Source organism: Salmo salar, chromosome ssa12, assembly GCF_905237065.1.
Source record: "Salmo salar chromosome ssa12, Ssal_v3.1, whole genome shotgun sequence".
Lineage (NCBI taxonomy): Eukaryota > Metazoa > Chordata > Actinopteri > Salmoniformes > Salmonidae > Salmo > Salmo salar.
The window spans coordinates 81485909-81630087 of NC_059453.1; the positions used below are offsets into that span (position 1 = coordinate 81485909).

Consider the following 144179-nt stretch of genomic DNA (forward strand, 5'->3'; position numbering starts at 1 on the left):
GCAGCTCCATGTTTCCAACCCAGCGGATTAAAGCCAAAATACAAAGATCATGTATAGCTCTAGGGCCAGTGAATTCGGTGTCAGTGAGTCATGTGGTGGCTAGGGTCTGTTTCACATACAGAATGCCAGTCCTCCTGAATCCCATGGCCCTCTCTGGCAGGGCAATACATTTCAGACTTGACATACATATTGACAGCGATTGAATAATTGAAGATATTTATGAGTTGGGGGGGAGAAGTCAAAGTAGTGAGGGGTAATGAAAGTTGATGCTGCTTCTCTGTCAAAACAGAAAACGGATGAGATGAATAACGTTACTGACTTACTTGAAGTAGCCTAATCTAGTTTAATGAAATAGAATACATATGGATAAAAAACAAAAACAGGATAAATATGGTAGATATACTATCTATTATGCTTTGTGATAGATATCCATCTTAGGGGGAAGTTAATTCAATTCTCCAGAGGTCAAGTCATGATGATGTGAAATGAAAAAGGGTAGACAGTCAGGAGGCTGGAGGCTGGAGATCTGGAGACTAGAGATCTTATCATTACTGGCAGCCAAGGAAGAGAGCTTCCAGAGGACAGAACCACACAATGGCTTGGATAAATCCCAGGACTTGGTATCTCTCCTGGACATAGGACAAGCATGTCCTGAACAGATTATGTATGTATGTTTGTCTGTTTGAAACGAAGAACACAAATTGCGTACACAGCATCAAGTCAAATGTTCATAGCATCAGTACATTTCATTTTCCTTGCTGATTTTCCATCCTGAAAATATTTTAGATTTTTAGCAACCCAGTGTCATAGGTTGAGTACAATAATGTATACACTGAATTAGGATAAAACCAACATGTTAGAATTCAATGAAAGTTACACTGATGTACAACTGAAAATCAATGTGGTATTTGTCTCATTTTAAAAGTTTCCCACAACTTGTATAATATAAGAATCCCAGAACATAAAATCAATTGTAACCTTCATTAGTGTGCAGCAAAGACATCTGTGACACTTTCCCAGTAAATGTAGATCACACTGTATTGGATTGGAGATGGATATGAACAGGCTCCATATTATATCTGTGTGGGGGTGTCTGCCTCCCACAACATGCCAATAGTAGAGACTCATGTTTCTAACTAATGAGATTAGAGCATATCTGCTTCAGACATGCTGCTCTCACCCTTCTACCTCCACAGGGCTCTCAGAGCAATCCTGATAAGGTGTAGTAGGATAGATAACATTCTCTCTATCACACATACTCTCATTCTCCCACTCTCCCGTAACTGCCTTTCAATCCACAGCACTTACAATATCAAGCAGCAAAGCGACACAGATAACTACTCTTACAAATGATGTTACTACATGATGAGCGTAATATATAAAATACATTTGTATTGGTCACATACACATATTTAGCAGATGTTATTGCGGGTGTAGCGAAATGCTAGTGACCAAACAACTAGACCTGCATGAATACATATTGTGGAGCTTTAATCGAAGAAATGATAACCATGACCTGTTTGGAACCTCTTAATGTGTACTGTAATGGAAGCACTCTAAAGGCTACGTAACTTAATGCTACAAAATAATATCCATCCAGTACACATGTAATACATGGAGCAAACAGCAACTGGAGGCAAGTAGCCTACACTATCTCTTCAATACGGATTTGAGCTGGGTCTGTCAAGGTCTGGTGCTTCTTTTATATTTCTACCTTTAGTCCTAGCAGTCTGGTATCTGTTGTGGGCTTTGTTGGCAGTAGATTGATGTTTGTGTGGGAATGTGAACTTGGCAGGGCAGAGGGTGAGAGAATGCACAGCTACATTCCATTTTCTTTTCAGTCCCAAGACTGTGCTAGGCAGTTCAGCTTGGGTGGTATGTGTTTCTAAGCTATGCTGTGTACGTATCATCCAAAGGCAGGATTAGAGAAGTACATGCAACAGGATTTGGATTTCCTTTGAATGGTTCAATTTTCCTATCTCTTAGACCAAGACGTTAGTCTCAGGGTTCAAGACAAGGCACAGATCACAAATGCACACATTTATTTCTGGGGACTTGTCTACCCCATGGTGATTGTGTTCTAATATATATATATATATATATATATATATATATATATATTAGAACACAATATATATATATATATATATATATATATATTATATTGTATGTATTTTCAAGATGCCGATACTCTATAGCCATTGATTTATGACCTACTAGAAACATCCCTGAAATGAATTTGCACTTATAGAAATATGACAGGGATATAAACATGCATAGACAAGAAACAACACAGAGGACAGAACTTGGGTTCATTACCCCCATCATGTCTCCTGTTGAATTTTTCTCACAAGGGCGTGTCAGCCAGCCAACTACACCGACGTAACCTACGTACTGCATGACAACTCGCTGGTCTAACCTACCTCTGGGATAGACCAGGGGCAAGGGGATGGGGTCAGCTGATGCTGCACGAGGCTCTTTCAGGTCTCCATAATTCACATTGTCAGCTGAACCCAGCGCCAACCCAGAGCTGTGTCATCATCACACACAGTCAAGGGTCTGGCCTGTCGCTGCAGATAAAGCCACCAGCTCACCACTGTCCAGGAACATTGAGACCTATTTCAAATTCACATGTAGACAGGGCTCACTAAAGCAGTTTGAAATGACAAAAATATATTTTTTCCCCAAATCTGATTCTAATCTGTTATTTTTCCTGCAGTCTGAACAGCCAAAGCACATGGAATTTGATATTTCAAGCCATATTTATGATGTCAGATACAAATCTGATTCCTGGCCATGCAAACGGTCAAATCTGATTTATTTGCCCTCAAGTGGTTTTTAGACTGTTATTTGGCATATTTTGTTCCTTGCCAACTTCTCTTTTGACAATCTGACAACAACATGTGGTAACTAACTGGTTTGTTAATTGTTAACAAACAAATGAGTGAATGTGCTACAAAGCTAAACAGCTACCTTGTTGCCTAGTTAACTGCTGTGGCAAGCTAAAAATAACTCGTTTTGAAGATGGATCATCTTATAATCTTACCTTATCCTTTGATGCTTTAATAAAAGTTAAATGTTCTTAAACTATGAATTCTTCACACTATGATTTTGAACATTCAAAGCAACTGAGAAATGTTTATGGCAGGCATTGTTGTCACCTTAGCTTGCTTCATACAGTACCAGTCAAAGGTTTGGACACACCTACTCATTCAAGGGTTTTTATTTATTTTACTATTTTCTACATTGTAGAATAATAGTGAACACATCTTGTAGAATAATATTGAAGACATCAACACTATGAAATAGTAAATATGGAATCATTAAGTACCAAAAAAATTGTTCAACAAATCAAAATATATTTTATATTTGAGATTCTTCAAAGTTGGCACCCTTTTCCTTGAAGACAGCTATGCACACTCTTGGCATTCTCTCAACCAGCTTCATCTGGAATTCGTATCCAACAGTCTTGAAGGAGTTCCCACATATGCTGAGCACTTGTTGGCTGCTTTTTCTTTACTCTGCGGTCCAACTCATCCCAAACCTTCTCAATTGGGTTGAGGTCGGGTGATTGTGGAGGCCAGGTCATCTGATACAGCACTATATCACTCTCCTTCTCGGTCAAATAACCCTTACACACCCTGGAGGTGGGTTGGGTCATTGTCCTGTTGAAAAACAAATGATGGTCCCACTAAGCACAAACATGTTGGGATAGCATATCACTGCGTCTCACAAAGACACAGCGGTTGGAACCAAAAATCTCAAATTTGGACTCATCAGGCCAAAGGACAGATTTCCACCAGTCTAATGTCCATTGCTATCATCGGATGGGGCCACAGTGTCTTCTGATCCCTCCTGTCTCAGCCTCCAGTATTTATGCTGCAGTAGTTTATGTGTCGGGGGGCTAGGGTCAGTCTGTTACATCTGGAGTATTTCTCTTGTCTTATCCGGTGTCCTGTGTGAATTTAAATATGCTCTCTCTAATTCTCTCTTTCTCTCTTTCTGTCTTTCTCTCGGAGGACCTGAGCCCTAGGACCATGCCTCAGGACTACCTGGTATGATGACTCCTTGCTGTCCCCAGTCCACCTGGCCGTGCTGCTGCTCCAGTTTCAACTGTTCTGCCTGCGGCTATGGAACCCTGACCTGTTCACCGGACGTGCTTGTTGCACCCTCGACAACTACTATGATTATTATTATTTGACCATGCTGGTCATTTATGAACATTTTAACATCTTGACCATGTTCTGTTATAATATCCACCCTGCACAGCCAGAAGAGGACTGGCCACCCCTCATAGCCTGGTTCCTCTCTAGGTTTCTTCCTAGGTTTTTGGCCTTTCTAGGGAGTTTTTCCTAGGGAGTTTTTCCTAGCCACCGTGCTTCTTTCACATGCTTTGCTTGCTGTTTGGGGTTTTAGGCTGGGTTTCTGTACAGCACTTTGAGATATCAGCTGATGTACAAAGGGCTATATAAATACATTTGATTTGATTTGCTAGTGATTCTTGGCTCAAGCAAGTCTCTTCTTCTTATTGGTGTCCTTAGTAGAGGTTTCTTTGTTACTTCAACTCTGTGAAACATTTATTTGGGCTGCAATTTCTGAGGCTGGTAACTCTAATGAACTTATCCTCTGCAGCAGAGGTAACTCTTGGTCTTCCTTTCCTGTGGTGGTCCTCATGAGAACCAGTTTCATCATAGCGCTTGATGGTTTTTGTGACTGCACTTGAAGAAACGTTCAACATTTTTTAAATGTTCCGGATTGACTGACCTTCATGTCTTAAAATAAATGATTGACTGTCATGTCTCTTTGCTTATTTGAGCTGTTCTTAACATGACATGGACTTGGTATTTTACCAAATAGGGCTATCATCTGTATACCACCCCTACCTTGTCACAACACAACTGATCAAACGCACTAAGAAGGAAAGAAATTCCACAAATTAACACAAGACACGCCTGTTCATTGAAATGCATTCCAGGTGACTACCTCATGAAGCTGTTTGAGAGAATGCCAAGAGTGTGCAAATCTGTCATCAAGCAAAGGGTGGCTACTTTGAAGAATCTGAAATATAAAATACATTTTGATTTGTTTTTTTGGGTACTACATGAGATGTTTCTACAACTTGATTGGAGTCCACTTGTGGTAAACTGAGACAGGATTGTGTCAAGACACAGATCTGGGGAAGGGTACCAAAACATTTCTGCAGTATTGAAGGTCCCCATGAACACAGTGGCCTCCATCATTCTTAAAATTAAGACGTTTGGAACCACCAAGACTCTTCCTAGAGCTGGCCGCCCTGCAAAACTGAACAATCAGGGGAGAATGGCCTTGGTCAGGGAGGTGAGCAAGAACCTGATGGTCACTCTGTCAGAGCTCCAGAGTTCCTCTGTGGAGATGTGAGAATTTTCCAGAAGGAAAATCATCTCTGCAGCACTCCACCAATCAGACCTTTATGGTAGAGTGGCCAGACGGAAGCCACTCTTCAGTAATTGGCACATGACAGCCCACTTGGAGTTTGCCAAAAGGCAAAGTGTCTGGAGGATACCAGGCACCATCCCCACGATGAAGCATGGTTGCAGCAGGATCATGCTGTGGGGATCTTTTTCAGTGGCAGGACTGGGAGACTAATCAGAATTAAGGCAAAGATGAATGAAGAAAAGTACAGAGAGTTCCTTGATGAAAACCTGCTCCAGAACGCTCAGGACCTCACACTGGGGTGAAGGTTCACCTTCCAAAAGGACGACAACTAAGCACACAACCAAGACAACGAAGGAGTGGCTTAGGGACAAGTCTCTGAATGTCCTTGAGGGGCTCAGCCAAAGCCCAGACATGAACATGATCAAACATCTCTGGAGAGACCTCCCCATCCAAACTGACAGAGCTTGAGAGGATCTGCAGAGAAGAATGGGAGAAATTCTCAAATATAGGTGTGTGAATCTTGTAGCATCGAGGCTGTAATCTCTGCCACAGGTGCTTCAATAAAGTACTGAGTAAAGGGTCTGAATACTTATGTAAATGTATTGCAGAGATGTAAAAATAAAATCGATGACCTACGATCAAGATTATCCTACCAAAGGGACATTAAAAACTGTAATATCTTATGTTTCACTGAGGCATGGCTGAACTACGACACGGTTAATATAGAGCTGGCAGGATGTTCCATGCACCGGCAGAACAGAGAAGCTATGCCTGGTAAGATGAGGGGTGGGGTTGTGTGTCCATTTGTCAATAACAGCTGGTGCGCGATGTCTAATGTTAAAGAAGTCTCAAGTATTGCCGGCCTGAAGTAGAGTACCTTATGATAAGCTGTAGACCACACTATCTACCAAGAGAGTTCTCATCTATATTATTCGTAGCCACTACAGAACGATGCTGGCACTAAGACAGCACTAAACCAACTCTATAAGGCCATAAGCAAACAAGAAAACTCTCATCCAGAAGCGGCCCTCCTAGTGGCCAGGGACTTTAACGCAGGCAAACATAAATCTGTTTTACCAAATTTCTATCAGCATGTCACATGTGCAACCAGAGGGGAAAAAAACTCTAGACCACCTTTACTCCAAACACAGAGATGCATACAAAGATCTCCCCCGCCCTCCATTTGGCAAATCTGACCATAATTCTATCCTCTTGATTCCTGCTTACAAGCAAAAACTAAAGCAGGAAGCACCAGTGACTCACTCAATACGGAAGGGGTCAGATGATGCAGATGTTACACTACAGGACTGTTTTGCTAGCACAGACTGGAATATGTTCCGAGATTCATCCAATGCATTGAGGAGTATACCACCTCAGTCATCGGCTTCATCAATAAGTGCATCGATGACGTCGTCCCCACAGTGACCAGACATACATAAGCTATGGATTAGAGGCAACATCCGCATTGAGCTAAAGGCTAGAGCTGACACTTTCAAGGAGCGGGACACTAATCTGGACGCCTATAAGAAATCCCGCTATGCCCTCAGACGAACCATCAAACAAGCAAAGCGTCAATACAGGATTAAGATTGAATCCCACTATACCGGCTCTGATGCTCGTCGGATGTGGCAGGGCTTGAAAAGTATTACGGACTACAAAGGGAAACTCAGACGCGAGCTGCTGAGTGACGAGAGCCTACCAGACGAGCTAAATGCCTTTTATGCTCGCTTCGAGGCAAGCAACACTGAAGCATGCACGAGAGCATCAGCTGTTCTGGACGACTGTGTGATCACGCTCTCGGTAGCCGATGTTAGCAAGGCCTTTAAACAGGTCAACATTCGCAAAGCCGCGGGGCCAGACAGATTACCAGGACGTGTACTCAAAGCATGCGCAGACCAACTGGAAAGTGTCTTCACTGACATTTTCAACCTCTCCCTGATCGAGTCTGTAATACCTGCATGTTTCAAGCAGACCACTATAGTCCCTGTCCCCAAGGAAGCGAAGGTAACCTGCCTAAATGATTACCGCCCCATAGCACTCACGTCGGTATCCATGAAGTGCTTTGAAAGGTTGGTCATGGCACACACTGCCCTTTCCCACCTGGACAAAAGGAACACCTATGTGAGAATGCTGTTCATTGACTACAGCTCAGCGTTCAACACCATAGTGCCCACGAAGCTCATCGCTAAGCTAAGGACCCTGGGACTAAACACCTCCCTCTGCAACTAGATACTGGACTTCCTGACGGGTTGCCCCCCAGGTGGTATGGGTAGGCAACAACACGTCTGCTACGCTGATCCTCAACACTGGGGCCCCTCAGGGGTGTTTACTTAGTCCCCACCTGTACTCCCTGTTCACCCACGACTGTGTTGCCAAACACGAATCCAACACCATCATTAAGTTTGCTGATGACACAACAGTGGTAAGCCTGATCACCAACAACGATGAGACAGCCTATATGGAAACAGTGTGGTGACAGGACAACAACCTCTCCCTCAATGTGAGCAAGACAAAGGAGCTGATCGTGGACTACAGGAAAATGCAGGCTGAACGGGCCCCCATTCACACCAACGGGGCTGTAGTGGAGCGGGTCGAGAGTTTCAAGTTCCTTGGTGTCCACACCACCAACAAACTATCATGGTCCAAACACACAAAGACAGTCGTGAAGAGGGCACGACAACACCTTTTCCCCCTCAGGAAACTGGAAAGATTTGGCATGGGTCCCCAGATCCTCAAAAAGTTCTACAGCTGCACCATCGAGAGCATCCTGACCGGTTGCATCACTGCCTGGTATGGCAACTGCTCGGCATCTGACTGTAAGGCGCTACAGAGTGTAGTGCGTATGGCCCAGTACATCACTGGGGCCAAGCTTCCTGCCATCCAGGACCAATGTAATAGGCTGTGTCAGAGAAAAGCCCATACATTTGTCAGAAACTCCAGTCACACAAGTACATTTACATTTACATTTAAGTCATTTTGCAGACGCTCTTATCCAGAGCGACTTACAAATTGAGTCATAGACTATTTTCTCTGCTACCGCACGGAAAGCTGTACCGGAGCACCGAGTCTAGGACCAAAAGGCTCCTTGTATACTGCTGCTACTCGCAGGTTATTATCTATGCATAGTCACTTCACCCCAAAGAACAGTCAAAAGGTGGGAGGTTGATCATTAGATTTTGGAGCACCCCACTTGAGCTATTTTAGAAGTACACAATTATGGGCGAATTCATGGAATAACATATTTTCTCTTGGACATCATTAATTTCCTCTAATTCTTAATTAACTGCTTGCAATACCTTAGGGATGAATGAGAATGACCCTGAACTTTTAAATGTAAAAAGATTTGCTGAAATGCCCTAAAAAACATCTCCCCTGTTGCAAAAGCCTGAAATAGATTGTTAGGAATGGCAGATTTTTTAAAATAACAACTCGCTATTAGAGGGAAGAGAACAGCTGGTGTTGCTAACACTGAAGTCCTGCTAGATACATGTCACATTCCTCTGCCCAGGAGATGCTGACACCTGTCAGATCTTACAATGCCTGAATAGGTATTTTAAGTATCAGATAACCACATCATATGTTATAGCAATCTGTCAGTCGATGACACAGTTGATGACGTGGCACGCAACCATTGGATGATGCATGCAACGTCTGAGCAGGGAAATACGACCATAGCCTCCACTGGGACTGAAACAAAAAGGTAGCCTTTTAACAGACTATTTAAAAGCTTGTGCTAACCAATCTAAAATGCAAGCAGCTAAGCCAAACCTGCTTGGTTGAAATTTAATTCAAGATATTGATTTGTGGTGTTTGAATGACAAGTTTGTAGATTATGTCAGATTGAGGATAATTAACTGTATCCACACAACTGTTGTTGTACAAGTCAAGGAAATCATGCTGCTTGCTTAGTGAGTATCGCTTCTTCCTGATTCTGCTCATACCGATGCTTGAACCCAGGATCTCTTCCTCGCAAACACGTGACCACCTTACTGAAGGTCCATACCCAGTCGCGCCACCTAAAAGCTAGGTATTATGGCAACGCGAATGGAGAGAAAGAAGGCTGAGGAGTGAGTTTCACCGTTCCCGATCACCGTTACCCGTAAGTTCATCAGCTGAGGTTCAACATAAAGCTGGTTGATTGTTTTACATAAGCTCAGATAGATATAAAGTATTTGTTTTGGAGTACTTCAAATAAAATACTATCAGTGAACAAAAGCATTTAAGAAGTCATATTGAAAGAGTTGCATCTGTTGAATAGGTTGGTCTTTGATGATACTCCATGACTATGCCTGTTGTAACTTGTGGGAAATGGTGTTCTTATTATTGAATGCTCCCAGACACAACAATTCAAAGCAGCCAGATAAATACCAACTGCTGTGAAGAAGGTGATACTACCTTCTACTAAGCAAACTTCTTTTAATAAATCCTGTTGGGGCTAGGGGGCAGTATTTTCACGGCCGGATGAAAAACGTACCCAATTTAAACAGGTTACTACTCTGGCCCAGAAAATAGAATATGCATATTATTAGTAGATTTGGATAGAAAACACTCTGAAGTTCCTAAAACTGTTTGAATGGTGTCTGTGAGTATAACAGAACTCATATGGCAGGCAAAACACCTGAGAAAAATTGAATCAGGAAGTGGGGGAAATTAGAAATGTAGTTTTTCTTTTGAATCCTTTGAAAAACTTCAGTGACATAGGATTTACGTTGCACCTCCTAACTCTTCCATTGGCTGTCAACAATCTTTAGGAACTGGTTTCATCCGTCACCTGTTACCGGGCAGAAAATTATGGCTCAGTCAATCACTGGCCTGTCTGAGGACAGGTGTCTTATGACGCGCGTGCACATGACTTCGTTGTTTTTTATTTTTCTTCTGGGGTGAATACCTATTGCCCGGTTGTAAAATTATCGCAATTTTACGTAAAAAAATACCCTAAAGGATTGATTGTAAACATCGTTTGACGTGTTTCTATAAACGGTAATGGAACTTTGAACATTTCGTCTATGGATTTGCGTCCACGCCACATGGCATTGTAAAGTGTTCTGGATGGGTCAACAAAATGGACGTATTTGGACATAAATGATGGACTTTGCAGAACAAATGAACATTTCTTCTGGAAGTGGATGCCCTTCCGAGTGCATTCCGCCGAAGATCAGCAAAGGTAAGTAAATATTTCGAACATATTTTTAGAGATTTGTCGACGTCGTGGTTGTAGGCTAACTGTATAGCTTAGCATTGAAGGCTAAGTTCTGTACTCAGAATATTGAACAATGTGCTTTTTCCGTAAAGTTATTTTGAAATCTTTCAAAGTGGTTGCATAAAGGAGTAGATTATCTCTAATTCTTTAAATAATTGCTATACATTTTGTCAACGTTTATGAGTTCTTCTGTAAATGTATGTGCCTATTCACCGGAGGTTATGGGGAGAAAACATTTTCTGAATGTCACGCGCCAATGTAAAAATTAGGTTTTTGGATATAAATATAAACTTGATCAAACAAAAAATGCATGTATTGTCTAACATGATGTCCTAGGAGTGTCATCTGATGAAGATTGTCAAAGGTTAGTGCTTAATTTTAGCTGTATATCTGGTTTTGTGACGGCTATCTGTGCTTGGAAAATTGCTTTTTTTTTGCTAATGTGCTATGCTAAAATAATCTAATGTTTTGCTTTCACCGTAAAGCCTTTTTGAAATCGGACAATGTGATTGGATTAATGAGTAGAGTATCTTTAAAATACCGTATAATACTTGAATTTAAATTTTGAGATTATTATTTTTTTGAATATCGTGCCGTGCTATCTCACTGGTTGTTGTCCAACCAATCCCGTTAACGGGATTTTATCCTCTAGAGGTTCCCAACTCAACAGCTACTGTACATTATATAGGCTGTTTTTATCAACATTTATCAAATCAAATTTGATTGGTCACATACACGTGTTTAGCAGATGTTATTGCAGGTCTAGTGAAATGCTTGTAATATTATATTGTAATTTTTATATTGCTGAAGTAATCATATTGCTTATCCTTAAACCATTCTTAACTGGCAGAAGACTTTCATAATATCAATGATTCAAGAAGTCTTAATGTGAACCCACTAAACAATTAAGAAAAACTGTATTGCAAATCATTATTTGTAAAGAGATGACTGATTTGAGAGACCCATCTCCCCTTTGGCTTGACAAAGAGAGGGATACTACTCTTTGCAACGAGAGGCACAGGTGCATTTGAAATAAGTCACTGTCAAAAACAAATAGCAAAACAATTATGAAGTTGGCAAACATGGCCACTCCTGAGGGCTCTTGAATTTATGAGGCCGATCCAATTTGTGGCTTATCGATGTACAAGTTCCCTCTCTGCCACAATGCTCTCATTTTTATTGATCCAAGAGCTAGAAACATTCCCTTAAGGTCATATAAATGTAAAATATTGCCATAGTTTGACCTGTAGCCCACAACTCAGTGCCAAGGGCTCAATATTCATTGTCAAAAGCTTCTTTGTTACAGATTACATTTCACTCCTTGTTCAAGTCACCATGATCTGCAACACTTGTTTAACGCCATAAGCAAACAATACAATTCAAACAGAAGCCATGGCAATATCTGAAAGCCTACCAGGTGAGAAAAATGCCTTCTATGCTCGTTTCGAGGCAAGCAACACTGAACCATGCATGAGAGCACTAGCTGTTCAGGACAACTGTGTGATCTTGCTCTCAGTAGCCAATGTGAGTAAGACCTTTAAATAGGTTAACATACAAGGCCGCGAGGCCAGACAAATTACCAGGACGCTCTGACCACCTGGCAAGTGTCTTCAGTGACATTTTCAGCCTCTCCCTGACCCAGTCTGTAATACCTACATGCTTCAAGAAGACCACCATAGACCCTGTGCCCAAGAAAGCAAAGGTAACCTGTCTAAATGACTATCGCTCAACACGGGGGCCCCTCAGTGGTGCATGCTTAATCCCCTCCTGTACTCCTTGTCTAACAACGGCAGTGTGGCCGCCTTCGACTCCAACACCATAAGTTTGCAGACAACATGACGGTGGTAGGCCTGATCACTGTCGACAGTGAGACAGCCTATAGGGAGTTGGTCAGTGACCAGGCAGTGTGATGCCAGGACACCAACCACTCCCTCAACGTCAGCAAGACAAAGGAGCTGATCGTGGACTACAGGAAACAGAGGGTCGAGCACGCCCCCATCCATATCGACGGGGCTGTAGTGGAGCGGGATGAGAGTTTCAAGTTCATCTGTGTCCGCATCACTAAGGAAATAACATGGTCCACACACACCAACAAAATCGTGAAGAAGGAATGACATTGCCTCTTCCCCCTCAGGAGGCTGAAAAGTTTTGGCCTGGGTCCTGAGATCCTCAAAAAGTTATACAGCTGCGCAATTGAGAGCATATTGACTGGCTGCATCACCACTTAGTATGGCAACTACTTGGCATCCGACCGCAAGGCGCTACAGAGGGTAATGCGTATGGAACAGTACAACAATGGGGCCAAGCTCCCTGCCATCCATGACCTGTATATTAGGCGGTGTCAGAGGAAGGCCCTACAAATTGTAAAAGACTCCAGCCATCCAAGTCATAGACTGCTCTCTCTGCTACCGCACGGCAAGCGGTACCGATCTACCAAGTCTGGAACCAATAAGAGCCTGAACAGCTTCTACCCCCAAGCCATAGGACCCCTAAATAGTTAACCAAATAGCTATCTGAACTATATGTATTGACCCCCTTTTGCACTAACTCTTTCGAATGATCAAGTAGGCTGCTGCTACTGCTTATTGTCTATCCTGTTGCCTCGTCACTTTTCCCCTACCTATATATATATATCGACTCAGTACTATACCCCGTGTACAATGCCTTCAGAAAGTATTCATACCCCTTGACTATTCCACATTTTGTTGCGTTACAGCCTGAATTCAAAATGGATTACATGTATTTTTTTCTCACCCATCGACACTGTACAGGCTTCCTTCTTTTCACTCTGTCATTTAGGTTAGTAACTACAATGTTATTGATCCATCCTCAGTTTTCTCTCATCACAGCCATTAAACTCAGTAACTGCTTTAAAGTCACCATTTGCCTCATGGAGAAATCTCTGAGGGGTTTCCTTCCTTTCCGGCAACTGAGTTAGGAAGGACGCCTGTATCTTTGTAGTGACTGGAGAATTGATACACCATCCAAAGTGTAATTGCCCGTCTTTGCATTGGAAAATCTCCCTGGTCTTTGTAGTTGAATCTGTATTTGAAATGCACTTCTCGACTGAGGGACCTTACAGATAATTGTAGGTGTGGGGTACAGAGATGAGGTAGTCATTCAAAATTCATGTTAAACACCATTATTGCACATGGATACGAGTCCATGCAACTCATTATGTGACTTGTTAAGCAAATGTTTACTCCTGAACTTATTTAGGCTTGCCATAACAAAGGGGTTGAATAGTTATTGACTCAAGACATTTCAGCATTTCATTAGTATTAATTTGTCAAATAAAAATAAAAAATAAAACATAATAGCACTTTATCAATATTTTGTTGTGTTACTGCCTGAATTTAAATTGGGATTTTGTGCCACTGGCTTACAACCAATACCCCATAATGTCAAAGTCAAGGGGTGTAAATACTTTCTTAAGGAAAGCCAAGTTATTGTTACTCACTGTGCATTTTTTCTTCATTATTGTTTTTCTATTATTTTTCTATTTTTCTCTCTGCATTGTTGGAAGGAAGCATTTCACTGTTAGTCTACATTTATTGTTTACGAAGCATGCGACAAATAACATTTGTATTGATTTAAACAATACTATTAGGTTTAGATTTGAAGCGATTCTTATGGTCTACATGACCCAAAGGCCTTTGCTCAACATGGGATTAACTTTTACAGTCACACTATGAAACACATCACTCATGATGACTGATTCAGTTGGAATACCAGCTTCAAAAATAATTGTTTGTTGAGCGTGGTCATATCTATCAGTTTTGACATGCCCCTCAAGAGCTGTGTTTAACTTATCACCCATGGGACTACGGCACCTGAACAATCAAACACATTCATCATGGGTTTACTGGAAGACCCACAACACTAACTTAGAGGAGAATGCTAAAGACAATAATATATAGGCCTCTATGATGCCTGTCAAAATTCCACTAAACCTAGTCACAAGGAAAAGCAGAGAAAAAGACTGAGCTTACAAGAGACATGGATAAGATCACTGAGACATAGTCATCGCTCAGAGCTACTTACTGTATAATGAGCAGTCTGCTAGAATAATTGAGGTATTCAGTCCCTTACACACAAACTACCTATTAAGCTTAGACATGTCTGTGGACTGTTTTATTGAGTTAGGTCTTTGCATGTCATTGTTCTGCAGATGGCGCCGACAGAAATGGTCGCCTCGCTTCGCGTTATTAGGAAACTATGCAGTATTTAGTTTTTTTTATGTATTATTACAACCTCAGGAGGTTGAAGAAATTTGGCTTGTCACTGAAAACACTCACAAACTTTTACAGATGCACAATCGGGAGCACCCTGTCAGACTGTATCACAGCCTGGTATGGCAACTGCTCCGCCCTCAACCGCAAGGCTCTCCAGAGGATAGTGAGGTCTGCACAATGTATCACCGGGGGCAAACTACCTACTCTCCAGGACACCTACATCACCCGATGTCACAGGAAGGCCAAAAAGATCATCAAGGACAACAACCACCCGAGCCACTGCCTGTTCTCCCCGCTATCATCCAGAAGGTGAGGTCAAAGCTGGGACCGAGAGACTGAAAAACAGCTTCTATCTCAAGGCCATCAGACTGTTAAACATCCATCACTAACATTGAGTGGCTGCTGCCAACATACAGACTCAAATCTCTAGCCACTTTAATAATTAGATGTAATAAATGTATCACTAGTCACATTAAACAATGCCAATTTATATAATGTTTACATACCCTAGATTACTCATCTCATGTGTATATACTGTACTCTATACCATCTACTGCATCTTGCCTATGCTGCACGGCCATCGTTCATCCATATATTTATATGTACATATTCTTATTCATCCCTTTACACTTGCGTGTATAAGGTAGTTGTTGTGAAATTGTTAGATTACTTGTTAGATATTACTGCACTGTTGGAACTAGAAGCACAAGCATTTAGCTACACTCGCATTATCATTTGCTAACCATGTGTATGTGACCAATAACATTTGATTTGATTTGATTTAAAGACTGGAGATTCAAGGCAATCCACTTGTACCCATATTCAAGGTGCTGCAAAGTGATTATTTTCTCTGCCACCAAGCTGCAGTTGGTTCAGATGAAGAAAAATATCCATTTTATTTTAGATTATAACATTATCGATGTAGTTATGGTGTAAATGAAATTCATACTGCATTGATTTAATAGTGCCTGGATGCTGTAGGCGGGCATTGGAATCAGAAGTCTAGTGGCAATCTCAAACATAATTATCCCGGTGGGAAGTTACATCCTACTCAGTATGGTAAACTGTCTACGCATGTCAAGAGAAATCACAAGCCTATGCACAGAAAAAGTGTTTACTCCTCGAGGATGGTATTCAAGGAGGGACACACATGCTCATTCTGTATGTCAGAATCATACCACTTGCTGTGGATCTCTTTTACATGGTATTATTCTTTTTTAACGAACTTCAACCTAGCTAGGCCTATGTTTAATTCAACAACTAGTTTACGTTTGTAGTGCATCATGTATACATTTGGTGAAAGTTAGTTAATAGTTGCTGTCACCTATAGATGGGATAGCTGACAATGTCACGAAAACAATGCATATGCTTCAATGGGGCAGATGTCTGTTCTTGTGATTCTGGATATCAAGATAGCTAGCAACAATGACAAGAAGCTGCCTTGTGGGGAATTGTAAGTGACTCGTTTTAGCTTGTTGTATCTTGTTATTGACATCATGTCTTGTTTTGAGGTGTATTGATTGATGTCATGTGTATGCTAATATGGCTGAAATTCACTAGCTAACCAACAACTGTAACAATGTATTTGAGAAACAACAAGTGCTCATTGTGCAAATGTATTTGTTTTCAATAAACATTGGAGATGAAAAGTATACTTAACAAAAATAGAAATGCAACATGCAACAATTTCATAGATTTCACTGGGTTACAGTTCATAGACATCAGTCGGAAAAGACCCTAATCTATGGATTTCACATGACTGGGAATACAGATATGCATCTGTTGGTCAAGGATGTAGGGGCGTGGATCAGAAACCAGTCAGAATCTGGTTTGAACAACATTTGCCACATGCAGTGCGACACATCTCCTTGGTCAGGCGGATGACAACCGAATGTTGTCCCACTCCTCTTTGATGGCTGTGAGAAGTTGCTGGATATTATCAGGAATTGGAACACGCTGTCATACACGTAATTCCAGAGCATCCCAAACAGGCTCAATGGGGGACGTCTACTGAGTATGCAGGCCATGGAAGTGGGACATTTTCAGCTTATAGGAATTGTGTGCAGATCCTTGCGACATTACCATGCTGAAACATGAGGTGATGTCGGTGGATGAATAGCACAACAATGGGCCTCAGGATCTTGTCACAATATCTCTGTGCATTGAAATTGCCATTGATAAAATTCAATTGTGTTTGTTGTCCATAGCTTATGCCTGCCCATACCCTAACCCCCGCCGCCACCATCGGGCACTCTGTTCACAACGTTGACATCTGCAAACCGTTCGCTCACACGACCCCATACACAGTCTGCCATCTGCCCGGTACAGTTGAAACCGGGATTCATCTGTGAAGAGCACACTTCTCCAGAATGCCAGTGGCCATCGAAAGTGAACATTTGCCCATTGAAGTCGGTTACGACGCCGAACTGCAGTCAGGTCAAAATCCTGGTGAGGATGATGAGTACGCAGATGAGCTTCCCTGGGATGAAATTCTTTAATTCTTTCATCAGCTGTCCGGGTGGCTGGTCTCAGACGATCCCACAGTTGAAGAAGCTGGATGTAGAGGTCATGGCTGGCGTGGTTAAACGTGGTCTGCGGTTGTGAGGCCAGTTGGGCATACTGCCAAATTCACTATAATAATGTTGGAGGCAGCTTATGGTAGAGAAATAAACATCTGCAGTCAGCATGCCAATTGCAAGCTCTCTCAAAACTTGAGACATCGGTTGCATTGTGTTGTGTGACAAAACTGCACATTTTAGAGTGGACTTTTATTGTCCCCAGCACAAAGTGCACCTGTGTAATGGCCATGCTGTTTAATCAGCTTCTTGATATACCACACCTCAGGTGGATGAATTATCTTGGCAAAGGAGAAATGCTCACTAACAGGGATGTAAACAAATTGTACACAACATTTGAGAGAAATAAGCTTTTGGTGCGTTTAGAACATTTCTGGGATCTTTTATTTCAGCTCATGAAACATCAGACCAACCCTTTACATGTTACGTTTACGTAGTTCCACATATCTCTGTTTTGTTGCTAAGCAACAAACCAGTCTATGATAAATTTGAAGAGTGAGTACCACTCTTCTTATTTTCAAGCATGGTGGTGCCTGCATCATGTTATGGTGTGCTTGTCATCGACAAAGATTAGTGAGTTTCTTAGGACAAAAAGAAACGGAATACAGCTAAACACAGCCAAATTCCTAGATGAAAACCTGGTTCAGTCTGCTTTCCAACAAACACTGGGAGACAAATTCACCTTTCAGCAGAACAATAACCTAAAACACAAGGCCGAATCTACACTGGAGTTGCTTACCAAAATGACATTGAGTGTGCCTGAGTGGTCTCGTTCCAGTTTTGACTGAAACCAGCTTCAAATCAATGGTAAGACTTGAAAATGGCTTTCTAGCAATGATCAACAGCCAACTTGACAGAGCTTGAAGAATATTAAAAAGAATAATGTGCAAAATATTGTACAATCCAGGTGTGCAAAGCTCTAAACCTCTTTGGGCTAGATGGGACGGTAGTGTGAAATTGCAGAGCACGAAATTCAAAATACAAAATTCGTAACATTAAACATTCATGAAAATACAAGTGTCTTACATCGTTTAAAAGCTTAACTTCTTGTTAATCCAGCTGCTTTGTCAGATTTCAAAAAGGCTTTATGGCGAAAGCATACCATGCGATTATCTGAGGACAGCGCCCCGCATACAAAAGCATTACATACATTTTCCAACCAAGCAGAGGCGTCACAAAAGTCAGAAATAGCGATAAAATAAATCACTTACCTTTGAAGATCTTTCTCTGGTTGCAATCATCACCTCAGGTACCCTAATATGTAAATAAATGATAACATTTAAGACGGAGAATAGAATGTTCATTATCGGAGATAAATAACCAAGTGTGCGCCCTCACCGACACGCACCACAACACTACAGCCAAAATGGGAGCCACTTAGAAAAACGACAAATTCTAGCTCATTTTTCAAAAAACAAGCCTGAAACTCTTTCTAAAGAGTTGACATCTACTGGAAGCCCTAGGAACTGCAATCTGGGAGGTATTCCATTGATTTCCCCATAGACAGGCATTTTAAATGGTGTCACCTCCAAAAATAAAACATTACTGATGGATTCTCCTCGGGTTTTTGCCTGCTATATCAGTTCTGTTATACTCGCAGACATTATTTTAACAGGTTTGGAAACTTTGGAGTGTTTTCTATCCAATACTACCAATTATATGCATATCCTAGCTTCTGGGCCTAAGTAACAGGCAGTTTACTTTGGGCACTTCATTCATCCAAACTTCTGAATACTGCCCCCTAGCCCAAAGAGGATTTACCCAGAAAGACTCACAGTTGTAATCAATTCCAAAGGTGTTTCTAACCTGTTTTGTCTCAGGGGGGTGAATACTTATCTAATCAAGATATATTAGTGTCTTATTTTCCATTATCTTTAATAAATCTTATAATGTTTCTTCCACTTTGACATTAGAGTATTTTGTGCAGATCATTGACCAAAAATGACAATTAAATCAATTTTAATACCCCTGGGTAACACTATAAAATGTGGAAAAGGTCAAGGGGTGTGAATACTTTATAAATGCACTGTATATCTTAAAAGGACTTTCCCAACATATTACTCTTAGATAATTTAAGCAGACCTGTGATCTATAAGAAAATGTTACAAACAACTTTGTTATCTCGCTATATTAAGATGCTAAAAACGATAGCTAGCTAGCTAAGTTAAATTAGTCTGCTGCCAAATCATGTAAAAATGTGTCAAATGACTCACCTTAGCAAGCCAAAAATACTTTAGAGTCACTTTCTCAAACAGCTTTCTAATTCTTGGTTTGTTAGTTGACAGTTCATCCATTGCACAATCATTTCTCTTTGCGCCAAAATCTAAATTACCTTTGAAGCGTTGGAGGCCCCATTGTCTTGCATCAAGATAATCGTCACGTAGGAGTGAAGCCATCTGACGTAAAACAATGTCGAGCCCCCTCAGACGGTGAGTGATGATGTCACAGCTCCATGTTATTGGTCGATAGACCAATCAATCAAGCATAAAGAGCAGATGATGGTAGCCTACCTTATACGCATGTAGCCTAAAAAGTAACAAACAGTACCATGGGAGATCACATGTGTACCTCTGAAGGAACATTATGTGTACCTTCGACCCGGGGAACAAAACTGTGACCTAATTGTGACCTTATTTTTGAATGTGTAAGAGCAAACTATTTCAACCTTTTGGGTAGGCTACTATTTTTAAGAATTACTTCATGACCAAATAAGAATCAATCATAAGTAAGTGAGTTTTTTTCACCACACTAAATGTTATGCATTTAGTTAAGTGAAATGCATAACAATAAGAAGCTAAAACAGAAAAATTTGAAATAAATTGCTTGTGCAATAAGCAAAAGCTAAAGTGAAAGCTGTGAACGTGTATTTCTGGACTAAGGACAGGCCCACTTTACTTTTCTGACACTTTATTTACAAATAGCTTCAGTGGTTGGCATTCAAACGTTGCGTTGGCCACTGTCTGACGAGCTTGGCATTTCTATTTAATTAGGAAAATGCTCAGTGCTGCTCAACCCCTAATTACACACTATTCAGAGCATTGGGCTGGTTTGAGTGGCAAGGCGATAGCAACCGACTGTAGACGAAAGTCTCTGAGTGAGGTCGGGGGAGGTGCATCTGCGACAGCCGAAAATCAGACAATGATGTGGTTTTCCAACAGAAAGGCTCAGGGCATCATGGTAGTGTTGCCATTGTTTATAAAAGTTGTTCTTTATAATGTCAAAAAATAAACTCCAACCCTATATAACACACTCCCAAACTGAAGATACGTGTTTACATTGTACAATCAATAAATTGCATTGAAGTTGGTTCCTGTTTCAGTTACTTCTTTGGTCACGTTCATGTGGGTTAATCAAAAACACCATAATGATTGGTTGATAATAGAGCCATCCACAAAGCAGGTGACGGCTAGAGGATGAAGTTGGTGAAGAGCAACTGCAGAAATTTGCAGTCGACTGCAATCAAAACTTCATGACCTTTGATCACATGATTTTTGTAAAGTTCATGCAGTTGACATGTAGGCTCAAGTCGGACAATTTTTATCCTCATAACACACTTTGAAAGGCGGTGAGCAACGATTGTCACCGACTATACAAAAGTGATCCGCTCAAAATTATCTGTAATCTCCCAAAGCCCTCGAAATGTCACAGGGTAAAACGATGTACCAACCTTAAATCAATGTTCAGCATCCACCTGTTTTTCTTTTGTTGTTTAGAGTGAGACCAACAAGAAAATATGCAATTCCATGAAGAGATTCAAATGTAATGACATACGCTATATATACTGTAGCTTCTGTACATACTGTACAGGTAACTGCCAAAATAATGGAAACAGTTGAGTAAATGAGGGATAAAATGTATATTGATGTCAGGTGCTTCCACACAGGTGTGGTACCTGAGTTAATTAAGCAATTAACGTCCCATCATGCTTAGTTATGTATAAAAATGCTGGGCAGGCCATTATTTTGGCTACCATGGCTATGCCCACATAGGATGATAATGCCCCCATCCACATGGCACAACTGATCAGAGAATGGTTTGATGAGCATGAAAATGATGTAAACCATATGCCATGGCCGTCTCAGTCACCAGATCTCAACTCAATTGAACACTTATGGGAGATTCTGGAGAGCCGCCTGAGACAGTGTTTTCCACCATAATCAACAATTGGGTTGAGAAATTTCTCATGGAAGAATGGTATCACATCCCTCCAATAGAGTTCCAGACACTTGAAAAATCTATGCCATGGTGCATTGAAGTTGTTCTGGCTTGTGGTGGTCCAATGCCCTATTAAGATACTTCCCACTGGGCACAGACTTCAATTCAATGTTTATTCCACGTTGGTTCAATGTAATTTCATTGAAATGATGTGGAAACAACGTTAATTCAACCAGTGTGTGCCCAGTGGGCTTATGTTGGTGTTCCTTTATTTTGGCAGTTATGTCTGTATGTCTGCATAGATTTTATTCCACTCGTCCGTATCGCCACGTTATGTTCATTAGGTTAGGATTGTCTAAAAATAAGGCTTGAGCATGCATACAGTAGGCTGCATGAATTGCATGCACTGGTTTAGAGTTATAATTCAAACTAATTAAGATTAAGGAATATACTGGGCCTGTGTGTGTGTGTGTGTGTGTGTGTGTGTGTGTGTGTGTGTGTGTGTGTGTGTGTGTGTGTGTGTGTGTGTGTGTGTGTGTGTGTGTGTGCGCGAGTGTGGTCTTCCAGTTAATATGAGCAGCAGTGAAAGCTCTTGAACACTGTACTCTCTCTCTCTCTGATGTTAAAAAGTGATTACACGCAGAAGCAGTACTTTGTTCTACAAACTGATATGGCAAAAAGTAATCCTATCTGGATCCCACTGACTAAAAAGCCTTGCTTATCATTGACGTGTGAATCCCTGGAGCACAGCTTTCCCAAGACGTATTGAACTTTGCAATCCCTGCATTAGATTACATGAGGGAACTGTCTTCGACTCAATTAGGCATTACTATGTTACCCATGCATGTAAAAAAATCAACTGCATAATACAGCACTTACATATCTGTAATTCTGTCACCCCTCTGAAATTTTGCCAAGTTGTCAAATTGATTTACAATAGCTGTGTTGACAACACTCTCAGAGTGGGGATGCTGAAACCCATCAAAGCTCAAATGGGTGTCAAAGAATAAATCCCAGCCTGTAGGCTACTTTTTTTATATACTAGATGTGCCTTATTATGAATATTAAAAGGTCAAATAGTGCTGGAAAACCTTTATCTGTCTGATGTGGCAGTTGAAAAGACCATACGGTAGGTCACATACTGTATGTGTGAAGAGAGAAAGAAAGTGTCTCTTTAAAGCAAACAACTTGCTGCAGTTAATGTTTTATTAAGTTACAGTTTTAGAAAATTCAACACAAAAGCACAAAACAATGATTCACATGCACAATTTTAGTATACAAGACAAAACAGTTACTTTTCAATATGAAACGCAGTTCTATAGGTCAGTTATCTCATGGAGATCATGGATTAATACATCAGTATTAAAATCAAGGGCCACATGTTGTATAAAATATCAGTAGGTTGTCTTTGTAGGCCATCTTTAAAAATATATATGCAAGCTATTTACATTTGACCAAGCACATTTGTCAGAACTAAAGCGCACTCTTTAAGTAACCAACATCAGTGTTAATCATGTCATGTTGTAAAAATGTAAACTCAAAATGTAAGCTGACCTGATGGCTACAATAATTTTGTTGGATGCATTTTGTAGTAATTCACAAAGTACGATCCCAAAAAAGGTACATTATTTCTCCTATATTTTACAGTCAGCAGGGTGTAACATACATGTATATAGCTATGTAAATTATAGGATAGTCTGGCCAAGTTTGATAAAGGACTTATTTGTAAATCCACATACTCTAGCGCTGTGTGATGTGAAGGTGAACTGGTAAGTATATACTATTCTACTAACCAGCATACAGAAATAATGATCAGGTGATGAGCATAGGAATTAGGAAAAAGGTCTAAGAGTTATACTATTTCAATTAAACACTGTGTTACTGTGTTTTATCCTTGAATTATTTGGACACCGCGCTGTACTTTTTTTTTACAGTAGTATTATTACACAGGCTAAGTCCCCAGACAGTTTGACACCTAAAAAGCCATTGTTCATCATTTGTAGAGAAAGAAAAGGACTGCTATATCAATGTCACTCTTCAGCCTCAGATTAGAGTTTTTTTTTAAAGAGCTGAAGAGTCAAAAATACATTACAAAAAAGGAACATGACAATTTTCCTCTCTTAACCAACTCATGACCTTTAATGAGGAACAAAATGCTGTTCATTTTCATATGAATTTCAGTAAGAGAATTTATAAATGTGCAGCACTTAAAATCCGTTAAAAGTACTCGGAACTAGTAGGGGGATGTTACCTAAAACATCAGTTTGTCACAGTAGCTCTTATAAAAAAAACATGTAATGTATATTACATTGTATTATTAGGATTTTGACTTGTCTCCTCTGGATGAGGTGGACACACAGACAGAGAAAGAGTAGGGGAGGACATCTCAAATAGTAACCAACGAAAAATGTGCAACAGGAAGCCCCAGCATCAGTCAATCAAGCAGCTGAATTGTGACAGCTGCAATAATGGGACAAGGAAATCAATATCCCATTGACTGGGCTGCAGCAGTAATCAATGAGCACAGGCCTTTATGAAACCACTGTAGGAGCAGATAGGACAGGCTGATTGCATCCACTGGTTGGGCTTTACGGGCCTCTGGGGCCTGCACACCTGTTCTGGTGGCTAAGCAGGGACAGAGTCACACAGTTACCTTGGATCACTTCCTTCTGCTTTCATTCGACTTTGCAGATGACGGGAACAGTCCCACAACAACGTGATCAAAGGTCAGCCAGCCATAATCAGTAACAAAGTTCAGTGAAGGCACAATTCCTTATAGCAGTAGTCAGTGGCCCCAGAATGACGGCTCATGATGATGGACCCATCGTACAATAACATGAACAGGAAACAGTTTCTCCCTCACCATCAGGCTAGTCACAGTTCTTTAAAAGAGTACTGTAGCAGTTCTCTAGTCTTGTACTTTATACACTCTTAAAAAATAATGTGCTATCTACAACCTAAAATGCTTATTTGGCTGTCCCCATAGGATAACCCTAGGACAACCCTCTGTGTCAAACCCTTTCCACAGAGGGTTGTACATGGAACCCAAAATATTTCTACCTTGAACCAAAAAGGGTTCTCCTATGGGGACTGCCGAAGAACCCTTTTTTCTCAGAGTGAAGTTTGAGAAGGGGACATGACAGCAGCCAACTTGGCTCCATAGACATGGCTCCATAGACATGACATAATTTATTAAGATGCTTTAATAACTGCTAAATTATGCTGCAGATTCAATCTTACATTTATTATGCCCAGGATCTCTCAGGACCATAAAAGTATAGACCCCCCCCAATTCATTTTCCAAAAACTGATCCAGAAAGAGTGGATATGTCCGTCAATTTGTAAGATGTTCCAGTGAAGGCACTCATATATGTCCTATACTTAAACATGTATGATTTATATATATTTTGCCGACTGATGATCGTAATTCTGAATAATCAGGTCATAAATGATAGACGTATTTAGCATTTAGAGGTAATTTGAATGCAGAAAATTACAAGTGGGATTTGTTTTACACAATAACTCTACATGATTCTGTTCTCGGGAACCTTAACATTTCACTGTGTGCTGAATGCAGAGTGTGATATGCATCAATTATTAAGAGGAGCATGAGATACAGAACAAAATGTCAAGTCCCATCAGCTTGTTGTAAAGAGGGGGCTAAAGCTCAGGAGCCAACAGCTCTGTAAGGTGCCTAATACTATTTCAATTGCAGAGATGAGTGGCTTAGAGGGACAGGTGACCAAACTGGTATTCAGTTAACACAGCTCAAACACAAAGCATACAAGGTAATGGTCGAGCTACAGCCATAAAATCACTTGATCAAATATTATATGATTCAAACAGTTATCATGTAAAACTGGTTTTATCTGCTATAGTGGCCAATTTGACATTAGTTTGGGCATGGTGTCAGTTAGATAATTAGTTGTACGTCTTCAACCTCATAATAATAACCCAAGATGCCATGTACAGTTAGTTATATCAAAGGACGTCCAACCCATATAAACCACAACACATCTCTCCATTGAGCAGCTGACACCACAATTATGTGAACATACCTTCATTAAAACCTCACATTACTTTAAAAACACAAGATAACTAAATATTTTTTTGTCAACTACTTTGGTATGTAAATGGATTTAAGGCATTAGTAATCTTCAAGGATCAGTGTCAAACATATATACAGTTGAAGTCGGAAGTTTACGTACACTTAGGTTGGAGTCATTAAAACTCGTTTTTCAACCACTCCACAAATTTCTTGTTAGCAAACTATAGTTTTGGCAAGTTGGTTAGGACATTACTTTGTGCATGAGACAAGTAATTTCTCCAACAATTGTTTACAGACAGATTATTTCACTTATAAATCACTATATCACAATTCCAGTGGGTTAGAAGTTTACATACACTAAGTTGACTGTGCCTTTAAACAGCTTGGAAAATTCCAGAAAATGATGTCATGGTTTTAGAAGCTTCTGATAGGCTAATTGACATCATTTGAGTCAATTGGAGGTGTACCTTTGGATGTATTTCAAGGTCTACCTTCAAACTCAGTGCCTCTTTGCATGAAATCATGGAAAATCAAAAGAAATCACCCAAGACCTCAGAAAAACATTTGTAGACCTCCACAAGTCTGGTTCATCCTTGGGAGCAATTTCCAAACACTTGAAGGTACCACCTTCATCTGTACAAACAACAGTACGCAAGTATAAACTCCATGGGACCATGCAGCCATCATACCGCTCAGGAAGGAGATGGGTTCTGTCTCCTAGAGATTAACGTGCTTGGTGCGAAAAGTGCGAATCAATCCCAGAACAGCAAAGGACCTTGAAGATGCTGGAGGAAACAGGTTCAAAAGTATTTATATCCACAGTAAAACAAGTCCTATATCGACATAACCTGAAAGGCCGCTCAGCAAGGAAGAAGCCACTGCTCCAAAACCACCATAAAAAAGCCAGACTACGGTTTTCAACTGCACATGGGGACAAAGGTTGGTTGTACTTTTTGGAGAAATGTCCTCTGGTCTGATGAAACAAAAATAGAACTGTTTGGCCATAATGACCATTGTTATGTTTGGAGGAAAAAGGAGAGCCTTGCAAGCCGAAGAATACCATCCCAACCGTGAAGCACGGCAGCCTCGTGTTGTGGGGGTGCTTTGCTGCAGGAGGGACTGGTGCACTTCACAAAATAGATGGCATGATGAGTGTTACGCTCGTCGTTTGAATGAGGAGACCAAGGTGCAACGTGGCAGGCGTACATCATTTCATTTAATAATGAACACCAACAAAACGCAAAATCGAACGTAACGTTCTGCAGGGCTGGACAGCACAATGCAAAAACAAGATCCCACAATCTCAGGTGGGGAAAAGGGCTGCCTAAGTATGATCCCCAATCAGAGACAATGATAAACAGCTGTCTCTGATTGGGAGCCATACTAGGCCACCAAAGAAATATAAACATAGATTTGCCTACCCAAATCACACCCTGACATTAACCAAATAGAGAATAAAACAGAATCTAAGGTCAGGGCGTGACAATGAGGAAGGAAAATTGTCAATATATTGAAGCAACATCTCAAGACATCAGTCAGGAAGTTAAAGCTTGGTCACAAATGGGTCTTCCAAATGGACAATGACCTCAAGCATACTTCCAGTTGTGGCAAAATGGCTTAAGGACAACAAAGTCAAGGTATTGGAGTGGCCATCACAAAGCCCTGACCTCAATCCTATAGAAAATGTGTGGGCAGAACTGAAAAAGTCTGCACGAGCAAGGAGGCCTACAAACCTGACTCAGTTACACCAGCTCTGTCAGGAGGAATGGGCCAAAATTCACCCAATTTATTGTGGGAAGCTTGTGGAAGGCTACCCGAAACATTTGACCCAAGTTAAACAATTTAAAGGCAATGCTACAAAATACTAATTGAGTGTATGTAAACTTGACCTACTGGGAATGTGATGAAAGAAATAAAAGCTGAAAGCAATCATTCTCTCTACTATTATTCTGACATTTCACATTCTTAAAATAAAGTGGTGATCCTAACTGACCTAAAACAGGGAATTTTTACTCAGATTAAATGTCAGGAATTGTGAAAAACTGAGTTTAAATGTATTTAGCTAAGGTATACGTAAACTTCCGACTTCAACTGTACTTATATAATGTAGACATCAGTACTCCCAAATAGAAGTATATTCCATTGGAAAAAAATATTTCCAAAATGGTTTTACAGCATGACAGCACTTATGACATGAGAGGAAACTGTAAAATATCATGCACACAAATTCATGTTTTCTCCAGAACAATTTATATCCTCAATGCATGGCCCCTTCAAAATTCCTGTTCTGTCCAGCACTGCCACAGAGGTTTGCACCCATGCCAATCTGAATGCAGGAGCAGGCTGCTAGAGGAGAGGGAGAGAGGAGGGCTGGTAGGAGGGCTGTGACTGTCCAGACATCACCAGGAGGTGTTGAGGAGGAGAGCGCTGATGAGGAATGCAGAGAAATGAGACAGCAATAGTGGATTGAGACTAGACGCTCCCGAGCCTCGTGCGCCCATGCCTGAAACCACAAATCAGCAGTCAGAGAAGCTCTTCAAGAACTGAAAATTCCACTTTTCAAAAAGAGCAAAAAAACGAAAAATCGGGGCAGTTTCTGTCTCTATCTGCTAAATTTGATGACAAGTCGTTGTAAATCAAAGGGCAACTGTGAATTACATAGGGCTTTCCACATCTATTAGTAATTGCTTTCAACCGGATAGGACAAGTACACAGAGATGAGGCTTATATCACATCAGAGAGCAGATCTCTTGAGGGGGGGGCATTGTACCATTTTATATGCCGCAGAGCTGGGAAGTCAACAAGGAATAATAACCCAATGGCAGAGATGGATTGCACCACACATGCATTTCTAAAAAGGTTGCATTTCTTGCACCCGAAAGAAGTCTATTACACATGGTTGAAGAGGGATGCAAGAGCCCAAAATAAATGTTCTGTTTGGCTGATTTAATCATCATTAAAGCTTCATCAAGGAACACAGGGAGAGGAGAGGGGAGAGAGAGGAAGTGGCAAACGTACTTAATTTGTGGATGTGGATGGGTTCGCTGCCCACACCTTCACCGCCCTCACTCAGGGCCTTGATCTGGATCAGGTAGTTGTCGTTGGGAGACAGCGTCAGCTCCATCCTGGTTTTGTTTGTTATGATGCTGTTTACGTCATTGTACCGGTGTCTTCTCAACAGCACCTAGAAACGGCAATGCAAAACACACAATCAAAAATGAAAGATTGGCTGAAATGAGCAGTGAGGGAATTTAAACTTGATTTTGCTGATTGGATGATAAAATGGCTCCTAATGCTTGGTGACAGTACAGTGAGGTTTGCTGGTTGGAGCTATGGATGTTTTGTCCCTGTGGAAAACCTTACCAATATGATGGAAAGAGTGCGTTTGAGATGGTCGTGTTGTGCTTGACAAAAGAATAGAGCCACAGTGACATGAGACATACAAGATATCCGATGACCTCTGCCTCTGTCTCCATGGCTATCACAGGACCCCAGTGTAGAGTGAGCAGAGAGCCAATCATGGTCCACTCTACATTCAAAGGAGGCTGGCCTGGTGCTAAGAGAGAGAAGTGATGATGAAAGAGAGAAAAACAGAGAGATGTTCATATAATACTTGTATAGTTTTACAAAATAATGAGTTTCTGTTCCCCCTAAATGTTTAAGTAAAAATGTACACTGCGTGCACAATTATTAGGCAAGTGAGTATTCTGATCTTATCATTGTTTCTATTCACATTTTCGAACTCCAAACCATATAAACTTGAATGCTTATTGGATTTAATCATTTTCAGGTGATATGTATTTGTGTAATGAGGGAGGGTGTGGCGAAAGTGAATAACACCTTATATCAAGGTGTGCATAATTATTAGGCAGCTTCATTATCTCAGGTAAAATGGGCCAAAAAAGAAATTTAACTGACACTGAAAAGCCAAAAATGTAAAATGCCTTTAAGACGGATGCGACACTCTTTAAATAGCTATACTATTGAGGTGTGACCACCGGACATTCAAACGTTTTGTTGCGAATAGTCAACTGGGGCGCAAAAAACGCATGGGGAAGAAAAGGCACAAATTAACTGCAAAAGACTTGAGAAGAATTAAACGTCAAACTACCAGGAACCCATTATCCTCCAGTGCCACCATATTCCAGAACTGCAAGCTACTTGGAGTGTTCAGAAGTACAAGGTGTCAAGTGCTCAGAGACATGGCCAAGGTCAAGAAGACTGAAACAAGACCACCACTGCAAAGAAAGACCTGAAGACAGATTTTTCAAAGGTTTTATGGACAGATGAAAGTGACTCTTGATGGACCAAATGGATGGGCCCGTGGCTGGATCAGTAATGAACACAGGGCACCACTTTGAGTCAGGTGCCAGCAAGGTGAAGGAGGGGTACTGGTATGGGCTGCTATCACTGAGGATGAGGTAGTTGGACCTTTTCGGGTTGAAGATGGACTGAAACTCAACTCCTAAACCTACTGCCAGTTTCTTTCGTCAAACAGTGGTACAGGAAGAAGTCCTCAGCATTCTAGAAGGACATGATCTTTATGCAGGACAATGCTCCATCACATGCATCCAAGTACTCCACTGCTTGGCTAGCCAGCAAGGGCCTCAAAGATGCCTGAATAGTGACCTGGCCCCCTTCCTCACCTGACTTAAATCCTATTGAGAACTTGTGGGCCCTTCTCAAACGTGAGATTTACAGTGATGGAAGACAATACACCTTTTTGAACAGCATTTGAGAGGCTGTGGTTGCAAAAATTTATCGTGAACAGATCAAGAAACTGACAGACTCCATGGTTGGAAGGCTCATGGCAGTTATTGAAAATAAGGGTGGCTATATTGGTCACTGAATATTTTTGAAAGGCCAAAAATGTTATATAATTGTCATTTTGTGTTACTTATCTGTTACACTTACTCTAAAAATTGAGAATAAACGAGTTGAGAGAAATTATTTTTGTAATTTAGTTGCCTAATAATTCTGCACACCAATAGTTGCCTAATAATTGTGCACACTTATATATTTCCCTGAGAAAGACAAAACTCACTTTTCCTTTGTTAAAAATTCAGGTTTGAGGTTCAATAACATTTTGGATTGACTGAGAGCATTGTGTTTGTTCAACAATAAAATGAATCCCGAGGAATACAATTTGCCTAATAATTGAGCATGCAGTGTATATACAGTACAATCCCCCAAACAGCTGAAGGAAAATGTACTTACTACGACTGTGATAATTGTAGTTGTCTCACCTAGCTATCTTAAGATGAATGCACTAATTGTAAGTCGTTCTGGATAAGAGCAACTGCTAAATGACTAAAACGTACATGGAAATGAGATTCACTCACCTGGCTTCTTGGTGGTGGCGTTGATGTGTGTAGACTGTGGCCCTGTCCCTGCAGTGTTAAAGGCGCACACAGCTAGATAATACTGTGTGTTAGCGCTCAGTCCAGTCACATTAACCGCTGAGTAGTTTCCAGAGGTTCTCACTTTGCCTACTGTGTCAGGCTTGGTGTCATCTTCCCAGTACACCACCTGTTAACCAATGGAAAGAAAACAACAAGAGATTGAGATATCAGACAAGCAATTTAATTCTAGCCAAAGGGACTTAAAAAAAAAAAAAACATTATTAGAACAGCCTCATCATTCAATCTGTAATGCCATTTGGTGTGCAGTGGAGGACTGGCTTCCCAATCAATGATATATGGGTCTTCAATTTTTGATACCCATAATCTCTAGCCCATGGTCATTCTACAAAGGCACCCAAGAGTAATAAGTAAAATGACAAAGGGCTTGTTTAATACAGTATAGGGATATTCTTGTCACAATAATGTGTTTAAGATCCACTGTTTTTGGTTCAATAAAATGTATTCCCCTTACAAATCTGTATTTTCAATGATAAAAGTACAGTTTCTGTACTTAGAAATTAACACATCCAGCTACAGCATGGAGGAATATCGTATTCTCTTTAACACTAGACAGAGCAATTAATTACTTTCCTTGGGGGGTATTAGCTTTCAATTAACAGTGCAGGTGAAGAGATATTTGATGAAGCAAATGAAATAATCCAATGCTAGCTTAGGGTCATTTTCAATATTCATGTTTCGGGTATTAAGTGACATAAGAGTAAAGTAAATAATTAGAGAGAAAATGTGAAGTCTGCTCTTGGGATAGGCACATCTATACTCCTGGTATTGGCCATGCAACTAAATTAACCTATTAGATACTAATTTTCATGCAAAAAAACTTAACAATATACCATACTGGAGTAAAAAACTAGATCCATACTGTAGATGGGCATATTATCAGTTTAGACCTATCCTGCCAGTTTGGCTACTAACAAACAATACTAATGCATCTGTCTGTGAAAGGTGTCATCTCTTTCAGAATCCTATGACCTCCACTGTACCCAACCTCTAAGGCTCAAGATGCATACTAACAGCTTACCCCCTTAAAAGCCCCTCTCTCTCCAATCCTGTTTGCTGACCTGATAGCACTATTGTATCAACACAATATAGCCAGTGCCATGGCAACCAAAGGGTTTTGTTCCAGGGGGCAGAGGTGAGCAGGATTGAAAGAGCACTGGGAGAAAAGGAAAAGCTCTTCTTGCGTACTTAAATGGATGGATGAGAGCTTTTCTCAACCGGCTATAAAAGCTGCTGCAGCTAAATGGTGGTGGTCGTTAGACACAGCTGCTCTAAGCAGTGCTGGGACATATACAGTACGTGTAGGAGTCAACATATTAACAAAATGTTGTCAAGGTTACAGAACTCCTCATGATATCTTATACAGTGAGATGTTACAGTACACAGCACCCCAGGGAGATATTTCAAGAACCGTGTGTTCAAATAGAATAAATGAAGCTACTGCTTTACATATAAACACTAGAAATGGCAATGAGTATGTTGTTTCATTGAGGAAATTGAGTGAATCCTACCTCATAACCCAGCACTCTTTCAGGGGTGACGGGGAGGGCTTCCCAGATCACTTCAATTGTAGCTGCAGATACACTCCTGCCCCAAACCCTCTTAGGAGCCTCAATTGGTACTGCAGAAATAAAGAGCTGATGAGGACCCCACAGACTCATTCAACACCATCAAACACACTAATAGGAAGGAGAGGAAAGCAGAGAATAGACCTGTAGATTCACTGGATAGAGGTTTTGCCTCGGCTTGGTTGTTATTGGGATCTGACTTGCATGGCAAATTCAAATAACACAGTACCTCACTGACAGCCCAGTGTAGTAAGTTTCTGCTAGGATTTCCTGTAATCTACCACTGCAATAACTAATATCAAGTTGACACTCCCAGCTTGAGAGTGGGAAAGTGTCTGAACCAACGCATTTCATCTTTACTATAGAAGGTTGTGCCTCCAGAATGAAAAGATTAGGCGCGGTTTCAGCGTGACTTCCACTGGCAGCCATTTCCTTTACCTTCCTCTGCTGAGAACACTGTGGCTATGGAACTGAAGGGGCCCTCCCCACGTTTGTTGTACGCCCCAACCTTCACATCAAACGGCGAGAAAGGCGGGATGGTGTCGTTGCGGAAGATGTATCGGGCCACCCCGGGCGTGGAGATGACCACTCGTGTCCAGGTGATGGCACCCAGCGGCCGGAAGGCGATGATGTAACCGAAGCCCTCTCCATTCTGCAGTTCCTCAGGCACGGGCTGGGAGCGAAACACAAAACTATAGTGATATTAAAACGCATACAGACAAATGCACTGACACCCCTGTGTTTGTCGTCAGGCACCTGCCAAAGAGGTCTTCAACCTTGGTTGCAATGATTAGATGTAGTGTTTACACAAGGGTTCCCCAAATGGCTGTGACTTTATTTGGCCCCCTAGTTCTGAGCAAAAAATTATTATATGTATTTTATTTATAAAAAAGACTAAAAACACCAGCAAATCAGCTCCAAGTGATTTTAATTTAGGAAATCTGTTCCAAAGTATTCCCACGCATAGAGAGATATATGTGATCATATTCAAATCTAAGCAAGCTTTGAAATGATTATGTTTTAGTCAAATATTATATCCGTTTGGGCTTCTTGCTGTCAATTTGCAGTCCACAAATGATTTGTAATGATGTTCAGGCCCCCTGACCATTGGCCGGCGGCTGAATGTAGTTGATGATCCCTGGCTTACACCTACACCACAACCCACAGATGTGCAGAAATCACTGATTGTTTCTTTGAAGCCCACTTCATCCACAATTATGTGCTATTGCAGGGAGAAAAAAATTAAACAATCGCTGTCCATCAGTTGAATCACATTGGAAGGGAGAAATGGCACTCCATGGCCAGCACAGAAGAGAGGGCTGGCTCTAGTGCAGATCATAATATTTCTCCATTCAATTCTGCACAATTAAGCAAAACCATTACCCGGCTATGGAGAGAACAGTAAAACCATTACCCGGCTATGGAGAGAACAGTAAAACCATTACCCGGCTATGGAGAGAACAGTAAAACCATTACCCGGCTACGGAGAGAACAGTGAAACCATTACCCGGCTATGTAGAGAACAGCAAAACCTGACAGATGACTTACCTCCCAAGTTATCACTAATTCAGATTTTGTGCCTCCTCCGCCTCCAACATCAGTGGGAGCTGTATCAGGCACTGTAAGGCAAAGCCCAGAAGAGAGCAATTTTAAGGCTTTTAACATAGCTGAAATACAGGACTATATACCATACGTCTAGTCTCATGACACAGCTTTACAGATTTTCCCAATTGTTTACACACTAAAACTGGCCCATGAGGCACAATGACCCAAACCTGTAACTAATTTAGTTGAACCAGACACCAGATCTGCAATACTACTGGCATATGTTTTGCTTTACACTCAGATTGCAATTCCATAACAAACATTTGGCAAAACACAACACACAATTCTCTACCTTTGGCACAACCTTCACAACTAAAATGTCTTGTGTGCAAATGAAATGCAACACTGTTCAACAAGCTAAGCTCAATTACCAATTGATCCCATCCTCTCTTCAAACACTAATTGCGTAAATGTGTCACTTTGCAATCAGACCTCTGGCATGGATAAAAAGGCCACAGGTGAGTACTCCTGTTTTTGGAGAACAACGGAAGCAAACTTGGCAGAGAGAGGTAGAGGTGGAGGTAGAGGTAGAGGAAGACCAAGAACAAGGAGAGTAATCCCTGAGACGCACTGGAGGCCGGGTGCGTGGGGCTGGCACAGGATATACTGGGCCGTGGAGGCGCACTGGAGGTCTGGAGCGTAGGGCTGGCACAACCCGTCCTGGCTGGATGCTCACTTTAGCCCGGCAAGTGCGGGGCGCTGGCACAGGATGAACTGGGCTGTGAAGGCGCACTGGCGACACAGTGCGTAGAGCTGGCGCAGGATATCCTGGACCGAGGAGGCGTACTGGAGACCAGGAGCGCTGAGCCGGCACAATCCGTCCTGGCTGAATGCCCACTCTAGCACGGCAAATGCAGAGCGCAGGCACAGAGCACACTGGGCTATGAATGCGCACTGGAGATAGAGTGTGCATCACCGCATAACACGGTGCCTGACTGGTCACACGCTCCCCACGGTAAGCACGGGGAGTTGGCTCAGGTCTCAACCCTGACTCCACCAATCTCCCCATGTGCCCCCCCCCACCAATTTTTTTTTGGAGCTGCCTCTCGGTCTTCCGTTGTTGCCGTGCTAATTCCTCGTAACGTCGCCGTACTGCTCTCGCTGCCTCTATCTCCTCCTTCAGACGGCGATACTCCCCGTCCTGCCTCCAGGGTCCTTTCCCGTCTAGGATTTCTTCCCAGGTCCATTCGTCCTGACCACGCTGCTTGGTCCTTTGGTGGTGGTTAGTTCTGTAACGGCTCTCATCGGAATGAGTGGACCAAAGCGCAGCGTGGAAAGTGTTCATGATTTTTATTGATCAATGAAACACTTGAGCAAAGTAACAAAATGAACCACCGACAGTTCTGTCAGGTAACAGAAAATAATTAACCACAAAACACAGGTGGGAAAAGGCTGCCTAAGTATGATTCCCAATCAGAGACAACGATAGACAGCTGCCTCTGATTGGGAACCATACTCGGCCAAAACAAAGAAATAGACAACATAGAATGCCCACCCCACATCACACACTGACCTAACCAAATAGAGAAATAAAACGGCTCACTAAGGTCAGGGCGTGACAGAGCTATACTACTTTGTAACGTGTATCTTGTGTACTGTACTACTGTTGTGTTTACTGTACTGCATGCTATTTTGTTTTTGTAGAACTGAAAGACGACTATTTACAGACGAACAGGAGGCTGCCATTGTGCAAATGGTAGTTAAAAATGATGCCATAAGACTGTGGGAAATCTAGCATCTGTGGGACTGTGGGAAACCCTGCCATCTTCCACAACAACAGAGTGAGCTTATCAACCATAGCCCGCATCCTTCAGAAACCCCATCTCCGTATAAAGCAAATCAACAGAAACCCATTCGAAAGGAATTCCCAAAGGGTAAAGGATAAATGGTACGAATATGTGCAAGTAAGCAATGTAGCAATGTATTACACTCTTGAAACATTAGAGACTCACTGATGTTGACAGTGAACTTTACTATACAGCAATTACAGTATTTACTGTCATATCAGAGAACAATGGAGTTGGATGCAAGTCCCATGCCCCTCGAACTCATATTCATAGATGAGGCTGGATTAAATTTAGCAAAGAAGAGGAGGAGAGGAAGGAACATCATTGGTCAACGCGCCATCATTGAGGTACTGTACCTGACCAGCGCGGGGAAAATGTCGCCATATGCTCAGCTATGAGCCACAATGGGGTCCTCCACAGAACACTGCCTATCTCCTTATTTTCCTGAACACCTTACATGACAATCTTTTTCAGCTAGAGCAGAGAGGGCCAGGTGATCCTGAGCAGCAAATGAATGTTCTAATTTGGGACAACGTGCGTTTCCATCTGGCAGCTCAGGTCTGCAACTGCTTCCATGACTACCTGAGATGTAGTATCAGCAAACGTGTGTTAACAATTGGGAAAAATTGTAAAATGCATTCACAATATTTATTTTATTTTACACTCCACAAACTTCTCCTTTGATATTATCGACCCGACATGTTTTGGACTATATGGTCCAACTCAAATGCCAAATGTCACAAAGAATAAAAAACTTTTTTTTAGATTTAGCTGTTCAGTTTAATATTCAGAAAATGCCATTTTACTTGACAACTGTTTCGTGCATAACACTGCAAACCGCGCATGTGCATCCTGATTCCAGCCCAAAGTAAATGGTCCATCACAAGACATCTGGTTCAAGCAGCCTTTCATGTCAGATGTCTGTGTATACTGTATCTACAGTATTTATGTGTATGTGTGTGTTAGTGTGTGTGTGTTAGTGTATGTTAGTGTGTGTTAGTGTGTGTATGTGTTTGTTAATGTGTGTGTCTGCGTATGTATCTTAGAGAGACTAGAGGAGAAACACTCACTGGTATCCTCTGTCCTGGTCTTGGCTGAGGCTGGACTGGGCTCTCCCATGCCCACACTGTTGCGGGCCACCACCCTGAACTCATACTCCACCCAGGCGTTCAGGCCCACCACAGTGGCTGTCAGTGTGTTGCCATTGATCACCTCAGGAACTGGAAGTGGAAAGTAGACCATTATTATCATCCTGGATAAACATAGTTATGGTGTGCTTTGTTATGTACTGTATGGTAGGTGTATAAGCTACCTGTGTCCACAGCCTGCCAGCCCACAGTGAAGGGGGTCCGGGCTTGGATGATGTAGCCGGTGATAGGGCTGCCGTTGTCCCTGCCGGGGCTCCAAGAGAGCTGGGCCGTGCTATCTGTGATCTCCTCCACTGCTACTGTGTCCGGGCACCCAGGGGGACCTGACTCAATCAGACAATTAGCAAAGTGAGCCTCCACACCGCACCAGCACTCCCACCACCACCATAAACACCACCAACACTACGCCCCCATTACCAACTCATCATCCTCTTGCCTTTACAGCTGGTCCAATGCCATCATACTCCCTCTAATTAAGCTCTGTGTCCTTGATCCGGCTTCACAGGGACATTTAATGCAGACATGGGATATGTGAGGCTGAGAAGTGATTAAGAGCATGGGATCACTAACGCCAGACAGGAACATGGGAGGGGACAATTTGTGAAACATATGCGTGTGTTAGGAAGATGGACAGTGAGAGGAAGTGATAGAGAAAGAGAGATAGAGAGCGAGAGAGAGATTGAGTGAGAGAGACCGCAACACTAAGAGGCAAAGAATGACAGACAGTGTTCATGGATATCTACTCCAAAGATGGTTGCATGCAATGATGTTGTTGTTTGCTCCACTGTTCCATTATTCAGATGTTTCTATGGTATTTTGTCGGTATGTAAATTAGCCAATTAAAGTTCTCTGTAATAAACAATGGCTTTCCAAAACACCTGGGACAGCTATTACAGGGTGTTATGAGTGTGCATACCAATGTAAATCACTAGAGATAAGCTACAATAATGAGAGATGATACACTACGCCAAACACATATCAACTACCACTGTGGAAGCTGCGTTCACAAATGTACCAGTGCCAGAGTGTGCGCCATTTTCAAATTCAGCAATGTGAAATATTGTCTTTCCATTTTTTCAAAAATATGTCATAAAAATGTTATGTTTTCATTACACAAATACCACATATCATTACATTGTATAACATGCTATGTCATGAAATGTAAAAAAAAATATTTAAGATATTTATAGATATTATATACATGTACATTTGTCTGCACAGTTCTCACCAAAATATGACTACCACATCATATTTGTCATAAAGGTAGCTTGACAGCAAGTTTAATTAACCAATATTCTTCATATAGGCCTAGAAAATTAAGTATGCCTTCTAGATTCCAATTTCAGCTCCAATTTATTGCATGAATCAATTTTAATTCTGTCAAAGTTCTTGCAAGATTTTTCATTGCAATCTCTAAGGTCAAGTATTCACAGCCGACACTATATTGTATTTCAACATTCAGACTTTTCTAAAGAACTTAAAATGTCATCACTTCAGAGAAATTAGTCCCTGTACAAATGTGAATCTCATAGCCAGAGTGAACTGAACATGAATTCCATAGAGGAACCCTTACAACCTTAACAGTCGGTTCTCTTACCTTTCACAACCAAGATGGCCGAAGCGGACAAGCTCTCCACGTCGGTGTCGATAACACAGACATATTTCCCCCCGTGATTCAGCTGGATGTTACGAATCATCAGATCTCCTGAAATGCTCTACAAGGGATAACAATAACACAATAACAAAAAATCTGCTGTAAGATCAAGATTCTAAAGGAAATACACTCTGAACTGTTTCATCATTCTCTCTGAGCAATTGCATGTGTGATCCTACTGTAGGTTGACTAATAAATACATGTATTACATCAGAACAATAGGGGGTGGTGCCCCTACCTTATTTTTCTTTCTAAGTGTGACTGTAGCTTTAACATTGAGGAAGCTCTGTGCACAGAGCTGCATGTGGTCCTCAGGCCACTGAGTCTTGTGACACACAGGAACCAACAAGAACGTCAGCTGTGTTCTAATCAAACAATCCTGTTGGCTACCCTTCAGGCACTGCATGTTCCCCTACTCAGCCTCGCACAGGACCCACAAAACAAACAAACACATTTCGGCTAATTGGCAAGATGATCCTAATTATTCCATAATTACATAAGCCAGATTAGATAAAAAATGTGTATGTCTCACAGACTAGGAGCTAATATTGTTCTATATAAAGCCATGTGCTCTTTGAGATCTTAAAACTGATAAACTGTTGAAAAACCCAAAGATGAGCAAGATGTGATGAAACACGTTGTGTACATTTTCCCGTCTGCCATGGAGGTTTAGTATAGTTACATAAATTAATGTGGAAGAGCGATACAAGTAATAGTATTCATATTTTAAAGTGAGTGATATGGATCATATTTACAGTGTCTTCAGAATGTATTCATAACTCTTGACTTATTCCACATTTTGCTGTTACTGCCTGAATAAAAAAGGTATTAAATATAAAACATTTTATCCATCTACACATAATACCCCATAATGACAAAGTGAAAACATGTTTTTAGAAATGTTAGCTAATTTATAGAAAATTAAATACAGAAATATCTCATTTACATAAGCATTCACATACCCTTTACTATGACACTTCAAATTCAGCTCAGGTACATCCAATTTCCTTGAGATGTCACTACAACTTGTTTGTAGTCCACCTGTCACCAATTCAATTGTTTGGGCATGATTTAGAAAGAAATACAACTGTCTACACAAGGTCCCGTAGTTAACATAACTGTCCGTAGATCTCCGAGGTAGAATTGCGATGAGGCATATATCTCTGGAAGGTTATAAAACAATTTCTAGAGTGTTGAAAGTTTCCAAGAGCATAGTGGTTTCCATCGTTGGGAAATTGAAAAAATACCCAGACTCTGCCTAGAGATGGCCGTCCGACCAAACTGAGGAACCGGCAAGAAGGACCACTCTGACAGAAAATCAGAGTTTCTTGGCTGAAATAGGAGAACCTGACGGAAGGACAATAGTCTCTACAACACTTCACCAATCTGAGCTTTATTGGAGAGTGGCCATACGGAAACCACTCCTGAGAAAAAGGCACATTAAAGACTCTGAGAGCATAAGGCAAATGATTCAGTGGTCTGATGAGCCAAACATTTTACTCTTTGACCTGTATGCAGCTCATCACCTGTCTATCACCATCCCTACCGTGAAGCATGGCAGTGGCAGCATCATGCTATGGGGATGCTTTTCAGCGACAGGGACTGGGAGACTGATAGGGATAGAGGGAACAATGAATGGAGTCAAATACAGACAAATGCTTGAAGAAAACCTGCTTCAGAGTGCAAAAATGTAAGTTCCAACAGGACAATGACCCCAAGCATACAGCCAAAGCAATGCTTAGATGGCTTCAGAACAAGAATGTGAAAGTCCTTGAGTGGCCCATACAAAGACCACACTTGAATCCCACTGAAAATCTGTGGAAAGACTTGAAGACATCTAACGTAACAGAGCTTGAGAAAATCTGCAAGAAAGAATGGGAGAAAATTCCCAAATCCAGATGTGTAAAGTTGATACAGACATACACAAGACGACTCAAAGCTGGATTCGCAGTCAAAGGTGCTTCAACAAAATATTGACTCAGGGGTGTGAATACTTATGGAAATTACATATTTCTGTATTTCATTTTCAATACATTTGCAGAAATGTCTAAAAACATGTTTTCACTTTGTCATTATGGGGTACTGTGTGTAGACGGGTGAGAGAAAAAAAAGGGGATCTACCTGGACCACTGTATCTGCAGTTAACTATTAGGCACATAGCAAGGCTACCATCGCTCTCGGGAGTTGGACTCACATTCCAAAAATCCAGGGCCAACGTTCACTTGGTGAAGTGGTCTGTTACACATACACAGCATGTCATCCTTCAGGACTTAAAATGGAGTATGCTTGTGCAGAGATGATTCACCTGAGGGCTAGCCAGGTTAGACACACTCAAGTCACGCTAGATTTCATCAACTCACTGGGCAGTGACCACAACTTGGCTTGGCTGCAATTGGGTATGAACGCTAGAGGTCTTCATCAGTCCAAAAAGTTAGACCTGTTCCGAAATGGACCTGGGGCTTTCCCACCCGGACACGATAAATATTTGTTTATATATAGAGAACCATTCTAAACGGACCTGAAGACACATACCTGAGACCCGTATCAGATCCGACCTAGACCCGGTTCCCGGGTATTCGGGTACAGGTGGATCTGTGAAAACCCTCTAATGAACGGCCTGAGGATCCTCACGTTTCGGAGTCAAAGACCAAGCGGAGCAGAGTGGCAGTTATGTGTAGCTAAGGGATGGCATGGCACTCCTCTCCTCTGAGAGGTTAACATGCTTATGCCATGTCTACGTCTGACATGCCAGCCAGCAGATGTCTGACCGGAGAACGAGGGGTTAAATCCCATGCTTTGGCAGGCAGGAAGCTATGAGGCAGATCTGGTTTAATTATGTTAATTCATTCATCAGAAGCTGTTGAGAGGAACTGGTAATCTCCTTGGGCATTGGGATATGGAATCTGTGAAAACTCTTTCTCATTATGTGTGTCCACATGTCAATGTCATTTGTAATTTCCACGCAGGAGTGAACTTAGCATGACCACAACATTGGAGGGGTTCAACTCCAATACCAACCTCAACTTTGATCCATTCATTAAGTTTTTTTCCAACTATATCCATACAATGAACCTGGGGTGAGGAATGAATCCATAAAACAGTGAAAACATTTTCCTACAACTATTTGGCAGAGACAAGTGCAGAACAAATTAATATCAAAACTGAACACATATTTTCAACAAAGAGTAGTCTCTTATCGTTAATTCAAGGAATTAGGAATTTTACAGGTGCCAAGGCTTGCCCTTGGTTAATGCCAGCCAACTCATTATAAAACTCTTTCAGGGCACAAGATTCATAAATAGGTATGCAAATTAAATTACAGCAAAGAGAGATGATAACAAAATGTTCTCCCTTGAGGTGGATGGATGAAAAGTAAAAATACTTTTAATTAATCAGGCTTATTCCACCATAGAAACATCTTACGGATTAGCATGATCTCCTACGAAATGGTGTGGCTTTTCACCTTTATATTGTCTTGTGGATAACATCGCAATTCATATGAGCTGTCCGATAGACAGGGAGACGAAATATGCATGGCAGATTCATTGAAAAAAAGAAACTATAGCTTGAAACAATGGAAATTAAATTCAGCCTATTGAAGCAACACTTCAATGATGAGACTGCTGCTAAGATTTGATCCCAACACATCCTTCATTTGTACTCTTCTTGAATACACATTTAATAAAGTAGCCTACTGTGTGACAATAGGGCTTTTAGATGTTTTTAAGATGTAGCCAACCTATTATACAGAGATTACACAGTTTCCAAATAAGCCATATTGTTTTGCATAGTCTGCCACACTGTGTGAAAAAAATATCCCACACTCTTAGAAAAAAGGGTGCTATCTAGAACCTAAAAGGGTTCTACATGGAACCCAAAATTGTTCTACCTGGAACCAAAAAGGATTTTCCTATGGGGACAGCCGAATAACCCTTTTTTCTAAGAGTGTAGAATAGCCTCACAGCGGTGGTACAATGCTGCTGATGACTTACCCCTCCTACTCTGTCGAAATGGTCGGCATCCCTGTGGAAGTCTATGAGCTGCCCGTTAAATTCCCAGGAGAAAGACACATCCAAGGCCGGATCGCTGGCTATTTGGCAGGGCAGCACGATACTCTCACCAACAATGATCTCCATGTTAGCAGGCCTCTGGGTGATTCTGGTGGGCTCTGTCCAGACAACGACAGTTTAGTATGCATCTTAATACTCTCTGGGTGGGAACTACTAAATTCAAACTCTAGTGTTTAAGATTATAACTATATCAAACTATTGTTATGACAAGGATCACCATAGCTACATGTATCTAGCTTCTAGAACTTAATTTTCAAACTAGTGTTGCCTCACTAACATTTAACAACATTTCTGGTTGACACTTCGTATTTGCATGGTCAATTTGGGGGGAAATGTTTGAAGTAGGATTATGCAAGCAGAATACAATGGTGGCTGCAGTGGAGTATGGACATTGTAAGAGAAAGGTCAGGATAATTAAATTCCATTAGATTAAAGGGTTCAGCTGTTGGCGTATGACCTAAAAAAGCTAATGAGAAAAACAATGGAGGTAGTGACGGACGTTTACAATACATGTACCTGATAACTGCACCAACACATTACGTCACCACACCCATAAATAATGACCTTCACTTAATTGCTGTATAATAATGTATTGTCTATTTCACCACTCTCTCTAGTGAAATCAATTCCAATTGCTTTAATTGCAAAATTACAACCTTGTCTATGTACAGACAAAATAGTAATGACCAATTGAAGTTGTACGGACAGAATTGTAACGATCACTTTCATTAAATGTTAGGCTGGAATTATTGGTACAATAATCAGTACAAGACAGTAGATAAAAATATCCGACAGTAAGGACAGCGGTTGATGTTAAAAATGGCAATTACGTTAAAATCATGAACCAAAATGAATATTTTTTGGGAGATGCCTCGGGCTTATTGTGAGAACATGTTATGATATCACACCTGTGATAAGGAGTCTTCCGGTGGTGCTTGCAGTCCCAAACTGATTTTTAGCGATGCATGTGTAGCTCCCCGCATCCCTTCTGGTTGCATTGACAATCTTCAGTGTCCCGTTGGCAAGCAGAGTAATCCTAGGGGATAAATAACAGAGATTCTGAGCTGTTGCTTGGGTAGAGAATAGAAGAGCCATTTTTGAATCCAGTCCAAGTGCTAGGATGCATAATAGCCTTCCGTTTCAACATCATTTACATTTTTCCTTGTATTCCAAAAAGAAAACTGAAAATTGACTTTGCATTTAGCAATTTCCTGTGAAATTGGTGTCCTAATGCCAATCATTCTACCCAGGCTTGTCATCCAAGAGATGGTTATCTGCATGTGAATTTTTGAATTTAAACAAAATAATCCTGACTGAAACCTGAATGACTGAAATGTAGGTATTTGCATATGCTAAGCATTCAATATGCACAGACTCCGCATACAACATTTACTATCTATATCTACATTTTTCCAGGGGTTTGTTTTCTTCTCATCAGCCTTTCTCCCTATTCATCCCCACATCTGCAAATATTCTAATCACACACAACTGCCCTTTGTTCATGCTGGGTTTCACACTACCTCTCGTTTTTCTGCACGATCTCATTGCTTTTCTTCCACAGGCTAATTGCCCGGGGCGAGGCTTGGGGCTTGCACTCCAGAACCACTTCACTGCCTGAGCGAGCTTTCAGCAGGGGCTTCAGTGGATTCTTGGAGAAACTGGGAGGTGATGCTTTAGGAGACAGACACAGGATGGGGGGGGGGGGGTGGTGAAGAAGACAACTTGAACCAACTCCCAGATCAACTGTGCTGAGCTGAGATTGACTGTCATTCCCTCCCTTCTTCCCCAATCCAATGGCATCAAAACCATGATCTCCATAGGAACTGCTCCAGAGCTTCAGTGATGAAGCCATGTCAGCGATGAAGCCATTTCCCCCCTCCCCCATAGAGACCAGTCCTCACTACACACTATGGGCTTCTCTAAATGTTGGGCTTTGTCTGTCATCATCACATTTTGTCAGTCATCATCTGAGACCCCCAGTGTCATTAAATATCAAGACAGAATTGGATTTCTCATCCAGTCAGTCAGATAGAACTCAGCAAAGCTCTCCGAATAAATCGATATGTAATCTACATGAGAAAGCCCTCTGATGCCACTGTGCAATGCGTTTGTAGTATCAAAATCAATATGATGAAATGATTGAAAGTAAAATGAGACACTCCATCAGATTCATATTTTCTTCTCTGGAGCCGAAGTGGCATTAAATGAGGCTGCGAGTGAATGTTGAAAAGGGCAACGGCAGGGTGCTAGTTTTATCTTTAAGAATATGATCAAACACACAGCAATCTAGACACATAAAAAGCAGAGAAGAAAGCTATCTTACCTAACACCATTAGCTCAGCGCTGGAATAAATAATGCCATGTTTGTTTTCAGCCACACACTGATACATTCCGGCGTCTGACAGGTTTAATGCTGCTATGGAGAGAGCCCCGTTTTCGATTTGCACCCGGCCCTGTGGACGAGAAAGCAAGCAGATCTGCATATGTATTGCTGGAGCAGTCTATTATGTCCACAGGCGCAAATGCAATTACTTGTACACCATGAAGAGACAAGAGAGGGGAAGAAATAACACTTTATAGCACCCTGTTCTGGTATGTATGCTCAGATTGGGACTAGGATAGGGTGAGGGGTTAGAAAATGCTGACCTGCTGCTTCAACAAAAACAAAGAAAGTGATGTTGTCAATAGCAGTAGACCACTAATAAGCTATTTATTTCCCATGGCCATCAAGTTGGAAAAGCCACTAAAACAAGTCAGAAACATTTTTCTGCTGATGTCTTACTCAGACTGAATTTGAACTCCATCAGCTGTTCAGAGATCCTGAACCACAGCACACTATGTGGAGATGCTGATGTGGTTTAACATGCAAGACTCCATACATACCTCTGCCATTAGGTTGTCTCCATTCCTCAGCCAACTGTAGGAGGGCTTGGGTTTTCCGTTTGCCTTACACTCCCAGAACAGGTTGTCCTCAATGGACAGGGCCCCGTCGATCATTGTTTGCAGCCAATGGGGTTTCGCTATGAAAAGAGGGAATATGCAGATGTCAGGGACACGATGTGTCAAAGAAATAATGATGATAACAAGGACAACGGAGCCAAGACTGAAAATAAATTGTTATCGTGGACCGCTGACATAATATCAGAATTTTGCCTTAACAGTTTGAATGAATATTTCATCATTGGATTCTCCATTCACCGAGCTGCCAGGACAGTAGCCTCAGGGAAATCGAGAGGGGGAGGGGTATGCCTCTTCATCAACAGCAAATTGTGTGCTGACTTGAGAACAATGAAAGTCTCGACCCATTGTTCACCCATCTTGGAATGCCTGATGGCCAAATGCCGACCCTTCTACTTCCCAAGGGAGCTTTCAGCTGTTATCGTGACTGCTGTATACATCCCACCTCAAGACAAGAAATATAACAAGTTGGCAATTAATGAACTGTTATATACAAGCAGGAAACGTACATCCGGGGGCTGTCTTTCTTGTTTGCCGGCGATTTTAATTCCACGTCATTAAGACACAACTTGCCTGGACTTCGTGATGGGCCGCCCCCCAGGTGGTGAAGGTAGGAAACAACACCTCCACTTCACTGATCCTCAATACAGGGGCCCCACAAGGGTGCGTACTCAGCCCCCTCCTGTAATCCCTGTTCACCCATGATTGCATTGCCACACATGCCTCCAACTCAATCATCAAGTTTGCAGACAACACAACCATAGTAGTCCCAATTAGCAACAATGACGAGACAGAGTACAGGAAGTAGGTGAGGGACCTGGTGGAGGGGTACAAGGAAAATAACCTCTCCCTCAACATTAACAAAACGAAGGAGCTAATCGCGGACTTCAGGAAAAAGCAGAGGGAGCAAGCCTCTATCCACATTGATGGGACCGCAGTGGAGAAGGTGGAAAGCTTCAAGTTCCTCTGCGTACATATCACTGACGATCTGAAATGGTCCACCCACACAGACAGTGTTGTGAAGAAGGCACAACAGCGCATCTTCAACCTCAGGAGGCAGAAGAAATTTGGCTTGGCCCCTAAGACTCTCACAAACTTTTATAGATGCACAATTAAGAGCATCCTGTCGGGCTGTATCACCGCCTGGTACGGCAACTGCACCGCCCGCAACTGCAGGGCTCTCCAAAGGGTGGTGCGGTCTGCCCAATGCATCACCGGGGGCACATTGCCTGCAGCACCCGATGTCACAAGAAGGCCAAAAAGATCATCAAGGACATCAACCACCGAGCCCCAGCCTGATTCACCCCACTATCATCCAGAAGGCAAAGTCAGCACAGGTGCATCAAAGTTGGGACCATGAGACTAAAAAAACAGCTTCTATCTATAGGGCATCAGACTGTTAAATAGCCATCACTAGCCGGCTATCACCCAGTTACTCAACCCTGCACCTTAGAGAATCACTGGTCACTTTAATAATGGAACACTAGTCACTTGAATAATGTTTACATACTGCTTTACTCATTTCATATGTATATACTGTATTCTATTGTACTGTATTTTAGTCAATGCCACTCCGACATTGCTCATCCTAATATTTATATATTTCTTAATTCCATTATTTTACTTTTAGATCTGTTTGTATTGTTGTGAATTGCTAGATATTACTGCACAGTTGAGCTAGGAACACAAGCATTTCGCTACACCTGCAATAACATCTGCTAAATATGCGTATGTGACCGATACGATTTGATTTGAACAGATCCATATATGATGGAATCTCAATTGCACTCCACACTGCCCTCACCCACCTAGATAAGAGGAATACTTATATCAGAATGCTGTTCATTGACTACAGCTCAGAGTTCAACACCATTGTCCACTCCAAGCTTGTCACCAAGCTTAGGACCCTGGGACTGAACATCTCCTTCTGCTACTAGATCCTGGACTTCCTGATGGGCCGATCCCACGTTGACCTTCAACACGGGAGTCCCACAGGGGGTTGTGCTTAGTCCCCTCCTGTACTCCTTGTTCACCCACGACTGCGTGGCCACGTACAACTACAACACCCTCATCAAGCTTGCTGACGCCACGACGGTGGTAGGCCTGATCACCGGAGACAATGAGACAGAGAGGAGGTCAACCTACAGGGAGGAGGTCAGTGATCTGGCAGTGTGGTGCTGGAACAACAACCTCTCCCTCAACGTTAGTAAGACCAAGGAGCTGATCGTGGATTACAGGAAACTGGGGGGCGAGCACGCCCCCATCCACATTGACGGGGCTGCAGTGGAGCGGGTCGAGAGCTTCAAGTACCTCTGTGTCCAAATCACTAAGGACTTAAAATGGTCCACTCACAAGTGCACAGTCATGAAGAAGGCGCGATAGCACCTCTTCCTCCTCACGAAGTTGAAAAAGGTTTGGCTTGGGAATATGGTATTGGAACTAACCCAGCTTCTTACTTTGTTGTGTTCTTCTTATTTATTTTCTTGTGTGTTTTTAGTGGTACCTTATGTTATTTTTTGTGGTATATTGATATTGATTACTGCATTGTTGGTTTTGGAGCTTGCAAAAAAGGCATTTCACTCTACTTTTGCACGTGACATTAAAACTTGAAACTTCACACAGCCAGGTTTTCTAACAGATGACCAAGGCCAAAGTCAGTATTCTGACTCCAAGCCTCCATTTACAAATTTGGGTATCTATTACAACAGCACATTGACTCATAAGTGTCTTTGGATTCATTCAATGTAAAATGGATCACTTACCCTGGAAGGCGATACGACCTCGTGCAGCGTTTTTTCCCCGGCTATTTTCTGCCACGCACTCATACGTCCCTGTGTCTTCCTGCTGGAAATGTGGAATTTCGAGAACAGCATTGGAGTTCTTCATCTTCACCTTACTGGGAAATGGGACGCCGCTGGTTCTCCTCCAACTTATTTCTGGGACTGGGCTGCAACACAATGAGGAGAAAAAATCCCTTATGACGACTGTCTGTCAGTCTGAGGTGAAAAAATTTGATTAACTGTACAGAAGCTTCTTCTGTGTAATGGAATTCAATTTTTCTCTAAAGAGGAGGCTGCCAAAGCCTTTAGAATTAATGTAACCATACAAATCTGGAAATCTGGCTTTCATCCATTTTCACTGTATCAAATTTCAACAGCTTTGCCTTCCTGGACATATGAAAGGATGTTTGATTTTCACATCCTCACAATGTGCTACTGCTTTCTTTACTCCTCTGTAAGTCTGTGATACTTGACTTCAAGACAATGAGTAATATCACTAATGTTCCAGCATCCTATGAACAGCAACCTCCTAATTACGAAGACCTGCATAACAAATAAACCTGCACTCGCACAAACACGTGCACGTTCACTTACTTTCCCAGTGCGAAGCATTCTAGTTTTACCGTGGATCCCTTCGCAGCTGGAACAGTGTCAGGGAAATTAACTTCTATTTTCGGTTCGTATTCACCCATTGCTCCTATGAAAGGGAGACAATACACAAACAGCATTTTGGCATCAATGATTAATGGCACACACACTTTACGCCTTGGAAGACAAGGCTCAACAATAACTTGGGCCCAGAAACACAAAGGTCTTTGTGTGTGGAACAGAAACGATCACTGAGAGGTTGGTAAGAGGGAGAGAAATGGAAAAGGTTTCTTAAAGATTCAAAGAAGAATACACCTGGGGGAGGGGATGGTATGTATTCATCTCCTGTGGAGATGTGACTCTTTTCAGACTGAATCTAATATTCAAGCTGCTAGGAGGGCAACAACTCCACCCAATGACTTTTCCCTTTGAGGAGGTAAGGTTACACTTTGTCTTTTACCAAGTACAATTAGCATTATAGACTATCTGGAAAGAATGGTCTATTGTAGACTGTGTATAGTCTGCCAATGCTTTACACGTTGAGCGAGGTAGACTATTTGATGTTGTAGCCTGTGTAGCACCTATCTCTTTATAAGGGGCATAATCTGGGCAGCTTGTGCAGTCTGATCAGCGTGTATGTTTACATAAAGGATGGGATCTTACCGTCATTCCTCAGGACCAGTGGTGTAGGAGAGCTGAGGACTTTGCCCTTAGTGATGCTATTGTTGACCACACAGGTGTAGTTGCCCACATCAGAAGGCTCCACTTTAGCGATGTACAGACTTCCTGTCTCCTGGGAGATGAATCGACGACTATCTTGCTGGACAAAATAGGGGTACTCATTGAAGATCCATGCAAACGTCAGCTCTAGGAGGGAGAGGAATGTGACAGCGGTAAATACAGTAGTAGTACTGAACAGTAACGTACATGTAGACATAGTAGTCAACATTGAAAAATGCCCTTTTGAAAATATAATTTAGCATGTATGCGAAATGTTTCAGTGTAGATATATCCTATTGCTGAAATACTGTACTAGAAATCAAAATAAATGTTCTTCTCCTTTTTTAAGTTTCCTTTCAAGAAGATACCAGGCAAATGCAGTAGAACAGCTATTGCTGCACAAGAAAGAGCGTCCAAAGGAAAGAGAGCAAACAAAAATGGATTACAGCACCGCACTGACACTCTCATGACACATGCCCTGTTCTCTAGTCTGAGTGACTCTGGACGGGGCTTTCTTCCAGGCTTGTCTCATGCATGCCATGCTTCTCCTCAGCTAACAGGCCTAGCATAATTAAGAACACAGAACACAGCATTACTGAGTCATCTTGAAGAGAGCACAGATTCACAGGCGTGAAGTACTGTAGCAGTAGCCTATCCACAGTGGTGTGGAGGCGAGAGTGTGTAGGGAGCTACAAGGTGTGTACGTACTGTCACTCATTTCCTGTCCCCCTGGGAGCAGAACGCCTTGCAACCTTGGCTGCTGGGATCACGCTTTGGCAGTCGGTTTAATGAAGCCAAAACTAATTCATTCTGATGAAGCAAAGCAAGACCGGGTATCACTGACTCTAAGCTATGTGGCCAGTGATGAACAGCGATAGCATTTGTCAAGCAAATACAAGTAAAGAGGAAAATGAAAATATAGTGCAACAACCTCTTTTCTTATTGAACTCAATAGCCATTTATGTAACATGCACAATGTTACAAACATGCCATAGCTACAACACAAAAGGAAACCATCCCTTAATTGAGCTCTAAACAAATATTTATGATGGAGCAGAGCCCTAATGCAGTCACTTTAGCTAGCAACAATATTTCATTTGTGGCCATGTCTATGTAACATGAGATATAATGTGTCATTTGAGAAAACATCTATTCCAACATTTGAAGCCGCTGAGGCAGAATAAAAACCTGCAGGGATGTCTTATAGTCAGTGGGTAACGATGGGCCCAACGAGTTCAAGGTTGTGCGTGACATTCATGCTTCACAATGCAATGAGAGCAGTGCTACGCTTACTGGGTCGTATTCTCTTGTTCAAATAGGAAAACCAAACAAAACACAATACTGCTATGGTGACAACAACATGCCTGGCATAAGATCATTTCTGAGCAAGAGGCTGTCGCTGTGTGTTTCAAACTGGCTACACAAGCCCATTATCACCTCCTGCAGCTGTATACACATGCACACACACACACACACACACACACACACACACACACACACACACACACACACACACACACACACACACACACACACACACACACACACACACACACACACACACACACACACACAATGTGTACAATACAAAAGAGAGGAACCTCTAATGGGTCATGTTTAAAGGGATACTTCAGGTTTTTGGCAATGAGGCGCTTTATCTACTTCCCCAGAGTCATAGGAACCATGTATACCATTTTTATGTCTCTGTGTGGAATCTCTCTATGAAGGAAGTTAGAGTTGGTTTGCGAGCCGTTAGCGCCATGATACCCATAGATTCCCAGTCATGGAGCTAACGCTAGTTAGCAATTACGCTAGAGTTAGTTAGCAACTTCCTGAAACTGCACACAGTCATAAAAATGATATCCACAAGTTCAAATCAAATTATATTGGTCACATACACATATTTAGCAGATGTTATTGCGGGTGTAGCGAAATGCTTATGTTCCTATGTCCAACATTGCAGTAGTATTGAACAATTCACAACAATACACACACATCTAAAAGTAAAAGAATGCAATTAAGAAATATATACATCTTAGGACGAGCAAAGTCAGAGTGGCATGGACTAAAATACAGTAGAATAGAATAGAGTATATACATATGAAATGAGTAAAGCAGTATGTAAACATTATTCATTATTCAAGTGAATAGTGTTCCATTATGAAAGTCCATTTCTATGTGCAGTGGCAAGAAAAAGTATGCGAACCCTTTGGAATTACCGGGATATCTGCATAAATTGGTCATAAGATTTGATCTGATCTTCATCTAAATCACATCAATAGACAAACACAGTGTGCCTAAACTAATGACACACAAATGATTGTATTTTTCATGTCTATATTGAATATATCATTTAAACATTAACAGTGTAGGTTGGAAAAAGTATGGAGTCAGAAGTCCAATCAATGAGACGAGATTGGAGATGTTGGTTAGAGCTGCCCTGCGCTATAAAAAACACTCACAAAATTTGAGTTTGCTATTCACAAGAAGCATTGCCTGATGTGAACCATGCCTCGAACAAAAGAGATCTCAGAAGACCTAAGATTAAGAATTGTTGACTTGCATTAAGCTGGAAAGGTTTACAAAAGTATCTCTAAAAGCCTTGATGTTTATCAGTCCACGGTAAGACAAATTGTCTATAAATGGAGAAAGTTAAGCACTGGTGCTACTCTCCCTAGGAGTATCCATCCTGCAAAGATGACTGCAAGAGCACAGCACATAATTGTCATTGAGGTTAAGAAGAATCCTAGTGTGCCAGCTAAAGACATACAGAAATCTCTGGAACATGCTAACATCTCTGTTGACGAGTCTACGATACGTGAAACACTAAACAAGAATGGTGTTCAATGGAGGACACCACAGAAGAAGCCACTGCTGTCCCAAAAAAACATTGCTGCACGTCTGAAGTTCGTAAAAGAGCACCTGGATGTTCCACAGCGCTACTGGCAAAATATTCTGTGGACAGATGAAACTACAGTTGAGTTGTTTGGAAGGAACACAACACTACGTGGGGAGAAAAAAAAGGCACAGCACACCAGCATCAAAACCTCATCCCAACTGTAAAGTATGGTTTGGGGCTGCTTAGCGCCTGGACAGCTTGCCATCATCAACAGAAAAATGAATTCCCAAGTTTATCAAGACATTTTGCAGGAGAACGTAAGGCTATCTGTCTGCCAACTGAGCTCGTCAGAAGTTGGGTGATGCAACAGGACAATGACCCAAAACACAGAAGTAAATCAACAACAGAATGGCTTCAACAGAAGAAAATAGGCCTTCTGGAGTGGCCCAGTCAGTCCTGACCTCAACCCGATTGAGATGCTGTGGCATGACCTCAAGAGAGAAGTTCACCCCCAAGAATATTGCTTAACTGAAACAGTTTTGTTAAGAGGAATGGTCCAAAATTCCTCCTGGCCATTGTGCAGGTCTGATCCGCAACTACAGAAAACATGTGGTTGAGGTTATTGCTGCCAAAGGAGGGTCAACCAGTTATTAAATCCAAGGGTTCACATACTTTTTACACCCTGCACTGTGAATGTTTACACGGTGTGTTCAACAAAGACATAAAAATGTATAATTTGTAGTGTGTTATTAGTTTAAGCAGACTGTGTTTGTGACTTAGATGAAGAACAGATCAAATGTTATGACCAATTTCTGCAGAAATCCAGGTAATTCCAAAGGGTTCACAAACTTTTTCTTTCCAATGCATATGAGCAGCAGCCTCTAAGGTGCAGGGTTGAGTAACCGGGTGGTAGCCGGCTAGTGATGGATATTTAACAGTCTGATGGCCTTGAGATAGAATCTGTTTTTCAGTCTCTCGGTCCCAGCTGTGATGTGCCTGTACAGACCTCGCATCTGGATGGTAGCGGGGTGAACAGGCCGTGGCTTGGGTGGTTGATGTCCTTGATGATCTTTTTGGCCTTTCTGTGACATCGGATGCTGTAGGTGTCCATTTCAGATTGTCAGTGATGTGTACGCCGAGGAACTTGAAGCTTTTCAACTTCTTCATCTGACTCTGAAGTAGATAAAGGGCGTCATTGCCAAAATCTCGAAGTATCCCTTTAAAGTGAGTGGTGGTCCTTTCTAGCTCAGTTGGTAGAGCATGGCGCTTGTAATGCCAGGGTAGTGGGTTTGATTCCTGGGACCATCCATACGTAAAATGTATGCACGCATGACTGTAAGTCGCTTTGGATAAAAGTGTTTGCTAAATTGTATATATTATGGTCCTGCAGCAGGGTCAGCCTGTATGTGCAAAGTCCATTATTCAATACCAAGGAAAGTTGAACTGAGTAGGATTGCGATCACACACACACTTCAATAGCAATCTCAAATGTGCAGAGTCATTCATCTGTAAAAGTTGAAAATAGCATGAATGATAAACAAGATATCCCAGAAAGTTTTGTTGTTTGTTTTTCCTCTAGGGTATAGAATAAATGAGTTTGAAAAATCCCTTTGAATTCTACATTCCATTTGAGTTGGGATAAGTTACAATTGATTATGTAATCCAGGTTTTAAAATCACTTTGCTGGGAACGTATTGCCTAAGGATCAGGTTAAGCCTCCAATTTGAGGAACATCTTTTCATTTGCCCCCAGATTTGTCTCTAATTGAAGGAAATAGTTCAGAATGAAAAACAAACAGAGGCCCATCACGCACGGCTTTATTCTGCAGACATCTGTGCGCAATGCGTTTCATGTGAGGTTGCTAGCTGGAATGATTGCTTTGAGGGCTAACAAATAAGGTGTTATGAATAAACAGATTGTGAACACCCCGAATAACTTCTGTATATGCACTAAAATACTTAATCAAAGATTTTAATGGGATACAGAAGAGCGGTACCTTTCCAGTTATTCATAGATATCTCTAATAAGGAAAAAACATACCTCCAGAATGCATGGGTGGTCCACATAACAAAACCACTCCTTGGCCCTCTCGGACATTGACAGCACTCCGTGCAGTTTGGGTCTTGAAGTTATCTAGGTCTAATCAACACAAAAATCAAGCTTTAGTGTTACTACAGAATGGATGAACATGCATTATAAAGCATAATGGACAGTAAGCACTAACATGAATAGCATCATGCCTAAATACAGTTGACAACTCAATCAGTATCAGCCAATGTGTTTCCCACTGTGGTTAGAGTTTCACCAACACATGCATCCGTTATATTGGATGCAGGAAACCATTCACAGGTACAGTGATTGATTGCTTTAGAACACACCCAATGCTATACAATACTTTGAAAGGCAATTGTAACATTGAACATTATTGATGGACTTGAGTATGTGATGTATACCTAACAACACACAGTTGTTATGATAGCAGCAGGAGATTAACTTGCAAAGGAATAAAAAAGAGAGGAGGAAACTGGAAGAACTGAACAAACACAGAGCACATGATGAAAAACAGGATTCAGTGCCAAGAGCAATAACCAACATCATTATTAAATACAGTGTAATCTTGCACTTAGCTTCCCCATTGATACTCTGGGCGCAATTCATCCCTGCAAATGAAAGGGGAAAAAGCTGACAGACTGAGCTTGTACCTGGGATGATGAAACGTTACTCTGTTTCAGTGAGTGATGGGCAAACCACTGTACCCCTGTGCCTAATGACTCCGCACCCTTGGGCTGGCAGCCCTGCAGTCAGGCCCCGAACACAAACAAAAGAAAGTCAATGTGACCGTTAAGACAAACTGGGAAAAGAGAAGGATTATAGAGGGGAGTGGGAGAGTGAAGGGAAGATTAATGAGCCAGTCTCTGATGACCGTGGTGAAATCCAACACGGCCAAGTCATAGCAGGATTCTGTCCAGGCCACGCGGTGGGTGGCCATCTTCTAACAGAGCAGTGGAGAACTAGAACTCTCAGCCAAGGTGCTGATTCTAAAGCAGGAGGAGGAAGGCTAGCTAGGCTATCTACAGACAGGTGGTGCAGGCTGGTTGGAAAGCATAACCACACAGCTGCAGCAGATCATGACGATAATATTAATTTCAAACAGTGGGGGTTGGAACTAAAAGGTAGTAATCAGTTAAGGTAGGGAGAGGAGGCCCACCTATACTCCTCTCTCCTCACACAGAAAGTCACAGCAGGGACTGGTGCTAAAATGCAGCACTCTGCAGGCTGGCTCCACCCTGTCTGTAGCAGAATGAGTGCTTCCTCTAGGCTAATATGTCTCCTCTGCACAGACTCCAACTCTGAAAGGCAACAAGAATGTGTCGGGAGGGAAGCCAGAAAAAAAAAATATAGAGGTATCTTGCAAACTCTTGCAAACTCTTCAGGTTCATTCTATTTCTATCACAAAGGAATTGCAACACAAGTCACAAGTACTCCCTGGAGTGGCTTCTACCAGTGTTTGATACAATTGTATTACAGTTGTGTTACAGTTGTTCAGAAATTCAATGTAAGTAGGATGAAGTTGATGGCCATAACACATCACAAAAAAGAAACACATCATCAAAATGACAGTTGAATTGTGGAGACAGGAAATGGAGGAAGCAAGCCATCCTTGTCTATGGCAGCTTCTTCATTACGAGGAAAAGCTAGCAGCCTATGCAGCAACCCTCATGTATCGCCAATACCTCCTCTGTGCATTCACCTACTAGACAATAAATATCAAGCAGCTTCCCTCCTCATCTAGGCCCCACAAGTGAGATTCATTATCCAGCCCATGAGGGTAAAGGCAGTCAATCTCTTAAGGGGAAGGAAAGGCTCTTTATCTCTACGACATGATCAATAGTGAGACGACATGATCAATAGTGAGACGACATGATCAGTGAGAGGGGAGAGGTGTCGCTACAATGTCTGTCTGTCGGCTCTCTATATGGTAGAGAATCATGCCAAAGCCTCATATTCATATAAATGATTGTGTCTGGTTTGCAACGTCTTAAGCTTTATTTGTGTTGTTTTCCTTTCAAGTCCAGATCGCAGACGCTGGCATAGATTTGCAAAGCATCAGTCAATACCGAGTGAGCACAGATGCTGTCAAAGCTGGAAACACAGCGACTAATGAGAATCAATGGAGTCAGAAGTTGCCTTACCCATTTTGTTGCATCTGACATTTCATTCAATTAACCCTTAAAAATATATATTTCAAGCAAACCAAACAAGAAATCTGAATTCTAAGGCCACAGCAACACACACACACACACACACACACACACACACACACACACACACACACACACACACACACACACACACACACACACACACACACACACACACACACACACACACACATACATACAGATGTGTTAAAAATAGCCCAATCACTTACATGCAAATTGTAGAGTGGCTCGGCAGCTGAGGATGATCCCCCATGTGTTGAAGGCAGTGCACTGGTATATCCCCGTGTCTTGGTCCCTGTCCAGACTGTTAATGATCAGGTTGCCTCCAGACATGTGACGCCGGTAGTCACTCCCAAGATCAATGAGTGTTCCGTTAAGCGACCATCTGGAAAGACGCAAACACAATCAGTAGCCGGGCCTCTGGAGATGCACACTCACAAACATTTATCATTTGGATCGATTTGATGGGTGCAGGTGGCCATTATTCTGTGAACACCACGAGACAGGAAATATCAAAACATTAGTTTGAATCTTTATGATTCCCTCATGATAAAGACAATTGAATCAAATGAAAGATATTGGATATAATCACCCTGTAATTGTTGGTGTTTTTAGCATGAGACTTTTCATAATGTATTGGGTTAGCCTAGCTAGCTGCCTTGGCATTTCAAAGACTGGCCTATTTGTTTCTATTGTACATAATTGTATTATGGGAAAAATGTACTTCACATCTCACATTAATGACATAAAATAATTTTCATGAGTCATAGCACAAAACAAATAATATTTTCAAGTTGTCTAAAAACATCAATCACCAGCTATGATAAATACCAGGATATACACTGAGTGAGGTCAAATAAAGTAAAATATAAAATGTTTTGGACTGTTTAGTACTAATGATTTGCTGCAATAAACAATTTACAAATAGGAAAACTAATTTTTGTTTTTCCAAAGTGAGACAGAAACCTAAAAACGAAAAAGGAAAATGAACGAAGCTGAGAGGCATGATAAGTATGGATTATTTTCCACTTAAGAAAGAAAGTAATTGTGAATTATTAGGATGAGACTTTGATCCAGCTAGCTTGAACAATGCCATTCTGGGACAGTGAAAAGACAATTCCAATGATGAGCAAAATAAATCTATATTATTTTTCCCCTTTTCAGTAAACTAACGAGCAGAGAAAATTATTCTTCACACAGCCTTAAAACCAGCCATGACTCTCCCCAGACTCCCGCCTGACAGACTACAAAAGATATAGCTGTCTTTCATGTTGTTGACTGCATTATTCATCTATCACAGTGTGGTTTTCACTTAATCAGACATATTTTGTCACCATTCCAGATACCAAAATTATTTTCAAAATGTTTGACGTTACAGTGTGTGATGAAGCCTATGTTTCCTGGGCGCACAAATATGAACGCAACAAACAAGGGAGTTTGATGACTTATTGAATCTCAATTGCTTTTAAAAAAAACAGCTTGTTTATACATGTTCCAAACGGCTCTGTTGATACAGTATGATTCATCACGTTACCATAGGTATACAGTCGATAGAAGGAGGATCTCACATGTGTAATCTCGTCCTAATATTTATATATTTCTTAATTCCATTCTTTTACTTTTAGATTTGTGTGTATTGTTGTAAATTGATAGATACTACTGCACTGTTGGAGCTAGGAACGCTAGCATTTCGCTACACCTTCAATAACATCTACTAAATATGTGTGTGACCAATACAATTTGATTTGATTTGATTTATAATAAAGAGGAGAGGGGGAGAGGGAGTGGTGGTCTGGTGGCTAGTTATATTCGCAGCCGCCCCAGAATATCTGAAGTTAATGGGAGAGGACAGTAGGCAGGCTGAGCAGATCAGACACCCCTGGAGCAGATGGCTGAGCTCTGCCTCTGCTAGGGTGTGATGGTGTCTATGCACGACACATCCAGTCACTATGCCAGCCACCCGATCTAGCAGCAGCAGCAGCAGCAACACCTTAAACTGCAAGCCTGAACAGTGGGACAAGTTGTCAGAGACACCCCTCACCTGCCACCACTAAGTAGCCACCAGAAAAAGCCTGGTATGAAACCCCCCTGAGGGTGAAGGCTAGGTGACAGAGCATGTAACTCCCATCACATATAGAGCACCCATTCCATGAGAGTAAGAGTAAACAACAAGGATAGACTACAGTGCTGCAGCTAGTGTAATTTCACCACAACACAAGCAGCTGTGGAGTTATTTAACCTGAACCAATATAATTGAAATCACACATTGTCGTCATACAAAATAAATCCCAAATGACCAAGCAGTCATCACACTGAGATGTTATTATCACTCCACCAATTAAACCCCATGCGGACATAACTATCCTTTGCCATCCACTATCCAAAACATGAATTATCCATGTTAGCATAGTCATATTGTATTTGAGTCATCACCATCATCATCACCATCATCATAATATGCAGTGATGTGAATCTCTCTAACAGTCAGTGAAATGGTTCTTATCACCTGTGAGGTTGTGAGCAAAACCTCAAATATGGAGGCAAAAACATTAATTTAGACAGCCAGCTCCAATTATATTTTTATTGTGAGAGTATAAGATTGTTGCAAGCAGCATGCTGTGACCTGTATAGCAGTCTGTGCCCTCAAACCTGTTGCCAGCTCCGGACTAATGAGGGCTAGGGTTGCAAAGGGTGGGAAACTTTCCGGTATATTTCCGGAATTCTTCCATGGGAAGTTAAGGCCTGGAATTTGGGGGATTTTGCTTAAATTCATAAAAAAAGTTAGCTTATAACAGTGAACCTTTTTTTGTGGGATACACATAAGGCAATTCTAGGTCTTGTGGCATATTTTGGTTAAACTGTCCACAATTCAATGGAATTGCAACCCTCTGCATGCACAGTGCATTCTTCCATCACATGTGCAGTGCACTCTTCCATCACATGTACAGCTGATTCTCAAGATCTTGCACACTAATGAGATGCTATTGAGCCCACACTACTACACTGTCTGAGCCAAGGACTACATGCTTTCTGGTAAGTTTTGATTACAATACTGGGTGGGGTGAATATATTTTATATTACATATGTACATTATTTTTTTGTTAACTAGTAAATAGTAGCCTACAGCAAAGTGTGTTTAAGTAATTTATAACTTGTTAACAATTTCTGCTAGTTAGTTTTTGCTACCATGTGGGATGTGATGTCCCTGTAGCTCAGTTGGTAGAGCATGGTGTTTGCAACACAAGGGTTGTGGGTTTAATTCCCACAGGTGGCCAGCACAGAAAAAAAAAAAGTATGAAATTGTATGAAATGTATGCATTCACTACTGTAAGTCGCTCTGGATAAGAGCGTCTGCTAAAATGTAAAATGTAAAAATATTTAGCTTGTTTGAGACTGCTAACCAACGAGTGTTAATTCACCTATTTCCATACATGTTTAAATTTAAAACATTTTTCGAACAAAGGAGTTGTTTAATCTAACTGCTTAACTATTTATCTGCACATGGAATTGTATTTATTATTTTTTTACAGGAAAATGCCACTGGCTCTATCTGATGGGTGGAGACATTTCACTGCAGCTAATGTAGAAGGAAAATATGTGTACATTTGCAAATACTATGCCAAATGTGAAGAATGCAACAAAGATGCAGAATCATCTGGCCAAGTGCATAATGTTCCCTCAGCGTTCACAACAAGCAACCTCTGACAAAAGTCCCTCTACTTCTCTTCGAGGTGAAAATGATGAATCAGACACCTTATCGATAGCAACAGCTCATGGTCCTCCTGGAATCAGATTTTTTTTTACTCAATGGAGGAACGTAGTCAGAGAAATGCTGATGAATGTCTTGCTCGAGCTGTGTATGCAACTGGTTCACAGATGCGGAGTTCAAGTGAAGGTCAAGCAAATCATAGCGAAAGCAGACTGTATTGCAATCATCTCTGATGGGTGGTTGAATGTTCGCTGGAAAGGAATAATTAACTACATCATCTCCACCCCTCAACCAGTATTATACAAGAGCACTGACACAAGGGACAACAGACACACCAGTCTCTACATTGCAGATGAGCTGAAGGCAGTCATCAATGACCTTGGACCACAGGTATTTGCACTGGTGAATGACAATGCTGTGAACATGAAGGCTACTTGGTCTAAAGTGGAGGAGTTCTACCTCACATCACACCCATTGGCTGTGCTGCTCATGCATTGAATCTGCTCCTCAAGGACATCATGGCACTGAAAGAATGAATACACTCTACAAGACAGCCAAGGAAATGGTTAGGTATGTGAAGGGTCATCAAGTTATAGCTGCAATCTACCTCATCAAGCAAAGTGAGAAGAATAAGAGCACCACATTGAAGCTGCCCAGCAACACCCATTGGGATGGTGATGTCATCATGTTTGACAGTCTCCTGCAGGGGAAGGAGTCTCTCCAAGAAATGTCCATATCACAGTCTGCCGATATGGACTGCCCCATCAAGAGGATCTTTCTGGATGATGTATTTTGGGGGAGTGTGGTAAGCAGCCTGAATATCCTGAAACCTTTAGCCGAAGAGGATGGCTGACGTTTTACATGCCCGTAATAAATTGTGATATTGTGTACATTTTTTTGCGTTGTTTGTAACTTATTTTTTTACTTATTTTGTACATATTGTTGCTGCTACCATCTCTTATGACCAAATATAACTTCTGGACATCAGAACTGGGATTACTCACCACAGACTGGAAGAATATTTTTCCTTTAACGATTCCAACGAGAAAGATATACTGCTCTCCCGGGAACAGGCCCAGATCCACATCCTTTGCGTGAAGAAAAGACGGAGGAAAAGAGGAAGCAGATCAGGCTGCCTTTTGAGAATCCGTAGGCGAGCAAGGAAACTCCCATTGCCATCAATTCTACTTGCTAACATGCAATCAGTGAGATATAAAATGGATGTACCTACGATTATCCTACCAACGGGACATTAAGATCTCTAATATCCTATGTTTCACCGAGTCGTGGCTGAATGACGACACAGACAATATAGAGCTGTAGGGATTTTCAATGCACTGGCAGAACAGAGAAGCTACGTCTGGTAAGATGAGGGGAGGGGGGTGTGTCTTTTTGTCAATAACAGCTGGTTTGCGATGTCTAATATTAAAGGAGTCTCGAGGTATTGCTCGCCTGAGGTAGAGTACCTTATGATAAGCTGTAGACCACACTATCTACCAAGAGAGTTCTTATCTATATTATTCGTAAACGTCTATTTACCACCAAAGACTGATGCTGGCACTAAGAGCGCACTCAACCAACTCTATAAGGTCATAAGCAAACAAGAAAATTCTCATCCAGAAGCGGCGCTCCTAGTGGCCGGGGACTTTAATGCAGGCAAACTTAAATCCGATTTACCAAATTTTTACCAGCATGTCACGTGCAACCAGAGGAAAAAAACTCTAGATCACCTATACTCCACACACAGAGATGCATACAAAGCTCTCCCCCGCCCTCAATTTGGCAAATCCGACCATAATTCTATCCTCCTTATTCCTGCTTACAAGCAAAAACTAAAGCAGGAAGCACCAGTGACTCGCTCAATACGGAAGTGGTCAGATAGCGCGGATTGTACGCTACAGGACTGTTTTGCTAGCACAGACTGAAATATGTTCCGGGATTCATCCAATGGCATTGAGGAGTATACCACCTCAGTCATCGGATTCATCGATAAGTGCATCGACGACGTCGTCCCCACAGTGACCGTGCGTACATATCCCAACCAGAAGCCATGGATTACAGGCTACATCCACATCAAGCTAAAGGCTAGAGCTGCTGCTTTCAAGGAGCGGGACACTCATCTGGACGTCTATAAGAAATCCTGCTTTGCCCTCAGACGAACCATCAAACAAGCAAGGCGTCAATACAGGATTAAGATTGAATCCTACTACACGAGAGCACCAGCTGTTCTGGATGATGAGAGCACCAGCTGTTCTGGATGACTGTGATAATGCTCTCGGTAGCTGATGTGAGCAAGACCTTTAAACAGGTTAACATTCACAAAGCCGTGAGGCCAGATGGATTACCAGGACGTGTACTCAAAGCATGCGCGGACTTCACTGACATTTTCAACCTCTCCCTGACTGAGTCTGTAATACAGTGGTTCCTCCTTTAAAAGTTGCAGTGTACTGAGGTGCAGCTTGCATGGTGTCGCAGAATTCTATGGCACATTATTTAAGTGTGATCCACTGGTACCATTAATATTAGTTAGTGCTTTGAGAAGCATTTGGTAGCCTTCAATAATGGCTGTACTACAGATTGTGGGCACGCGGGAGACCAGGGTTCAATTCCCTGATGGGGAGGAAGGAGTAGGCTGTCCTTGTAAATAAGAATTTGTTGTTAACTAATTCCATATGTGTTATTTCATAGTTGTGATGTCTTCACTATGATTCTACAATGTAGAAAATAGGAAAAACAAATAAAAACCCTGGAATGAGTAGGTGTGTCCAAACTTTTGACTGATATTTGCTTAATGAATTTGATTACTATTATAGTGTTTCTATTCCAAGGAAAACGAAAAACACTCTGGATTTCCATTAGGATGGAAAATATGGCGCTAAACAATGTGACGGTCGGGAGTACAGTACTGCTCTATTTAGCTAAAGAATTCAGTGTCCTGAAGGCATGCGGGAGAACAGGGTTCCATTCCCAGACGGGGAGGAAGGTGTAGGCTGTACTTATAAATAAGAATTTGTTGTTAACCGGTTGGGGATAGGGGGCAGTATTTGCACGGCCGGATAAAAAACGTACCCGATTTAATCTGGTTACTACTTCTGCCCAGTAACTAGAATATGCATAGAATTATTGGCTTTGGATAGAAAACACCCTAAAGTTTCTAAAACTGTTTGAATGGTGTCTGTGAGTATAACAGAACTCATATGGCAGGCAAAAACCTGAGAAGATTCCTTACAGGAAGTGGCCTGTCTGACCATTCCTTGAGCTTCTTGACTCTGTTTATTGAAGACTGAGGATCTTTGCTGTAACGTGACACTTCCTACGGCTCCCATAGGCTCTCAGAAGGCGGGAAAAAGCTGAATGATGTAATTCCAGCCCCAGGCTGAAACACATTACCGCTTTTGGCAAGTGCTCTATCAGAGGACAATGGGCTTAGGCGCGTGCACGAGTCGACCCCATGTTTTTATTTTAGTTCGTCTCTGAACCTAAAGAGAGATTCCCGGTCGGAATATTATCACTTTTTTTACGAGAAAAATGGCATAAAAATTGATTTTAAACAGCGGTTGACATGCTTCGAAGTACGGTAATGGAATATTTAGAATTTTTTTGTCACGAAATGCGTCGTGCGCGTAACCCTTATTTACCCTTTCGGATAGTGTCTTGAACGCACGAACAAAACGCCGCTATTTGGATATAACTATGGATTATTTGGGACCAAACCAACATTTGTTATTGAAGTAGAAGTCCTGGGAGTGCATTCTGACGAAGAACACCAAAGGTAATAACATTTTTCTTATAGTAAATCTGACTTTGGTGAGTGCTAAACTTGCTGGGTGTCTAAATAGCTAGCCCTGTGATGCCGGGCTATCTACTTAGAATATTGCAAAATGTGCTTTCACCGAAAAGCTATTTTAAATCGGACATATCGAGTGCATAGAGGAGTTCTGTATCTATAATTCTTAAAATAATTGTTATGCTTTTTGTGAACGTTTATCATGAGTAATTTAGTAAATGTTTAGTAAATTCACCGGAAGTTTGCGGGGGGTATGCTAGTTCTGAACGTCACATGCTAATATAAAAAGCTGGTTTTTGATATAAATATGAACTTGATTGAACAAAACATGCATGTATTGTATAACATAATGTCCTAGGTGTGTCATCTGATGAAGATCATCAAAGGTTAGTGCTGCATTTAGCTGTGGTTTGGGTTTATGTGACATTATATGCTAGCTTGAAAAATGGGTGTCTGATTATTTCTGGCTGGGTACTCTGCTGACATAATCAAATGTTTTGCTTTCGCTGTAAAGCCTTTTTGAAATCGGACAGTGTGGTTAGATTAACGAGAGTTTTGTCTTTAAAATGGTGTAAAATAGTCATATGTTTGAGAAATTGAAGTAATAGCATTTCTAAGGTATTTGAATAACGTGCCACAGGATTCCACTGGCTGTTACGTAGGTGGGACGATTTCGTCCTGCCGACCCTAGAGAGGTTAACTGACTTTCCTAGTTAAATAAATGATATTGCTTCTAACTTCAATACACTCTTTAAATAAATAAGACCTTGTCATGATGTGGCCCTTTCTGGGTATAGATCGTGGCTTCCCCCTCTCTCTCACCCTTCTACACCCAGGTTCTGTTATCTCAGGCCATACATTTTTGGCGGGGACTCGCTCCCCCTGGTCATGCAGAGAGAGAGACACAGAGAAAACAAAGGATTTCACGTGGCGAACTCCTAAATCCCCAAAATGGGAATATGAAACAAAATGTCCACTTGTGAGGAGGTGGGAATGGTCCGTGGACACTTAAGGGACGGGTATGACGAGTGTGTTTCATTTGGTGATCTCAGAGAGGATAGGAAACACACATAACTATATCTCTGAATGTGTAAATTTCTCAATTATGGGGTTTGCATCTAATTAATGTATAAAATGAATGAGTAAAGATGAAACTATTTGTGAAATGATGTAATGTGATGTTAAACATTTAATGTGAGAGTATCGTATTCCCTTTAAAGTTTAACTAAGTCATTGGCCCGCCCCCGTGAGCACAGACATGATCAGGTGTCATGGAACCGCCTTTTCTACTCTTACGAATAAAACCCCCATGCTAACCACAAAAGACTTTGATCTTCAGGGAAACAGAAAGAGAGAGAGAGAATCGGATAAACTCTCCAGCAGACGGACCGGATTCCAACAGGAAAGATCACGACACATGGGCGTAAATATATATTGATTGCAATTATTCCCGAATGAGTGAGCGTTCATGTGCAAAGGATTAGCATTTCAATTAATATAATTATCAACTGTGTAGCGATTTATTTTGTCTTTCCCGCTCTTTCTCAGTCCACACCCATTTCCCTTTGTCCACCAAGCCGTCATATCGGCTTAGCCCACTAAGGAATCTTCCCTATCATTTGTTAGTAACATATCTACTGTTTGTTTGTGCATTTCTGTGATTATTTAGTTAGTTAGTAAATAAATGACTAAGCCAATTGGTGTATGGATGATTCATAGTAAAGGCTGGGTTCGTGCAGATAACCAACAATTTACGATGTTTGTAATGAGGCTGATGTGAGGTAAAGAATAATTCATTAATATAAGACTAATTGATTAGATATTAAAATATCTGAAGAGTTATATTCGAAAATTATAACTTTGTGATCTGAATATTTTCCATGGTGCCCCGACTTCCTATTTAATTACATTTACATGATTAGTTTAATCATGTAATAATTATTACAGAGAATTGATTTGATAAAATAACAGTCTTCAAAGACACAACAACCTACACCACTTTTAACAGCACATTACTCAACATTAGTGAGACTCATGTCGCCTACGGTAGGCCTACAGTATATCGAAAAACCTGATGTGACTCTCCGCAAATAATTACATATAGAGGATTGGAGGATTTTAAATTAAAACCAAAAGCCATTAAATTAAAACCAAAAGACATCAACCTGCATCTGTAGCACCACATTTTGCACAGTGGGAGCCCGCATCCACTCCGGAGCCTCCCATCCACAAAGTATCAAAATACAGAGTTGTTGGAAAAGGTATATTGTTCAGCTAATAGCCCATAATGGAAAGAGAGCGATTGTAATCTGAATAAAGGCCAAAACAATATTTGTAAAGGCAAAAACATTTATTTCTGTTTTTAGAGGGAGAGAAACGCCGGGCCAATTGTGCACCGCCCATAATGGCCAAAATATAGCCCTGCTAATAGCAATAATAGCACTGTACAACGTGACCATGTGTTTGAAAGAGTATTTTCCAGTAAGCAACAATCTGTTTACCTTCATTAGACAACTTTGTTACAATATTTATGTAATTCCATGATATTTATTCCCACAGTAATTTGTTATGGATCCATAACTAAATAAACATCAGCATTTTGAAAGAGTATTTTTATCATTATTTTATTAACGAAAGCATAAAGATGTTGATGAAGAAAATACTATACTGCTGTTTTGAGTTATAAATGTAACACTTCAGAGTACTTAAGTATCGAATACATTGCATGTATGGGGATGTTCACAACTACAGTAGCCGGGCTTTAAAGAGTCTACTGTCCTGCTAATCGGGCTACAAGTGTTTTAAAACCTGTTTTCAAAATGCCACCAGTTAACACATAGTAATTCGTTATGGACCCATAACTAAATAAACATCGGCATTTTGAAAGAGTATTTTTATAATTATTTTATTAATGAAAGCATAAAGATGCCATTATTAGTTGCATTGTTTTAGTTTGAACCTGCAGACTGGCACTAAGAACAGAACAGCGGGAATGTTTCCCTAGTCAGCGCCATTATTAGTGCAATGCCCCTTATTAAAGTGTTGCCAGTTTGGCGGGGTGGGGGTCCACCCCCCCTTCCTCCCCCTCCCTTCCCAATGGGCTAGGTCAGTCTTCTGTGCGTGGCTCTGCGGCCCATCCTGTGCCCCCTGACCTCGTGCCTTGAACCTTGCGTGCTTTCAGTGGATACACCTGGAGAATTGCAAGGCAGTCCCATTGTGAGCCACTCGGGAGCCATGACCAATATATATTGTCCTGCTAATAACAGGGTTAATAATATTTCCTGTGAGAATATCCAACAGGCTTTTATATAATTCTAAATTAATAATAATAATCGCTTTGTTTAAAAAAGAACAATATTTTGGAGATGATAACGTAAAATGAGCGAGAAAAAGGCCATTGTTGAACATGGGGTTAGACATTGTTACTAATTTGTAAATAAAGCCAGTTTGTTACTTTGAATTATTTATTTCTGTTTTTAGAGGGAGAAAAACCAAACACCTACAGTCATCTATCTCATGGGTCTCCCAGTTGAGGCCGGCACGGGTATTGAACCAGCATCTGTAGCAACAGAGATTTTAGACCGCTGCGCCACTCAGGCGCTATACAATGTGACCGGTCAGGAGTGGCCTACAGTACTACAGTAAGAGCAAAATAATCCTAACAAAATAAAATAATAAAAACCTTAGTGTAACAACAGTTTTAGTATGTAATATTGAAGTCGTGCACAATTATCAGTTTCTATTTAGGTTTATGTCGTCCATTCATTGTCAGTTAGTAACACAGTAGGACCCAAAAGCATAATCAGTGCTCTAACTCCCCCTTGCGCTGGTCTGGAGAAATTAAGTGGTGATGAAGGGTACCGTACTAAACCACAAATGACCTATAAGTCCCCCGGCGTAAGCTCACAACTTTTAAAGTAGGAACCACTGTACCTACAACTTTCAAGCAGACAACCACAGTCCCTGTGCCGAATAAAGCGAAGGTAACCTGCCTAAATGATTACCGCCCCGTAGCACTCATGTCGGTAGCCATTAAGTGCTTTGAAAGCTGGTCATGGCTCACATCAACAGCATCCTCCAGGATACCCTAGACTCACTACAATTCGCATACCACCCCAACAGATCCACAGATGACGCAATCTCAATCGCACTCCACACTGCCCTTTCCCACCTGGACAAAAGGAACACCTATGTGAGAATGCTGTTCATTGACTACAGCTCAGCGTTCAACACCATAGTGCCCACAAAGCTCATCACTAAGCCTGGGACTAGGACCATGGGACTAAACACCTCCCTCTGCAACTGGATCCTGGACTTCCTGATGGGCCGCCCCAGGTGGTAAGGGTAGGCAACAACACGTCTGTCATGCTGATCCTCAACACTGGGGCCCCTCAGGGGTGTGTACTTAGTCTCCTCCTGTACTCCCTGTTCACTCATGACTGCACGGCCAGGCATGACTCCAACACTATCATTAAATTTGCCAATGACACAACAGTGGTAGGCCTGATCACCGACAACAACGAGACAGCCTATACGGAGGAGATCAGATTATTTTGGAACTTTTTTGCCCGTTTCTGTTTTAAAACAGATAAAAAAATACAAACTTGGTGAAGTCGTGTGGTTCTCTAGTGTGGTGCTAGGAGAACAACTGCTCCCGCAACTTGATCAAGACAAAGGAGATAATTGTGGACTACAGGAAAAAGAGGACCGAGCACGCCCCCATTCTCATCGACAGGGCTGCAGTGGAGCAGGTTGAGAACTTCAAGTTCCTTGGTGTCCACATCACCAACAAACTAACATGGTCCAAGCACACCAAGACAGTCGTGAAGAGGGCACGACAAAACCCATTCCCCCTCAGGAGACTGAAAATATTTTTTAAATGGGTCCTGAGATCCTCAAAAGGTTCTACAGCTGCACCATCGAGAGCATCCTGACTGGTTGCATCACTGCCTGGTATGGCAACTGCTCGGCCTCCGACCACAAGGCACTACAGAGGGTAGTACGAACGGCCCAGTACATCCCTGGGGCCAAGCTTCCTGCCATCCAGGACCTCTATACCAGGCGGTGTCAGAGGAAGGCCCTACAAATTGTCAAAGACTCCAGCCACCCTAGTCATAGACTGTTCTCTCTGCTACCACACGACAAGTGGTACCGGAGCGCCAAGTCTAGGTCAAACAGGCTTCTAAACAGCTTCTACCCCTAAGCCATAAGACTCCTGAACCCCTAATCAAATGGCTACCCAGACTATTTGCATTGCCCCCCCTCTCCCTCTCCCCCTATTTTACACCGCTGGTACTCTCTGTTGTTATCATCTATGCATAGACACTTTAATAACTCTGCCTCCATGTACATATTACCTCAACTAACCGGGGTGTCCCCGCACATTGACTCTGTACCGGTACCCCCCTATATATAGTCTCGCTATTGTTATTTTACTGCTGCTCTTTAATTACTTGTTACTTTTATTTCTTATTCTTATCTGTATTTGTTAAAACTGCATTGTTGGTTCGGGGCCCGTAAGTAAGCATTTCACTGTAAGGTCTACACCTGTTGTATTCGGCGCATGTGACTAATAACATTTGATTTGATTTAATTTGATGAACTCTGGCTGACCGTGAGGATTACATCAATGTTGCATGAGGCCTCTTCATCAAATACAGGCAGGGAATGGAGCCACGCTCAGAGCTGTCTCCAGCCGCATTCTTCACCTGGTTTCCCCTGAGGCCACACACACAGGCAAAAGCAGGCCCACACACTCACAAGCACACTCACACACACTCACACTCACAGACACATACACTATATGACCAAAAGTATGTGAACTGGACACCTGCTCGTCTAACATCTCATTCCAAAATCATGGGCATTAATATGGAGATGGTTCCCCCTGTGCTTCTATAACAGCCTTAACTCTTCTGGGAAGGCTTTCCAATCGATGTTGGAACATGGCTGCAGAGACTTGCTTCCATTATTCCCCAAGCGCATTAGTGAGGTCAGGCACTGATGTTGGGCAATTAGGCCTGGCTCGCAGTCGGCGTTCCAATTCATCCCAAAGGTGTTTGATGGGGTTGAGGTCAGGGCTCTGTGCAGGCCAGTCAAGTTCTTCTACACCGATCTTGACAAACCATTTCTGTATGGACCTCGCTTTGTGCACGGGGGCATTGTCATGCTTAAACAGGAAAGGGCCTTCCCTAACTGTTGCCACAAATTGGAAGTACAGAATCATCAAGAATGTCATTGTATGCTGTAGCATTAAGATTTCCCTTCACTGGAACTAAAGGGCCTAGACTAAACCATGAAAAACAGCACCAGACCATTATTTGTCCACTACCAAACTTTACACTATGCATTCGGGCAAGTAGCATTCCCCTGTCATCTGAGAAACCCAGATTCGTCCGTCGGACTGCCAGATGGAGAAACGTGATTGATCACTCCAGACAATGCGTTTCATTGCTCCAAAGTCCAGTGGCGGCAAGCTTTATTGTGCTGACGTTGCTTTCAAAGGCAGGTTGGAACTCGATTGTGAGTGTTTCAACCGAGGACAGACAATTTTCACACGCTATGCGCTTCTGCACTCGGTGGTCCCGTTCTGTGAGCTTGTGTGGCCTACCACTTCAAGGCTGAGCCGTTGTTTCCACTTCACGATAAACAGCACTAACAATTGACCGGTGCAGGTCTAGCAGAGCACACATTTGACAAACTGACTTGTTGGAAAGCGGGCAGCCTATGACAGTGCCACGTTGATAGTCACTGAGCTTTTCAGTATGGGCCATTCTACTGTCGATGTTTTCCTATGGAGATTGCATCGGTGTGTGCTCGATTTTATACACCTGTCAGCAATGGGTGTGGCTGAAAGAGCAGAATCCACAAATTTGAAGAGTTGTCCACACACTTTTGTATATGTAGTGTAGCTAATCCTGGCCCTTAAAAAACACACTGCTGGCAAGGAGGCAGAGGGCCCTTGGTCTCAACACTGATAGTTGGCAGACAATAATACCAACAGCTCATCAGATATTACTGGATATCTTCATTTAACATGGTTGTATTTGAAATTGAATAATTAATATTTCAGTAGACAGACTTTGTCAGGGCAAGAGATGCATGCAAAGTTTTCTCCTCTGGCTCCACGCTGTGATCGCTTCCAGACTAAATGAGAAACTGAAATTGCCTAATGTGTCCTCGGAGAACTATGTAAGTATTTTTCCAGTACAAGACTATAAAGTAAGAGACGGCAACAACATCTCCCTGATGTCACATTAAGAGACAGGGAACATCAAAAACAAATTATTATTGTTGTCCAATGGTCACTATGCCCTTGGTTCTACTATGCCCTTGGTTCTACGTTACATTCAGTAAACAGTCACACTGCCCAAAGTAGTGCTCATTATGGGTCACTAACAAGGACAAAAATCTATTGTTGTAACAAATAAAACAATAGGATTTGACATGAGGTGTGGAATGACATGAGGTGTAGAGTGGAGCGACATGTGGGATGGGGTGGAGTGACATGTGGGGTGGGTGGAGTGAAGTGACATGTGGTGTGGGGTGGAGTGGAGTGGAGTAGAGTGACGTGGGGTGGAGTAGTGTGATGGGGTGAGGGTGGGGTGGAGTGAAATTTGGGGTGGGGTGGAGTGACATCTGGGGTGGGGTGGAGTGAGGTGGGGTGGGGTGGAGTGACATGTGCGGTAGGGTGGAGTGACATGTAGAGTGGAGTAACATGTGGGGTGGGGTGGAGTGGAGTGACATGTGGTGTGGGGTGGAGTGGAGTAGAGTGACGTGGGGTGGGGTGGAGTGGAGTGGAGTGACATGTAGGGTGGTGTGAAGTGGAATGAAGTGACATGTGGTGTGGGGTGGAGTGGAGTAGAGTGACGTGGGGTGGAGTAGTGTGATGGGGTGGGGGTGGGGTGGAGTGAAATTTGGGGTGGGGTGGGGTGGAGTGACATGTAGAGTGGAGTGGAGTAAACATGTGGGGTGGGGTGGAGTGACATGTGGAGTGGAGTGGAGTGACATGTGGGGTGGGGTGGAGTGGAGTGACATGTGGTGTGGGGTGGAGTGGAGTAGAGTGACGTGGGGTGGGGTGGAGTGACATGTAGGGTGGTGTAAAGTGGAGTGGAGTGACATTTGGGGTAGAGTGGAGTGACATGTGGAGTGGAGTGATATGTGGGGTGGAATGGAGTGGAGTGACATGTGGAGTGGTGTGAATTGGAATGACATGTGGAGTGGAGTGACATGTGGGGTGACGTGGAGTGGCATGTGGAATGGAATGGTGTGACATGGGGTGGGGTGGAGTGACATGTGAGGTGGTGTGGGGTGGAATGACATGTGGGGTGGGGTGGATTAACATGTGGAGTGGGGTGGAGTGACATGTAGGGTGGAGTGTAGTTACAAGTGGGGTGGGGTGGGGTGGCGTGACATGTGGGGTGAGGTGGGATGGGGTGGGGTGGAGTGACATGTGGTGTGGGGTGGAGTAGAGTGATGTGGGGTGGAGAAGTGTGATGTGGGGTGAAGTAACATATGGGGTGGGGTGGAGTGACATGTGAGGTGGGGTGGAGTGACATGTGGGGTAGGGTGGAGTGTTATGTGGAGTGGAGAGGTGTGACATGTGGGGTGGGGTGGAGTGATATGAGGGGGTGGGGTGGAGTGATGTGCGGTGGGGTGGTGTGGAGTGATGTGGAGTGGAGTGACACGTGGGGTGGGGTGGAGTGACATGTGGAGCGGGGTGGAGTGGAGTGACATGTGGAGCGGGGTGGAGTGGAGTGACATGTGGAGGTAGAGTGGAGTGACATGTGGGGTGGAGTGGAGTGACATGTGGGGTGGGGTGGAGTAGAGTGATGTGGGGTGGAGAAGTGTGATGTGGGGTGGAGTGAAATATGGGGTGGGGTGGACTGACATGTGAGGTGGGGTGGAGTGACATGTGGGGTAGGGTAGTGTTATGTGGAGTGGATAGGTGTGACATGTGGGATGGGGTGGAGTGATATGATGGGGTGGGGTGGAGTGATGTGCGTTGGGGTGGTGTGGAGTGATGTGGAGTGCCACGTGGGGTGGGGTGGAATGACATGTGGAGCGAGGTGGAGTGGAGTGACATGTGGAGTGGAGTGACATGTGGGGTGGAGTGGAGGGGAGTGACATGTGGGGTGGAGTGGAGTGACATGTGGAGCGGGGTGGAGTGACATGTGGAGCGGGGTGGGGTGATGTGGAGTGGGGTGGAGTTCCGTGTGGGGTGGGGTGGAGTGACATGTGGAGTGAGGTGGGGTGGAGTGACATGTGGTGTGGAGAGGAGTGACATGTGGGGTGGAGTGGTGTGACGTGGGGTGGGGTGGGGTGGAGTGACATGTGGAGCGAGGTGGAGTGGAGTGACATGTGGAGTGGAGTGACATGTGGGGTGGAGTGGAGGGGAGTGACATGTGGGGTGGAGTGGAGTGACATGTGGAGCAGGGTGGAGTGACATGTGGAACAGGGTGGGGTGACATGTCGAGAGGGGTGGGGTGGGGTGGGGTGGAGTTCTGTGTGGGGTGGGGTGGAGTGACATGTGGAGCGGGGTGGGGTGGAGTCACATGTGGGGTGGAGTGGAGTGACATTTGGGGTTGTGTGGAGTGACGTGGGGTGGAGTGACGTGGTGTGGTGTGGTGTGACATGTTGGTTGGGGTGGAGTGGAGTGGTGTGACATGAGTGGTAGAGTGGAGTGACGTGGGGTGGAGTGACATGTTGGGTAGGGTGAAGTGACATGTGGGTTGGAGTGGAGTGGTGTGACATGTGGGGTGGGGTGGGGTGATATGTGGGGTGGTGTGGATTGGAGTGACATGTTGAGTTTAGTGGAGTGGAGTAACATGTGGGTGGTGTGGAGTGATGTGGGGTGGAGTGGAGTGACATGTGGGGTGGAGTGGTGTGACGTGGGGTGTGGTGGATTGACATGTGGGGTGGTTTGGGGTGGAGTGACATGTGGCGTGGTGTGAAGTGACATGTTGGGTGGAGTGACATATGGGGTGGGGTGGAGTGACATGCGGGGTGGGGTGGAGTGACATGTGGGGTGGAGTGACATGTGGTGTGGAGTGGAGTGAGATGTTGGGTGGGGTGAAGTGACATGTGGGTTGAAGTGGAGTGGTGTGACATGTGGGGTGGGGTATAGTGACATGTGGGGTGGTGTGGAATGGAGTTACATGTGGGGTGGAGTGGATTGAAATATGGAGTGGAGTGACATGTGGGTTGGAGTGGAATGACATGTGGGGTGGAGTGGAGTGACATTTGAGGTTGTGTGTAGTGTCGTGGGGTACAGTGACGTGGTGTGTTGTTACATGTTGGGTGGGGTGAAGTGACATGTGTGGTGGAGTGGAGTGGTGTGACATGAGGGGTGGAGAGGAGTGACGTGGGGTGGGGTGGAGTGACATGTGAGGTGGGGTGGAGTAACATATGGGGTGGAGTGGAGGGGAGTGACATGTGGAGTGGAGTGGAGTGGAGTCACATGTGGGGTGGAGTGGAGTGACATGTGGGGTGGTGTGGAGTGGAGTCACATGTGGGGTGGAGTGGAGTGGAGTGACATGTGGAGTGGAGTAACATGTGGGGTGGAGTGGAGTGGAGTGACATGTGAGGTGGGGTGGAGTAACATGTGGGGTGGAGTGGAGTGACATTTGGGGTTGTGTGGAGTGACATGTCGGGTGGAGTGACGTGGTGTGGTGTGACATGAGGGGTGGGGTGAAGTGACATGTGGGTTGGAGTGGAGTGGTGTGACGTGGGGTGGGGTGGAGTGACATGTGGGGCGGTGTGGAGTGGAGTCACATGTGGGGTGGAGTGGAGTGACATTTGGGGTTGTGTGGAGTGACGTGGGGTGGAGTGGACGTGGTGTGGTGTGACATGTTGGTTGGGGTGGAGTGGAGTGGTGTGACATGAGTGGTAGAGTGGAGTGACGTGGGGTGGAGTGACATGTTGGGTAGGGTGAAGTGACATGTGGGTTGGAGTGGAGTGGTGTGACATGTGGGGTGGGGTGGGGTGACATGTGGGGTGGTGTGGATTGGAGTGACATGTGGAGTTTAGTGGAGTGGAGTAACATGTGGGTGGAGTGAAGTGAAATGTGGGGTGGAGTGACATGTGGGTGGTGTGGAGTGATGTGGGGTGGAGTGACATGTGGGGTGGAGTGGTGTGACGTGGGGTGTGGTGGATTGACATGTGGGGTGGTTTGGGGTGGAGTGACATGTGGCGTGGTGTGAAGTGACATGTTGGGTGGAGTGACATATGGGGTGGGGTGGAGTGACATGCGGGGTGGGGTGGAGTGACATGTGGGGTGGAGTGACATGTGGTGTGGAGTGGAGTGAGATGTTGGGTGGGGTGAAGTGACATGTGGGTTGAATTGGAGTGGTGTGACATGTGGGGTGGGGTATAGTGACATGTGGGGTGGTGTGGAATGGAGTTACATGTGGGGTGGAGTGGATTGAAATATGGGGTGGAGTGACATGTGGGGTGGAGTGGAATGACATGTGGGGTGGAGTGGAGTGACATTTGAGGTTGTGTGTAGTGTCGTGGGGTACAGTGACGTGGTGTGTTGTTACATGTTGGGTGGGGTGAAGTGACATGTGTGGTGGAGTGGAGTGGTGTGACATGAGGGGTGGAGAGGAGTGACGTGGGGTGGGGTGGGGTGGGGTGGAGTGACATGTGAGGTGGGGTGGAGTAACATGTGGGGTGGAGTGGAGGGGAGTGACATGTGGAGTGGAGTGGAGTCACATGTGGGGTAGAGTGGAGTGACATGTGGGGTGGTGTGGAGTGGAGTCACATGTGGGGTGGAGTGGAGTGGAGTGACATGTGGAGTGGAGTAACATGTGGGGTGGAGTGGAGTGACATGTGAGGTGGGGTGGAGTAACATGTGGGGTGGAGTGGAGTGACATTTGGGGTTGTGTGGAGTGACATGTCGGGTGGAGTGACGTGGTGTGGTGTGACATGAGGGGTGGAGTGGAATGATGTGGGGTGGGGTGGAGTGAAATGTGGGGTTGTTTGGGGTGGAGTGACGTGGCGTGGTGTGAAATGACATGTTGGATGGAGTGACATGTGGGGTGGTGTGGGGTCGAGTGATATGCGGGGTGGGGTGGAGTGACATGTGGGGTGGGGTGGAGTGGAGTGACATGTGGGGTGGAGTGACATGTGGGGTGGAGTGGAGTGACATGTGGGGTGGGGTGGAGTGGAGTGACGTGGGTTGGGGTAGGATGGGGTGAAGTGACATTTGGGGTGGAGTGGAGTGGAGTAGTGTGACGTGGGGTTATGTGGGGTGGAGTGACATGTGGGGTGGTGGGGAGTGAAGTTACATGTCGGGTGGAGTGGAGGGGAGTGACATGTGGTGTGGAGTGGAGTGACATGTGGTGTGGAGTGACATGTGGGGTGGTGTTTAGTGACATGTGGGGTGTGGTGGAGCGACATGTGGTGTGGAGTGACACGTGGGGTGGGGTGGAGTGACATGTGGGGTGTTGTGGGGTGGAGTGACATGTGGGGTGGAGTGGAGTGACACGTGGGGCGGAGTGGTGTGGAGTGACATGTGGGGAGGAGTGAAGTGACATGTGGGGTGGGGTGACATGTGGGGTGGTGTGGATTGGAGTGACATGTTGAGTTTAGTGGAGTGGAGTAACATGTGGGTGGAGTGAAGTGAAATGTGGGGTGGAGTGACATGTGGGTGGTGTGGAGTGATGTGGGGTGGAGTGGAGTGACATGTGGGGTGGAGTGGTGTGACGTGGGGTGTGGTGGATTGACATGTGGGGTGGTTTGGGGTGGAGTGACATGTGGCGTGGTGTGAAGTGACATGTTGGGTGGAGTGACATATGGGGTGGGGTGGAGTGACATGCGGGGTGGGGTGGAGTGACATGTGGGGGGTAGTGGAGTGACATGTGGGGTGGTGTGGAGTGGAGTGGAGTGGAATGACATGTGGGGTGGAGTGGAGTGACATGTGGGGTGGAGTGACATGTGGTGTGGAGTGGAGTGAGATGTTGGGTGGGGTGAAGTGACATGTGGGTTGAAGTGGAGTGGTGTGACATGTGGGGTGGGGTATAGTGACATGTGGGGTGGTGTGGAATGGAGTTACATGTGGGGTGGAGTGGATTGAAATATGGGGTGGAGTGACATGTGGGGTGGAGTGGAATGACATGTGGGGTGGAGTGGAGTGACATTTGAGGTTGTGTGTAGTGTCGTGGGGTACAGTGACGTGGTGTGTTGTTACATTTTGGGTGGGGTGAAGTGACATGTGTGGTGGAGTGGAGTGGTGTGACATGAGGGGTGGAGAGGAGTGACGTGGGGTGGGGTGGGGTGGAGTGACATGTGAGGTGGGGTGGAGTAACATGTGGGGTGGAGTGGAGGGGAGTGACATGTGGAGTGGAGTGGAGTGGAGTCACATGTGGGGTGGAGTCGAGTGACATGTGGGGTGGTGTGGAGTGGAGTCACATGTGGGGTGGAGTGGAGTGGAGTGACATGTGGAGTGGAGTAACATGTGGGGTGGAGTGGAGTGACATGTGAGGTGGGGTGGAGTAACATGTGGGGTGGAGTGGAGTGACATTTGGGGTTGTGTGGAGTGACATGTCGGGTGGAGTGACGTGGTGTGGTGTGACATGAGGGGTGGAGTGGAGTGATGTGGGGTGGGGTGGAGTGAAATGTGGGGTTGTTTGGGGTGGAGTGACATGTGGCGTGGTGTGAAATGACGTGTTGGATGGAGTGACATGTGGGGTGGTGTGGGGTCGAGTGATATACGGGGTGGGGTGGAGTGACATGTGGGGTGGGGTGGAGTGGAGTGACATGTGGGGTGGAGTGACATGTGGGGTGGGGTGGAGTGGAGTGACATGTGGGGTGGAGTGGAGTGACGTGGGTTGGGGTAGGATGGGGTGAAGTGACATTTGGGGTGGAGTGGAGTGGAGTAGTGTGACGTGGGGTGGAGTGACATGTGGGGTGGTGGGGAGTGAAGTTACATGTCGGGTGGAGTGGAGGGGAGTGACATGTGGTGTGGAGTGGAGTGGAGTGACATGTGGTGTGGAGTGACATGTGGGGTGGTGTGGAGTGACATATGGGGTGTGGTGGAGCGACATGTGGTGTGGAGTGACACGTGGGGTGGGGTGGAGTGACATGTGGGGTGTTGTGGTGTGGAGTGACATGTGGGGTGGAGTGAAGTGACATGTGGGGTGGAGTGGGGTGGAGTGACGTGTGGGGTGGGGTGGGGTGGGGTGGAGTGACATGTGGGGTGGAGTGGAGTGACATGTGGGGTGGTGTGGAGTGACATGTGGGGTGGAGTGAAATGTGGGTTGGTGTGGAGTGACATGTTGGGTGGAGTGGAGTGGTGTGACTTGGGGTGGAGTGGGGTGGGGTGGAGTGGAGTGACATGTGGGGTGGAGTAGAGTGGTGTGACGTTGGGTGCGGTGAAATTACATGTGGGGTGGTGTGGGGTGGAGTGACATGTGGGGTGGAGTGGAGTGGAGTTGCATGTGGAGTGGTATGGGGTGGACTGACGTGTGGGGTTGGGTGGAGTGACATGTGGAGTGGAGTGAAATGTGGGTTGGTGTGGAGTGGTGTGGAGTGACATATGGGGTGGAGTGGAGTGGTGTGACTTGGGGTGGAGTGGAGAGACATGTGGTGTTGTGTGACATGTAGGGTGGTGTGGAGTGGAGTTACATGTGGGGTGGAGTAGAGTGGTGTGACGTTGGGTGCGGTGAAATTACATGTGGGGTGGTGTGGGGTGGAGTGACGTGTGGGGTGAAGTGACATGTGGGGTGGGGTGGAGTGGATGGACATGTGGGGTGGAGTGGACTTGGGGTGGAGTGGAGAGACATGTGGTGTTGTGTGACATGTGGGGTGGTGTGGAGTGACATGTGGATGGAGTGGATTGACATGTGGGTTGGTGTGGAGTGCAGTGACATGTGGGGTGGGGTGGAGTGGAGTGATGTGTGGGGTGGTGTGGGGTGGAGTGACGTGTGGGGTGGAGTGATATGTGGGGAGGTGTGGACTGACATGTGGGGTGGGGTGGAGTTACATGAGGTGTGGAGTGACATGTGGGGTGGAGTGGAGTGGAGTTGCATGTGGAGTGGTATGGGGTGGACTGACGTGTGGGGTTGGGTGGAGTGACATGTGGAGTGGAGTGAAATGTGGGTTGGTGTGGAGTGGTGTGGAGTGACATGTGGGGTGGAGTGGAGTGGTGTGACTTGGGGTGGAGTGGAGAGACATGTGGTGTTGTGTGACATGTAGGGTGGTGTGGAGTGACATGTGGGGTGGAGAGGAGTGACATGTGGGGTGGTGTGGAGTGCAGTGACATGTGGGGTGGGGTGTAGTGGAGTGACATGTGGGGTGGAGTGGAGTGGTGTGAGGTTGGGTGCGGTGCGGTGGAGTGACATGTGGGGTGGTGTGTGGTGGAGTGACGTGTGGGGTGGAGTAACGTGTGGGGTGGAGTGACATGTGGGGTGCTGTGGGGTGGGGTGACGTCTGGGGTGGGGTGGAGTGACGTGGGGTGGTGTGGCGTGGAGTGATGTGTGGGGTGGAGTGACATGAGGTGTGGAGTGGAGTGACATGTTGGGTGGGGTGAAGTAACATGTGGGTTGGAGTGGAGTGGAGTCACATGTGGGCTGGAGTGGAGTGACATTTGGGGTTGTGGAGAGTGACATGTGAGGTTGAGTGACGTAGTGTGGTGTGACATGTTGGTTGGGGTGGAGTGGAGTGGTGTGACATGGAGTAAGCTTAACTTTCTTAATTTTCTGAACATTCGAGATGTGTAGTCCACTTGTGTAGCTAGCAGGACTGACTTTGTGTGAGCTAGCCAACATTTAATTACTTCTGCGTTATGAGCTAGACACAGACACGGATGATCCATTGGTAGCTTGTTGTTACCAAGTATTGGTGCTAACCGTGTGTTATAGGATGCTAGCATGCTAGTTAGCTACGGCGTCATAGGACAGGGTGCACTAGGTGGGTTTTCACGGAAGAATACTGTACCAAGTTATCTAGCGGAATAAACTAAGTTTGAGCCTATTCCTGGAAACATTGAACCACTGTAGTTTACATCAATTTAATTTCTAGTGGTAGCTAGAAAAGTTATAATTTAGCGTTTTAGTGTTTCAGTGAAAGGTTAGTGAGGGAGGCCCTGCTCTCTCGCTTCCCCAGTTGTTTAGTTAATTGTCATTCCAATCTCCTTTGCATTAGCGTAGCCTCTTCTGTAGCCTGTCAACTATGTGTCTGTCTATCCCTGTTCTCTACTCTCTGCACAGGCCATACAAACGCTTCACACCGCGTGGCTGCTGCCACTCTAACCTGGTGGTTCCAGCGCGCACGACCCACATGGAGTTCCAGGTCTCCGGCAGCCTCTGGAACTGCCGGTCTGCGGCCAGCAAGGCAGAGTTCATCTCAGCCTATGCTACCCTCCAGTCCCTCGACTTCTTGGCGCTGACGGAAACATGGATTACCACAGAAAATACTGCTACTCCTACTGCTCTCTCCTCGTCTGACCACGTATTCTCCCATACCCCGAGAGCATCTGGTCAGCGGGGTGGTGGCACTGGAATCCACATCTCTCCCAAGTGGACATTCTCTCTTTCTCCCCTGACCCATCTGTCTATCTCCTCATTTGAATTCCATGCTGTCACAGTCACTTGCCCATTCAAGCATCCAATGAGCTTGACGCCTTGATAAGTTCCTTTACTGAGGATGGCTCACCCCTCACAGTTCTGGGTGACTTTAACCTGTTGGGGCTAGGGGGCAGTATTTGCACGGCCGGATAAAAAAACGTACCCGATTTAAACTGGTTACTACTCTTGCCCAGAAATGAGAATATGCATATAATTAGTAGATTTGGATACACAACACTCTAAACTTTCTAAAACTGTTTGAATGGTGTCTGTGAGTATAACAGAACTCATATGGCAGGCCAAAACCTGAGAAGATTCCATACAGGAAGTGCCCTGTCTGACAATTTGATGTCCTTCTGTTGCATCTCTATCAAAAATACAGCATCTGTGCTGTAACGTGACACTTTCTAAGGCTCCCATTAGAAAGTGGAAGCCGCCAGAAAGTGGAATGGGGTGTCTGCTGTCTCTGGGCGAAGAACAGCAGGAGAGTTTGTGAGTGGTCAGCCTGGGGACAGTGACACTGGAGATGCGCGGTCACGAGAATTCGTCTCGTCTCGTCTCGTACACGCGCGCTCCAGTGTCATTGTTCTCAGCAGGACCACTCACAAAAACCCCTGCTGTTTTTCGCCCAGAGACTGGAGAGCTCTCATTCCACTTTCTGGCGCCTTCTGAGAGCCAATAAAATCCTTAGAAAATGTCATGTTACAGCAGAGATGCTGTATTTTTGATAGAGATGCCCTAGAAGGAGAACAAATTGTCAGACAGGGCACTTCCTGTATAGAATCTTCTCGGGTTTTGGCCTGCCATATGAGTTCTGTTATACTCACAGACACCATTCAAACAGTTTTAGAAACTTTAGAGTGTTTTCTATCCAAATCTACTAATTATATTCATATTCTAGTTTTTGGGCAGGAGTAGTAACCGGATTAAATCGGGTATGTTTTTTATCCGGCCGTGAAAATACTGCCCCCTATCCCAAACAGGTTAAGTCAAATGACACCGCTGGTCCTGCTCACATTGCCCTACCCTATGCTTTGACCTCTTTCTCCCCTCTCTCTCCAGATGAAATCTTGCGACTTGTGACTGCCGGCTGCCCAACAACCTGCCCGCTTGACCATATCCCCTCCTCTCTTCTCCAGACCATTTCCGGAGACCTTCTCCCTTACCTCACCTCTCTTATGAACTCATCCTTGACCGCTGGCTACGTCCCTTCCGTCTTCAAGAGAGCGAGAGTTGCACCCCTTCTCAAAAAACCTACACTCGATCCCTCCGATGTCAACAACTACAGACCAGTATCCCTTCTTTCTTTTCTCTCCAAAACTCTTGAGCATGTCGTCCTTGGCCAGCTCTCTTGCTATCTCTCTCAGAATGACCTTCTTGATCCAAATCAGTCAGGTTTCAAGACTGGTTATTCAACTGAGACTGCTCTTCTCTGTGTCACGGAGGCTCTCCGCACTGCTAAAGCTAACTCTCTCTCCTCTGCTCTCATCCTTCTCGACCTATCTGCTGCCTTTGATACTGTGAACCATCAGATCCTCCTCTCCACCCTCTCCGAGTTGGGCATCTTCAGCGCGGCTCATTCTTGGATTGCGTCCTACCTGACAGGTCGCTCCTACCAGGTGGCGTGGCGAGAATCTGTCTCCGCACCACGTGCTCTCACCACTGGTGTCCCCCAGGGCTCAGTTTTAGGCCCTCTCCTATTCTCGCTATACACCAAGTCACTTGGCTCTGTCATATCCTCACATGGTCTCTCCTATCATTGCTACGCAGACGACACACAATTCATCTTCTCCTTTCCCCCTTCTGATAACCAGGTGGCGTATCGCATCTCTGCATGTCTGGCAGACATATCAGTGTGGATGACGGATCACCACCTCAAGCTGAACCTCGGCAAGACGGAGCTGCTCTTCCTCCCTTGGAAGGACTGCCGTTCCATGATCTCGTCATCACGGTTGACAACTCCATTGTGTCCTCCTCCCAGAGTGCTAAGAGCCTTGGCGTGACCCTGGACAACACCCTGTCGTCCTCCGCTAACATCAAGGCGGTGACCCGATACTGTAGGTTCATGCTCTACAACATTCGCAGATAACGACCCTGCCTTACACAGGAAGCGGCGCAGGTCCTAATCCAGGCACTTGTCATCTCCCGTCTGGATTACTGCAACTCGCTGTTGGCTGGGCTCCCTGCCTGTGCCATTAAACCCCTACAACTCATCCAGAACGCCGCAGCCCGTCTGGTGTTCAACCTTCCCAAGTTCTCTCATGCCACCCCGCTCCTCCGCACACTCCACTGGCTTCCAGTTGAAGCTCACATCTGCTACAAGACCATAGTGCTTGCCTACGGAGCTGTGAGGGGAACGCCACCTCCGTTCCTTCAGGCTCTGATCAGTCCCTACACCCAAACAAGGGCACTGCGTTCATCCACCTCTGGCCTGCTGGCCCCCCTACCTCTGCAGAAGCACAGTTCCCGCTCAGCTCAGTCAAAACTGTTCGCTGCTCTGGCACCCCAATGGTGGAACAAGCTCCCTCACGACGCCAGGACATCGGAGTCAATCACCACCTTCCGGAGACACCTGAAACCCCACCTCTTTAAGGAATACCTGGGATAGGATAAAGTAAGCCCCCCACCCCCCCACAAAAAAAATATACTATTGTAAAGTGGTTGTTCCACTGGATATCATAAGGTGAATGCACCAATTTGTAAGTCACTCTGGATAAGAGCGTCTGCTAAATGACGTAAATGTAATGTAAACATGAGTGGTGGAGTGGAGTGATGTGGGTTGGAGTGGAGTGATGTGTTGGGTGGGGTGAAGTGACATGTGGGTTGGAGTGGAGTGGTGTGACATATGGGGTGGGGTGGAGTGACATGTGGGTTGGTGTGGAGTGGAGTCACATGTGGGCTGGTGTGGAGTGGAGTGACATGTGAGGTGGTGTGGATTGGAGTGACATGTTGGGTTTAGTGGAGTGGAGTAACATGAGGGTGGAGTGAAGTGAAATGTGGAGTGGAGTAACATGTGGGGTGGAGTGGAGTGACATGTGGGGTGGAGTGACATGTGGGGTGGTGTAAAGTGGAGTCACATGTGGGGTGGTGTGGAGTGGAGTGACATGTGGGGTGGAGTGGAGTGGAGTAGAGTAACATGTGGGGTGGACTGGAGTGACATTTGGGGTTGTGTGGAGTGACATGTGGGGTGGAGTGACGTGGTGTGACATGAGGGGTCGAGTGGAGTGATGTGGGGTGGGGTGGAGTGAAATGTGGAGTTGTTTGGGATGCAGTGACATGTGGCGTGGTGTGAAGTGACGTGTTGGGTGGAGTGACATGTGGGGTGGTGTGGGGTCGATTGACATGCGGGGTGGGGTGGAGTGACATGTGGGGTGGAGTGGATTGGAGTGACATGTGGGGTGGAGTGACATGTGGGTTGGAGTGGAATGAAATGTGGGGTGGAGTGGAGTGAAATGGGGGTGGAGTGGAGTGACGTGTGGGGTGGGGTGGGGTGGAGTGGAGTGACATGTGGGGTGGAGTGGTGTGACGTGGGGTGGGATGGGGTGGAGTGACATGTGGGGTTGGGTGGAGTGACATGTGGGGGGTAGTGGAGTGACATGTCGGGTGGTGTGGAGTGGAATGACATGTGGGGTGGAGTGGAGTGACATGTGGGGTGGTGTGGATTGACATGTGGGGTGGAGTGACATGTGGTGTGGAGTGGTGTGACATGTGGGGTGGAGTGGAGTGATGTGGGGTGGGGTGGGGTGGAGTGAAATGTGGGGTTTTTTGGTATGCAGTGACATGTGGCGTAGTGTGAAGTGACGTGTTGGGTGGAGTGACATGTGGGGTGGTGTGGGGTCAATTGACATGCGGGGTCGGGTGGAGTGACATGTGGGGGGGAGTGGAGTGGAGTGAAATGAAATGTGGGGTGGAATGGAGTGACATGTGGGGTGGTGTGGAGTGACACGTGGGGTGGTCTTCCCTGTGGCTCAGTTGGTAGAGCATGGTGTTTGCAATGCCAGGGTTGTGGGTTCGATTCCCATGGGGCCCAGTACAAAACAAAAAATTTATGAAATGTATGCATTCACTACTGGGGTGGGTTGGAGTTACATGTGGGGTGGTGTGGGGTGGAGTGACATGTCGGGTGGAGTGACATGTGGGGTGGAGTGGAGTGACATGTGGGGTTTTGTGGGGTGGAGTGTAGTGACTTGTGGGGTGGAGTGACATGTGGGATGGTGTGGAGTGGGTTTGAGTGGAGTGACATGTGGGGTGGAGTGTAGTGACATGTGGGGTGAGTGGAGTGACGGGTGGGGTGAAATGTGCGGTGACATGTTGGATGGTGTGGAGAGACATGTGGTGTGGAGTGACATGTTGGATGGGGTGAAGTGACATGTGGAGTTGTGTGACGTGGAGTGACATGTGGAGTGGTGTGGGTTGGACTGACGTGTGGGGTGGAGTGACATGTGGTGTTTTGTTTAAAGTAGTGACATGTGGGGTGGTGTGGAATGGAGTGACATGTGCGGTGGTGTGGGGTGACATGTGGGGTGGAGTGGAGTGACATGTGGGGTGGTGTGGGGTGACATGTGGGGTGGTGTGGGGTGAGATGTGGGGTTGTGTGGGGTGACATGTGGGGTGGTGTGGAGGGACATGCGGGGTGGGGTGGAGTGACATGTGGGGTGGAGTGACATGCGGGGTGGTGTGGGGTGACATGTGGGGTGGTGTGGAGTGACATGTTGGGTGGAGTGGAGTGGAGTGGAGTGACATGTGGGGTGGAGTGTAGTGACATGTGGGCTGGGGTGGAGTGACATGTGGGGTGGAGTGGAGTGGTGTGACGTGTGGTGGAGTGGAGTGGAGTTACATGTGGGGTGGAGTGGAGTGGAGTGGTGTGGAGTGACGTGTGGGGTGGGGTGGGATGGAGTGAAAGTGGGGTGTGGTGGAGTGACGTGGGGTGGAATGGAGTGACATGTGGGGTGAGGTGGAGTGGAGTGACATGTGGGGTGAGGTGGAGTGGAGTGACGTGGTGTGTGGTGGAGTGGAGTGACATGTGGGGTGGAGTGGAGCGGTGTGACATGGGGTGGAGTGGAGTGACATGTGGAGTAGGGTGGAGTGACGTGTCGGGTGGGGTGGAGTGACATGTGGGGTGGGGTGGAGTGACGTGTGATGGAGTGGAGTGACATGTGGGGTGGAGTAGACTGACGTGGGGTTGAGTGACATGTGGGGTGGAGTTGAATAACATGTTGGGTGAGTGGAGTGGAGTATTTTTATTTAATTTTTTTATTTCACCTTTATTTAACCAGGCAGGCAAGTTGAGAACAAGTTCTCATTTACAATTGCGACCTGGCCAAGATAAAGCAAAGCAGTTTGACACATACAACAACACAGAGTTACACATGGAGTAAAACAAACATACAGTCAATAATACAGTAGAAAAATAAGTCTGTATACAATGTGAGCAAATGAGGTGAGATAAGGGGGGTAAAGGCAAAAAAGGCCATGGTGGCAAAGTAAATACAATATAGCATGTAAAACACTAGAATGGTAGATTTGTAGTGGAAGAAAGTGCAAAGTACAAATAGAAATGATGGGGTGCACAGGAGCAAAATAAATAAATACAGTAGGGGAAGAGGTTGTTGGTTGGGCTACATTATAGATGGGCTATGTACAGGTGCAGTGATCTGTGAGCTGCTCTGACAGCTGGTGCTTAAAGCTAGTGAGGGAGATAAGTGTTTCCAGTTTCAGAGATTTTTGTAGTTCGTTCCAGTCATTGGCAGCAGAGAACTGGAAGGAGAGACGGTCAAAGGAGGAATTGGCTTTGGGGGTGACCAGAGAGATATACCTGCTGGAGAGCGTGCTACAGGTGGGTGCTGCTATGGTGACCAGTGAGCGGAGATAAGGGGGGACTTTACCTAGCAGGGTCTTGTAGATGACCTGGAGCCAGTGGGTTTGGCGACGAGTATGAAGCGAGGGCCAGCCAACGAGAGCGTACAGGTCGCAGTGGTGGGTAGTATATGGGCCTTTGGTGACAAAACGGATGGCACTGTGATAGACTGCATCCAGTTTATTGAGTAGGGTATTGGAGGCTATTTTGTAAATGACATCGCCGAAGTCGAGGATTGGTAGGATGGTCAGTTTTACAAGGGTATGTTTGGCAGCATGAGTGAAGGATGCTTTGTTGTGAAATAGGAAGCCAATTCTAGATGTAACTTTGGATTGGAGATGTTTGGTGTGAGTCTGGAAGGAGAGTTTACAGTCTAACCAGACACCTAGGTATTTGTAGTTGTCCACATATTCTAAGTCAGAACTGGGCGGGCAGGTGCAGGCAGCGATCGGTTGAAGAGCATGCATTTAGGTTTACTTGTATTTAAGAGCAGTTGGAGGCCACGGAAGGAGAGTTGTATGGCATTGAAGCTCGTCTGGAGGGTTGTTAACACAGTGTCCAAGGAAGGGACAGAAGTATACAGAATGGTGTCGTCTGCGTAGAGATGGATCAGAGACTCACCAGCAGCAAGAGCAACATCATTGATGTATACAGAGAAAAGAGTTGGCCCAAGAATTGAACCCTGTGGCACCCCCATAGAGACTAACAGAGGCCCGGACAACAGGCCCTCTGATTTGACACATTGAACTCTATCAGAGAAGTAGTTGGTGAACCAGGTGAGGCAATCATTTGAGAAACCAAGGCTTTCGAGTCTGCCGATGAGGATGTGGTGATTGACAGAGTCGAAATCCTTGGCCAGGTCAATGAATACGGCAGCACAGTATTGTTTCTTATCGATGGCGGTTACGATATCGTTTAGGACCTTGAGCGTGGCTGAGGTGCACCCATGACCAGCTCTGAAACCAGATTGCATAGCGGAGAAGGTGCGGTGGGATTCGAAATGGTTGGTAATCTGTTTGTTGACGTGGCTTTCAAAGACCTTAGAAAGGCAGGGTAGGATAGATATAGGTCTGTAGCAGTTTGGGTCAAGAGTGTCCCCCCTTTGAAGAGGGGGATGACCGCAGCTGCTTTCCAATCTTTGGGAATCTCAAACAACACGAATGAGAGGTTGAACAGGCTAGTAATAGGGGTTGCAACAATTTCGGCAGATAATTTTTGAAAGAAAGGGTCCAGATTGTCTAGCCCGGCTGATTTGTAGGGGTCCAGATTTTGCAGCTCTTTCAGAACATCAGCTGAATGGATTTGGGAGAAGGAGAAATGTGGAAGGCTTGGGCGAGTAGCTGTGGGGGGTGCAGTGCTGTTGACCGTGGTAGGGGTAGCCAGGTGGAAAGCATGGCAAGCCGTAGAAAAATGCTTATTGAAATTCTCAATTATAGTGGATTTATCGGTGGTGACAGAGTTTCCTATCCTCAGTGCAGTGGGCAGCTGGGAGGAGGTGTTCTTATTCTCCATGGACTTTACAGTGTCCCAGAACCTTTTTGAGTTTGTGTTGCAGGAAGCTAATTTCTGCTTGAAAAAGCTAGCCTTGGCTTTTCTAATTGCCTGTGTATATTGGTTTCTAACTTCCCTGAAAAGTTGCATATCACGGGGGCTGTTCGATGCTAATGCAGAATGCCACAGGATATTTTTGTGTTGGTTAAGGGCAGTCAGGTCTGGAGAGAACCAAGGGCTATACCTGTTCCTGGTTCTAAATTTCTGTAATGGGGCATGCTTATTTAAGATGGTGAGGAAGGCATTTAAAAAAAAATAACCAGGCATCCTCTACTGACGGGATGAGGTCAATATCCTTCCAGGATACCCGGGCCAGGTCGATTAGGAAGGCTTACTCGCAGAAGTGTTTCAGGGAGCGTTTGACAGTGATGAGTGGAGGTCGTTTGACCGCTGACCCATTATGGATGCAAGCAATGAGGCAGTGATCGCTGAGATCTTGGTTGAAAACAGCAGAGGTGTATTTAGAGGGCAAGTTGGTTAGAAATATATCTATGAGGGTGCCCGTGTTTACGGCTTTGGGGTGGTACCTGGTAGGTTCATTGATCATTTGTGTGAGATTGAGGGCATCAAGCTTAGATTGTAGGATGGCTGGGGTGTTAAGCATGTCCCAGTTTAGGTCACCTAGCAGCACAAGCTCTGAAGATAGATGGGGGGCAATCAGTTCACATATGGTGTCCAGGGTACAGCTGGGGGCAGAGGGTGGTCTATAGCAGGCGGCAACGGTGAGAGACTTGTTTTTAGAGAGATGGATTTTTAAAAGTAGAAGTTCAAATTGTTTGGGTACAGACCTGGATAGTAGGACAGAACTCTGCAGGCTATCTCTGCAGTAGATTGCAACACCGCCCTCTTTGGCCGTTCTTTCTACATGTGTGGTGGTGTGGAGTGGAGTGACATGTGGGGTGGGGTGGAGTTACATGTGGGGTGGAGTGGAGTGGTGTGACGTATGGTGTGGGGTGGAGTGACGTGTGGGGTGGTGTGGTGTGTGGTGGATTGACGTGTGGGGTGGTGTGACGTGTAGAGTGACGTGTGGAGTGGGGTGGAGTGTAGAGTGACGTGTGGAGTGGTGTGGCGTGTGGTATGGTGTGGGGTGGAGTGACGTGTGGGGTGGTGTGGAGTAGAGTGATGTGTGGGGTGGTGTGACGTGTAAAGTGAAGTGTGTAGGGGGGTGGGGTTGAGTGACGTGTGTAGTGGGGTGGAGTGGTGTCGTGTGACGTTTTGGGGTGGGGCGGGGTGGGACTGGTAATGAAATATACAAAATAAAGACCGTACTAAAGAGCACCGCTTTAATGGTAAAAAATGAATTGGAAAATGTGAAAAACCAGACAAAATATCCATTAGATCTTGTGATTCCAGTATTATTTGACAAGAAACTGTGTAATATTAGTTGATGCGTTCCTGCAGAATCGTGGGAGGTCAAAGCTTGTCCATTTGCAGCTCTGAGGGACAGCTAGGGCAGTTCATTGGGGGTATTTGAGGTCTTGAGTATTTTGTGTTATGAAACGTAGGCCTATTGCTAAACATTATTGTTTCGCTTTTAATCATCAAGACAAAATTCCTCTCCTTGCCGGAGGGGACACAAGTCAAGAACAGTCAGTGTCAAACATACACTCTGGTGCAAACCAAATAAAGCCACAAATGATCCCTTCTCTTGCAGTGAGTCCAAGGACTAAACGATGCAGGCTTGGGGGTTTGCTTCATTAATAAAGTGACTCACTTCTACTCTGAGGCCTGTGCTCTGTAGTAATTTTGTTTTATTACAAATAGCTTACGTAAAATGAAGTCCTTATGTAAAATGAAGTCCTGCTTTTCAATTGATTGACTTGTGTTCTGTCTATGTTCACAACGAAAGCGTGGACTGTCTTTCATTTGTCTTGGATTGGATTTTAGAATTGACATTAATCGTGTGAAATAGCTCATTTAGACACACTTAAGTGGAGTAAGTTATTAGCCTGCATAAAAACAATCATAATATGTTTTATTGCTTATGATGACTAATGTTTTATCCATCCAATATTAAACCAGTGATAACATATCGCTGTTACTTTACTAATGCAGGAAACTTTTGAGCTGCACTTAAACATCTAAAGAGGCTTTTACTCACAGCATGCAAGAGCTATTCCACTTTATGTGTCACAGTTGACTATGCCATATTTTAACAACATATTCATAACCACAATATATGCTTGTACCTGTGCAGAAACACTTAAGCCTGAATAGTCAGAGCAGTACTAAAAGTCACAATTGTTTAGTTTGATGGTGGGAACACATACACTAAACTTATTTTTCAATCAGTTCAAGTTGTAATGGTTCAGCTCATCCTTTGATCGCTCAGCTTGCACAACAAGTATAATGATACCCACTGCTGCTGCTCTAAGACCATGTTTTCAGCACAGACGCATTAGAGGAAATGTAAGCATTCAAGAAGGGAATGTCACTCACAAGGTTATTGCCTCTCTCAACTGCTTGCTGTGCATTTACATGATGCTGACCAAGCTACGAAACACAATCTACCACAAAACCAGTGCGGGCTGCCATTTTCAGGCACACTCACCACCGGGGAATAACCGGAGGGATATCAGAGAATCTAGTCATTGAAATCTCCCTACATTACTAATGATTTCAGTGCAGCACACATTAGCTTCAATCCAAGAGCAACCTAAATCAAATCTGTAATAAAGATAACTACACTCACATATCTGAAGTATTTATAAGCTAATGGTTGGCTGACTTCCCTTCTAAATCATAGCTGAACGTGTACGTTATTTTACAGTTTCTGTGGGTTTTGGAATGAGCATGCCCTATGAATCATTTTCTCTGTCTGGTTAACTGTCTGGCTTGGATGTTATAGTATCTCTACTGCAAACATGGCCAGCCCAATGTTTTTCTCTCTCCTCCAAATCAATACCAATTAATGCTATCAGTATCCTGTTTGAATGACTTGAGAGAGAGACACTGAAGATTTGGTTAAACCTTCGTGTTAAATGGCTGCTAATGTCAGTTCCACACTGACTTGTGGAATAATATTGTAAATAGATGGAATCCATTACCTGTACTCTGGGGAGGGTTTCCCCTCTGCCTCACATGTAATGGTGGCTTCCTGGTCAGGGGAGTTGTTGGGGAGAATGAGGTCACTGGGCTCTGTCCTCCATCTTGGCCCTTGAAACAGGACATCTTGTGCATGAGCTGGAGAACATAAGAAACACAGGCAGTGATACTCAGGCGTTAAACAATTGGCTTTCGTCAATGTGTGACATTTCAGTCATCTAACATCTAAGGATAACAAATTAGTCTGAACAAACAGGTAGAGGGTGAAAACTCGCGAATCCTGACACGCCAGCACTCACCAACAGAGGTGACAAAAATTGATGACACATTTGAAAACCATGTCTTTGATTACAAGATGGTAATACACTGTACAAGAGCGACGGGGCCATTAGAATATTTGATTTTGACGAGAGATAAGGAAACCATTATTTTATGAAATAGTATGCTACTAACCCCGATAATTCTGATAGTTTATCCATGAAAAACCTTCTTGTTGGCAGAACTAATTCAATGTTGGCACTACAAAAAGCATCTGAGCAGTGCAAAAACCATGGAGACTTCATGTGCCGTTGAAACGTCAGTCACATGCTTGAACCTGTGTGAATCCATTTGGAAGCAAGACAATTTATGATAACCAACAAATCTCTCCCGCTTTGTTAGTGTTACATCACTGTGCAAACCTCAAAATATTTTGGACGTTTTTATTGGTAGCCTAAGACCTTATGTTTCGGATACTTGTGTTGATTGTTGAGACCCTTAAAGTCTACACATTCGATTAGTTGATGGAATGCTGCATCAATCGGAAGTGTGCAGTCCATCAAAAGTGGCCAATCAATAACTCAACACTTTCAACTTTTTGGCCATTCGAGGGCGATGTCTCCAAACCCTGCTGCATCAATCTCTCCTATAAGACAGTATACTTATTGAAGAACATTGGATTCCCAGTGTGCAGCGGCCCTTACTTCTTAAAATGTAAGGAACGATTTCAACATCATTTAGACATGTAATACCTAGTGAGGTTGATTTATCTCAATATCCTCTGGACTTTTTCACATACAACCCTAGTGCCTGCAGTGCTGCCTTCCCCAGGAACCATTTTACTGAGTCCCATAGATATTAAAGTCACATGCTAAGTTTGATGGGTATATTAGCTATGCTGATTTAGTCTACACCGCCTTCCTTTGAGAAATAGGTGTGAATTACCTATAAGCTATGTCAAAACAATTAAAATGACTTACATTGGGATTTGCAATGTCATTTGCACACTTTAAAACAATGAAAAAAAAAGGAATGGAATCCCAGATGTCCCTGGAGGTGCAAATGCAGTAGGCTGCCCAAGGGATGGCTGAAGGGCAACAGGGGAAGTAGCGTAAATGAAAAACTGAATTTTAATCAATTTAACCTTGTCTGTATAAAATATAATATGGTTGGTTGCAAATACTAGGCTTGGAATCTGCCTGCCATCTAAAGTAATGCAATACAGAATCTGTAGAATTGTGTAGTCAGTGCATAGAATGGTTCATTTTAGTTCATAGCGCGCTGTCAAGCCAAATCCGGGGGAATGCATACAGCACTTTAAGATGATGTAGGCAACACCATAAGGATGAGATCTCTTACATTTCCATATGAGACCAAATAGACAACATAGGGCACACACATCAGTGTCATACTGTCAACTTCAAACTATCAGTGCTCCATTGAGCGGTATTGCAGTAAACTTGCCAAAAAGGTATACCAGTTTCTCATTTGTAACAAAAAGAGCAATAAGGCCTACTTACATTTTGCAAGTAACAACGTTAATATAAACATGAATCATCCCACTGATGGAAAATCATACAGGATTAGGAACTTGTAGAATGATAACTGTAAATACCTCTTCATGAATAAAATGTGTAGTAGAACATCTTACCGGCAAGGCAACCAATGATTGACAGTAGCAGAAGTCGTTTCCATAGTAACATCATCTTCAGTTGCCAAGGGCAAATACGACTCTCATCCAATTGCTTGTGAATGGAATGCTCTCCCTTGATTACGAGAATCTTAATCTAAGGGGAAAGTAATTATAGAAATAGTTCAAATAAGACATTTTGAGGCAAATATGACAAGCATTCAACAACAGAACATGATTCCAGTATTGCAAAAGTTGCACTATTTATGTTCTTTATTCTTCAATAGTTTTTAGAAGACTTGAAGTAAAAAACAAACAGTGAAAGCAGTGTAAATGAAATCCACTCACTAAGGACAACACATGCACATTACAACATTACTGTATGCAATGGTTGATTAATTACATTATGAATTATACTGTATGCCCTTTGATGACTAAACGTAATGTAAAATACAAGTGTTGACAAATTGCGGATAAGTAAGAAAGGACATATATATTAAAAAAAAAAATACGTAGCGTACTATGCGGCACATACTGTAGCTGGTACAGCATACAATGAGATAAACTTAGGTGGTCATTCAACCTACTCATTTGTGAATAAATGCTGTAGATAAATGTTCCTTTCAAAACACTACCGATCTTCCGTATCTCCTTTGACTAGCAGAAAAAAAGGTTTATTCTCGCAATATGTATCCCATTTTTGCAGAGGTGGGATATTGTTTTTTTAAATGTTTTTATTTAACAATACATTTATAGATTTTTCTTTAACAACACATATATAAGCAGAAATATTACATGAAAAAAAATTATAGCAAAAAACACATCAAAAGTTAACAGAAACAAAAAAATAAAAAATAAAAATGATGAAACAACTAAGACAAAACAAAAGTGTTACAGAAGCATAAAACCACCAAAATTACATTTTACAGTGGTCTGATCCAATAGGATAGAACATAATTGGGACAAATTTTAGATGAAACACAGCGCCACAAGCCAATCGGATATCTCTCACCACAACCCCACATGCACAAAACCAAAACCTAACAGAACCCTTTCTGTCCATTTTACAAAAATACAATCTCAACCAATTGTAATGGTAAGGGTAGAATTTCAGCTCTATACAATATGCTAGAGTCTGGCTCAACCGAATCCTCTGTGCAGAAACTGAACTCTTCGAAGGAATAGTACACTACCCAGAGTTCCCTTCATTAGCCAATATGTCACACACATTGCTCTGCTCAACCAAATCCAAAAATGGTCCCCAAACCTCTTCAAAAGTGTCTTGTTTACCTTTAACCGTATATGTTATCTTTTCCATTGTTAGGCAAGACGACATTTCCCTAAGCCATTGGGCAATATTAGGCCTGTTCACACTTTTCCAGGCAAGAGCTATCAAGCATTTTGCTTGCAACAAGCACATATCTATAAGTGTTTGAACTTGGTTCTTTAGATGATGATTGATTGGGTACAACCCCAGGATAAACACTTTGGGATGGAGAGCCAATTTTACCAATACTATTTGGGATATCATATGTGATACCTCCTTCCAAAAACCTTGAATTTTCTCACAGTCCCACAATGAAACAGAGTCCCTTTAGAATGATTACCCTTGTAGTAGAGGTCGACCTATTAATCGGAATGGCCGATTAATTAGGGCCGATTTCAAGTTTTCATAACAATCGGAAATCGCTAATTTTGGACGCCGATTTGGGCGATATTTTTTTTATAAAATTTTTTACACCTTTATTTAACTAGGCAAGTCAGTTAAGAACACATTCTTATTTTCAATGACGGCCTAGGAACGGTGGGTTGTTCAGGGGCAGAACGACAGATTTTTACCTTGTCAGCTCGGGGATTCAATCTTGCAACCTTACGGTTAACTAGTCCAACCCTCTAACCACCTGCTTTACATTGCACTCCACGAGGAGATCTGCCTGTTATGCGAATGCAGTAAGAAGCCAAGGTAAGTTGCTAGCTAGCATTAAACTTATCTTATAAAAAACAATCAATCAATCATAATCACTAGTTAACTACACATGGTTGATGATATTACTAGTTTATCTAGCCTGTCCTGCGTTGCATATAATTGCTTAGGTACATGTTGCTTCAACCATAAACATCAATGCCTTTCTTAAAATCAATACACAAGTTTATATTTTTAAACCTGCATATTTAGTTAATATTGCCTGCTAACATGAATTTCTTTTAACTAGGGAAAATGTGTCACTTCTCTTGCAACAGAGTCAGGGTATATGCAGCAGTTTGGGCCGCCTGGCTCGTTACGAACAGTGAAGACTATTTCTTCCTAACAAAGACAGCCGACTTCGCCAAACGGGGGATGATTTAAAACAAAAGCACATTTGCGAAAAAAGCACAATCGTTGCACGACTGTACCTAACCATTAACATTAATGCATTTCTTAAAATCAATACACAGAAGTATATATTTTTAAACCTGCATATTTAGCTAAAAGAAATCCAGGTTAGCAAGCAATATTAACCAGGTGAAATTGCGTCATTTCTCTTGCGTTCATTGCACGCAGAGTCAAGGTATATGCAACAGTTTGGGCCGCCTGGCTCGTTGCGAACTAATTTGCCAGAATTTTACGTAATTATGACATAACATTGAAGGTTGTACAATGTAACAGGAATATTTAGGGATGCCACCCGTTAGATAAAATACGGAACGTTTCCATATTTTACTGAAAGGAAAAACTTTTTGTTTTCGAGATTATAGTTTCCGGATTCGACCATATTAATGACCAAAGGCTCGTATTTCTGTGTGTTATTATGTTATAATTAAGTCTATGATTTGATAGAGCAGTCTGACTGAGCGGTGGTAGGCAGCAGCTGGCTCGTAAGCATTCATTCAAACAGCACTTTAGTGCATTTTGCCAGCAGCTCTTGTGCTCAAACGGTCAGAAACAGACTCCATGAGGGTGGTATAAGGGCCCGACGTCCACAGGTGGGGGTTGTGCTTACAGCCCAACACCGTGCAGGACGTTTGGCATTTGCCAGAGAACACCAAGATTGGCAAATTCGCCACTGGCGCCCTGTGCTCTTCACAGATGAAAGCAGGTTCACACTGAGCACATGTGACAGACGTGACAGTCTGGAGACGCCGTGGAGAACGTTCTGCTGCCTGCAACATCCTCCAGCATGACCGGTTTGGCGGTGGGTCAGTCATGGTGTGGGGTGGCATTTCTTTGGGGGGCCGCACAGCCCTCCATGTGCTCGCCAGAGGTAGCCTGACTGCCAGTAGGTACCGAGCTGAGATCCTCAGACCCCTTGTGAGACCATATGCTGGTGCGGTTGGCCCTGGGTTCCTCCTAATGCAAGACAATGCTAGACCTCATGTGGCTGGAGTGTGTCAGCAGTTCCTGCAAGAGGAAGGCATTGATGCTATGGACTGGCCCGCCCGTTCCCCAGACCTGAATCCAATTGAGCACATCTGGGACATCATGTCTCGCTCCATCCACCAACGCCACGTTGCACCACAGACTGTCCAGGAGTTGGCGGATGCTTTAGTCCAGGTCTGGGAGGAGATCCCTTAGGAGACCATCCACCACCTCATCAGGAGCATGCCCAGGCATTGTAGGGAGGTCATACAGGCACGTGGAGGCCACACACACTACTGAGCCTCATTTTGACTTGTTTTAAGGACATTACATCAAAGTTGGATCAGCCTGTAGTGTGGTTTTCCACTTTAATTTTGAGTGTGACTCCAAATCCAGACATCCATGGGTTGATAAATTGGATTTCCATTGATTATTTTTGTGTGATTTTGTTGTCAGCACATTCAACTATGTAAAGAAAAAAGAATTTAATAAGATTATTTCATTCATTCAGATCTAGGATGTGTTATTTTAGTGTTCCCTTTATTTTTTGAGCAGTGTAGTATCTTTATCCATTTACAAAAGCTCTCACCACAACCAAAAAGAGTTAATACTTCAAAGAGGTAGGGCCACTCAACCCTGTCGAAGGCCTTGTCTGCCTCCAATGACAGGATCGCAGTGTCTGACAACCCAATTTTAGCATGTAGAACATTTAGCACTCTCCTAACATTATGAAATCCTTCATGATCTTGAAGGATTTTGGTCTCTACCCACCACATCTGGGAGAAAACCCTCCAACCTCCTCGCAAGTGCTTTACAAACAACCTTACTGTCAGAATTCAAAAGCGAAATAGCACGATAGGAATTTTGTATTTTTTTTTATTTATTTCACCTTTATTTAACCAGGTAGGCAAGTTGAGAACAAGTTCTCATTTACATCTGCGACCTGGCCAAGATAAAGCAAAGCAGTTCGACACATACAACAACACAGAGTTACACATGGAGTAAACAAACATACAGTGAATAATACAGTAGAAAAACAAGTCTATATACAATGTGTGCAAATGAGATAAGATAAGGGAGATAAGCCAATAAATAGGCCATGGTGGCAAAGTAATTACAATATAGCAATTAAACACTGGAATGGTAGATGTGCAGTAGATTAATGTGCAAAGTAGAAATATTAGGGTGCAAAGGAGCAAGATAAATAAATGCATACAGTAGGGGATGAGGTAGTTGGTTGGGCTATTTACAGATGGGCTATGTACAGGTGTAGTGATCTGTGAGCTGCTCTGACAGCTGGTGCTTAAAGCTAGTGAGGGAGATAAGTGTCTCCAGTTTCAGTGATTTTTGTAGTTCGTTCCAGTAATTGGCAGCAGAGAACTGGAAGGAAAGGCGGCCAAAGGAGGAACTGGCTTTGGGGGTGACCAGTGAGATACACCTGCTGGAGCGCATGCTATGGGTGGGTGCTGCTATGGTGACCAGCGAGCTGAGATAAGGCGGGGCTTTACCTAGCAGGGACTTGTAGATGACCTGGAGCCAGTGGGTTTGGCGACGAGTATGAAGCGAGGACCAGCTAACAAGAGCGTACAGGTCGCAGTGGTGGGTAGTATATGGGTCTTTGGTGACAAAACGGATGGCACTATGATAGACTGCATCCAATTTGTTGATTAGAGTGTTGGAAGCTATTTTGTAAATGACATCGCCGAAGTCGAGGATCGGTAGGATGGTCAGTTTTGCGAGGGTATGTTTGGCAGCATGAGTCAAGGACGCTTTGTTGCGAAATAGGAAGCCAACTCTAGATTTAATTTTGGATTGGAGATGTTTGATGTGAGTCTGGAAGGAGAGTTTGCAATCTAACCAGACACCTAGGTATTTGTAGTTGTCCACATATTCTAAGTCAGAACCGTCCAGAGTAGTGATGCTGGATGGGTGGGCAGGTGCGGGCAACGATCGGTTGAAGAGCATGCATTTAGTTTTATTTGCATTTAAGAGCAGTTGGAGGCCACGGAAGGAGAGTTGTATGGCATTAAAGCTCGTCTGGAGGGTTGTTAACACAGTGTCCAAAGAGGGGCCAAAAGTATACAGAATGGTGTCGTCTGCATAGAGGTGGATCAGAGACTCACCAGCAGCAAGAGCGACATCATTGAGGTATACAGAGAAGAGAGTCGGCCCAAGAATTGAACCCTGTGGCACCCCCATAGAGACTGCCAGAGGCCCGGACAACAGACCCTCCGATTTGACACACTGAACTTGATCGGAGAAGTAGTTGGTGAACCAGGCGGGGCAATCATTTGAGAAATCAAGGCTGTTGAGTCTGCCGATAAGGATGTGGTGATTGACAGAGTATGCAGCTTTCCAGGTTTTAGGAGTAGATTGATCAGAGCTCCTCTCAAAGAAGGGGGCAGAAGACCATTTTCGTAAGATTCCTAAAACATATCCAGGAGGAGAGTGCACAGTTTGTTTTTAAATCTCTTGTAGATGTCTGGGCCAGATGCCCTCCCCACCCTCATACTATCAATTGCATTGGAAATTTCCTACACAGTCAGCTCAGCATTAAGAATATCCTTAGACTCATCAGAAATATTGGGAAACTCCAATCTATCTAAAAAGCTAGCCTGGGTATCAGTTTCAGGAAGATACTCTGAGGCAAATAATTTTTCATAAAAGGATTTAAAGGTATTATCTGCCGAGGGTCTACCGTCACAGCTCCCCTGCATCTTGAATCGAATTTATTGCTCTCTCTGTTTGCTGCTGTTTGATTCGCCAGGCCAACAGCTTCCCAGCTTTTTCACCCTGGTAATAATATGATTGGTTTAGTTTCAATAAGCTTGCTGCAGCTCTACCCGCAGAAATGCTGTTATATTGAGCCCTGAACAAGCGCAACTCCTTTTGTGCACCTGTGGAATTAGTGAGGAAAATTTCTCTCTCCAGAGTTTTAATTTTGGTTTCAAGTAATTTCATTTTTTGACAAGTATTTTTTGACTTGGAGCTGGTGAAATTTCTAATTTGTCCCCTTATGAAAGCTTTAAAGTCTTCCCATCTAGTACAAGTTGAAGTCTGTGTTGTATTAAATTGAAAAGTATAGGTCAATTTGCTGTCCAATGTATTCTGTAAAACTTGTATCTTGCAGCCATTTAGGTTGGAAGCGCCATTTAGGTGGGTCACCTATTAAATTAGAATTGGTATATCTAAGAGATGCTGGAGCATTGTCGGAGATAACAATGCTATCAAAAAAGCAATTTTCAATTGTAGAGCGTAATGCTGCTGAGAAAACAATTGTCGATTCGGGAATAGGTCTGGTGAGTGCTAGAGTAACAGTAGTATTCCACATCATCTGGTTTCATTTCTCTCCAAATCTCTAATAAGTTTAAATCCTTCATAAAGCGTAATGTGGGAGTAGTTCGAACCTGAGGTGCGATCTTAACAGGATCCAAAGTGCAATTAAAGTCTCCTGCAACAATATAATTACCTGGAAGTGTGGAAAGGTTTAAAAACAAATCATTAAAGAATTCAGAGTCATCTTCGTTGGGACCAGAGTGATCTTCGTGAACTGCTCGGACAGCAAGGTACCCCGTATAATAACATATCTGCCGGCGGGATCACAAATTGTTTGCAATATCTGATATGGAATGGACTTATGGATAAGAATAATAACTCGTCTTGCATGGAAACTAAATGAGGCTGCAATGATTTGCCCAGGCTACCCAGGCATATCATATTGCCAGATAATAGATGTGATTCTTGAAAAAATATGATCTTCACCTGAAGTTGTTTTGATCTACTTATTACCTGATTTATTTTGCAGATTTTATTTAATCCCATACAGTTCCAGGATGAGAATTTGACCTTAACACTATGAGTCATCGAATTTACCAGGTACGCTTGAACTATAACATTGCCCCATAAGAGCACATTGGATCAGCCAAACCTCCCTGGGCAAGGGAGTCAACAGCCAGTGGAATCACGTGGCGCGAAATACAAATACCTAAAAAATGCTATAACTTCAATTTCTCAAACATATGACTATTTTACACCATTTTAAAGACAAGACTCTCATTAATCTAACCACATTGTCCGATTTCAAAAAGGCTATACAGCGAAAGCAAAACATTACATTATGTCAGGAGAGTACCCTGCCAAAAATAATCACACAGCCATTTTCAAAGCAAGCATATATGTCACAAAAACCAAAAGTACAGCTAAATGCACTAACCTTTGATGATCTTCATCGGATGACACTCTTAGGACATTATGTTATACAATACATGCATGTTTTGTTCAATCAAGTTCATATTTATATCAAAAAACAGCTTTTTACATTAGCATGTGATGTTCAGAACTAGCATACCCACCGCAAACTTCCGGTGACTTACTAAATTACTCATGATTAACGTTCACAAAATACATAACAATTATTTTAAGAATTATAGATACAGAACTCCTTTAAGCAATCGCGGTGTCAGATTTTAAAATAGCTTTTCGGCGAAAGCACATTTTGCAATATTCTGAGTACATAGCCCGGACATCACAGGCTAGCTATTTTGACACCCACCAAGTTTGGCCCTCACCAAACTCAGATATACTATAAGAAAAATTGGATTACCTTTGCTGTTCTTCGTCAGAATGCACTCCCAGGACTTCTACTTCAACAACAAATGTTGTTTTGGTTCCAAATAATCCATAGTTATATTCAAATAGCTCCGTTTTGTTTGTGCGTTCAGGTCAGTATCCGAAGGGTGACGCGCGAGTGCATTTCGTGACAAAAAAATGCAAAATATTCCATTACCATACTTCGAAGCATGTCAAACGCTGTTTAAAACAATTTTTATGCTATTTTTCTCGTAAAATAGCGATAATATTCCAACCGGGCGACGTTGTATTCATTCAAAGGCTGAAAGAAAATTTTTAGAATTAACATGAACGCGCATCTCCAGTGTCAGTGTTCTCAGCCTGACCACTCACAAAATCTCCTGCTGTTTTTCGCCCAGAGACAGGAGAGACGTCATTCCACTTTCTGGCGCCTTCTGAGAGCCAATGGAAGCCTTAGAAAATGTCACGTTACAGCAGAGATGCTGTTTTTTTGAACAAATTGTCAGACAGGGCACTTCCTGTATGGAATCATCTCAGGTTTTGGCCTGCCATATGAGTTCTGTTATACTCACAGACACCATTCAAACAGTTTTAGAAACTTTAGAGTGTTTTCTATCCAAATCTACTAATTATATGCATATTCTCGTTTCTGGGCAAGAGTAGTAACCAGTTTAAATCGGGTACATTTTTTATCCGGCCATGCAAATACTGCCCCCTAGCCCCAACAGGCTAATATCAAATCAAATCAAATCAAATGAAATGTATTTGACACATACACATGGTTAGCAGATGTTAATGCAAGTGTAGTGAAATGCTTGTGCTTCTAGTTCTGACCATGCAGTAATATCTAACAAGTAATATAACCTAACAATTCCACAACAGCTACCTTATACACACAAGTGTAAAGGAAAGAATATGAATATGTACATAAAAATATATACATGAGTGATGGCCGAACGGCATAGGCAAGATGCAGTAGATGGTAAGAGTACAGTATATACATATGAGATGAGCAATATAGGGTATGAAACATATAAAGCCGCATTGTTTAAAGTGGCTAGTGATACATTACATCAAGATGGCAGGATGCAGTAGATGTTATAGAGTACAGTATATACATATGAGATGAGTAATGTAGGGTATGAAAACATTACATGAAGTGGCATTGTTTAAAGTGGCTAGTGATACATTACATCAAGATGGCAAGATGCAGTAGATGGTTTAGCGTACAGAATATACATATGAGATGAGTAATGTATGGTATGAGAACATTATATAACGTGGCATTGTTTAAAGCGGCTAGTGATACATTTAATTACATCAAGATGGCAAGATGCATATGGGATGAGTAATGTGAGTAATGTAGGATATGTAAACATTATATAAAGTGGCTAGTGATAAATTGATTACATTAATGTTTCCATTATTAAAGTGGCTGGAGTTGAGTGTTGGCAGCAGCCACTCAATGTTAGTGATGGCTGTTTAACAGTAGAAGCTGTTTTTCAGTCTCTTGGTCCCCGCTTTGATGCACCTGTACTGACCTCGCCTTCTGGATGTTAGCGAGTGAACAGGCAGTGGCTCGGGTGGTTGTTGTCCTTGATGATCTTTTTGGCCTTCCTGTGACATCGGGTGGTGTAAGTGTCCTGGAGGGCAGGTAGTTTGCACCCGGTGATGCATTGTGTAGACCTCACTACCCTCTGGAGAGCCTTCCGGTTATGGACGGAGCAGCTGCCGTACCAGGCGGTGATACAGCCCGACAGGATGCTCTCGATTGTGCATCTGTGAAAGTTTGTGAGTGTTTTTGGTGACAAGCCCAAATTTCTTCAGCCTCCTGAGGTTGAAGAGGCGCTGTTGCATCTTCTTCACCACGCTGTCTGTGTGGGTGGACCATTTCAGTTTTTCCGTGATGTGTACGCCGAGGAACTTAAAACTCTCCACCCTCTCCACTACTGTCCCGTCGATGTAGATAGGGGGCTGCTCCATCTGCTGTTTCCTGAAGTCCACAATCATCTCCTTTGTTTGTTGACATTGAGTGTGAAGTTATTTTCCTGACACCACACTCCGAGGGCCCTCACCTCCTCCCTGTAGGCCGTCTTGTCGTTGTTGGTAATCAAGCCTACCACTGTAGTGTCGTCTGCAAACTTGATGATTGAGTTGGATGCGTGCATGGCCACGCAGTCGTGGGTGAACAGGGAGTACAGGAGAGGGCTGAGAACGCACCCTTGTGGGGACCCAGTGTTGAGGATCAGCGGGGTGGCAATGTTGTTACCTACCCTCACCACCTGGGGGCGGCCCGTCAGGAAGTCCAGGACCCAGTTGCACAGGGAGGGGTCGAGACCCAGGGTCTCGAGCTTAATGATGAGTTTGGAGGACACTATGGTGTTAAATGCTGAGCTGTAATCGATGAACAGCATTCTTACATAGGTATTCCTCTTGTCCAGATGGGTTAGGGCAGTGTGCAGTGTGATGGCGATTGCGTCGTCTGTGGACCTATTGGGGCGGTAAGCAAATTGGAGTGGGTCTAGGGTGTCAGGTAGGGTGGAGGTGATATGGTCCTTGACTAGTCTCTCAAAGCACTTCATGAAGACGGAAGTGAGTGCTACAGGGCGGTAGTCATTTAGCTCAGTTACCTTAGCTTTCTTGGGAACAGGAACAATGGTGGCCCTCTTGAAGCATGTGGGGACAGCAGACTGGGATAAGGATTGATTGAATATGTCTGTAAACACACCAGCCAGCTGGTCTGCGCATGCTCTGAGGACGCGGCCGGGGATGCCGTCTGGGCCTGCAGCCTTGCGACGGTTAACACGTTTAAATGTTTTACTCACGTTGGCTGCAGTGAAGGAGAGCCCACAGGTTTTGGTAGCGGGCCTTTGTCACTTGTTAATAAACTTGCACACTGAAGTTGTGGTCAGCTTTTCCGAAGGGAGGGCGGGGGAGGGCCTTATATGCGTCGCGGAAGTTAGAATAACAGTGGTCCAGTGTTTTACCAGCCCTGGTAGCACAATCGATATGGTGATAGAATTTGGGGAGCCTTGTTTTCAGATTAGCCTTGTTAAAATATATATGTGGTTTCCAGTTTACATAGAGTCCAATGAAGTTATTTCAGGGCCGTCAATGTGTCTGCTTGGGGGGGAATATACACGACTGTGCTTATGATCGAAGAGAATTCTCTTGGTAGATAATGCGTTCGGCATTTGATTGTGAGGAATTCTAAGTCAGGTGAACAAAAGGACTTGAGTTCCTGTATGTTGTTATGATCACACCACGTCTCGTTAATCATAAGGCATACACTCCCTCCCTTCTTCTTACTAGAGAGATGCTTGTTTCTGTCGGCGCGATGCATGAAGAAACCAGGTGGCTGTACCGACTCAGATAGCGTGTCTCGAGTGAGCCATGTTTCTGTGAAACAAAGAACGTTACAGTCTCGGATGTCTCTCTGGAATGCTACCCTTGCTCGGATTTCGTCTACCTTGTTGTCAAGAGACTGGACATTGGCGAATAGTATGCTCGGGAGCGGTGAGCGATGTGCCCGTCTACGGAGCCTGACCAGAAGACCGCTCCGTCTGCCCCTTCTACGGCACCGTTGTTTTGGGTCGCCGGCTGGGATCCGATCCATTGTCCTGGGTGGTAGGCCAAGCAGAGGATCCGCTTCGGGAAAGTCGTTTTCTTGGTCGTAATGTTGGTGAGTTGACGTTACTCTTATATCCAATAGTTCCTCCCAACTGTATGTAATAAAACCTAAGATTACCTGGGGTAACAATGTAAGAAATAATACATAAAAAAACAAAATACTGCGTACTTTTCTAGGAACGCGAAGCGAGGCGGCCATCTCTGTCGGCGCCGGAAGTATACCAGTAGACCTCTGTTACCACCATAAACAAAAACACAAAGGACGCTTTAAAGCACGTCATTGTACAAAAACACATGCCTAACAATCAAGCACAAATGTGTGATTAACCCTCTCCACCTCTCAGTGACACTCCGTATAAGGTGCTCAACAGATCCACATACAGGTGAGTAACGTTGTCCACTGCAGACAGTACATTTTCGAATTTGATAGAGAATTCTGCATTCATATCTTTGATGGCCTTGAGGATATCTTTGGAGCTAACGGCACTGCACGTGTTTGTCACCGCAGTCCTGCTTCCACCACTAGCACATGAAGCTAGCACAACGCCTTTCACTTATTACGTCTGCCTTTTTGGTTTGACTTTTCTTTGTCCGCATTATGGGTTTTCGAAGCTAATAAACTATTACTGCCTTTCCTGGTACATTGAGCTTAAGGGTGAACTTATTTCAGGATGTATTTCAAATTTGTAGCAGAGCTGAAAAGATATGACTGATCAGCTCTGCGCCATACCGGAAGCCCCTTGCTTGTCATTTTACCTTATAATCCATCCATGCTCTGATGAAGGTCTTGTGACAGAAATCTTAGCCTAATTAAATGAAATGTATGCATTAGTCCTGAGTGTGTGGATATTTATTCCATTACCTTATATTCCATTGAAATTATACAGTATATTATATGAAATCACTCCTAAATTATTTGAATTGTTTGCATAGGGTTACTTACTAAGGTTTTCATATTCCCTTTCAAAAGCTTTCAAACCTGGTTTCACAGCCAGAAGCTAGAGAGAAGTTTTTCCATTGAGCCTATGCCATGCTCGCAAAGTCTGAACTGAGCATCAATACAGGACTAAGATCAAGTCGTACTACACCGGCTCTGACGCTCGTCGGATGTGGCAGGGCATGCAAACCTTTACAGACTACAAAGGGAAGCACAGCGGAGAGCTGCCCAGTGACACGAGCCTATCGGACGAGCTAAACTACTTCTATGCTCGCTTCGAGGCAAATAACACTGAAACATGCATGAGAGCACCAGCTGTACCAGAAGACTGTGTCATCACGCTCTCCGCAGCCGATGTGAGTAAGACCTTTAGACAGGTCAACATTCACAAGGCCGCAGGGCCAGACGGATTACCAGGACGTGGACTGCGAGCATGAGCTGACCAACTGGCAAGTGTCTTCACTGATATGTTCAAACTCTCCCTGTCCGAGTCTGTAATACCAACATGTTTTAAGCAGACCACCATAGTGCCTGTGCCAAAGAACACTAAAGTAACCTGCCTAAATGACTACCGACCCGTAGTCTGTAGCCATGAAGTGCTTTGAAAGGCTGGTCATGGCTCACATCAACACCATCATCCCAGAATCCCTAGACCCACTCCAATTTGCATACCGCCCCAACAGATCCACAGATGATGCAGTCTCTATTGCACTCCACACTGCCCTTTCCCACCTGGACAAAAGGAATACCTATGTGAGAATGATATTCATTGACTACAGCTCAGCGTTCAACACCATAGTGCCCTCAAAGCTCATCAATAAGCTAAGGACCCTGGGACTAAACACCTCCGTCTGCAACTGGATCCTGGACTTCCTGATGGGCCGTACCCAGGTGGTAAGGGTGGGTAACAACACATCCACCACGCTGATCCTCAACACAGGAGCCCCTCAGTGGTGCGTGCTCAGCCCCTCCTGTAATCCCTGTTCACTCATGACTGCACGGCCAGGCACAACTCCAACACCATCATTACATTTGCCGATGACACAACAGTGGTAGGCCTGATCCCCGACAACAATGAGACAGCCTTTAGGGAGGAGCACAGAGACCTGGCCATGTGGTGCCAGGACAACAACCTCTCCCTGAACGTGATCAAGACAAAAGAGATGATTGTGGACTACAGTAAAAAGAGGACCGAGCACGCCCCCATTCTCATCGACAGGGCTACAGTGGACCAGGTCGAGAGCTTCAAGTTACTTGGTGTCCACATCACCAACAAACTAACATGGTCCATGACAGTCATGATACGGGCACGACAAAACCTATTCCCCTCAGGAGACTGAAAAGACTTGGCATGGGTCCTCAGATCCTCAAAAGGTTTGACAGCTGCACCATCGAGAGCATCCTGACTGGTTGCATCACTGCCTGGTACGGCAACTACTTGGCCTCCAACCGCAAGGCACTACAGAGGGTAGCGCGAATGGCCCAGTACATTACTGGGGCCAAGCTTCCTACCATCCAGGACCTCTATTTTACATTTTAGTCATTTAGCAGACACTCTTATCCAGAGTGAATGCATACATTTCATACATTATTTTTTTTCTTCCATACTGGTCCCCCGTGGGAATCGAACCCTGGCGTTGCAAACACCATGCTCTACCAACTGAGCCACACGGCGGTGTCAGAGGAAGGCCCTAAAAATTGTCAAAGACTCCAGCCACCCTAGTCATAGACTGTTCTCTCTGCAACCACACAGCAAACGGTACCGGAGCGCCAAGTCTAGGTCCAAAAGGCTTCTAAACAGCTTCTACCCCCAAGCCATAAAACTCCTGAACATCTAGTCAAATTGCTACCCAGACTATTCGCATTGTACTGGCACCCCCCTGTATATATTGTTATTTTACTGCTGCTCTTTAATTAGTTGTTACTTTTATCTCTTATTCTTATCCATATTTTTTGAAACTGCACTGTCGGTTAGGGGCTCGTAAGTAAGCATTTCACTGAAAGGTCTACACCTGTTGTATTCGGCGCATGTGACTAATAACATTTGTTTTGATTTGAATTCACAATGCATCATACACAATATTGTCTGACAAGTAATCTAATGGGCATTTAAAAAATTTCTGATCTGGAACTGGTGCCTATTTTTCTAGAATTCCAATTCAAGCATTATTCCAATGGTAAACGCTTTCTTTCCTAAAGCTTTGACCGACAATACATCCCTGTTACCACAGGTAACTGATATGCCTCTCAGGATTAAGCATCCTATCCCTTCTTCACATTCTTAGAACGTGACACTTTTGTGGATTAACCCAATAGGGTAATACTATCTTTTGCATTCTTAATATAGCAGTAACATGGCATATAAAACTATGGTTTCATCGTCTTAAAATGTTTTACAAACCAAGACAGAATTGTGTGTGCAGTTTAAAGGGAGCAGTATAGGCCTAGCAGTTATTGTATATCCATTGTTATGAGTCACATTTTGCAAGAAGCACCAGCCTCCTGCAGCCACCAATACTGTCGCCCAGAACACGCTCTTCAGGGGGGTGATCTCATTTGGTTATAGATTACATAATCTTCCGGCCAGTGCTGGTTTAGCACCATGGTCCTAGTGCCAGTAATTGTTCCTCATCTGCTGTAATTACGGGACACAGTGTGTCTCAGAGTGGATTTCCTGTTGTCTTTCAAGTTTTAGGGGGCATTTTGCCACTGTAAATCGTGTCACATTGGATTACACGCTTTGAGATCGTACTGGGTAGAGATGTGTGCCACATTCCTCAGTTTGTCTGGTTTGCTCTGCTCCATCCCAGTCATCCCATCCTATCCTTCCCAGTCTAATGCAGGGACCCATGGAGGACAGACTGTACCTCTAGTAATCCCGCTCATTGCTCATGGAACGGTGCTTGGGCTCCATGTGCTTTCCTACCGCTCTGCTAAAAGCCGCTTTATGCTCACAGGGAAAAAAACTCCCACTTCAAATTCACTCCATTCATTAAAATCCCAATTTAACCAACACCCATCTATTTTTGTGACTACCTGGATCTACAAATAGTTTTTTAAGTATTGAAATCAAACCATATGGATTTCAATGAAAAGCATTTGAATAAACATGAAAAGCTGAATTTAAGAAGCGCATGTCATAATAAACAGCATATAAACACTCTAAATACGTCAAGAGCCGGACAAGGAGACTAAGAAGGGGAAAAAATGAATTATTTGGGCTAAATTATTTCAATTATTTCAAGGCTATAGCCTACAAAGAAATAGATTGTGAAGTATTTATAATTGCGACACAATAGACTGGTAGGGACATAAACGTGAAGCATTTAAACAACATTTAATTGTATTAAATCATTATAGTCTATAAATGGTGCATATAGTCTGTGACTTATTTAGAATTAAATACAAATTAAATGAAAAATGACTTATTAGTGACTTTGAATTCATTTTTAGAATCCATTTTTAGAAACACGAGTTTGGCCAGTCTGTGGCTTCAGGCTCATGCGATGGTGCCTGGAGAGCCGGTCAGCAGCGGAGAATGTCCTCTCCACATTTAGCCACTGTGGATGCTAAACACCCTTTTGGCCACTCTTTCCAGGCTGAGCAGAGAGGTAGGCCTAAATGGTTTTCGCTCACATACTCTGGTGGAGACATTGCTTGGCATGTTGGATCCCCTGCTTGTGAGAGAAATCAAGTTGGGCAGTCAACATGTCAAGCAAAAATATCTCCACTGAGTTCATCAAAAATGAAGAGCTCATACTGCAAATACAAAACATTAAAGGCACCTGCTCTTTCCATGACAGGTAAAACCAGGTGAAAGCTATGATCCCTTATTAACGCCACTTGTTTCAAAACATTTAAAAAATAAAAATGTATTTAACCTTTATTTAACTAGGCAAGTCAGTTAAGAACAAAGTATTATTTACAATGACGGCCTACACTGGGCAAACCCGGACGACACTGGGCTAATTGTGCGCCGCCCTATGGGACTCCCAATCACGGCCGGTTGTCATACAGCCTGGATTCAAACCAGGGTGTCTGTAGTGACACCTCATGCACTGAGATGCAGTGCCTTAGACCGCTGCACCACTCGGGAGGCCCAAGTGAATCCACTTCAATCAGTGTAGATGAATGGCAGGAGACAGGTTAAGAAGCATTTTTAAGCTTCGAGACAATTGAGAAATCGATTGTGTATGGGTGCCATTCAGAGGGTCAAGACAACAAATGTAAGTGCCTTTGAACGGGGTATGGTAGTAGGTGCCAGGCGCACCAGTTTGTGTCAGCACAGAAAAAAATGTATGAAATTGTATGAAATGTATGCATTCACTACTGTAAGTTGCTCTGGATAAGAGCGTCTGCTAAATGACTAAAATGTAATGTCAAGAACTGCAACGCTGCTGGGCTTTTCACGCTCAACAGTTTCCTGTGTCTATCAAGAATGGTCCACCACCAAACGGACATCTAGCCAACTTGACACAACTGTGGGAAGCATTGGAGTCAACATGGGCATTGGCACATCTGTGGGAAGCATTGGAGTCAACATGGGCCAGCATCCTTGTGGAACGCTTTCGACACCTTGTAGTGTCCATGCTCTGATGAATTAAGGCTGTTCTGAGTGAAAGGGGGGGGTGCAACTCAATTAGGAAGGTGTCCTTAATGTTTTGTACACTCAGTGTAGGTATGCATTATAATTACAGTCTGTCTTCTATTTGGCCGTGTACTGTAATGGTAAGGATGGCTGGATATCATTATGCACTGGCGGAGGTGAAGTGAAATTATGAATACGAGATTGCTCTGCCCAATATAATGAGGCATCACAGTTTCACCTTCACAATAGCTAAGCCTAATGAAAGTCAATGGCTAAACGTATCCCAGAGTAAATTAGATGACTTCTTGGTTAGAGGGGCTGTTGTTTGGCGCATAAATGATAGGAGAGGTGGTTAAAGGCATTCGTTTTCCCCTGAGGGGATGCATAATTCCAAAGAATCTAATAATGGCGGGAGTAAAGGAGAGAGGTTCCTTCACAACATGAGAGAGGGTGAGCTGTTTTCTGATGCAACAAGACCTGTGGCAAACAAAGCTGGACCAGCATGTACTGTAGTGTACACCTCAAAAGGAGACACTGTTACACAGTTAGATTAGAAAAACAGATCATAGGTATGCTATTCACTGTATGACAAGACAGCCTCATCTAAAACCTCATTCATATTGAAGATTGTCTCTTTTTAGAACAGGATACATATAATTGTGCTATAATCACTATTATTGCACTACATTGGAAAATCTCTTAGGCCAGCATCGACCAGAGACATGATTTCAGTTCTAAGTTCCACCATGCGCTGTGATTTACCCAAGAAAGATAATGAGCTCATCGTCATCTGAGTGTGCCTCACTGTTTATTTTATCCAGCGATCCGGCTACTGAGTAGACTTAATTTCACATGGGCCAATGAGGATGAATAAATGTTGCATTGCACATGGTTAGGATATCAAAGTTGGGTATTAAAGAACGGAACAAGGGCATTGAAAGAAGTCTTTGAGATTGTTACACAATGATGGTCTAAACGCACTGAGCTGAGTAACTGAATGGTGTTTGCCCAAGACCATTTCAATGTAGTGACCTGGAATATATTTTGTAACCTCTTACTTTACTGCCTCCCTTGCTCTCCTTAAAACTTTGTACGATGTCCATCCAATGAAAGAATGGTTTTACATAATCATATGAATGCCTCTCCTGAGATGTCTCTGTCTGCTGTTTCAAGTGCGGCTGCCATGGAAGCTCATCACATAATGCACAACACTGAGACGCTCTATAAAGATGACTGATTGACATGTCGTTAGATACATGCGTGCATAAGATAACATATGATTAGAACTGACAAACTGACTGTGACTAAGACCAAAAATGCACAGATCACATTAATGAGTAATGTTGACCGAGCCCAAAAAGAGGCGAATGTTATTGCGTTTCTCACTTCTGTCACTCAGAGAAACATTATAGTGACGTTGAGTCACAATTGTTTTATGTAGCTACAGTATAGTATAACAGATAAATGGTTAACTGAAAATGAGAAAGTAACGCCAAACCTCAAAATTGAAAATTATTTGTAAAGATTAAGGTTTTTAATCAACAATCGTGCATTTGAAGACAATCAATATGTCACAAATGTAATCCATTAAACTACATTTTATGTAGCAAGATATTTTCAGAGGAAGAAATTAAAAGTTTTCACACATTAAGTGAGAGAGTTTGTTTAACACTCCAATAACAGCTGTGCACAAAGGGTGGGGTGATTGATAGTTATCTGGTCGAAAAAACATCACCAAAGAAGGAAGGTTCTTATAACTGTGAAAAACAAAATAATTCCTGGAAGGCCACACTGTTCAAAAGACAACAAACAGTATAATCCAGTCATTCCCTCAGATGTTAACAAAGGGTCCAATGCATCGGTGAACCCAGCAGCTGCTGCAAACCATGGGGCCAGGCAGAAGAGTAAATGCACTTAAAGAAGCAGTCTGGGATCTTAAGCACTTACAAATGTGTAACATATCGTACGAATTGCAACGACATAACATATCATATGATTGGACAAATGACGTAGTACACAACTGTGCACAATTTTCGAGGACCTATTTTGGCTCGTGAGCATTGCCTTCAAAACTACTGGCTGAAATGATACAAAACCTCTGTAGCATCCCTTTAACAGACAGTGAGACAGGGAGCAGTGATCCGTTCCACAACCCCATCATTGTGGTCGCATATCTCCAGACCCCCATCCCAATAGCCATAGATACATCACTGGGTTGGAGGTGTGGGTTGTGTGGAATGAAGAGCGGTAGAGGGACAGATTATCTCTAGACTAGAGCTAGATCTCTGTGCATCCATGTACAGCACTATATTCAAAACAGAAATGCACTTACTGTAAGAAGACTGCCACTCTGATGTTCTTCAGAAGGGATTTCAAAACCAATTGAGCTCAAATAAAAGGGACACAACCCTTTCCTCTGTAGTAATAGATGTCAGGGGTATATTGCAGTGTTCAGGAATAACTCAGCACCATAGGCGCTTATGATGTTTTCACCTCTCATTTGGCTGTTCTTGTTAGCCACAAAATGAGATGAGCAAAGCATGCTAGAGAAATCTATAAATAAACATGAATAGAGGAGAGGGATCAAAATCCCCCATGAATAGCTCATACTTTGAAGATGTGTATTGGCTGAGCATGTGCGATTCTGCTGCAGCTGGTGTTCTGTCTTTTTTAAGGGGTCCACAATATGGTCAAAACAGAAGAGATAGAGTTTTGAGACATTCATATATGTATTTAGCTAGAGGAAATAGAATAAACGTGACACGGTTTTGGTCACAAAGGTCCCCCAGACGGCAGCCTGTAGGCAATCATTCCACACAGTCAGAGGAGTCAAAGTACTTATCAGGAAAAATACAATAAAAAATACAATGCCAGCAACATAATTAAAAGCATAACAACATAATTACAAGCACAACAACATCATTAAAAGCATAACAACATAATTAAAAGCACAATTTAATTATGTGTTGGATGACTAATCACAGTTTAATATGGAAAAGATGGTGTTCAAAAGAGACACAAGGTGCATCTGACTATGTGGAGAAAGGGGGCTATGTTGCAACCAACCTCAGCATTATAGCCTGTCTGCAGTCAAGAGCTATGAAGACTACTGTACCTTCCCTGGCCGCACCGCACAAAGCAAAGCAGCCCCTTGTGCCCTAGATGAGTTAACTGAGCTGCCTGAGCACCAAGACAAATCTCAGTAGCCTGGAGCAGCCATTCACGGCTCATGGTGTAGTCTACTATATCAGCATTATGCATGAGATGATCATGCACAACCATTATATATCACGTCTGATGGTGCCCCCTCACACACCTCAATATATTTGTTTTTAACATGAAATAGCTTTTTCTATAATTCAGAAGACAGGAAGTGTAATAAATTATTGAATCAGGGTGTTGTTTTTGTTTCACCTTTGCCACTGCCCATAAGTGAAAATGTGAAGCATGAAAAAGATTGCATGAAAAAGATTGCCACTCTTCAGAAGGGATTTCAAAACCAATTGAGCTCAAATAAAATGGACACAATCCTTTCCTCTGTAGTAATAGATGTCAGGGGTATATTGCAGTGTTCAGGAATAACTCAGCACCATAGGCGCTTATGATGTTTTCACCTCTCATTTGGCTGTTCTTGTTAGCCACAAAACCAACCATAACAATGGACCGTGTGATTTACGTTGCAGTTGCCATAACATTGTTAACTATAAAATAATTCGTATATTTCTCATTGCCTTTTCATTTATTGAAAATGAAAAATAAACTTCCCAGCATTTCGAAAAATACTAGTAGTCTATAGCCTATGCGGAGGGATTGTGGAATTCATAGACACTCATACTGACATGCAATGTATCCACTATTATGAGAGACATTTAAAGTAGCCTTTTAACATATGTATAAGCTTATCAAGTCAACTAATAAATACTTACTGAGTTGTTAAACAGAATGTTTTTTCCTCTTCATGAAATTGTATGATCAGAGAAATGAGCCGGACATAAGTGGTGGTATTTATCGAGTGTCTCTATGTCCTTTAAAAAAATATATACATTTTCGTAGCAGCTTTGGCTCTCTCATTCAGAATCCCATCGAGAGGTTGCGCGTAAACGCTGGTCCACAGAATCCCAGTCCGTGCACACTACACTCGTAAAAAGTCCCGCATATGCCTCACTCCTCTTGGTTTGGGGGAGATGCTCCTCGATGTAATCCCGAGGCACCCAAACAATTAGCTCAGCAGTGACAGAGCTCCAACTCCTACGTCGCCTTCTCACTCACAGGTGCTTTGGTTTAGTCTTTCAACAACTAAGACACTCCAAAAATGCTGCCAGTCTGGAGGAATACTGTGACAGAGTGATCTCTGAGTCGAGATTTATTAACATTCTGCGCATCCCCGGGCTTCAGCGGTTGTGCAGAGGTGGTGAAGCGCTCACTGATGACACGTGAAAACGCGTGCAAATGAAATCCAGCACCAGTCAGGCTCTCAATACACACCCTGCATGCTCTAATTTCCACATTCAAAGCCAAATGGATAGTTTTTTTATTTTATTACATGGCACACGGTCATTTATATGCGTTGCCCATTTGGAATTAGTCACAGCCATCCAAATGGAGGGAGTTACAGCTGTAGTTTAATTTCACGACTGTCAGGGTAATTTGTGTAATACCTCATGGTAATTGCATAGTGAATGTTATGAGCATCATATCGTCCTGAGATGATTATTCAATTAAGACCAGTATTCAAAGTCAACAGACCAATTTAAATGTATTCCACTGTAGGGCTGGTGCATCTAGTTATATCTACTACATCTATTTAGCTCTAGGCCTAAATGCAATATCCTACAGAAAATGTATCACAAATTGTGTTGAAAGATCAATGTTTCATAAAGCAACCAATAAACAGGACATCTTCATTAAATAGTACACGCAAAACACCAGTCTCAACGTCAACAGAGAAGAGGTGACACCGGGAGTTGCAAAGTTGCAAAGAAAAAGCCCTATCTCAGACTGGCCAATAAAAATAAAAGATTAAGATGGGCAAAAGAACATAGACACTGGAAAGAGGAACTCTGCCTAGAAGGCCAGCATCCTGGAGTTGCCTCTTCACTGTTGATGTTGAGACTGGTGTTTTGTCGGTACTATTTAATGAAGCTGTCAGTTGAGGACTTGTGAGGCGTCTGTTTCTCAAACTAGACACTCTAATGTACTTGTGCTCTTGCTCAGTTGTGCCTCCCACTCCTCTTTCTATTCTGGTTAAAGCCAGTTTGCGCTGTTCTGTGAAGGGAGAATTTCACAACGTTGTACGATATCTTCAGTTTCTTGGCAATTTCTCGCATGGAAAAGCCTTCATTTCTCAGAACAAGAATAGACTGACGAGTTACAGAAGAAAGTTATTTGTTTCTGGCCATTTTGAGCCTATAATCAAACCCACAAATGCTGATGCTCCAGATACTCAACTAGTCTAAAGAAGGCCAGTTTTACTGCTTCTTTAATCAGTTTTCAGCTGTGCTAACATTATTGCAAAAGGAGTTTCTAATAATCAATTAGCCTTTTAAAGTGATAAACTTGGATTAGCTAACACAACGTGCCATTGGAACACAGGAGTGATGGTTGCTGACAATGGGCCTCTGTACACCTATGTAGATATTCCAATAAAAATCAGCCGTTTCCAGCTACAATAGTCATTTATAATTTTAGCAATGTCTACACTGTATTTCTGATCAATTTTATTTTAATGGACAAAAATTGTGCTTTTCTTTAAAAAACAAGGACTTTTCTAAGTGACTCCAAACTTTTGAACGGTAGTGTATGTGTGCGCATTTTATGTGTGTGGGCGTATGTAGTGCATGTGTGTATGTGTGTGTTGTGGTGTCATTGTACATATGTGTGAGTGTGTGGTTAGAGTCAAGTGTATGTGCATAGAGTCAGTGCAAAATGGGTCAGTGCAGGTAGTCCGGGTAGCCATTTGATTAGCTATTTAGCAGTCTTGTTTAGAAGGTTTATGGCTTGGGGGTAGATGCTGTTCAGGGTACTGTTGGTTCCAGACTTGGTGCATTGTTCCACTTGCGTTGCGGTAGCAGAGAAAACAGTCTATGGGTTGGGTGGTTGGAGTGTTGGAAAAATGTTTGGGCCTTCTTCTGACATCACCTGGTATAGAGGTCCTGCATGGCAGGGAGCTCAGCCCCAGTGATGTACTCACCACCCTCTGTTGCACTTTGCAGTAGGGTGCCTTGCAGTTGCCGTACCAAGCAGTGATGCAGCCAGTCAAGATGCTCTCAATGGTGCAGCTGTAGAATATTTTGAGGATCTGTGTGCCCATGCCAAACCTTTTCAGTCTCCTGAGGGGGGAGAGGTACTGTCGTGCCCTCTTTACAACTGTGTGGCTGTGTGTGGACCATGTTAATTCCTTAGTGATGTTGACAGTGAGGAACTTGAAGCTCACGACCCGCTTCACTTCGGTGGGGCGAGCTCGCCCTCCTTTCCTTTAGTCCACGATCAGCTCCTTTGTCTTGCTGACGTTGAGGGAGAGGTTGTTGTTGTCCTGGCACCACACTGCCAGGTCACACTCCTCCTCCCTATAGGCTGCCTCATCATCTTTGGTGATCAGTCCTGCCACCATTGTTTCGTCAGCAAACTTGAGGATGCTGTTGAAGTCGTGTTCAGCCACGCAGTCGTGGATGAACAGGGAATACAGGAGGGGACTAATCGCACACCCCTGAGGGGCCCCTTTGTTTATGGTCTGTGTGGTGGACATGTTGTTGCCTACCCTCACTGACATGCGTCCACGTGTCAGGAAGTCCAGGATCTAATTGCTGAGGGAGGTGTTCAGTCCCAGAGTCCTGAGCTTGGTGATGAGCTTGGAGGGGACTATGGTGTTGAATGTTGAGCTGTAGTCAATCAACAGCATTCTTACATAGGTATTAATTTTGTCCAGGTGGGTCCAGGGTGACTGGGATGATGGTGTTGATGTGAGCCGTGACCAGCCTTTCAAAACATATAATGGCTATAGATGTCAGTGCAACGGGGCGATGGTCATTTAGGCAGGTTACTTTGGCGTTTTTGGGCGTGGGGACTATGGTGGTCTGCTTGAAACCAGTTGGTATTACAGACCGGGTCAGTGATAGGTTGAAAATGTCAGTGAAGGCACTTGCCAGCTGGTCAGCGCATGCTCTGAGTTCGCGTCCTGGTATTCCGTCTTGCCCCATGGCCTTGCGAATGTTAACCTTTTTAAAGGTCTTACTCACATCAGAACAGCTGGTGCTCTCATGCATGGTTCAGTGTTGCTTGACTCAAAGCGAGCATAGAAGGCAATTAGCTTGTCTGGTAGGCTCATGTTGCTGGGCAGTTAGCGACTGGGTTTACCGTTGTAATGCATGATAGTTTGCAAGCCCTGCCACATCCGTCAAGTATCAGAGATACTGTGTAGTAGGATCTGATTTTAGTTCTGTATTGACGCTTTGCCTGTTTGATGTCTCATTGGAGGTCGTAGCAGGATTTATTATAAGCGTCCAGATTAGTGTCCCGCTCCTTGACAGCGTCAGTTCTAGCCTTTAGCTCGGTGCGCATGTTGCCTGTAATCCATGGCTTCTGGTTGGGGTATGTACGTACGTACATACGATCACTGTGGGGATGACGTCGTCGATGCACTTATAATGAAGACGGTGACTGATATGGTAAACTCCACAATGTTATTGGAGGAATCCCGGAACATATTCCAGTATGTGCTAGCGAACCAGTCCTGTAGCTTATCATTCATTGGGTCACTTCCGTATTGAGCGTGTCACTGGTATTCCTGTTTGAGTTCTTACTTGAAAGCAGGAAGCAGGAGGATAGAGTTATGGTCAGATTTGCCAAAAGGAGGGTGAAGGAGGTCCTTGTATGCATTTCTGTATGTGGAGCATATGTGATTTAGAGTTTTGTCGCCTCTAGTAGCACAGGTGACATGCTGGTAAAAATGAAGTAAAACGTATTGAAATTTTCCCTGCATTAAAATCACGGGCCACGAGTAATGCCACCTCTGAATGTGCATTTTCTTGTTTGCGTATGGCCCAATACAGCTTGTTGATTCCAATCTTAGTGCCAGCATCAATTTGGGATGGCAAATATACAGCTACGAAAAATATAGATGAAAACTCGGTAAATAGTATGGTCTGCAGCTTATCATGAGCTATTCTAACATTAGAGATTGTGCACCAGCTGTTGTTAACAAAGAGACATACACCCTCCTCCCTTCATCTTACCTGAGTTTGCCTTCCGGTCTTAAGTATGCATAGAAAAACAAGCGAGATGTTCAGTATGTTATCCATGTCTCCGTTCAGCCATGGCTCAGAGAAAGATGGGATATTAAAAATGTTCAGGTCCCGTGGATAGGATAGTCTCTAATGGAGCTCATCCAGTTTGATCTCAAGTGACTGGACGCTCGCCAATAGAACAGAAGGCAATGGCGGTCTATTTGCTCGCCTACGTAGTATCGTCAGGATGTTGCCTCGCTGGCCTCTCTTTTGACGCTGCTTCCTTTTTCGAGTCCCAGGGATTAGGGCCTGGTCTGAAATAAGCATAATTTCCAGAGCTTCGGACTTTTTGAAGTAGAAATTTTAATCCAAATTGAGGTTAGTGATTGTTGTTCTGATGTCCAGAAGCTGTTTTCAGTCATAGAAATGATGCCGGAGACATTATGTGCAAAAAAAGTTGAGATCAGTGTAAAAAAACACAAAATAGCTTAATTGGTCAGGAGCCCGTAAGACAACTGCTATCCACTGCAGCACTACTACTGAGGTATAATAAGAACTGGAGACTGCGTCTAAGATGTCCAACAGTTGTTTTCAAGATAATCTACTCACTTTCGCATACACCAATTCATGGACCGTCTATATTGCATCCGGTTTATACGGACCAACATCACATGCACACTAGCACTCAGTGTGCAAAGGGAGCAGTGCAAGCACCGATGACGTCATCACATCATCCAAAAGCATGGCAGACATGGTGGAATATAACATTTTTATATCTTGGGCTGTGAGTGATGGAAAAAAATGTGTTCTCAGCTACAATTATTTGAATATTTCAATGAATGTTCTGTGCACAAAGGTGATGACTAAAGTGTCTTATTAGGAATTTTGTCTTTCTGGACCAGGCTTCAGTTGAACAGCAGTACTGAAGCAAAACTGTAGGAGTATTCGAAACCGCGCTTCTAGACAGGAACTCTGGCCCCTTAGTAGAATTCAAAGGACTGAAACCAAATGAATTAAATACCCTCTATATCAGGAAGCCCGTGTTAGTGTAATATACTACCACCATATTATAAACAGGTGGCATCCGGCAATAGGCCTATGTTGTTATCACAACATTCCTTTTAGGCCTACATGTTGGAACAAAACAACTAAATGCATGAACATGTACCTGACAAATGATAACAGGTATGAATACGGAAGGAAATACATGACAATAAACACTGTTATGAGAATTACACACTTTTCTCAAAAGTAAACTCACCTGTTTCAGGTCGACAATGGATAGGCCTACGCCCCTTCCCAAACTTTTACCCACTCTCCCCTGTTTCTTACCTGATACAGGTAAGAAACACTTTTATTGATTATTGGAATTATATCTAACTCAAATTACTCAAAGGTAGAGAAAATAAAGACCTTGACAAAAATGTTACTGTGATTTGCTACAATCAGGGGATGTGGCTGACATGATTGTTGCTAAATCGCAGTCTGCTCTCGCAAACAACGTTTGCATAATCAATGGGATGTAATCAACTAGGCATTAGTGTTTTCAGTGTGGAGCATAAAGTAGGCCTACACATTTTAATAGTCAAACTCAGACTATCTTTATCGACATGAGTGAGTGAGTATTTAGGTAGGGAAAATGACACGCAACAGTCACAATCCGCACGCGATTAATCAAATGTATTCATGAAGCCCTTTTTACACCAGCCGATGTCACAAAGTGCTATACATAAACCCAGCCTAAAACCCCAAACATCAAGCAATGCAGATGTAGAAGCACGGTGGCTAGGAAAAACTCCCTAGAAAGGCAGGAACCTAGGAAGAAACCTAGAGAGGAACCAGGCTCTGAGGGATGGCCAGTCTTCTTCTGGCTGTGCCGGGTGGAGATTATAACTGCACACGGCCAAGATGTTCAAACGCTCATGGATGACCAGCGGGTCAAATAATAATAACATAGTGGTTGTAGAGGGTGCAGCAGGTCAGCACCTCAGGAGTATACAGTATGTCAGTTGGTTTTTCATAGCCCAGCATTAAGAGTTCGAGACAGCAGGTGCGGTAGACAGAGAGAGTCAAAAACAGCAGGTCCAGGACAAGGTAGCATGTCCGGTGAACAGGTCAGGGTTCCATAGCCACAGGCAGAACAGAAATTGGAGCAGCAGCACGGACATGTGGACTGGGGACAGCAAGGAGTAATCAGGCCAGGTAGTCCTGAGGCATGGTCCCAGGGCTCAGGTTCCGGGAGGGGAGGGAGAGGGAGCAAGAGAGAGAATTAGAGGGAGCATATTTAAATTCACACAGGACACTGGATAAGACAGGAGAATTACACCAGGCTGAGACGGGGGGGGTCGGTAGACACTGTGGCCCTGTACGACTATACCCCTGGACAGGACCAACCAGGCAGGATATAACCCCACCCACTTTGCCAAATCACAGCTCCCACACCACTAGAGGGATATCCGCAAACCACCAACTTACTACCCTGAGACAAGGCTGAGTATAGCCCACGAAGATCTCCACCACGGCACAAACCCGAGGGGGCGGCATCCTAGGCAGGAAGATCACTCAACCCACTCAAGTGACTCAACCCACTCAAGTGATGCACCCCTCCTAGGGATGGCACAGAAGAGCACTAGTAAGCCAGTGACTCAGCCCACATAATGGGGTCAGAGGCAGAGAATCGCAGTGGGGATTTACTTTAGATGTTTTGCTTTGGGCCTGAAATAGAGACCAGTTTGTTGTGGTATAGGGGTACTCACAGACTAATATTGTCATAGTAGGCCTACGTTCATTATTTAAAATCAGAAAAAGTGTTGCTTTTCACAATCACATGTTGTTATACCAGCACAGCAAATGTAAGAGCATAACGTTCCTGCAGATGTTACAGTTAAAAGTGTAGGCCTACTGGAGGGAATGTTGATGAATTTAGGTCAGAATTGTGGATTGAGCGTAAGATTCTATTTAAACGTTCAAGCTTCCATAGGCTGAGTAATCTATCCTTTAACCTCAAGACAGAGCAAGACAGCAGGCTAAATAACAGATGCACCGTGTTTGTGAAAGGGAGCACTGGCTTTGTAAAAACAGGGTGGTCATCACCGTGGCACATTTGACAGTCCAGACCATTTGAGTGCCAACTTGTAATCCGGTGAAGAGGTTGCATTCCAGGGCAACAATAAGGTTGTGAGCACTGAAGTGCAATATCCACTGTGTATGTGGTTGCTGCTGCCATATATGATATCATTAAATCTATAAACATTTTAACAGAATCACTAACGTACCAACAAGACACTAACACACTTAAGAAAGTAGTATGAATGACTAGACAGATTTCTGGATGACATGATGTCAACCTGAATGTGGTATCATATTGCAGCTGCGGGACATAAGAAGGTGCATGGGTGGAGAGGAATATATCAAGTTTGGTTATATGCAAGTCAGTGGCCAACCATAAAAGCATCTCAGTACATTGTTTTATGTTGCAATGCAGTGGGAGAAGGCATCAAACAGAATTTGATCCCTCATTTGGGGGATTTCCATCCTGGGATTTCTCACTTCAAAGGCAGGAAGGTGTGAAAGATCCATATGGTTTATTTGCTGCTCCAGGAGACCTTTCTGAAATGAATGGCAATGTCATGTTCTAATTTCCCATAACATGTCTGTGTCACTCGATTCTTTGTTCATAGAATTTATAGAGTGATTCTACATTTTTACATTGACATCTTAGGAATTTCGCAGATGCTCTTAAGCGACTTACAGTTAGTGCATTCATCTTAAGATAGCTAGGTGGGACAACCACATATCACAGTCATAGTAAGTACATTTTCCTCAACAAAGAAGCTATCAGCAACATCAGAGCTAGTAAGGGGGGGGAAAGGAAAGGATTTAGCAAATCTGAGCTGAGCATGAATCTAAGTTCCTTCACTCTCTTTGCTGATAGTTAACTAATAGCTCCCTATCTGCATTGACCCTTTTTGCACTAACTATTTTGATTCATCATATATAATGCTGCTACTGTTTATTATCTATCCTTTTGCATAGTCACTTTATCCTTACAAATATTTACATACACTGCATGGCCAAAAGTATGTGGACAACTGCTCGTTGAACATCTCATTTCAAAATCATGGGCATTAATATGAAGTTGGTCCCCCTTTGCTGCTATAACAGCCTCCACTCTTCTGGGAAGGCTTTCCACTAGATGTTGGAACATTGATGCAGGGACTTGCTTCAGCCACAAGAGCATTAGTAAGGTCAGGAATTGATGTTGGGTGATTAGGCCTGGCTCGCAGTCAGCGTTCCAATTCATCCCAAAGGGGTTCGATGGGGTTGAGGTAAGGGCTCTGTGCAGGCCAGTCAAGTTCTTCCACAGCGATCTTGACAAACAATTTCTGTATGGACCTCGCTTTGTGCACAGGGGCATTGTCATGCTGAAACAGGAAAGGGCCTTCCCCAAACTGTTGCCAAAAAGTTAGAAGCACAGAGTCATCTAGAATGTAATTTTATTCTATAGCGTTAAGATTTTCCTTCAGTGGAACTAAGGGGCCTAGCCCGAACCATGAAAACAGCCTAAGACCATTATTCCTCCTCCACCAAACTTTACAGTTGGCTCTATGCATTCAGGCAGGTAGCATTTTCCTGGCATCCGCCAAACCCAGAATTGTCCGTCGTACTGCCAGATGGTGAAACATGATTCATCACTCCAGAGAACGCGTTTCCACTGCCTCCAGAGTCCAATAGCGGTGAGTATTACATCACTCCAGCCTATGCTTGGCATTGCGCATTGTGATCTTAAGCTTGGGTGCGGCTGCTCGGCCAGGGAAACCCATTTCATGAAGCTCCCGATGAACAGTTATTGTGCTGACATTGCTTCCAGAGGAAATTTGGAACTCGGTAGTGAGTGTTGCAACCGAGGATAAACGCTTTTTACTCAGTACACGATTCAGCACTCGGCTGTCCTATTCTGTGAGATTATATAGCCTACTACTTTGCGGCTGAGCCGTTGTTACTCCTAGACGTTTCCACTTCACAATGACAGCACTTAAAGCTCTAGCAGGGCAGAAATTTGACAAATTGACTTGCTGGAAAGGTGGCATCCTATGACGGTGGCACGTTGAAAGTTACTGAGCTCTTCAGTACGGGCCACTCTACTGCCAGTGTTTGTCTATGGAGATTCCATGGCTCTGTGCTCAATTTTATACACCTGTCAACAACGGGTGTTGCTGAAATTGAAGGTTGTCCACATACTTTTGCCCATGTACTGTATCTACCTCAATTACCTAGTACACCTGCACATCGACTCGATACTGGGACCCTGTGTTTATAGCCAAGTTATCGTTACTCATTGTGTATTTTTCCTCGTCTTGTTACTTTTCTATTATTTCTTTATTTTATCTCTGCCTTGTTGGGATGGGCCCTGAAGTAAGCATTTCACTGTTAGACTGTTACAGCTATTGTTTACGAAGCCTGTGACAAATAAAATGTGATTTGATTTAATAGTCAGGTGCTGAGTTGCTTATTGTTGAGCATTGTAAAGACACAATAGACAATTTTCTCTGTAATTATCTTGAGAGACATGCTTTTGAATGTAACAAACCCAGTGAAGTAGCCGAACACACATTTCTTCTGAAGCATCATTAATTAACGGCTCTTCATTCAACCATAATAGATAGAACATTACTGTGGAAATGTATTCATGCAATTTTAACAGAGCCACTTCGAGAGGAACTGCTGCCTCTAGGAATTTGGGCCTTGACCCTCTACACTGACAGGTTAACAACGGCTGCAAGATACAGCCATGGGCATCAACAATGGCGGGGTATCCAATAAAATGCATAATTGCATAATTATATAATCTAAAAAAATAATCAACATAAATAAAAGTGTTTTATGTATGTATTAGGCATGTGTGTAGATAAAGGTAAATCTGATTGAAAGACTTTTAATACCCATATTTGAACTATGTACAGTATGAACTCACAGGTTTTCAATTTTCCTTTAGATATTCAGCAATTTCATTACTGTAGCTACTCTAGGTACATCCTCCAAAGATGCAGAGGAAAAATCCAGAGAGGATCTGAGGAGAGGTTAGATAGGGAAAAAGACATGAGCTACAGATAAAATGTGACAATACAAATTAGACTGCCTTTAACACCTCCAGCAGTGTCTAACAAACTAATTCATGGCAAGCACCCATCAGAGATGGATGCAGGAAAAGCCCAGACAAAACTCCCTCTAAAGTCAGGAAATTAGCTTAGCTGTTTGTTTAGAGGTCTGGATGACTAGATATCCCACATGGGCATCTCAACAAATATTGACGCTTGCAAGGACAAAACAGAATGTTTTATATTAGTACTTTTTCCCCCCATACTGATACAGTCAGTTAATAATGTCACTAACAATGCCACAAGATGCAATGAGTTTGTAGAATTTCTGATATCCTATACTGCTTGTTTTATCGTTACAACAATCCTGATGCAGTGAATGACAATATACAGTATGACGTGTTGCATCGACTTCACTCAAAACGAAGACCTATAAAGAGCAAATCAGATAATTTATCATATCTCTAGCCTAGAGCTTGTAAAATAGATTGCAGTTCAATTAATGAAGAGATGGGGTGATACAGTTCAAACAAGTCAGTAGTCATCACACATCCAAAACTAAACCACAAAAAAGAAAGGTGCAAACTTTTATTCATTAAAGCTCAGAGATTCCAAATCCTGTCAACAATAAGACATCAAGATAACATGAAGTGATCAGATTCACTTCAGTGCTAAAACTGTAACGTGCTGTGGTTTCACACCCAGTCGATTCTGAAAGCATTGCTATCTCCTACTAAGCAGTGTTCTCATCCACCTGTACCATTCTAAAGCATGTGCCGGGTGATGAAGACATTCTGAGTGCTCCATAACATGCATGGGTCCATGCAAGCCAAGGATTCCATTCCCTAGCTGGCAATGTGCCAACCTACAACCCAATGCCGGAGAGAGAAGTAGTATCAAACTCCACTCAGTTTGTTCTTCAGTCAGAGAAGTCACCCACTGGGCACACCACGTCATTTCAATGTGGATAACTGTGTAATATTTGGTTGAGACGTTGATCAATGACTTTAAAACCTATATTCACTCACTCAAAAAGACAGCCAAAAGTTAGTTGAATTTCCAGTATGTAATCACTATGCTTTCCACCATCTAAAAGCACAACCAAATTCCAATGGAAAAACAATGACTGATATTTGGTTTAGTTTGTCACACAAATGTCTATCACTGAGCTTTCAACCATTTAAAAGCACAGCAAGGTTGAAATGGGAATACAATGTCAGAATGTTTTACATTTATTCAACAGATTGAAGTAATTTCACTGTGCTTAATCTAATAGCACAACCAAATGACATTGATTGCAGTTGAGATTACATACATAAATGGTGCAAATAATCAATGCTGTTCGAGATTCTGCACAGATTATTACAGCAATTGTGAAGATCTCCACAGACTTGTGATAACCTATCCAAGCTATCTTGAACATGATTACATAAGAAGACAATGTATAGTTACAGTAAGCTCAAACTGTGGCCATGGGATGTTACACTCATTTTCAGGTTGAATGTCACATTAATTAGATAGCTTTAACTTTAAGCTATTTACTATATTCAGCTTTTAACACCATATTGCCCTCCAAACTCGTCACTAAGCCTTGGGTTTGAACTCCTCCCTGTGCAACTGGATCCTAGATTTTCTGACGGGCCAACCCCAGGTGGCGAGAGTAGGCAACAACACCTCTGCAATGCTGATCCTCAAAACGGGGGCCCCCAGGGGTGTGTGCTCAGCACCCTACTGCATTCCCTGTTCACCCATGACTGTGTGGCCACGCACAAATCATCAAATTTGCTGACGACTGTCACATTGTATAATGATCGGCGCAGGAATACGAAAATCGTTTTTTTTATATTTCTCTACCCAAAAAAAGCGTACGTCATGAACATGACGGGGACGAAGCCCAAAACAAAAAACGTATATATATAACACAGGGCTGTAACCCAAATAAAGAGCGAGGTGTAAACTAATAAATATACAGGACGAGACCCGTAATAACAGTACACGGGGTGAGACCCGTAATAACAAGTGCACACTAATATGGTAACATGCAAGCCGATAAAACAGAGACCAATGGACATGGAAAAATAATCAACAAGGACAATGGGGAACAGAGAGCACATGCAGTGAGGGAAAAAAGTATTTGATCCCCTGCTGATTTTGTACATTTGCTCACTGACAAAGAAATGATCAGTCTATAATGTTAATGGTAGGTTTATTTGAACAGTGAGAGACAGAATAACAACAACAAAAAATCCAGAAAAACGCATGTCAAAAATGACTTAGTACTTGGTGGCAAAACCCTTGTTGGCAATCACAGAGGTCAGACGTTTGTTGTAGTTGGCCACCCGGTTTGCACACATCTCAGGAGGGATTTGTCCCACTCCTCTTTGCAGATCTTCTCCAAGTCATTAAGGTTTCGAAGGCTGACGTTTGGCAACTCAAACCTTCAGCTCCCTCCACAGATTGTCTATGGGATTAAGGTCTGTAGACTGGCTAGGCCACTCCAGGACCTTAATGTGCTTCTTCTTGAGCCACTCCTTTGTTGCCTTGGCCGTGTGTTTTGGGTCATTGTCATGCTGGAATACCCATCCACGACCCATTTTCAATGGCCTGGCTGAGGGAAGGAGGTTCTCACCCAAGATTTGACGGTACATGGTCCCGTCCATTGTCCCTTTGATGTGGTGAAGTTGTCCTGTTCCCTTAGCAGAAACCCCCCCCCAAAGCATAATGTTTCCACCTCCATGTTTGACGGTGGGGATGGTGTTCTTGGGGTCATAGGTAGCATTCCTCCTCCTCCAAACACGGCGAGTTGAGTTGATGCCAAAGAGCTCCATTTTGGTCTCATCTGACCACAACACTTTCACCCAGTTGTCCTCTGAATCATTCAGATGTTCATTGGCAAACTGCAGACGGGCATGTATATGTGCTTTCTTGAGTAGGGGGACCTACTCACATATACTCATGTATATGTGCTTTCTTGAGTAGGGGGACCAGGATTTCAGTCCTTCACGGTGTAGTGTGTTACCAATTGTTTTCTTGGTGACTATGGTCCCAGCTGCCTTGAGATCATTGACAAGATCCTCCCATGTAGTTTTGGGCTGATTCCTCACCGTTCTCATGATCATTGCAACTCCACGAGGTGAGATCTTGCATGGAGCCCCAGGCCGAGGGAGATTGACAGTTCTTTTGTGTTTTTTCCATTTACGAATAATCGCACCAACTGTTGTCACCTTCTCACCAAGCTGTTTGGCGATGGTCTTGTAGCCCATTCCAGCCTTGTGTAGGTCTACAATCTTGTCCCTGACATCCTTGGAGAGCTCTTTGGTCTTGGCCATTGTGGAGAGTTTGGAATCTGATTGATTGATTGCTTCTGTGGACAGGTGTCTTTTATACCGGTAACAATCTGAGATTAGGAGCACTCCCTTTAAGAGTGTGCTCCTGATCTCAGCTCGTTACCTGTATAAAAGACACCTGGGAGCCAGAAATCTTTCTGATTGAGAGGGGGTCAAATACTTATTTCCCTCATTAAAATGCAAATCAATTTATAACATTTTTGACACTTTTTTTGTTGTTATTCTGTCTCTCACTGTTCAAATATACCTATCATTAAAATTATAGACTGATCATTTCTTTGTCAGTGGGCAAACGTACAAAATCAGCAGGGGATCAAATACTTTTTTCCCTCACTGTATATACACATACTAATCAGTTGGAATGGGAACCAAGTGTGCGTAATGAGACAAGACAGTCTGGGGTTGGTGGTAATGCAGTGCCGGTCGGCCTGTTCATTGTGTCGACACACGGCCCGCTGGAGACGAGTGTGCACAGCATTCCAGATCTCCTCAGCATGACGAAACCACTCGTCCACCGCAGGCGTCTCGGTCTGGCTCAGATGCCAAGGTGCCAGGGCTGGCTGATACCCCAACACGCACTGGAAAGGAGTGAGGTTAGTGGAGGAGTGACAAAGGGAATTCTGCGCATACTCAGCCCAAGGTAGAAAATCCACCTCCTTCCCCGGCCGGTCCTGACAGTAACACCTCAGGAACCTGCCCACTTCCTGATTGAAACTCTCCACCTGCCCATTTTCTTGAGGATGGTACCCAGAGGTGAGACTGACCGTGACCCCCAGGTGTTCCATGAACCCCTTCCATACGCGTGAGGTAAACTGAGGGCCACGGTCTGACACACTGTCCTCCGGCATCCCGTAGTGCCCGGAAGACATGCGTAAAAAGAGCCTCCGCGTTTTGCATGGCCCGACAGGAGCCCAGGCTGAGGAAGGAGGCGACAAGCTTTGGAAAACCGATTCATAACAATGAGAACGGTGGTGTTCGCCTGGGAGGGAGGAAGGTCAGTGACAAAGTCCACCCAAAGGGTCGTTGTGGATTCGGCAGGGGAAGGAGCTTTCCATAAGGGAGGTGTCTGGGGGTCTTATGGAGCGCAAATGGAGCGGTTCTCCGGGAACTGTGCAGGTTCCGTACCCAGGGCCTGACGTATGTCGGCGTCCACATCCCACACCACTGGCACGATGATACGGAATGGAGGGATGATGTGGGTCTCCTCTCCCTGCCTCTCCTCTGCGTCATAGAGGCGAGACAGGGCATCCGCCTTCACATTCTTCGAACCTGGCCTATAGGAAAGCATGAATTGGAACCTGGCGAAGAATGGAGCCCAACTGGCCTGTCTCGGGTTTAGTATCTTCGCTGTCCTGATGTACTCCAGGTTGCGGTGGTCCATCCACACCAGGAAAGGGTGTTTGGACCCATCCAACCAGTGCCTCCACACCTTCAGAGCCTGCTTGGAGTAGAAGGCGCAGGGCCACAGCTTTGGAGGGAATCCGGGGCGCTGGGACAGCACTGCCCTGACTCCTACTTCAGATTCATCCACCTCGACGATGAAGGGGAGTGAGGGGTCGGGATTTGCTAGCACGGGAGCAGTGGTGAAGCGTGCCTTCAGCGTCATGAACGCCCTCTCCACCTCCGCCGTCCAACGAAGCAGCTGTTGACCTCCTCTCAGCACAGAGGTAAGAGGCGCGACCACAGTGCTGAAGAATCCAGATGAACCTCCGGAAATAGTTGGCGAACCCCAGGAATCGCTGGATTGCTTTCACGGAGTTGGGGATGGGCCATGACCTGACTGCGCTGACACGTTGCTCCTCCATCTCCACTCTCTTTGTGGATATGAAGTAGCCAAAAAAGGACATGAACGGCTGGAGAAAAAAAAATTCTTTCTTGTTTAACATGTAAATGATGCTCCAAAAGTCTTTCCAGCACAGACCAGACCAACGAGACATGCTGTGTGCGGTCAGCAGAATAGACCAAAATGTTGTATATCTTCTATGGGCTACATGCGTGATATTTGCTACGTGATATTTCACTGGCTGTGTCCCCAGTGAAATATCAGGGTGGCAAATTCAAAACCACAAAATGTCATAATTAAACTTTCTCAAACATACAACTATTTTACACCATTTTAAAGACACACTTCTCCTTGATGTAACCACATTGTCCGATTTCAAAAAGGCTTTACAGCGAAAGCAAAACATTAGATTATGTTAGGAGAGTACATAGACAAAAATAATCACACAGCCATTTTCCAAGCAAGGACAAGTGTAAAAAAAAAACAAAACACAGCTAAATGAAGCACTAACCTTTGACGATCTTCATCAGATGACACTCCTAGGACATTATGTTACACAATACATGTATGTTTTGTTCGATAAAGTTCATATTTATATCCAAAAACAGCATTTTACATTGGAGCGTGATGTTCAGAAAATGTATTCCCACCAAAACTACCGGTGAATGTGCACATCAATTTACAAAAATACTCATGATAAACGTTAACAAAATATATAACAATTATTTAAAGAATTATAGACAGACTACTCCTGGATGCAACCGCTGTGTCAGATTTTAAAATAGCTTTACGGAGAAAGCACATTTTTCAATATTCTGAGTACATAGCTCGCCATCACAGCAAGCTATACAGACACCCGCCAAGTTCGGGGCAACCTAAACTCAGAATTAGTATTATAAATATTCTCTTACCTTTGCTGATCTTCGTCAGAATGCACTCCCAGGAGTGCACTCCAGAATGCACTCCCAGGACTACTTCCACAAGAAATGTTGTTTTTGTTCGAAATAATCAAAATGTATGTCCAAATACCTCTGTTTTGTTTGTGCGTACAGATCACTTATCCAAAGGCATAACGCGCGAGCGCGGTACCAGAGACGAAAAGTCAAAATGTTCCATTACCGTACTTAGAAGCATGTCAAACGCTGTTTAAAATCAATCTTTATGGTATTTTTAATGTACAATTGCGATAATATTCCAACCGGACAATAGCATATTCATTCAAGAAGAAAAAGAAGGAACGCGTGCTCGCGGGACCGCGCATATCCAATCCCTTTGTCCACAGGCAGTCCACTGATTGACTGAGCTCCTATTATCTGCCCAGTGACAGGAGAATGCTGAAAGAACATTCTGAAGGCTGTTGACAGCCTTAGGAAGCCTTAGGAAGTGCAACGTGACCCCACAGAAACTGTAGTTTTGATGGAGAATCAAAAGAAGAACTACAATTCTCAGACTTTCCACTTCCTGGTTGGATTTTTCTCAGGTTTTTGCCTGCCATATGAGTTCTGTTATACTCACAGACACCATTCAAACTGTTTTAGAAACTTCAGATTGTTTTCTATCCAAATCTACTAATAATATGCATATTCTAGTTTCTGGGCCAGAGTAGTAACCAGTTTAATTTGGGTATGTTTTTCATCCGGCCATGAAAATACTGCCCCCTACACCCCAACAGGATATACATTACCATTCAAAAGTTCATTTAAATACAATCAAATTGATCAGAAATATAGTGTTTAGATTGTTAATGTTGTAAATTATTACTGTAGCTGGAAACAGCTGATTTATAATGGAATATCTACACAGGCGTACAGATCTTCAGTTTCTTGGCAATTTCTCGCATGGAATTGCCTTCATTTCGCAGAACAAGAATAGACTGACGAGTTTCAGAAGAAAGTCCTTTGTTTCTGGCCATTTTGAGCCTGTAATCGAACCCACAAATGCTGATGCTCCAGATACTCAACTTGTCTAAAGAAGGCCAGTTTTATTGCTTCGATAATCAGGACAACAGTTTTCAGCTGTGCTAACATAATTGCAAAAATAGTTTTTGAATGATCAATTAGCCTTTTAAAATGATAAACTTGGATTAATTAACACAACGTGCCTTTTGAACACAGGAGTGATGGTTGCTGATAATGGGCCTCTGTACGCCTATGTAGATATTCCATAAAAAAATCAGCTGTTTCCAGCTACAATAGTCATTTACAACATTAACAAGGTCTACACTGCATTTCTGATCAATTTTATGTTGTTTTAAAAGACAAAAAAATATGCTTTTCTTTCAAAACCAAGGAAATTTGTGACTTCAAAGTTATGAACGGTAATGTTTAATACACAACACCCCATCCCAGCATGTCCCGAAACACAGGTCTGGAAGACTGAATGAGCATTAGACAGGCCAAAGGGCATTACGAGATATTCGTAATGCCCCGTGGTCGTGGGAAAGGCCATTTTCCATTTGTTGCCTGCACGAATGTGCACCAGATTGTAGGCGCTCCTCAAGTCCAGTTTTGTGAAGTACTGCACCCCTTGCATTTGTTCGATGATGGTTTGGATGAGGGGTAAAGGATAGCTGAAATTAACAGTGCCTTTATTCAGTGTTAGAAAGATGGGGGGCTCAGTCCCCCATCTTTCTTCTTAACAAAAAATAAGCTTGAGGAGGCTGGTGACATAGAGGGGCAGATAAAACCCTGCTGGAGGCTCTCCGGAATGTAGGTCTCCATGGCCTCCGTCTCCGTATAGGATAGGGGGTAGACGTGTCCTCTCGGATTCATTCCATCTGGTGGAGGACGCGATGGTCCAGAACTCCAGGGCGAACTCTGAGGCGGTCCTAGATCCCTAGTGTAGTCAGAGTAGGTGCTCACCTCCCTCTCTGCCCTCCACAGGATGATCAAACACAGAGCGGAAGAAGAGGGTGAAGTGCCCGTAGGACTCGACCTCGGGTCCGCCTGTTTCCCAGACCGCGGCACCCCAGTCCAGGGCCCGTCCAGTCAGTGCCAAGATGACAGTGGCAACCGTGTCTCTCCCGGAGACAGCCTCGGTGTTGCGAGCGAGGTACAGGGGACGGAGGCAGGTAGTGGGTGGTGTGGTTAGCTGGTGCCGGAACCGATGCTGGAGACTGGAGAGACTGCACATTCCCCTCAAATGCCAGTATGCTTCCATGGCGCTGCCGAGTCTGGAGAGATAATCCTTGTGATGCTGGACTGTCCCTACGAGGGTTGCCAGCTTGGCCTTTCCCGCTGTCTCCATTAGATGGGTTGATTATTCTGTCACGATGTATAATGATCGGAGACAGGTGCACGAATACGAAAATAGTTTTTTTTATTTCTCTATACAAAATTGCGCACGTCATGAACATGACGTGTATGAAGCCCAAAACAAACGTATAAACCTCTAATAAATACACGGGATGAGACCCGTAATAACAATACACAGGATGAGACCCGTAATGACAATTGTACACTAATACGGTAACACACAAGCCGATACAAAAGAGCACAGGTACTCACAAGACCAACGGACATGGAACAATGATCAACAAGGACAATGGGGAACAGAGGCACATATATACAGTTCACATATATACAGGAGACATACTAATCAGGGGGAATGGGAACCAGGTGTGCGTAATGAGACAAGAAAGTCCGGGGTTGGTGGTAATGATCCAGTTCAGTGACGCCTAGAAGGCCAGCGACGTAGACCTCCGAAGCTGGTGAACGGAATGAGCAGCAGTCCTGGAGGAATCAGTAACAACGATTCAACGACTGGCTGAAGAAATTTGGCATGGCCCCTAAAACCCTCAGAAGCTTCTATAGATGCACCATTTAATGCATTGTGATTCGCTGTGTACAACAACTGCACCGCCCTCAACCACTTGGCTCTCCAGAGTGTGGTGCGGGCAACCAAACCGGGGGAACAGCACCCGTATCAAAGGAAGGCTAAGAAGATAATTAAATCAGCATCATGGAATCGACTCTTCACTGTTGACGTTGAGACTGGTGTTTTGCGGGTACTATTTAATGAAGCTGCCAGTTGAGGACTTGTGAGGCAATAGTCATTTACAACATTAATAACAATGTCTACACTGCATTTCTGATCAATTTTCCGTTTTTTTTATTGACATTTTTAAAAATGTTCTTTCAAAAACAAGGACATTTGTAAGTGACTTCAAATTTTTGAATGGTGGCGTATATATACATTATATATATATATATATACTGCTCAAAAAAATAAAGGGAACACTGAAACAACACATCCTAGATCTGAATGAAATAAATAATCTTATTAAATACTTTTTTCTTTACATAGTTGAATGTGCTGACAACAAAATCACACAAAAATAATCAATGGAAATCCAATTTATCAACCCATGGAGGTCTGGATTTGGAGTCACACTCAAAATTGAAGTGGAAAACCACACTACAGGCTGATCCAACTTTGATGTAATGTCCTTAAAACAAGTCAAAATGAGGCTCAGTAGTGTGTGTGGCCTCCACGTGCCTGTATGACCTCCCAACAACGCCTGGGCATGCTCCTGATGAGGTGGCGGATGGTCTCCTGAGGGATCTCCTCCCAGACCTGGACTAAAGCATCCACCAACTCCTGGACAGTCTGTGGTGCAACGTGGCGTTGGTGGATGGAGCGAGACATGATGTCCCAGATGTGCTCAATTGGATTCAGGTCTGGGGAACGGGCGAGCCAGTCCATAGCATCAATGCCTTCCTCTTGCAGGAACTGCTGACACACTCCAGCCACATGAGGTCTAGCATTGTCTTGCATTAGGAGGAACCCAGGGCCAACCGCACCAGCATATGTCCTCACAAGGGGTCTGAGGATCTCATCTCAGTACCTAATGGCAGTCAGGCTACCTCTGGCGAGCACATGGAGGGCTGTGCGGCCCCCCAAAGAAATGCCACCCCACACCATGACTGACCCACCGCCAAACCGGTCATGCTGGAGGATGTTGCAGGCAGCAGAACGTTCTCCACGGCATCTCCAGACTCTGTCATGTCTGTCACGTGCTCAGTGTGAACCTGCTTTCATCTGTGAAGAGCACAGGGCGCCAGTGGCGAATTTGCCAATGTTGGTGTTTTCTTGCAAATGCCAAACGTCCTGCACGGTGTTGGGCTGTAAGCACAACCCCCACCTGTGGACGTCGGGCCCTCATACCACCCTCATGGAGTCTGTTTCTGAACGCTTGAGCAGACACATGCACATTTGTGGCCTGCTGGAGGTCATTTTGCAGGGCTCTGGCAGTGCTTCTCCTGCTCCTCCTTGCACAAAGACGGAGGTAGCGGTCATGCTGCTGGGTTGTTGCCCTCCTACGGCCTCCTCCACGTCTCCTGATGTACTGGCCTGTCTCCTGGTAGCGCCTCCATGCTCTGGACACTACGCTGACAGACACAGAAAACCTTCTTGCCACAGCTCGCATTGATGTGCCATCCTGGATGAGCTGCACTACCTGAGCCACTTGTGTGGGTTGTAGACTCCGTCTCATGCTACCACTAGAGTGAAAGCACCGGCAGCATTCAAAAGTGACCAAAACATCAGCCAGGAAGCATAGGAACTGAGAAGTGGTCTATGGTCCCCACCTGCAGAACCACTCCTTTATTGGGGGTGTCTTGCTAATTGCCTATAATTTCCACCTGTTGTCTATTCCATTTGCACAACAGCATGTGAAATTTATTGTCAATCAGTGTTGCTTCCTAAGTGGACAGTTTGATTTCACAGAAGTGTGATTGACTTGGAGTTACATTGTGTTGTTTAAGTGTTCCCTTTATTTTTTTGAGCAGTGTATATATATATATATATATATTATTTTTTAACTTGGGGGGCCAAATAAATCCACCCGCGTGCCACCAGTTAGGAAACCCTGCTATATAGTCTACATATGGGCACATGTTTTGACTCAGCTTTGAGTATTTACATTGCTCAGACAATACTAAAGAACAATTCATAAGTTCCAAAGCACTCACCTTTAACACATCATAAACATGTGTCAGGAATGTGTTAGTAATCTCAATGTAAACTGGGCAGTAAATTGCTAGAAATATATTGTGTTGGCCTATACATTGCACAGAAAGATAAATACAAACATTTGGCTGATGCTTGTGGATTCCACCTTGTCGGAACAATGTGGTTGACTGAGCTTTCACCATTCATGACGTCTCACTCAGAGGCCTTTGGAGGTCCACTGGTATTAATTAAAAAGTGAAAGCACCTCCCAACACAACCCTGACCTGCCACAGACTTCCGCTCCAATTAGCTGCACTACTAGAGGCAGTCTCAGAGGTTTGAGGCAATACATTTTTTTATTGTGATCCAGTGACGGATAACAGTGTTGAGCAACTTTCTTTCATCTCAACTGATTTCAACCCTACAGTATTCTTTAGTTTGAAGTGAAATTAGACCTATTATGATAATGTTTTATATAGGTCAAAGGACACCTCTGCTAGTGACCTGATCCTCTAGCAACCACAGCATGGTACCAGCAGAAGGAGCAGGCCAGAGATCACATGGACCAGCTCAAGAGAGACACTGGACTGGAAGACGAGGAGATTGCATCTGCAACGGAGTACAGGCAGCTCTGGAGAATCCACTTTTCATCCCTGTTGACCCCAGATGACCAGATGATGATAAGATGATGGGAGGGTGAGTGACAACATGTTCAAATTATGTAAAATAATCATCCCTCACTCCTCTCCCCGTTGGCCTACTCAAAAACATGAATATTGTCTACAAAGGCAACATCACCAAATTAAAACATATACAATTGAGACAGCAACTGTGCAGCTCTGTGAGAAGTTTGTGGCTTTTCTTATCTTTACATTGTGTTTGAGTTTAGCCAAAAGAGTTCTAATTTCAGAAGTGGTCTTACAACTCATTTTTGAATAATCAGTTAATTTTCCATTTCTGTTCAGAGCCTGTTTTAGTCAAACATAACATGTTACAGCTTATACCTCTGCATCTGGGTGTGTTAGATTTACCTTCTCACAACCAGGAAGTCCATAGCCAAGTGTAGTAAGGGGAGGTGCATGCAATGTTGTTGTTAATCCTCTTTATGGGTCCATTGAAATTATTTTGTTTAGAAAGGGAAAATTAGAGAGAGGACCAGATCTGATCCCTCTTCACCTATTTCTTTAAGGAATTACAGCAGGGTCTGCTCTGGTCTCTGTGACCTGTGCTTGTGCACATGGTATGTATGTTTTGTATGGATTGAAACATGCCACGTGTTGATGGGTCTATTTGACACCATGGCACTGGCTTATCTAGAAACATATTTACATGTTTCAAATCATATTTTGAAGCATATTCTTTGAAATACTCTGAACAGTCAAACTGAACAAGTCCTACCTCAGTGGATCTCTGAGTTATTCAGAGTGCAAGCTGAGTTGTACTCATCAATAGAGCCATCCTGACACATGCTAGCTTTTTTGTGGATGTAAAGTTATCCTCCCTCATGTATAACACTCCCACATGCTGACAATTTTAATTGCTGATTATGTTTGGCTCATTTTAGATGTCCTCCGCTCAGCGGGTTGGCCTTGTTCAGAATATCACTGCATCATCTTAGCAGAACAAAGCTTTTTCAGCCTGCTGGTTTCATACACAGGCTCATAGCAAGGGTTGAAACAGAGGTTCACATACAGTACAAATACTTTCCATTCAGAAGCTTTGGAAATAGAAAAAACAATGGATGTTCATGCACAATTGTACAGACTTTAAATGAGTTGGTGGATGAATAGAGTTTAATTGGCGATAAGTGAAAAAAAATTATATCACCAGCCATTCTGACATGTCCTGTGGGAATTTTAGATTTTATGTTCAGAAATTATTCAGAGGAAAGTAAATGAATATGATGTTGACTTTCAACCTGAAAGTGGTAGACTGAACCACGCAAAACAACTTCCATTTCCAGTTTTTAAAGTTAGGTAGACAATGAAAAAACTTGGCAGATCATTTTCATCCTTGTCAATGCAACTTCTTTCCACCCATGAGAAATGTTACCTACTTTGCCTTGGGAGGCAAACCAAAATTCTACACTGAACTATGAATGACCTTTGACTCAAATGTGTTGCCATTTGCAGAGGTCACAGGCTCTCAGGCGGTGGTCATTTCAAAAGAAGAATTTGTAAATATGTTTGTGAAATATTGATGCAAGCCAAAATCAATATTCTCAGGTATGCTTATAGCTATGTGTGTGACATATTCTCCCCACTAGTTTTTCAGTCACAGAGAGAGATGTGATGACACGTCTCTGTGTACCTCTCCGGCTCTCTGAAGCAACAGTGTGCCATTTACTCTGAGGCTGATTCCACTCTGTGTGAATGAGAAGATAGTGTGGTGAGTCGACTCTCATATCTGGACACTGATAGGTTCAACACACCCCCCGCCTCCCGGGACACCACACCCATCATCCCTGAAGCACACAACTCGCTGCTCTCCTCACTTACCCAGGCATCCCCCTCTCGCTGTTAAATATTTAATTTGTAAACGTGCTGTGGAAGATCACACGAGCACTCACAAAGGGCACTCAGCTGAATATGCAACGCTCTGATAAATATTTCAGCATTCCACTTCACCAGCCCCCTGTTGAACCGCCATGAGCCTCGAGCTGACCCTTGCAAGAATTCAACATGTTTTCCTTTAAATGTTTATTCTTTGAATCAAATCAAGTCAACGATTTTTGGTCGCATACACAGATTTGCAGATGTTATTGCAGGTGCAGCGAAATACTTGGGTTTCTAGATCCAACAGTGCAGTAATAACTAACAACAAAAAATCGAATAAAAACAACACACATATAATCCAGAAATATCAGAACGAGCAATGTCAGAGACTAGAATGTACAGCACCAGTCAAAGGTTTGGACACACCTTGTAATCGGCCTGTGTGTAGCTGGTGTAGAGAGTCAGGCGCAGGACAGCAGAATCAATGTATTTACTCAAGTATTCACAAAATACAACACAATATACCGAGCCCACAGACCGTATACAAGACAAACAATTACTCACAAACAAACATGGGGGACAAAGGGTTAAATAATGAATAAGTAATTGGGGGATTGAAACCAGGTGTGTAAGACAAAGATAAAATAAATGGAAAATGAAAAGTGGATCGGCGATGGCTAGAAGGCCGGTGACGTCGAACGCTGCCCGAACAAGGATTTTTCTTTATTTGTACTGTTTTATACATTGTACTGTAGAATAATAGTGAAGACAACAAAACGATGAAATAACACATATGGAATCATGTAGTAACCAAAAAAGTGTTCAACAAATCAAAATATTATTTTTGAGATTCTTCAAAATAGCCACCCTTTGCCTTGTTGACAGCTTTGCACACTCTTGGCATTCTCTCAACCAGCTTCACCTGGAATGCTTTTCCAACAGTCTTGAAGGAGTTCCCACAAATGCTGAGCACTTAATGGCTGCTTTTCCTTCACTCGGTGATCCAACTCATCCCAAACTATCTCAATTGGGTTGAGGTCGGGTGATTGTGGAGACCAGGTCATCAGATGCAGCACTCCACCACTCTCCTTCTTGGTCAAATAGCCCTTACACAGCCTGGAGGTGTGTTGGATCATTGTCCTGTTGAAAAACAAATGATAGTCCCACTAAGCGCAAACCAGATGGGATGGCGTATAGCTGCAGAATAATGTGGTAGCCATGCTGGTTAAGTGTGCCTTGATTTCTAAATAAAATCACTGACAGTGTTGCCGTGACAGCACCCCCTGCAATTTCTGAGGCTGGTAATTCTAATGATCCTATCCTCTGCAGCAGAGGTAACTCTGGGTCTTCCTTTCCTGTGGCGGTCCTCATGAGAGCTAGTTTCATCATGGTGCTTAATGTTTGTCCGACTGCACTTTTTTATTTTTTTAACCTTAATTTAACTAGGCAAGTAAGTTAAGAACAAATTCTTATTTACAATGACGGGCCTACCCCAGACAAACCCTAACCCGGACGACTCTGGGCCAATTGTGTGCCACCCTATGGGACTCCCAATCATGGCCGGTTGTGGTACAGCCTGGTATTGAACCAGGGTCTGTAGTGACACCTCTAGCACTGAGATGCAGTGCCTTAGACCGATGCCCCACTCGGGAGCCCTAAAGAAAGTTTTTGAAATGTTTTCGATTGACTGACTTTTATGTCTTAACGTAATGATGGACTGTCATTTCTCTTTGCTAATTTGAGCTGTTCTTGCTATAATATGGACATGTTTTTTTTTTATCAAATAGGGCATCTTGTGTATACCACCCATACCTTGTCACAACACAACTGACAAGCTCAAACACATTAAGAAGAAAATGAATTCCACAAATTAACTTTTAACAAGACACACCTGTTAATTGAAATGCATTCCAGGTGACTACCTCATAAAGCTAGTTAAGAGAATGCCAAGAGTGTGAAAAGCTGTCATCAAGGCAAAGGATAGCTACTTGAAGAATCTAAAATCTAAAATATATTTTGATTTGTTTAACACTTTTTCGGTTACAACATGATTGCATATGTGTTATTTCATTGTGTTGATGTCTTCACTATTATTCTACAATGTAGAAAACAGTACAAATAAAGAAAAACCCTTGAATGTGTAGGTGTCCAAACTTTTGACTGGTACTGTATATACAGTATATAATGTTGTGTATAGACAGTATGGACAGTATATGAATAGACAAGTGTGTACAGCAGTAGTTTATATAAGATGAGCCATGAATAGAATACAGTATATACACATAAAGTTGGTAAAACAGTATGTGAACAATATTAAAGTGACCCCTGGCTAATGACTTTAATACAGTATATACCCCTAACAGACTATAGAGGCCTACACAACAAGATATTTGTTTTTCTACAAAAAAGCGACCAGGGTCCAGTTGACCCATAAATTCACATAATTTTTATATTGACATTTCTTAGGGTCAATCTCCAAGATTAGGGGGAAGAGATAGCAAAAAATGTGTCCCATGTTGTATAGAAACCTCTTTCCTTTTTCCTAAATATACAATTTATTTTCTCCATTGGCAATACCACTAATTTATTGTAGGTGGCTGGTCTTTTATCCAGTTAAGGAGAATGCATTTGTGGGCCAAAAATAGTATTTCTTTAAGAAGATTGAGCTGTGCTAAGGTAAGTGATGGCCTGTTCCCGATGACACCCAGTACAAATAGCCATGGGTCCAATCTTATAGGACATATGAACATGCCCTCCAGCTCCATTTTGACATTTTCTCTGAATCTTTTTATTAATGGGCAAGTCCAAAACAGATGGGCATGAGTGCCTTTTTCCTTCTTACACTTACAACAGTTATCAGTGAATTCTGCTTTCATTTTATTCCATATAATGGGAGTCCTATGAACCCTTTGCATAATCTTACATTGCATCTATTTTACCTTGTTGCAGGTGAACAGTTGTCTTGCTTCAAGCATAGCCTTTGTCCAAATTTTGAATTTCTGGGTCTCTCCCCAGCTCCATTTCCAAAACCCTAATCAGAGCACTTGATTTACTTTAAACATTAGAGTGTATAGAAGCATAAAATGAAGATATGAAGTGTTTAGGTCTTTCAGCTTTCAGCAGGAGATTGTCCACTGGGGTTCGTATTGGGTTATTTGGGGGGAACACCATCTTAGATTAAATTAAATGTCGTACTTGCAGATACCAAATAAATGTCAATTTTGGGGGGATTTGCTGAAACGAAGCAATGTGTCACGATCAAACATGCTGTATCTGATATTGACCTTATACCTTTCTGGTGCCAGAGCTGGAATATGCTATCAGAGACGCCAGGGGGAAATACCTTCATTATTAATAAGGGGAGTCAGAGCAGAAAAGCAATCCTTTCTCCCAAGGTGTTTGCAAATATCTCTCCAGATCTTAAAGGTGCTGTTAAGAATCCGGTTATGTTTCACTTCTGTACTGACTGAGTTTCTATCACCAGTCATAACTGATTAATGAGTATGGAGGTATGAAACAGGATTCATTACTGACGCAGTTAGTGCAATGTTAATCTCTGAGCCGTTCTGCAATTATGCGACCATGACAAGCCTAGTTATAAAATAACTAATTAGGAGAGCAATCTGTATATTTTTCTCTTTTAAGCTGAGTCAATAATATTTTTACATTTGACTGGCAAATTAATTCCTTTCAAAATTAATAACCCTAACCCTAACCCTAACTGCTCCAGCTCCTTCCAGTTGGATGGGTTCCGCTGGTGTACAGCAATCTTAAAGTCATACCACAGATTTTCAATTGGATTGAGGTCTGGGCTTTGACTAGGCCATTCCAAGACATTTAAATGTTTCCCCTTATACCACTTGAGTGTTGCTATAGCAGTATAATTAGGGTCATTGTCCTGCTGGAAGGTGAATCTCCGTCCCAGGCTCAAATCTCTGGAAGACTGAAACTGTTTTCCCTCAAGAATTTCCCTTTATTTAGCGCCAACCATCATTCCTTCAATTCTGACCAATTTCCCAGTCCCTGCCGATAAAACACATCCCCAGAGCATGACGCAGCCACCACCATGGTTCACTGTGGGGACAATGTTCTCAGGGTGATGAGAGGTGGGTTTACATGTTTTTATTTATTTAAGCAGGTAGGCCAGTTCAGAACAAGTTCTCATTTAAAACTGTGACCTGGCCAAGATAAAGCAAAGCAGTGTGACACAAACAACACGACAGAGTTACACATGGAATAAACAAACATACAGTCAATAACACAATAGAAAAGTCTATGTTCAGTGTGTGCAAATGAGGTAAGATAAGGGAGGTAAGGCAATAAAAGGCCATAGTGGTGAAATAATTACAATTTAGCAATTAAACACTGGAGTGATAGAAGTGCAGAAGATGAATGTGCAAGTAGAGATACTGGGGTGCAAAGGAGCATTTTTTTAAAATTAATAACAGTATGGGGATGAGATAGTTGGATGGGCTATTTACAGATGGGCTATGTACAGGTGCAGTGATCTGTGAGCTGCTCTGACAGCTGGTGCTTAAAGTTAGAGAGGGAGATATAAGTCTCCAGCTTCAGTGATTTTTGCAATTCTTTCCAATTTGTTCCAGTGTTGCGTTTGCGCCAAACATAGCATTTTCCTTGATGGCAAAAGTTTTGTCTAATCTGACCAGAGTACCTTCTTCCATATGTTTGGGGAGTCCCCCACATGCCTTTTAGCGAACACCAAATGTGCTTGCTTATTTTTTTCTTTAAGCAATTGATTTGTTTTCTAGCCACTCTTCTGTAAAGCCCAGCTCTCTGGGGTGTATGGCTTAAAGTGGTCCTATAGACACTTTGCAGCTCCTTCAGGGTTATCTTTTGTCTCTTTGTTGCCTCTCTGATTAATGCCCTCCTTGCCTGGTCCATGAGTTTTGGTGGGCGGCCCTCTCTTGGCAGGTTCGTTGTGGTACCATATTCTTTCTATTTTTTAATAATGGATTTAATGGTGCTCCATGGGATGTTCAAAGTTTAGGATATTTTTTTATAACCCAATCCCTATCTGTACTTCTCCACAACTTTGTTCCTGACCTGTTTGGAGAGCTCCTTGGTCTTCATGGTGCCGCTTGCTTGGTGGTGGCCCTTGCTTAGTGGTGTTGCAGACTCTGGGGACTTTCGGAACAGGTGTATATATACTGAGATCATGTGACAGATCATGTGACACTTAGATTGTACACAGGTGGACTTTATTTAAATAATGATGTTACTTCTGAAGATAATCGGTTGCACCAGATCTTATTTAGGGGCTTCATAGCAAAGAGAATGAATACACATGAACATACCTCTTTTCCGTTGTTTTTTATTTATAAAAAAATATATATATATATCATTTCACTTCACCAATTTGGACTATTTTGTGTATGTCCATTACATGAAATCCAAATAAAAATCTATATAAATTACAGGTTGTAATGCAACAAAATAGGAAAAACACCAAGGGGGATGAATACTTTTGCAAGGCACTGTACATTACATCCTTAACTAGCCTCTAAAAACATTTCAGGATGACAAAAGTGAATGCAACAGGGTGATAATAATTTTGTTTGGTTACCTTTGCTTTCTTTGGTACGAGAACAATGGTTTACATCTTGAAGCAAGTGGGGACAAAGACTACGATATGGAGAGATTGAATATTTCCGTAAACACTCCAGCCAGCTGATCTGCACATGCTCTGAGGACGTGGCTTGGGATGCCATTGGGGACGGCAGCCTTGCGAGGGTTAACACGCTTAAATGACTTACTCACATCAGCCTGGAGTCCCTGCCACATACTGTAC

General features: G+C 43.4%; 1 protein-coding gene across 1 annotated transcript; it reads right to left on the bottom strand.

Annotated features, from left to right (window-relative positions):
• Positions 1 to 27554: 27554 nt before the first annotated feature.
• LOC106565730 (contactin-3) lies at positions 27555 to 114845 on the bottom strand. Its single transcript, XM_014133161.2, has 23 exons — positions 114400 to 114845; positions 93413 to 93548; positions 91506 to 91641; positions 57199 to 57374; positions 54807 to 54905; positions 49871 to 50074; positions 49214 to 49316; positions 48602 to 48786; positions 45765 to 45901; positions 45205 to 45334; positions 44402 to 44552; positions 43790 to 43917; positions 42804 to 42979; positions 38755 to 38872; positions 37322 to 37480; positions 37080 to 37229; positions 34166 to 34236; positions 33056 to 33290; positions 32561 to 32670; positions 30972 to 31158; positions 29073 to 29185; positions 28648 to 28813; positions 27555 to 28132 (listed from the first exon to the last, which is right to left on the bottom strand). Exons 2-23 carry the CDS (start codon positions 93465 to 93467, stop codon positions 28029 to 28031), a joined length of 3093 nt encoding a protein of 1030 aa, XP_013988636.1. The 5' UTR covers positions 93468 to 93548; positions 114400 to 114845; the 3' UTR covers positions 27555 to 28028.
• Positions 114846 to 144179: the final 29334 nt, after the last annotated feature.

Excerpts from the sequence above, each read along its gene's own strand:
- LOC106565730 (XM_014133161.2), bottom strand. The coding sequence starts at position 93,467 with ATGATGTTACTATGGAAACGACTTCTGCTACTGTCAATCATTGGTTGC. Across the intron at positions 57,375-91,505 it reads AAACCCTCCCCAGAGTACAG|ATGGTCGCTTAACGGAACAC; the intron begins GTAATGGATTCC and ends GCGTCTTTCCAG. Across the intron at positions 31,159-32,560 it reads AAAGAGTGCTGGGTTATGAG|GTGGTGTACTGGGAAGATGA; the intron begins GTAGGATTCACT and ends ATTGGTTAACAG.